Source organism: Hyaena hyaena, unplaced genomic scaffold, assembly GCF_003009895.1.
Source record: "Hyaena hyaena isolate Hyena2069 unplaced genomic scaffold, ASM300989v1 scaffold_36, whole genome shotgun sequence".
Lineage (NCBI taxonomy): Eukaryota > Metazoa > Chordata > Mammalia > Carnivora > Hyaenidae > Hyaena > Hyaena hyaena.
This window is the reverse complement of record NW_024080668.1, coordinates 3,213,076-3,317,836: the sequence shown is the minus strand read 5'-3', so window position 1 is coordinate 3,317,836 and position 104,761 is coordinate 3,213,076. Positions and strand designations below refer to the sequence as shown.

General features: G+C 42.0%; 1 protein-coding gene and 2 pseudogenes across 3 annotated transcripts; 1 reads left to right on the top strand and 2 right to left on the bottom strand.

Moving 5' to 3' along the window:
• Positions 1-294: 294 nt before the first annotated feature.
• On the top strand, positions 295-103,638 carry ALG9 (ALG9 alpha-1,2-mannosyltransferase). 3 transcript variants are annotated; one of them, XM_039229213.1, is made up of 15 exons: positions 295-310; positions 1,524-1,662; positions 2,473-2,607; positions 10,077-10,147; positions 14,836-14,924; positions 16,852-16,987; positions 20,803-20,890; positions 21,071-21,176; positions 29,340-29,462; positions 32,629-32,783; positions 35,279-35,408; positions 36,062-36,209; positions 37,333-37,462; positions 65,575-65,705; positions 99,840-103,638. In XM_039229213.1, the coding sequence occupies exons 5-15, from the start codon at positions 14,873-14,875 to the stop codon at positions 99,961-99,963; spliced, it is 1,323 nt and encodes a 440-aa protein (XP_039085144.1). In that variant the 5' UTR covers positions 295-310; positions 1,524-1,662; positions 2,473-2,607; positions 10,077-10,147; positions 14,836-14,872; the 3' UTR covers positions 99,964-103,638. The 3 variants fall into 3 exon arrangements, with proteins under 3 accessions (XP_039085144.1, XP_039085143.1, XP_039085145.1); XM_039229212.1 differs by lacking the exon at positions 295-310 and adding an exon at positions 318-477; XM_039229214.1 differs by lacking the exon at positions 295-310 and adding an exon at positions 429-481.
• LOC120229892 lies at positions 77,559-78,652 on the bottom strand (annotated as a pseudogene).
• Positions 83,870-99,779, bottom strand: LOC120229846 (annotated as a pseudogene).
• Positions 103,639-104,761: the final 1,123 nt, after the last annotated feature.

Sequence of the window (104,761 nt, the reverse complement as noted above, 5' to 3'; positions counted from 1 at the left end):
GTCCTGTTATCTTTAACTGAATAAATACCTCTGCGTGCCCTGTAGAGTTGTTTGGTGACTTTGTGTTTGTGCTGAGAAATGAAGGAAGGGGTGGTGGTCGAGAGGAATATTCGGAGTTACAGATGGCTATGTTTGGGATAGCTGTGGTTGTGAAAGTCAAGTCGCACTTTCCGTTTCTTTTCTACTTTGGGATTTGCCCCAATTGGCCCAGCAACGCTATAAGTTAGCCTCGTCTGCGCATGTCAGGGACTTTTGTCCCTCGGCGGACACCGTTGCCAGCCACAGCTATGTCTCCGCGCTCGCCGCCTTGGTAGGGAGCCGAATTCTACCTTTTTTCGCCCGCGCCATGGCGAGCCGGGGGGCTCGTCAGCGCCTGAAGGGGAGCGGGGGCAGCGGCGGGGACACGGTCTCGGCGGCGGACAAGCTGCGGGAGCTGCTGTGCAGCCGGGAGGCGAGCGGCGCGGAGCCCAGGACCGAGTAGGTGTGCGGGCGCGGCGGGGGCGTGGCGGCCGGGCGGCGCGGGGCTGGCTCCGGGGGGTCTCCCGCGGGGGGCGGGGGTCCGGCCCGCCTGCCTCACCCCCCCCAGCCCCCCCCCCGGCCCCGCTGCTCTCCTGGACCGGCCCCGTGCGGGCCTCGCGGCGCCTCGGGTCCCCCGCCCCGGGTCCCGTGTTGCTCAGGGCTGCCGGCCCAGGCCCGCAGAGGGCTGGCGGCGCGGCGTTTGCGTTGGCAGAGCCTCTGTGGGAGACGTTGGCGAGAGCAGAGAGCAGACCTTTCTAGGCTGTCTCTCACGGTCTCCTTCATTGTCCGCAAAGCCCTGACCCCTTGCTCTAGAGTGTGGGGCCCGCAGCGGTCCCTGCCGGGGCTCTGCGGCTTAGGGCCGCATTGACGGAGCGGTCAGCACCCGGGACGCGAGGAGGTTGTGCGCTCCGCACAAGTGAGGCCTCTGGGCGTTTGAACAAGAGGGAGATGAATAAAGCGGTGGAAAGAAGTGACCTCGTTAAGAAAGAAAAGGAGAATGAGAGCTTTGTGGCCTTGAAGGAGTGTCTTCGATGCCATGTAGGGGATGAATGAGCTTACTCCTTTTTTTTTTTTTAATGTTTTATTTATTTCTAGGAGAGAGAGAGAGCGCGAGAGAGACAGCGTGAGCAGGGGAGGGTCAGAGAGAGAGGGAGACACAGACTCTGAAACAGGCTCTTGGCTGAGCTGGCAGTCAGCACAGAGCCCGACGCGGGGCCCGAACCCACGAACCGCGAGATCGTGACCTAAGCGAAAGTCGGACGCTCAACCGACTAAGCCACCTAGGCGCCCCTGAATGAGCTTACTCCTTAAAAGCAGGAAGTGGAAGGAGTAATTAATAAAGGTCTGCATTCCTTTCTTATTGATTTCTACTGAGAACAACTAACTTTTTAAGTGACTTACTTAAGTGTGTTTTGAGGGCCTTGCCATTCTTGTCGTTTCTGACCAGTTTTAGACCTTCTAGCTGGTGGGTCTTCCTGACACCTCCTTTCTTTGCTTCTGAGCAGGTTATCTGGAAACAAAGCAGGACAAGTCTGGGCACCTGAGGGATCTACTGCTTTCAAGTGTCTGCTCTCAGCAAGGTTATGTGCTGCTCTCCTGAGCAACATCTCTGACTGCGATGAAACCTTCAACTACTGGGAACCAGTAAGTGATTTCTTTAGTTGTCTTGTTCTTGGTTTCCCTGCTTGGAGCCTTGATGCCAATTAAGATACAAGTAGTATGCATACACGTGTGACTGGTGGTAAAACAACTTTGTTTTCACTTTTGTATTCTAAGCTGATCATTTACCAGTTGTTGAAGGCCACGGAAAATTGGGCTTTTTCACAAAAATAATTTGTAATTTTCTGATTTAAAATAAATTTTAAAGAATAATGCTTAAAGACATTTTTAAAAATATTAACACCTACTATGAAACTTAAAGGGAAAACAGTAGCTCTCTGTTCCATTTCTCACAGTCAAATCGAGTCCCTAGAGGGAACTTTCAGCTTTTTTGGTTAATCTGATGTTTGCTAAAATAAAACTACTAAGTGGTATGCTTGTACTGCTATTTCTTGATTTATACATTTGTAAGTCAGCTGACTTCCTGTTAGAGAAAATCTAGAGTGAAATTTCCCGATCCTTTATTGCATTAAGAAGAATGTTTAGTGTAGGTAGTTTAAGGAAAAGATAAGATTTAGAGTTTCTCTGTTTTGGTTAATGAGTATTTAAAAAAAAAAAAAAGGGTAAAATTCAAGCTTTCAACGTTGACCAAACAGTCTTAGGGAATTTATAATATCCTAATATTTTTCAGTATTGGGTCATTTTGATATCTATCGTTGCAAATCCTGTTGAATGTCAGCATTTTTTGTGTATCTTTCTTGTTAATTTTGCTTAGAAACTTCACCTGCATCCTGTTAGCAAGCATTTTTGGCCAATTTAACCCTGAACCTGAACCTATCTGTTTTGTACTTTCAGACACACTACCTCATCTATGGGAAGGGGTTTCAGACTTGGGAATATTCCCCAGTTTATGCGATTCGCTCCTATGCCTACCTGTTGCTTCATGCCTGGCCAGCTGCATTTCATGCAAGAATTCTACAAACTAATAAGGTAAGGGCAGGCCCACCGGGAAGCAGTTATAGCTGAACAAGAGGTGAGTCTTGGAACAGTTTTCAGAAAAGGAAAAAAATGGTTGGTTAGGACTTTTTTTTTTTTTTTTTTAGAATAGTCATTTATTCATTCATTGTAAATAAACATTAATGGAGCAACTTTTAAACATTTTTTTATTTTGATTCCGCAATAGTTAACCTACAGCCATACACCTTAGTTCCAGGTGTAGGATACAGTGATTCAACAATAATCTATGTTACTAGGTGCTCCTCAAGATAAGTGTATTCTTATTCCCTTTTATCTATTTCATCTGTCCCTCTTCCCCTGCCCCTCTGGTAACCATCAGTTTGTTTTCTGTAGTTAACAGCAGTTTTGCTTGTTTTTTTGGGTTGTCTCTCTTTTTTCTTATTTCTTAAATTCCATATATGAGTGAAATCCTATGGTATTTGTACACTGTTGTAAATGGCAAGATTTCATTGTTTTTTCTATGACCGAATAATCTTCCATCGTATGTATATACCACGTCTGCTTTATCTGTTCATCTGTCAGTGGACACTTGGGCTGCTCCATAACTTGGCTATTGTAAATAATGCTGCTATAAATATAGGGTTGCATATATCCTTTCGAATTAGTGTTTCATTTTCTTTTTTTAAAATTTTTTTATGTCTTTATTTTATTTTGAGAGACTGGGCAAGCGGGGGAGGGGCAGAGGGAGAGGGAGAAAGAGAATCTGAAGCAGGCTTCAGGCTCTGAGCTGTCAGCACAGAGCCCAATGTGGGGCTTGAATCCACAGACCCTGAGATGATGACCTGAGCTGAAGTCGGGCGCTTAACAGACTGAGCCACCCAGGCGCCCCAGCGTTTCATTTTCCTTAGGTAAATATTCAGTAATGCAGTTACTGGATCATATGATTATTCTATTTTTAACTTTTTGAGACCCCCTCCATACTGTTTCCCACAGAGGCTGTACCAGTTTACATTTCCATCAGCCTGCACAAGTTCCTTTTACTCCACATCCTCACCAACACTTTTTTCTTGTGTTTGTGATTTTGGCCATTCCAATAGGTGTGAGGTGAGATCTCATTGTGGTTTTCATTTGCATATCCCTGATGATGAGTGATGTTGAGCGTCTTGTGTCAGTTATCTGTATGTCTTCCTTGGAGAAATGTCTATTCATGTCTCTGCCCTTTTAAAAAATTTTTTGTTAGTTTTGAGAGAGTGCGTGTGAGTAGGAAAGGGACAGAGAGGGAGATGGGGGACAGAGGATCTGAAGCCGGCTCTGTGCTGACAGCAGAGAGACTGATATGGGGCTCCAAACTCCATGAACTGCAATATCATGACCTGAGGTGAAGCTGAACACTTAACCAACTGAGCCACCAAGCTGCCCCTTGGCCCATCTTTTAATTGGATATTTGTGGGTTTTTTGTGTGTTGAGTTGTATAAGCTCTTTTCATATTTTGGATATTAACTAATGGACCAACTTTTATCTGGCAGGTACTTTGTTAAGAGTTGTGGGTGTGACCCACAGTGACCAAATCCCTGCCCTCATGGAATTTATAGTTTAGTGGTAGAAGATGAACATCAAACAAGTATTTTAAATGCAGTGGGTCAGGGTACGTGGGTTATTCAGTTGGTTAAGCGTCTAGCTTTTGAGTTTGGTTCAGGTCATAATCTTACAGTTGTGGGACTGATCCTGGAGTTGGGCTCTGTGCTGGGTACGGAACCTGCTTAAGATCCTTCTCTCCCTCTCCCTTTGTCCCTTCCCTGGTCTCCTTCCCTCTCAGAAAGAGAAAGAAATGCAGTGGGTCTTAAGGCGGAGAAGTGTATGATGGGATAGCATATTAGGGAGGCTAATTTAAACAAAGTGCTGAAGGAGAATTAGTAGGAGTTAATGGAGACCTAACCTGATTACTTTTTAGGAATTTGCTATCATGTGTCTTGGCATGGATTTCTTTGGGTTTGTCTTGTTTGGAGATTACTAACCTTCTTAAATATTTAGGCATATATATATATATATATATATTTTTTTTTTGACAAATTTGGGCAGATTTTGGCTGTTATTTTTGAGAGTACTTTTTTAGCCCTGCCCTATCTTTTCTCTTAAAATTCCGGTGATATCAGTATTAGATGTTTTTATTATAGACTCCTAGGTCTCTGAGACCCTATTCATTTTTTTCCAGTCCATTTTCTATGTGTTGATTGAGCAATTTCTAATCTTCCAGTTCACCTATTTTTTCCTCTGTGCTCTCCATTCTGCTGTTGAGCCTATCTGTTGAGCTTTTATTTTGGTTATTGTATTTTTTTCAGTTGAAAATTTTCCATTTGGTTTTTCTTTATATATTCTGTTGCTTTGAGAATTTTTTTTCATTTACTTCCAGTGTGTTCTTAATTGCTCACTGAATCATTTTTGTAGTGGCTCCTTTAAAAGTTTGTCATATAATTCTGACCTTTGTCTCCTTGGTATATATTGATTGACAATTTTCATTCAGTTTGCCATCTTCCAAGTAATTTTCAGTCGAAACCTGGCCATTTGGGGTATTAGATTCTGAGACTCTGGATCTTCTTCCTGGGCCCGATGTGTTTCCTCTACATCTCTGGGTCTTACTTTATGCCGTCTGTGTGGTCTGGTTGCTTCTGATACCACTCTATCAGGAGAAAGGAGACAGTTCTCCACCTTCGTTACTGCCAGGTGGGGGTGGAAGTTGAGGTCCCCCACTTCACTCCAGTGGGCAGGATAGGGATACTTCACTACTGCTAGGTGGGATGAGGAGGTGGAAGCCTACCTAGGCTTACCCAAGTAGTCTTCACTGACCCTGTGTCCAGAGAGGGAGCTCATTACACCAGCAAGGATGAAGGCTTCCTACTGGACATTTGATGGCCTGGGTGGGAGTTGGGCTACTTCCCCCCCCCCCCCCCCCGGGGTGCTTGCTGGAGTAGAGTGATTATTGACTAAAGGTTTTCTGTGTTGTTTGGCTTCTCCTGTCTTGGCCTCTTGGCTAGATCAGCCAAGCTTTGATTGGTGTGTGTTTGTCAGTGCTCATTGGCATTTCTACTGCCACCTTCTTTAGCTCTAAGTCTGAAATGTAGAAGGCAAAAAGAAAATTGGGGAACTCCCCACTGTTTTTTTCCTCAGGTCCTAAAGTCCCTAGGCAGTCTGGCACCTTCTCTCTACCTTGAGTCGTCTTAGGTTTACTTTACCTGTAATGTGCAGTTTTTAACTCTACATAGTAGGAGGAATAGGGAAAAGTATAGCTAATCCATCTTGTATGAGGCAGAAGTCCCTGATTAGAGAGCTAGACGTTCAGTAGGAATCGGCTAGATAAAGGGAAAATGGGGATGAGGGAGGAAAGCCATGAGGCTGGGAAGAGGGCCAGCATGGCCTTACATAAATAGGTTTGATGCTTGGAAGAGAGGGAGTGGTGGAGTTAGTTGCAAGATACTGAAAGGTAGGAGGAGGCCAGATTTATACAATACCTGGTAGGCTCTCATAAGGAATTTAGACTTTATCCCCGCCTCCACCGGCCCCCCAGGACATTCTGAAGCTATCCAGAGGTTTTAGAGGAGAGACATGATTGCATTTGCATTTTAGACTCATCAGAAAGATAGTACCTATAGAAGGTGATAGAACTGTCCTTTGCTTCCCTATCTTTTCATTTCTGCTTTCTTTTTTTTTTTTTTTTTTAAATTTAGAAGAAAGGTATACAGGATGAGGTCTTCATAGAGAAATAACAATATGCAATGCTTAAGGATTTTATTTCCGCTTGAATATCCACTGTTCCTTCCAGTTTGACGTGTTCAACCGAATCCTTCATTTTCTATCACTTTTGCTTTTATGTTAATGACAGGAGCAGGAAGCACAACAGGAATGAAGATTTCCCTTGTTCTTTCTTCTAATCTCCTCCCTGTTAGGTTCTGCCAATGGAAGCCAACAGGGGGCCACTTGGCAAGGGGGAATTAGCTTAAAGAGTCCCAGCCCCAGCATCCTGATGCACAGTAGAGAGGGTGGATTGTTACTGAAAGACCATCTGGTAATAATTGGCACCCCTTAGTGTTGGTTACCTTTCCAACTTCTTGCTACTCTAAATAAGAATACCTTTATTTTGTCTCTTTGAACTATGTGCTCAGGAGTAGGATCCTGTACATAGATCCATAGGCTACTTAATTTCATGCATGGGGTACTGCCAGATTGCTCCCTAGAATGGCTATCCAACTTCACACTTCTGCAACAGTGTTCCACATCTCAGCCACCTTACACCTCCTGAGCACTTGATATTTCTGACTTGCTAATTTTTGCCCTTCTCATGCATGTGAGATGTTTCTCATTTTAATTGGATTTCTCCGATTACATGTGAGGTGCAACATTTCATTTAATAGTCATTCGTATTTTTTTTTTTTTTCTGTGAATTACCTATTCATATCCTTTGCCTGTTTTTCAGTTGGGTTTTCTGGTTTTCTTTACGGATTTGTAGAAGTTCTCAAAGTAACCACTTGAAGGTTTTAGGTACTGGAAATCTTTTGGCTGTTGCCTCTCTATTGTGTCTGTGGATCTTTGTTGAACAGAAATCTTTAATTTTGATACAGTCAGCCCAATTAGTTTTTCACTTATGATTGGTGGGTTTTGGGTCTTTCCAAAAGAAATCCCTCCTTACCACAGTTCACAAAGATGTCCTTACATATTTTCTTAGCTTTATAATTTTACCTGTCACATACGAGGCTTTAATGCACTTAAATATTTTTTAAAAAAGATTTTTAAGTAATCTCTACACTCAATGTAGGGCTTGAATTTGCAACCCTAAGATCAAGAGTTGCACACTCCACTATACTGAGCCAGACAGGTATCCTAATTTGAACATTATTTTTTATAAATTATAGAAAGAGCTTTATTTTTTTGTGGCAGAGTGAACTGGATTTTTAAGTCCTATCTGCTGAGTAATCCATCCTTTCTCTGATTTATGATACCATATCTATCAGGTACTTTATTCCTACATTCATGGGTCTTTTCTTGGCCTCCTTATTCTATGTCCTTGGTCAGATTGTCAGTACCATATTTTTATTATGGTTTTGTTGTGTGTGTTAAATATCTGGTTGATAAACTTCTCATGTCGATTTTATTACATTTATTTTATTTTAAATGTTTTATTTATTTCTAGGAGAGAGAGAGAGACCACGTGAGCAGGGGAGGGTCAGAGAGAGAGAGGGAGTCACAGACTGAAACAGTCTCCAGGCTCTGAGCTGGCAGTCAGCACAGAGCCCGACGCGGGGCTTGAACCCACGAACCACGAGATCATGACCCGAGCGAAAGTTGGACACTTAACCGACTAAGCCACCCAGGCGCCCCTCATGTCGATTTTAAAATCTATATTTTAAAAATGATTACAGGGACGCCTGAGTGGGTCAGTCGGTTAAGCGTCCTACTTCAGCTCAGGTCATGATCTCCTGGTTCGTGGGTTCGAGCACTGAGTCGGGCTCTGTGCTGACAGCTCAGAGCCTGGAGCCTGCTTCAGATTCTGTGTCTGCTCCATCCCCCGCTCGTACACTGTCTTACTCTGTCTCTCAAAAATAAATGTTAACAACAAAAAAAAAATCCTTCCAGAATCTGTTTGTCCTTCCCCCAAATTCTGCTGGGTTTTGATGAGAGTTGCACTGAATTATATATTAATAGGAGAATCAATGTTTATAGGTTTGTTATTTTCATTCTTAAAATGATCTGATCCATTTAGTCAGGTTTTCCATGTCTTCTAATAAAATTTTTAGGTGTACCCAATTCAGTCTTATTCTTGGGTAGGTTAAGGCTTAACATTCTTGATACTTTTTGTTGCTATTTGGAAAGAAATCTTGTTTTGCTAATTTTTTAGGTGGTCATTGCTCATACAGAGGAATACAGTTGATGTTTGTTTTTTTGATCTTCATCTAAATCTTGCTGAATCTCCTTATTAGTGTCCTTGGTTTATCAGGTGAATCTCTTGGATTCTCTTACATCTGTGCATAAAGTTCAGTGTCTTTTATTCTATAATACCTCATTTTTTTTGTATATCATTTTGCCCCAACCAGGACTTCTATTTATATGTTGGATGTTATTTGTTGTGGGGACATTGTTATCCTACTTCTAAATACAACTCTTATATTAACTCAGGTTAATTTTTAACTTTCTAAATGTGTTTTGTACTCTCCCCAATTAGATGAGGAGTGCTTATGCATGTAGACACTTGGTACTAAAATTATCTGAATTCCTAGGAGCATCTGGAATAGTGTTCAGTGTATACTAGATATTCAGTATGTTTTTATTGAATTAATGAATGAGTCTGGCATTTATTGGCTGAAGTCAGGCACTCAACCAGTTGAGCCGCCCAGGTGCCCCAAGTCTGGCATTTATTGGATCACTTTATTGAACTCTGGAATTTTTTGGTTCTAGTGATAAAAATGGGAAGTATTTCTAAGTCATATGTAATTCTATTAATTATAACATCTATTTCAGTAGTGCTTATATTCTGAGGTAGTCCAGGCTCTTAAACATACCAGTGTGCTACAGTATGAAAGCTATTCAATAGAACCCCTATTATTAATGTTTATTTTTTAAATCGGTGTTAATTATAAACTTAATGAAATCACATTACAGATACTTGGAAGTAGGAAGGAAAATCTGCACCTAACTCCCACCAGCTTGATTCAGCCGTCTTTACCATTTTCTCACATTTCTTTTCAGCCTTTTTATATGCTTCTGATTTCCAAAGCTGTGATTCTGACATGTAAATGATAACGTATTGTGCATTTTTACCTGGTATTGTGTAATTATCAATATATAATAGTTTAGGAAATGTTTGTTGAATGTAGGAGTTTTATATCTTATTCTTTCACTGTTTCTGTAACCGTAAATTTTATCTGTGTAGTAGTCCATGAAATGTGTAGCAGAATTGACTCCCCGCACCCCCCACCCCCGTAATCGGATGTTATATAGTTCTTTTAAACCATTTTCTTCCTTAAATTAATAGTGTTGCAATGACCATTTGCATGAGTAGAACTAACCCCCCTGCCCTTACTTCAGTTACGTCTGTGGGCTGGAGTCCTAGAAATAGGTATACTGGGTCTTGGGATATGACCATGTTTATGGTTCTTGATCCATACTGCCTTTTAAGAGGATTATACCAGTTCACAATGTTACTAATGACAAATGAAAGTGGTTTGATCTTGAAGGCTTTGTATGACTTTTGTTGGTTTTGTTAAAATTTTTTAACGTTTTATTTTCGAGAGGGAGATCGAGACCGTATGAGTGGGGGAGGGTCAAAGAGAGAAAGAGACCCAGAATCTGAGGACAGGCTCCAGGCTCTGAGCTAGCTGTCAGCACAGAGCCCGATGCAAGGCTCCAGCCCATGAACCATAAGATCGTGACCTGAGCCGAAGTCAGGACGCTTAACCAACTGAGCCACCCAGGTGCCCCATGACTTTTGTTTTCTTGTTTTTGGTTTCTTTCAGATTCTTGTCTTCTACTTTTTACGATGTCTCCTGGCTTTTGTGAGCTGTATCTGTGAACTTTACTTTTATAAGTGAGTATAAAAGCTTTGCTTCTGAAAGTGTTATGAGGAAGCTCAATACAGCATAAGATTATTTCTGATAGCATACGCAGTATTTATAATAGAAAATACTTTTCTCCTAGCTCCTAATATTATATTTGGAGTAGGACTTCAAAATTTTTTTCACTTTTTTTGATGTACAATTGAAATAGAACATTGTGTAAATTTAAGGTGTACAATTGTTAAATGTATATGTATGAAATATGACAGTAAGGTTAACACCTCCATCACTTCACATAAAAACACCTTTGTGTGTGGTGAGAACATTCAAGATGTACTCTTCTAGCAACTTTCAAGTGTAATAATGTATTGTTAACTATATTTACCATGCTGTATATTAGATCTTCTGGAACTTACAGTTGGAAGTTTAGGAGATATTGGTCAAAAGATATAATCTCCCCCTGTCCCCCTGACTCCCTGCTTCCCCAGCCCCTGGTAGCTACCATTCTGTTTCTACCAGTTTGGCTTTTTTTAGATTCCGCATGTGAGATCTTTACACTATATGTCTTTTAGTATCTGACATTTCACTTAGAATCCTAGCCTCAAGGTCCACCCATCTGTTGAAAATGGCAGGATTTCCTTTTTAAATTCCATTGTATATCTTAAGAGTTTTATTTATTTTTTAGAATACTTCTCAGTGAGACAGTGAGAGTGGGGGCTGGGGAGGGGCAGAGAAGGAGAGAGGGAGGGAGACAGAGAATCCAAAGCAGGCTCCACACTGTCAGCACAAAGCCCAATGTGGGGCTCGAACCTATGAACTGTGAGATCACGACCTGAGCTGAAGTCAGGCACTCAACTGACTGAGCCACCCAGGTGCCCCTATTCCATTGTTATCTATACAACATTTTCCTTATTCATTCATTCATAGATGGACATTTAGGTTGATTCCAGATCTTGGCTATTAGGAATAGTACCGTAGTAATCATGGGGTACAGATAGCTCTCTGAGATAGTGACTTCATGTCCTTTGGATTTATACCCTGCTGTGGGTGGGATTGTTGGATCACATGGTAATCCTATATTTAATTTTTTTCCTATTGATTTTTTTGAGGAAATAAGTGAGCTTATTTTTTCAAATACTGGAGGGGAATACTTCTCATTTCACTTTCTTTCCAGAGGTTCATAAATTCCATATCTTCATATGACGTTAAATGATGTTTAAACACCTAACTCGTGTTTTATTTGGTAGAAGCTAGTAGAGCCTTATTTTTGGCCCCAAGATAGAGGATTATGATTTACCTCTTCCCCTTGAACGTAGATGATAGGAAATTATTCCCATTGTGGGACTCACTAATCTTAATTTTTTTTTTTTTATGTTCATTTGAGAGAGAGAGAGAGAGAGAGAGAGAATATGCAAGCAGGGAAGGGACAGGGAGAAACAGAATGTGAAGCAGGCTCCAGACCTGAGCGGTCAACCCTGAGCCTGATACAGAGCTCAAACCCATAAACGGTGAGATCATGACCTGAGCCGAAGTTGGACACATAACTGAGTGAGCCACCCAGGCACCCCAGGACTCCCTGCCCTTATTCGCACCTCGTACATGGTCTTTTCCCAAGTACCTATTGGTTGGTTGAAGTATTAAGCATTTAAGTGTTACAGTAATAAAAATAACCACTTTATTTTTTTTTTACATGAAACCTAAGACACTTTAATAATGCTTTAAAATGTATTTAGACTTCATAATCATTTAAAAATCTCTCCACTGCAAAACAGATAAAAATACCATATTAAAAAATTCTTTGGTCTTGAGTCTGGGTGACACAGAGGAGAAGAAAGAAAGCCAGTGCTGTCTTTGAGGATTGTAACCATATGTTGGTCTTCTTCTGGGTTCAGGACTGAATTCAAATCCTCTGTACGGTCCCTCAAGCCCCAAGTTGAGAATTTATTTCAAAACTGTTCTGGGTTGGTAGTACCCCTACCAGTTGGACGCTTAACTGACTGACCCACCCAGATGCCCCCGAATAGGCCTTTTTTTTTTTTTTAATGTGGTAATTCTATTTTTTATTTTTTTTATTTTTATTTTTTTTTACAAATAGTTTATTGTCAAATTAGTTTCCACAGAACACTCAGTGCTCATCCCCACAAGTGTCCTCCTCCATGCCCGTCCCCCTCTTCCCCCCACATCCATCAGTCCTCAGTTTTTGTCAGCATTCAAGAGTCTCTCATGGTTTGTGAATAGGCCTTTTTCTAAGGAAGAAACATGCTTAGCGAATGGGTATATGAAAAGATGGTGTCACTAATCATAAGGGAAATGCAAATCAGAACCACAATGAGCTATATGACTCCATCGTTGTTAGAATGGCTGTTATCAAGAAAAAAACAGCTGGTGTTGGCAAGAATGTAGGATTGGAACCTTAGCATCCTGTAGGTGGGAATTCAAAATATATCGACTATGCAAACAGTATGGAGGGTCCTCAAAAAACTAAAAATTGAAGTGCAGTATGATCCAGCAATCCAGCTTTTGGATATTTAAAAGAATTGAAACAGGATCTTGAAGAGGTATCTGCACTTCCATGTTTATTGTAGTACTATTCACAGTAGCCAAGATCGGAAACCACTTAAGTGTCCATTGACTGATCCATGGGGGAAATGCGGTATATATGTAGAAGGGAATACTCAGAAAAGAAGAAAGTTCTGTAATATGTGACAACATGGATGCACCTTGAGGACCTGCTGAGCTAACCAGTTACAGATGGACAAACATTGCATGATTCGACGTGTATGAGGATTCTAAAACTCCTGGAAGCCGAGAATAGAATTGTGGTTGCCAGGGGCTGGGGGGAGGGGGAAATGAGTTGCTGATCAATGGGTATAAAATTTCTGTTGTACAAGATGAGTAAGTTCTAGAGAGCTCTACAACATTGTGCCTATTAGCTAACAATACTGTATTTTACACTTAAAAACCTGTTAAGAGGGTACATCTATCGCATGTTCTTACCACGATAAAATAGAAAAGCTAAAAGGAAAAAGGAATGAGACTACAAAAATAGCCCAGCAGATTTGAAAAAGAGCCAAGCAGAACTTGTAGAAATGAAAGTAAACAACTGACACTTAAATTTCAGTGGCTAGTTGAAATTGCTAATTAGACGCTGCTAATGAGTAAACTTGAAGATTGATCCGAATAAATCAGTAAGAAGTACAGAGTGACAAAAAGGAAATAAAAGGAAAATGATAGGAAAATATAAAGAGGTTAAGAAACCTCTATGGTAGCATTGATGGATCCAATGTCTATCTAACCAGATTCTAGGAGATGATCGAATGGGGAGAAGGCAGTATTTGGCGAAATCATAGCTAGAATTTTCCAGAATTAGTGAAAACCAAGATCCTATTTCATAGATTCAGGGAGTCTAACCTGTCCTGAGCTGGATAAATAAAAGGGAATTCGTGAAACTACATAGAACACTAAGGGCAAAGAAGGTCTTAAAAGTTGACAGAACTGGGGCGCCTGGGTGGCTTAGTCGGTTAAGCGTCCGACTTTCGCTCGGGTCATGATCTCGCGGTTCGTGGGTTCAAGCCCCGCGTCGGGCTCTGTGCTGACTGCCAGCTCAGAGCCTGGAGCCTGTTTCAGTCTGTGACTCCCTCTCTCTCTGACCCTCCCCTGCTCATGCTGTCTCTCTCTCTCTCCTAGAAATAAAAAAAAAACAACATTAAAAAAAAAAAATTGACAGAACTGATAGAAAATACCTACGAAGGAATGTTAGTTAGACTGACAGAAGCCCTCTCCAAAGCCAGAAGGTTAAAAAAAAACCAAAAAACAAAAAACACTTCAAAGTGCCCAGAGAAAATGGCTTAATCCTAAGATGGTGTACTCCGCTAAACCATCTTTTAAGACGAAGCGCTAAATAGGACTTCGATGTAGCACCCCGCACCCGAATAAATAAACCAAACAAAAATGGGAATTTGCCACTAGCAGATCCTCACTCGAGAAACTTTAAAAAGATACTTAGGTGGAGAAGCCAAGAAAGAAGCTCTGAGCTTCACTAAGGGACCTGAGCAGGAGGGTGGTTAACACGGGGGGTCGGTGTTGGAACAAATGTTTACCAGATGAAGCTGTGATGACTTCTAATAATGTTTACAGGGTTAAAGACCTCCACGAAAGAGGTAAATGAAGTGTATACTTAAGTCTGAGAAATGGGAACTGACGCTTTGTGTGTCTCCTAGTCTCCTCTTATAACTACCATTTGTTGAGCAACTCTGTTCCAGGCACTCCAAGCATTTTTCCACGCATTGTCCTCAACAGAAATCTTACAAAGTAGACCTTCTCATTACCCTGGCTTTACAGATGAGCAATCTGATAGCGTTGTCACTAGGCCAGGGTACTGCTGTTAGTAAGTGGCGGAGCCCAAATTTGAACCTGTGCCCCTCTGAATTTGAGGCCTCTTGGTTTTTCCCCACATCATGCTGTTTTCCTGTTGATGTATACACAATCTCAGCAGAGCAAGCGTGCATTTCCTTTTAGGTAGAGTGCTTCTCTTCTGCTTAAAGAATAAGAATGTTTAGGTTTGTCAGGCACACAAAATTGCTGACAAACCTGTCCAGAAAGTTCTGTGTTTGACTTTAAATCTTCAGTGTTCTCTGCGGAGCAAGCATGTTTTTGTCCTTTGCTTTGAAACGTCTGTCCCTAAGGTTTGCCATGCTGATAGTCTTTGCCTTTCTCCTAGGGCTGTGTGCAAGAAGTTTGGGCTGCATGTGAGTCGGATGATGCTGGCCTTCTTGGTTCTTAGCACTGGCATGTTTTGCTCATCATCAGGTAAGTAAATGGACAGGTAAAGGCGTAACAGGTGCACTGATCTTTCTGCGTTGAAAGGATCAACTTGTCTAGGTGTAGGTTACGTTGTATAGCTTGTCCATAGCTTGTAGAGCACTGTTAATGACTTGATCTTCACCATCCTTTACGGCAGCCTTGTGTTAGGGTATGATAAATATTTTCCTCTTGTGCAGATGAGGACTCAGAAACTTAGAAAAGTGAAAAGAAGTTATTTTCACCATGTTGCTCTGTTACATTGTTGTAGTTTTTTTTTTTTTTTTTTTTAAGTCATCTCACAAGGCTGAAAAACCAGCACCCATTGCCTTTCCCTGTTAGTAGGGGAAGAAAAATAATTTTCTTCTTTTGCTCTTGTTTGTGTGTAAAAGCCCTATTCTTTATGGTTTTGCTTTCTGCCTGTTATTTGCAGTATGTTCTGTAAAGGTATACATTCTCTTTGTTGGGCTTTCCCCTCCCTTTTTAAAGCGTAAACCTAAAGGGAAGTTAGAATATTAGACTGGTGGCTTACAAACTCTGCTCCATTGAACACTGTGTCCTCTGAGCTGAGTCACGGTAGCCTCTTGCCAAAAGGTAGCCTGATGCTCCGGAAAAATGAAGCCACTAGATAGAATTATGTCACTTTTAGTTACTGCTTGTGTATACCAGAGTCCAGTATGCACACTAAATATACACAAAACATCGTATCTAGCACACAAGTATGTATTTCACTTTATTGACTGTATCAAAACCTATGTTCTGCAGGGACCTCAGGACTCTGCACCTAAATAATTAAAAAAATTTTGTTAATTATTTTTGAGAGAGACAGAGCACAAGTGTACAAGTGGGGGAGGGACACAGAGAGAGGGAGACACAGAATTGGAAGGAGGCTCCAGGCTCTGAGCTGTCAGCACAGAGCCCGACGCGGGGCTCGAACCCATGAACAGTGAATAATTTTGTGTCACTGTCCTAAAAGAGACTGCTGACCTCTCTGAGCTGGCAGAGGCCTCCAATTCCTCTGCTCCCTTTGTTCTCTACGTTGGCAGCATACTTGATAGCTTTGGGTGGCATCAGTATTATTTAGCATTGATCTGTGAAGTTGTACCTTCCATTTTTTAAGTTACTTCGGTACTCTTAAGACTGATTCTTAGGTGGGAGAGGTGTTCATTAGTGGCTTTAGCTTTGTTATCTCAGTTGAGGATATTAAGGCACAGAGAAGTTCAAGGCATGCTTTTATACATAGCCTTTAAACCCTTTACTGACTTTTGAGCAGGGCTTGTGCAGCCTGGAGGATCAGATTGCATTTTTGTGTCAAATTGTTAGAACCACTGATCAAATGTTACTGTAATGAGACCCTGAAGGCACTCAGTCCTCTGCTGTTTGCCACAACAAAGTAATGCTAGATAGGAGTAATCAGGGGACATCTAAAGACCAGATCATCCATGTTAGTGGATGCAGGATGCAATATTTGGCCCATGAGAAGGCTTCCTCGAGTTCCTCTGCGGTAAAGTTAGTGCCAGAGCAGTCTCAGAAGACTACCAGAAGATAAAATTCTTCAGAAATAGTCAGCAGTGGCTCTTAAGTTCCTTGAAACATATTCCCTACCTGGAAACATAACTGGAATTGTGTTAAGTTGTGCATTTGGAGTACAGGCCAGAAGAATGGCATGGTTTGTATTGTATAACCAGGCAGCATGTTGGTACCTAAAAAAAAAAAAAAAAAAAAAAAAAAATAGGCATGAGAAAGTGAGAAGATCCTTGAACTTCATGGTTATTTTAAGGAATATCCTGTTACTATGCATTTCTAATAGAGCGTTCCTCAAAATATGTTCCTGGCTATTGATCTGCAATGTGGGTAGATTTTTGATTATACCTACTCAATCGCAAACTTTTGTCTCCCCACTCCGCTTGTGTTCCCCCTTTCTTTACTCTTGCAGCACTCCTTCCTAGCAGCTTCTGTATGTACACCACGCTGGTAGCCATGACTGGCTGGTACATGGACAAGACTTCCATTGCTGTGCTTGGAGTAGCAGCTGGGGCTATCTTGGGCTGGCCATTCAGTGCTGCTCTTGGGTAAGAAACCAACACGATTCATCTTCTTGTATCTCTGGGCACACGGTAAATCCCAGCGTTGGCTGATCTCCCCTTTCCCTGGTTATGACCTAAGTCACGGGAATGAATTAGACCTACAAAGATTCTGGGAGTTGGAAGAATCTCTTGGTGTTTATCTAACACGAATAGTGCCTATTGGGCATCTGCTGTGTGTTAAGTGCTGCTAAACCCCTTACAAATTTGACTTCTAAACCTTATAACAGCTTTGCAGGAGAAATCAGTTATTAGTGCTTCAGTAGTGAGAACGTAGACTCCAGGAGGGTGAGGAATTTGCCTTGAAGATGACGATTGCTTTTGGAGCCAGGCCTCCCTGACTCCACCACTGATGGTTCTTCCCTGCTGCAAGCCTTGGTGCCGTGCATGTCCCACTCCCAGGCCTGATGCCGGACTTTCCCTGCAGGCTCGTGGCCTTGGCCTCAGCAGCTTTCTCCCCGAGGCCTGTAGTCTTTCTTGCTCACGTTCCTTGTTTTTACCACTTCAGCTCTAGTCTGTGCTGCCTTTGCTTCTCACTCGCATTGCGAGTAATTTGGAAAAATACTGTAGTTTGATGTTAAGGTTATTCTAGTACAGCTGACCCTTGAACAGCCCCGGGGGTTAGGGACACTGACCCCCTGCACAGCCAGAAATCTACATGTAACTTTTGACTCTCCAGAAACTTCATAATGGCTTATTGTTGACCAGAAGCCTTACTGATAATTAACACATACTTCGTATGTTATATGTATTCTATACCATATTCTTTAAAGTAAGCTAGAGAGAAGAAAGTGTTACTAAGAAAAAAAGATTTGTTCACAGTACTGTCTATACTATATTTCTAAAAAACAATTGATGTATATGTGGACTCACATAGTTTAAACCCATGCTGTTCAAAAGTCAACTGTACTACTATATTTCTATTATAAAAAGTGCCAGTTTGTATTAGGTGAAAAGAATTCCTGATTCTCTTTGCCCATAGCCTAATCATCAAAGGTAGTTTTATATACTTTTCTAGAAACTGTCCTCGTGTGTAAATGCATACATACCTATGTGTGTACATCCTGGAAATTCTTAATTAGAATTGTACCTGTACATACTTTCTGTTGTACATACATAGGTCTTTGTACAGGTTGCATTCCATTATCTGACCCTGATTTAGCCATTGCCTTATCAGTAGAGATCTAGATTTTGGTGTTTTTGCTTCAGTGAACATTTTTGTTCACATGTCTATATGTTTATGGAAATTCATTGATAGGGTAAATTTTTAGAAGGGGATTTACTGAGAGGATAGGTATTCTAAGTTTTCTTAATTGTCTTATGTTTTTTATTGCTGGTTTTTAATATTCATTTTTGAGAGAAACAGAGTGTAAGTGGTCAAGGGGCAGAGAGAGAGGACACAGAAATTCAAAGCAGGCTCCAGGCTCTGAGCTGTCAGCACAGAGTCCAATGAGGGGCTCAAACTCTCAAACCTTGAGATCATGACCTGAGCTGAAGTCGGCCGCCCAGGCATCCTTTTAATTTGTCTTCTAAAGTCTGGTTTCCCCACCTCCAATCTTCCATTCTGTTTATCCTCCTCAAAATACTGTATTCAGAATTTTGTATGAGGCCCTTTTCTGTTTTTTCTCTTACCTCAACCATCTTGATCATTCCCACGTCTTTAAATCTGATCCAGTCATCTTCTATATTACTAGCTGCCTGTTAGATACCTCCTTTTATATAGCTAAACATGTACAAAACTGAGCTCACTATCTTCCCTTCATAGCTGTTCTTTTATCTATGTTTCCATCCCAATAAATGATACCACCATCTCCTCAGTGCTCAGTCAGGAACCTGAAAATTATCTGTGACTCTTTTCTCTTTCCCATGTCCTGCTTATTGTGTGTCCTGAATACCTTGAATCTGACTACTTTTCTTCACCTCTGCTCCTGAATTACCACACAGCCTCCTAAATGATCTTCCCATCTCTAGGCTTGATCTCTGTAAATCTGTTCTCCACAGTCAAACTAGAGTTACCTTCCTAAAATGCAAATATGACTGTATCACTCTCTGTTTTGAACTCTGTGGTAGCTTCCCCATTACTCTGTGCCACAGAGGTTGACAGCCTGTGGCCTGTGGGCCCAGTCCGGCTGGTCGTGTTTTGTACAGCCCAAGAACTTAGGAAGTTATTATGTTATGAAGGGTTGTTAACCGCACACACACATACTACAGACACACAATATGCAACAGAGACCATATGTGGCCTCAAAGCCTAAAATCTATTCTGTCAGGTCCTTTAAATAAAAAGCTTGCCAACCCCTGGTTGATGGTATCCAGATTCTATCTGACACGAGTCACAAAACCCCAGTCGGGCTCCTTTTTACTTCTCCAGTAAGTAAAAGTACTTTTTTGTTTGTTTGTTTGGTTTTTTTTGGTCTGTTCCTCCATTCCTTTTACTCTGCACCATCGACCTTGAACTGTATGAGCTCCTCAAATCCCTCTAGGCGGCACATTTTGATTGGTCTGCCATTAGCTGAGATCAGTGATTTCAGGATCACAGTCAGCAGTCTACCATCATTTATTGACTACTTTGTGCTGCACACTGCTGATGCTGTGATAAAGAAGACAGTTATGCTTCCTGCTCTTTTGGAGCCTACATTTTAGTAGGAAAGACAGACCTTGAACAAGTAAGTAAAAGTATGATGACTTCCCAAAGGAGAAGCACAGATGCCGTGGGAATGTCACTGGTTGAGCAGAACAAAATGAAAACACAAAATGTTAATGCAAAACTTAGACGATAGACTAAGTGGAAGTTCTGTCACAGAAGAGATGCCTGTGGTAGCACACGACATTGCTAAGTAAGTGATAGACATGATAATGCTGTGTAAATTCAGAGACCGGAGACTGGGTTCCACAGGGGAGTTTTGGGTAAATTCTGTAGAATCAAGATTGGTGTGGGGAGGGAACTCCTTGCGGTTGGAGCATGGGGGAAGATTCTGGCTCGTGTTCCAGATCTGGAGGTCCTGGGCATGAAGGTGATGGTTCATGCAAGAGCGGAAGTACTCCCTGAGAAGATGACAGAGAAAGGAGAGTAGAAGTTTGCTTTTGGGAAATCGGACCATGCTAGGGCACAAAAAGGAAAAGGAACACTTGGGAAGAGTCCAGAAAGAGCAAGAGCCAGGACGCTTAAAGAGGAAGGAACAGATGCTCTGTGTCAAGTGCCGCAGGAAGACCAAGGGAGATGGAGCTAGTGCAGAGATCGGGGTTTGGCTGAGGGCAGGTTCCTGCTGACCTTACGTTGTCTCCCGGCCTCAAGCCAGGCCTTCAGGAAGAAGTGGTGAAGGCAGTGTACATACGTCACTTGCTTGTGGAATTTAAGTAAAAGGGAGAAGAGCAAATGGTATTGGAAGGGGATATATCAGAACTGACGTATCGAAGTTTGTTAATATTATTAAAATCTTTATAAATCATGGAAAAGATAGGTATTTATTCATTTGGCGGGGTGGATGTAGGACCACAGGGCACATTTACTTACAATTAATGTATTTAAGTGTCTGTTACACGTAAGTAGGTATAATATGGAACTTCTGCCAGAAGCTCGGTATTAATGTTTCTTATGCATCATGGGGTGCGAAGTACTATCATGGGCTCTCTGAACAGAACACTATTTTTGAGAAGACCTCCTCTTATATGCAGGCTTTCTTTCCTTACTAACTGCTAGAGACATTTTTTCCTTCCGCTCTGTTCAGCATGAAGAGTGTGAATCAGACTTGAGTCTATATTGTAAGTATTTAATTTCCTACTTTTGTTTCTCTGTTAAATAGTTTACCCATTGCCTTTGATTTGCTGGTCATGAAACACAGGTGGAAGAGTTTCTTTCTTTGGTCTCTGGTGGCTCTGATGCTCTTTCTGGTGAGTTTGATTTTTTCCCTTGTTTTGTTTGAACATTGTAATGAAAGCATGTTCTGATGTAGGAAAGAGAACATTAGAAATTCATTCTGTTTTTGGTTCTGAAGTTTATCCTATTAGCATTGGGAGAATGTTTCCGGAACAAAACCTTGTAATTGCTATCCATCCTCTGCTCTGTTTTAGGTGCCTGTGGTGGCCATTGACAGTTACTACTATGGGAAGCTGGTGGTGGCACCCCTGAACATTGTTCTGTACAATGTCTTCACTCCTCACGGACCTGATCTTTATGGTAAGGGACTCTGGGGAAGGGTAGGACGTAGCTTCATTTGCCTGAGCTTTGAAATTTCAACTCCGTTTCTTCATTTCCTCAAATATCCTTTGGCAAATACAGCATTTCTTTGCTGGTATTCTTTTTCATGAAGAAGTGACATTTGGATGTAGCACAGCAGTGATTAAGTTACCACTAAATATTTCTTCTTGATTAATGTGATTTCTGCTCTCTGTTTTCAGTATGTTGTGGTTCTTGATGCTGCATTTTTAAATGAAAAGTTACTTTTTACACTTTTCATTAGAAAATCAGTATGATAACAAAGTTAGGAAAATAAAAACGTTCATAATCCCATCATCTCCAGATAGCTGTTGTTAATACCTTGGAGTCCATTCCTCTAGATGTCTTCTGGACGTGTACATACTTGATATTACTTTTTCTTTAAGTTTGCATTCAGTATCAGGATTAGGAGAGAAAGTTTGGAAAATGTGTAGAAAAGGCAGAGCAAATGATGGAGTCAGCGTGAGAAGGTGAGCAGTTTGGCCAGCTTTACAGGGGTGATGCCTTTAGTCTGAGAACACATTCTCCATTTTACCTCTGTCTCCCAACCCATCTCCCACCACCCCCATGCCTTCTCTCAGCCAACACTGAGCCTGTTTTGTTTGGTCCCCGAGGGCATTTGAGTTGGTGACAGCTACAGAGGGTTGTACTAGAGATCTTCCTGGTCAGATTAGCCAAATCAGTAAATGTTTACGAGACTGTTTTTCACTAAAGTAAGTGTAGTTTTTTCTGCCTTAATTTTCTGAAGGTCTTGAAGCATTTTTTTATATGTGATTGTCCTTGGGCTCTGCTGTGAAGCAAGGTAATATTACCTTTATGTCTTACCCATGATGTGCCATGCCCATCACTTTTCTGTGCCACTTTGCTAACGGGACCAACAGATTGGACGAGGAGATTTAAAGTAAGCATACGAATGAGATTTAATTGGGCCTATTGGGATTTGTAGAATATCGTTATTTAGATGGCAGTAGGTAATAGGTCAGAATAAACCATGTTTTTTTTCAGTGACTTGAATTCACAGACTGCCTTGTTAGAGAATGAATAATTGTTAAGTGAAGGAACTTTAATTTTTTTGAAAGTTTATTTAAGTAATCTCTGCCCCCAGTGTGGGGTGCAGAACTCATAACCCCGAGGTCAAGAGTCACACTCCTCTGACTGAGCCAGCCAGGCTCTCCCTAAGTGAAGGAATTTTAATAGGCTCCTTTAGGACTTCAAGATCCCCAAGGATGTGAGAAAAGGCCCTAGTTTTAAGCTTTTGCCTCTAGATGTCTCCCTTTAGCTGGAGAGAGTTTGTATGTTTTTAATTACCCTTGTTGTAGGTTACTTGTAACATTTTACTTGATTCTATAAGACAATAGAAGGAAGACTCTTTTAGACCCAGATTGCACATTAGAAACTGATTTACATGGAATCTATGGAAGGAAAATACCCATTATGTATAGGTGCATAAATTATGTTAACTTGAGTTTAATTTTGGGAGACTGGCTTCACTTTTTAAAAATTTATTATTTTTTAATTTAAGAGAGCACCCACATGAGTGGGGGAGAGCGTGTGTGTGTGTGTGTGTGTGTGTGGGGAGAGAGAGAGAGAGAGAGAGAGAGAGAGAGAGAGAGAGAGTCTTAAGCAGACTCTATGCTCAGCATGGAACTCAACTTGGGGCTCAATCCCACAACGCTGGGATCATAACCTGAGCCAAAATCAAGAGTCAGACACTCCCATCAACTGAGCCATCCAGGTGCCCCTGGTTTCACTTTCTAAACAGGGTATTATATACTGATATTTTTAAAAAAGTTTTTTTAATGTTTATTTTTGAGAGAGAGCGCCTGCATGTGTGAGCAAACGGGGGTGGGGTGGGGCAGAGAGCGAGGGACACATAGAATCTGAAGTGCAGGCTTCAAGCTCTGAGCCATCAACACAGAGCCTGACACGGAGCTTCAACCCACAAACTGCGAGATCATGACCTGAGCTGAAGTTGGATGCTGAACCGACTGAGCTACTCAGGTGCCGCACATATTAATATTTTGATTGCATAATTATAAAACTTAGAGAATATATGAAAGTTAAATATTTTTTGTAGTTCTCTAGGCAGATGAAACTTCTAAATCAGTAATAAACAGGTTGGTGGAGAGAGTAGGGAAGAGTAAATTCCGATTTATGTTTCTGGTTTTACAGTGGGTAGGTCAGGGATCCCTGTTGTGAAATCCAGCAGAGCAAGGGCCAGTCTTTCCCTGGATGTTGGCTTCTGCAGTTCGTTTTGGCCACTGTTTGGGTAGAGTCCCTGGGACTCCTGCCTGCTCTGATGAGCCTGAGAGAGCTTCAGTCCAGGTTTGGCTATTTTGAATGTACAGGGCTGATCACTTTGCTAGTGAAGAAAAAAGCTCCGATGGGACAGAAGGCATTGTTGTTCTGGGCGTCAACAGGGCTGATGCTGCATATAGTCAGACTTTAGGGGATTCTTTGCTGGTAGAATTTTTGTGCTTTTTACCTTATCTTTGAATTTGACAATTTTAGAAGGGGATTGATTTCTACTCTTGAAAAGAGAGTAACTAACTCCTTCTGCAGAGAAAATCCCTCTTCCATCTTAGAAGTAAGAGTTCTTTGTGTATTCTAGGTCCTCAATAACGATTTGTCACCATGCATAGACGGAGAACAAGTTCTGGAGTATCCATCAGGTTATATTGTGCCTTGATCACTATCGTGTCCTGCCACTGTTTTGGTTAGGCCTGCCTGTTGTGGTGTATTAGATGGGGATTTTCTTAATACCAAATAAAAATATAGAGGTAAGAGTACTTTTTATTTATTTAAAAAAAATTTTTTTTACATTTATTTATTTTTGAGAGGGCCCAAGTCAGGAATGGGCAGAGAGAATGGGACGCAGAATCCGAAAAAGGCTCCAGGCTGTCAGCACAGAGCCTGACATGGGGCTTGAACTCACGAACCCGTGAGATCATGACCTGAGCCGAAGTCGGACGCTTAACCGACTGAGCCACCCAGGCGCCCCGTAAAAGTACTTTTTAAGCCAGAAAGTACTTTATGATTGTCAGCTAATTTATATTGTAATTGGTGAGTCCATTCAGTAAATATCAAAGATTGACTTCAAAGAAATTTTTTTTAATGTTTATTTTTGAGAGACAGAGTACAAGTGGGGGAAGAGCAGAGAGAAAGGGAGACACAGAATCTGAAGCAGACTCCAGGCTGCTTCCCAGAGCCTGATGCCAGGCTCGAACCCACGAACCATGAGATCATGTCCTGAGCCGATGTCGGATGCTTAACCGACTGAGCCACCCAGCTGCCCCAACCAAGTCTGACTTTTTAATAGATGTTCTAATGCTGTTCAATTGCCAGAGAGTAAGATAGCCTATCTCCTGTCACGGAAGCTCCATCTCTTTCACTTTACATACAGGTTTCACGCTATCTGGCACTAATGGCATCATGTTGACTCTTTTGTAAGACTTTCCTGTTCCAAGTGCTTCATTAGCTATGGTAGGCATATTGTTTCTTCTCTGAAAGTTACAAATGCATCTTGATGATAGTTTCTACATTCATGTCTTAGTGCTGTTTCTTGTATGTAAGAGCAAATAAGCCTATAATACGTCTTGAACAGTTAGTTAAATGTACTTGAGTTAAAGAAACATTGACTGTTACCTTTGAGCATTTATGTCCTAGAACTAGCTGTCCAATAAGGCTGCAGTCACACAAGCAGATAATTGTAGTCCATTGTGTTATGTACTACAGTAGAAAGATGGGGAGTCACAGGCGCAAGTCCATGGTGGTGGCGGGAAGACTTTTTGAGTCAAGTCTGGAAGGAAGAGTAGAAGTTTGGTGAGTAGACACTAGAGTGGTGTATTTCAGACAAATACAATATCCAGGGTGGGGACTATCGAGACAAAAAAAATTGAATATTAGGTTCTTTTTTTAAAAAGTTAAAGTAGTTTTACAGGATTAGCTGATTTTAGATAGAAACTATACGAACATAAGCAAGATAAATTCAGTTTCTCTGTTGTGATTATAATATAAATATTTACTCTGTTGTTTCTGGTTTTCGCAGGGACCTTTCTATACTTTGTTGGCCAGAGAGCACTTATTAATGACACATTCCAGACCTGAGCTGACTCTTTGAAGCCAGGAGCAAGAAAAAGTGTTTTTTCACAACTATGAATTATAGTTGTTTGTTTATCAAATGCCTATTCTATACCAGAGATTCTACAGAACTGTCATCTTCTTGCAAAAACTCTGTGAGATAGGCATTACTTATGCTTATTCCCAGCCGTGGAAACCAAGGTGGAGATGGTGAGGGACCTGCATATAATTACTAAGTGACAGAAGTGGGATTAGAGCCCAGGGCTGTCTGACTCCAAAGCCTGTGTTCTTTCTACTGAAAACAGCCTTAGCAAATCCTTGGAGTTTGGCATTGGAGACTCTACAGGAAAATAAACAAAAACAGAGCGTGAGTTGGAGATAGAAGGAGATAAGATGTGATCTAAAGAAGGGACAGGAAGTTGGGCTTTGAAGGTGCCTGCACTGTGGCTTGATCAGGGGCCTCGGAGAGCGGCAGCACGGTGCTGTGCACGTTGGCAGGCTCTTTTCCACGCAGGAGCCTTGTGCCATGCTTGTGAAAGAAAGAAGGAATATTTGAACAAGGACAAGAATACTTGGCATTTAGGAAACTTAGTGTAGACATAAAATTGCAAAGTCATAGGCACACCATTTCTTTGGTGTCAGAGGTGAAATCAAGAGGTGAAATTTAGTGTTGCAAAAAACAGTGAGTGGTCATGGCACTGATTTTGCTTCTTACCCTTGTAACATTTCAAGTTGGCAGATGTTGGGGTTGATAAGTTTTATGTGGGGAGTGAAGAGTGGTGCTCTCTGGGGAGGAGTTCAGGCCTGGGGAAGGCGTGGGAGGGCGGGTGTGAGAAATCCTCTTCCTTCAAAGATACAGTGGGTTGGCTCAACGACGCCACTTTGCAACTTAGGACGTGATCCCTGCCTGTTGGTATGTTGATCAACGTCTGTCAGATCACTGGACAGGAAATTTCAGAAGGCAAAGGTGAATGGCCTTTATTAAATAAAAGGCCCAAAGTTTTCTATTTGCGCAGGAGTAGGGGATGAAGCCCCAGTGGAGTCTCTCGAGAGCTGACTGGTGGCAAGATCTGTTCTAGGGCTTTCATTCTTTTGCGTATCATTTTTGTTGCACCTTGGTGTCTTTTTGTTCTGGGTGTTGTAAATTTGACATTTATAAGGATGATTTACTATAATTTTGTTCTTAAGCTTTTGTAAAATTATAGGCCTATAAAATGGCTTCCTTTCATTCAGTCTGTGGAACAGTAAACATTATCCCTTCTTCTTTTAGCATATTTTAAGGTTCCCTTTAGCTCATTTAAATGAAAGGAATTGGTGCGTCATGCTCTGCAGAGACCCTGCTTACAGCTCTCGCACACTTGGCACTAGTTGAATGCGTAGCTTGTTCTGACACATTTTTTCCTGCATCGTTCAGCTTTGATAGTTTCTCAGAAGTAGCATCAAATTACCTCCCTCGTAAGACAGGAAAGTTTTTACTCTTGTCTCTTTTTAAGACAAGTGTCTAATCATGGAGAGGAGGGCACTGGCCAAGAGAGTTCACTGTTTTTGTCTTTCTGCCCTGTTGTTAAGACTGTTGTGACTTGAACCTTCCCCCAAATTTGCCCCGTTCTTCCAGGAAGCAACAGTCTTATGAAATGTTCACAGTTGAACTTGATCTGTGAGTTCCTAAGACATAAACATAGTTGAGTTTACCAAATTAATACTTTTGGTTCAGAATTTCAGAGTACAGTACACCTGGGTAGAAAGGTAGTCTGCCTGAGCAGGAGGGTATAGTCCGTTGTGGTAGAGACTGGTGTTCGCTGGGAATAAAGTGCTTCCTTGGAAAAACAGTACGTATTTGTAAGGAGCAAAGAGAGACTCCTCCCCCTCCCCCCCCCCCAGATGCTTATTAGGCTCTATAAAAGATGATCTAAAAGATGGTCTCCTTTCTCTCTAGTCACTCTGGTTTTTCTTCTCAGGCTCAGATCTCTAGAATTGGGTTGGGGAAAAGGCGGGTCAGAGTTGACGGCACTGCTGCCACATGGGTGGCCAGGAGAAGATGATGCAAACAACTACCTTTCTGGGAACCAGACTCCTAAGGGACCCGGTTTCGAAAATGTGTTGTTGTTACATATTAAAATCCAGAGAAGGCAGATATTTCTCTTTGAAAATCACCTCTTTTCTGTAACCCAGATGGGTTTTGGTAAAGAATACAGGGTATGAATGTCTCTGATGAACTTGGCCCGGGACAGGAGCTCTTTTCGTGGACATCACGCTCAACATATTTAGACGGGAAGGAGCGAGCTTTCATAAAAGGTGGCATACAGCTGAAGCAGAGTCTTTCCTTAGGGTGCCTCCACTCTCCTCTCCCCTAAATGTTTCTAGTGTTACGGGTTTGGTTTCTAATCTCATTTTGCTGTGCAAGCTGCAAAAATGTCAGGTTTTCCTGACTATTCCTCTGCCTTCTGATTACCCTTTTAAGCAGTGCTGATTGCAGGAAATTGCTATGGTGTAAGGCGGGTGTCACAACACGCAGTGATTAAAACCCGCGTGTGTCATTCACGGCCTGATTGAAGTAATCACACAGAGGGGAAGAGCAGATGAAGAGCCTGCTAAATGTGCAGAGGGGGGCCGGTCCTATCATTTGGGCTCAAGGATTTTGAGTTAAAGAATCAAAACTGGTGTGGGCAAGGCTTGTGTTTTCAGTCATTTTGTTTCATTTTGAGTCCTCAAAACCTCTAAGCAGGATCTGGGGCTCTGAACATTTTCCTGAGGAAAAAAAATTGCTTTTTAACCAAACACAGGGTCCCGTGACCATAGAATAGTGGTTAAATGTATATGTATCAAGGGGCAAGATACGAGAATGTAAATGGGGTGAGCAGGTGAGAATAAAAGGGGAAAGGCCTGAGTAGCTTGGTCCTACAAGAAGGTTCCCACTTCGCCCTGCCACACCCACACTCCAGACACCAGTCAGCAGTCCAGGTTGTCACTTGTGACCAACCAGCTGTAGATGGGAAGTTCCAACACCCCCTCTTTGGGTTTGATTAACTTGCTAGAGTGGCTCACAGAACTTAGAGGAACATTTATTTGAGTTTACTAGCTTATTATGCAGGATATTCTAAAGGATACAGATGAATAGCTAGGTGGAAGACCTGCATGGGGCAGGGTATGCGGATGGAACTTGGAACTCCCATCCTTTCCAGATGTACACACTCCTCGTGCTTCTCCGTGGTCACCAGCCTGAAGTTCTCTGAACCTTTGTCCTTCTGGGCTTTATGGAGGCTTCGTTACACAGGCATGATTGGTGAAATCATTGGCCATTGGTGACTGAACTCTATCACCAGCCCGTCTCCCCTCCCTAGAGGTCATCAGGGTGAGACTGAAAATTCTAATAGTGCCATTTTTTTTTTAAATTTTTATTTATTTCTAGGAGAGAGAGAGAGACAGCGCGAGCAGGGGAGGGTCAGAGAGAGAGGGAGTCACAGACTGAAACAGGCTCCAGGCTCTGAGCTGGCAGTCAGCACAGAGCCCGACGCGGGGCCCGAACCCACGAACCGTGAGATCATGACCTAAGCGAAAGTCGGACGCTTACCCGACTAAGCCACCCAGGCGCCCCGTGAGACTGAAAATTCTAACCACCCAATCAGGGCAGTTAGGTCAACAGTTAGTTCTGGCCATCCATCCGCATCCTTAGGCTACCTAAGGGCTTTCCCCAAATCTCCTAATTAACAGAAGACCCCCTTATCACTGTCATCACTTAGGAAATTTCAAAGGCTTTAGGAGCTCTATGCCAGGAACAGGGATGAAGACCAAATATAAATTGCTTATTATAAATTACAGTATTGCCACTAAGCTATTTAAGTGATTTGGTTGTTCTGGAAAAATGACAAATCTCATTCTCTTCCCGTCTTCTGCTCTTTGTGTGGCTGAGCCCCAGTAACTGAGTTCTCATTGTAGATTCACTCACTCGAGGCATGGACGTTACTTGAACAAAGAACATTCTGAACCAGCACTGGAAAAGGTATTAAAGGCATCTACTAATTACTTCTTATCTGTTTCCCTCAGGTACGGAACCCTGGTATTTCTACTTAATTAATGGATTCCTTAATTTTAATGTAGCCTTTGCTTTGGCTCTCCTGGTCTTACCGCTGACCTCTCTCATGGAACACCTGCTGCAGAGATTTCACGGTGAGTGGTGCAAGGGGTGAAAGGTTTTGGGAGGAAGGAGCCAGTGACAATGTATACCAAGAAGTGAAAATGAATCTACTTATTTTGTTCTCCATTTTCTTTCCATGGAAATGATTGGCTTATGGAAGTCAATCCATTCTGTATTTGTAAAATGTAGAATTTCATTCTGTATTTGTAGATTATTTAAACTTCTGTGATGATTCGGTTAATTGCAAGTTAAGCTGGCAAAGGGAGGAAGTTTCTATCCCTTTGAGGAAGTCGGTAGAGCATACAGAACCACCTAGGGAGGCAAAATCAGTCGTAAAATCTCAGGAGACAAAAGTATTTGAGTGTCTTGTGTTTGTTAAAAAGTGTGTGCTGATATGGATAACTGTTTTAGATGGTAAGTCGTAGAGGTAACTATTCCTTGGGAAATTACTTCAACCAAAAATTTGAAAACTAAACCACAGAGGGATTTCCCTCAGATTTGATACTGAAGTGAGAGAAGCTTTGGACTTCCTGAGAAACATTACGCTTCTCTTTGTTCCATGTTGCTTCTGTGTTTGCCTTATTATGGAGGGTTTGGTTTGTCATTTATTTTGCTTGTTCTGATTCCATACTGCACAGACCGTGTTTTCTCAAGTTGTCACAGATTTGGGTATCTGGTGCCCATGTTTCTTTTATGGAAGACAGATTTGAGCAGAAATTCATATGAGCTTTGGAAAGAGATTTAATTTCAGACTTTTTAGTCTGATTTGGATGGCATACGATCTCTCCGTCCCGCCCCCCAGTCTGCTCTTCTGCTATTAATGGTTTCTCGAGTTCACTGTGTTACACTATTCGAATATGAAAGCAGCCTCCAGTCACTCTTGTTTTGTTTTAACACACCCGTAATGCCGTTATCCTAACAAAGTCAGTACTTCCTTAATATTGCATACCAGTTGGTATTCAGGTTTCCTACACTGTCTGAAAAACGGCTTTTTATAGTTATTTAAAAGAGGATCTAAAAAGGGTCATATACTGAATTTGGTGTTAGGTTTCTTCAGCTTTTTATGAGGTTCCCCCCTCTTCTTATTTCTCCTGAAGATTCTAAAGAAATCAGGTCACCCATCTTGCATAGCGTCCCACATTTGGATTCAGCTGTTTGTCACCTGGGGGTATTAACCTAGTCCTCCATTCCTGGCGTGTCCTAAGGATCATTTTATCTTTTTTTTTCTTTTTAAGTAACTTTTTTTTTTTTTTACCTTAAAGATAATTTATGCTTGTAGAGAATTTGGAAATGCTTATGATGTAAGTATAAAAACAGCATATTAAGCTGTTCTCTACAGTATGAATCCAATTTTGTTTTAAAAATGTTTAATTTCCACACATGTCCACTTAGTAAAAAAAAAAAATTAGTGCTGTTTTTTCTTTATGCTTTTTGTGTATTTTGTAATAGAAAAGTGTACTTTTAAAGGAAAAAAACCAGAAAAATGTAAAGAAGCAGGAAAGAAGTTATCTATTTTCCCATCATGTGCTACAACTGTAGTTATGATTTTGTACATTTTATGAAGGAATTCAAACATGTTAGGCCATATTTATTTTATTAAAAAATTTATAAATCTTAATTCATTTTCTTTTTAAAAAAAATTTTAACATTTATTTATTTTTGAGAGAGAGACAGAGCATGAGCAGGAGAGGGGCAGAGAGAGAGGGAGACACAGAATCTGAAGCAGGCTCTAGGCTCTGAGCTGTCAGCACAGAGCCCGATATGGGGTTCAAACTCACGAACTGTGAGATCTTGACCTGAGCTGAAGTTGGCCACTTAACCGACTGAGCCACCCAGGAGCCCCTAAAATTTTTTTTAATGTTTGTGAATTTTTGAGAGTGAGTGAGATGGAGCACAAGTGGGGGAAGGGAGGGAGGGAGGGAGACAGAATCCAAAACAGGCTCCAGGCTCTGAGCTGTAAGCACAGAGCCCAATGTGAGGCTCAAACTGGTGACCCATAAGATTATGACCTGGGCCGAAGTCAGATGCTTAACTGACTGAGCCACCCACTGGCCTATTTTTAAAATAGGCCATATTTTAAAAATGTAGTTGTTAGCCTTTAAGATACAGAAGAGGATTTCATTTTTTTTGTAATCAGGAAAATTCCAGCCTAAAATACTTACTGGAAAGGTGTAAATCATAGATTATCGCCTAAAATCTTAAGGTAAAATCTTAGAGTAGGAAGTTTAAAGGATAAGCTTGGTATTTCAGTTAAAGAATTTTCATCCCTAAAGAGTTACTACAAAAATACTGATAACTTAGAAACACCAAGGTGGATCTTGAGGACAATGCTGAGCTTTCCTCTTCACTTGCTCATTGTAGACATACCACCAGGGGGCGCTGTCGATTTACCCATTGCCAGTGATTTGTAGGCACTGCTGATTGTCACTCATAGAAGCACAGTAGGGGATGCCGTCCTGGTGGGTTGCAGGTTGATCAGCGTTCATGTATCTAACCACAGGAACTTTCCAGCAGGTGCTTGGGTCGTAGTGCTCATTAAATTCCTTTAATTCTTTCACACGCTTTGAGTATATTTTGATTCAAATTTTAAGATTCAGAGTGGATGGGTTTTGCAAGAGACGAGAGCAAAATTCATCAAAAAACTTGCTTTAAGAGTGTTTTGATATTTGCTTTGGAACAGACTCTCTTGCCATTTGTAGCTTGACAAAAACCAGTGATGGGTTTAAGACTCCAACTCCTTTGATCTATAGCTATTTGGGCAGACCGGGTATATAAGAAATCTATTAAACAGAGCATAGGAATTAAAACCCAAGAAATGAGTTTATGTTAAGCTTTTGGTTAATCTCAGAGACCTTTAATCTTAGTGGCAGGACTGCCTGGGGAGAGAAGACTTTTCTTCTTTATCCAGTATAGAAATTATTAAGATTTATTACCCAGTCACTTGACTTTCCTTTGTGTTTCAGCCAAGTCCAGTATTGTCCCTCCCGTTAGAGGTTGGCTCTCTTGGGGGAGCTCAGGAGTATAGACCTCTTTCTACTTGACCCCTTTATTGCATCAGAGAAAGTGTGAATATGAGAACTGAAACATTTCTTGGGGTGCTGTAGGGTTATTCCTTTCTGAGATTGAGAGAACACTGAAACTAAATATGTTGTGTTATTCTAATATGGTGATAAGTGGATATTTTTCTGTGTCTTACAGTTCAGAATTTAGGTCACCCGTATTGGCTTACCTTGGCTCCAATGTATATTTGGTTTATAATTTTCTTCATCCAGCCTCACAAAGAGGAGAGATTTCTTTTCCCTGTGTATCCACTTATATGCCTCTGTGGCGCTGTGGCCCTTTCTGCACTTCAGGTGAGTTTCAGGGAATGTACATCTGCTTCGTTCCGTTTTTAAATTGGTCATAGAGCTTAAAGGCAAATTACAGAATGCTTCTTCCGAGATGCTTTATCCATACATTAAACCTGATACAGATCATATTAAAATAACTACAATTATTTATGTATTGGTTTCTTAGCTGTTGATCATCCTGTCTTAAGCTGATTACGTATTTACATTGTTAATTTGTGTGTTAATTTCTTACTGTTGCCAACCAGAATCCAAATGCTATGAAAGGAATTTTGTTAGGTCATTGTATAGGCCTGCCACAAGATGGTGGCAGCACGGCAGAGCATGGCATGTCTGCTCCTCAGCTCTGAGATCAGATGAAAACGAGCTCAAGTGTTGGGATAACCTCAGGCAGTTAGCAATAATGGACACTTTGTAAACCTGGCTTAAAAACTGTCCAGGTCAGTTCCTGTCAGAATTTATCTTGCATATATCTGTATTTGTGGCCTCAGAAGCCTCCAGGCTTTTTTTTTTTTTTTCCCCTTAAGTTTATTTATTTTGAGAGACAGCACACATGCACATGCTGATGACTGAGGGAAGGGCAGAGAGGGAGAGAGACAGAGGAACTGCTCGTGTGGAGCCGCACACAGGTGAGCCCACGAACTGAACCACGAGATCATGACCCAAACCCAAATCAAGACTCAGACACTTAACTGACTGAACTACCCAGGCACCCCTTCAGGCTTCTTTTTGACCTCTGCTACCATTTACAGTTGGCAGAGAAAGTAATTAAGGTGGCTTTTTTTCTTTTTCTTAACAGATCTATAGAGCTATAATTCACAAACCATATAGTTCATCTATTTAAAAACCATAGAATTAAATGGTTTTTAGTATAGTCACAGGTCTCTGTAACTATCACCATGGTCAATTTTATAACATTTTTATCACCTCAGAAGCTCTGTACCCCTTAGCTGCCATCACCCCCATCCCCTTTTCTCCTATCTCCCCAGCTATGAGCAACCACTGTCTACTTTCTGTGTCTGTGGATGTGCCCACGGAGTGCTGAGTGGAGTCCTAAAATGCATGGTCTTCTGTAACTGGCTGCTTTCAGTTAGCATCATGTTTTTTTTTGTTTGTTGTTTGTTTTAATTTTTAAAGGGTATTTATTTTTGAGAGAGCATGAGTTGGGGGGAAGAGAGGGAGAGAGAATGAATCTAAAGCAGGCTCTGAGCTCTTAGCACAGAACTCAGCGCGGGGCTCCAACTTGGGAATGGTGAGATCGTGACCTGAGCCGAAGTTGGACGCTCAGTCGACTGAGCCATCCAGGAGTCCCTAAAATCACTTTCTAAATTAGCCCTACTATCATAACAAAACCACCTCCCAGCATTTTTGCCTATCACATATCAGACTTGATTATGATTGTAATCTATGTGTACATATAACTTAATATCCCTTTTAATACAACTACATCATATCGTTTTCAGTGTTGCTGTATCTATACCCATCATTTGAATAGGAGTATTTTCTGAATTTGGTGTCATGTATAGCATTGTTACATGTGTAAAATACTGAACTAATTATACATAATGATTAGATATATAATTTATGGTAGGGTTAAGTTGCTTACCTATTTCAGTATTATAAATAATGCTAGGATGAATATCTTTCTTGAGGTATTTGGATTGTTTCCTTAGGACAGATTCTCCCAAATATGAAAGGAGTTCAAACACATTGATGGCACTAACAGATATTTGCAATAGATTATAAAATTGCTTCCCAAAAGTAGTTCTAGTCTAGGAGGGAAAGAAAGAGAAAGAAATCTAATGGGGAGGTACTCAAAGACTGTAGAAATTTTGCATGTATTTATATACTGTAATAGTAATCATGTAGTTTGTAAAGTAGTTCAGATAATTAACAGCATTTTCCTGTTGTTCTGTGGGAGGAATTCTTGTGTTTGGTCATGAGACATGTTGATACTAAAAACTTTGATGAAAACACATCAATGAAGAAAGTGAAGATTAATACTTGTTACATCAAAATAGAGATACTGCATATATCAAAGCGAACTGCCAAAAAGCACTTTTGTTTTTATTTATTTAAAAAAGATGTTTTCTAAGTAGGCTCCACACCCAGTGTGGACCTGACCCCATGACCCTGGGATCCAGAGTTTCATGCTCCACTGACTGAGCCAGTCAGCCGCGCCAGCACTTCCATTTAAATATTTTAAGAAATAATAAATTATTAGGACTTTCTAAGTACTAGAGAGATCTCCATATACTTTTCCTGTGAAGCTGGTGAGAATTCCTCTGGTTGGGGTGACCTGTACATAGTCTTACCAGAGCTTGCTTTCGTGTTAGGATTTGGAGTGGGCACCTCATGGTCGGCAAAGGCTCAGACCCTTGATAGAACCTCTTTTGCTGCTTCTTCCCCTCTTGGTGTTACGATGTTTTATGATCGTGTTCTGTATACTCTGCAAGTTCCTTTTTATTTTTTTTTTTCAATACAGTGTTCTTTCCTTCTAGAAATGTTACCACTTCGTGTTTCAGCGATACCGTCTGGAGCATTACACTGTGACGTCGAACTGGCTGGCGTCAGGAACGCTCTTCGTGTTCGGGCTCCTGTCCTTTTCCCGCTCTGTGGCATTGTTCAAAGGTAGGGGCACACAGTGCCCTTGCTCACAGGGCCCTTCACCGTGGGTTTTGCTGGATGTGTGATTATTACGGTTCAGCTTTAAGTGGGAGGAGGACTTTGCTATTTAGGAGAGCCTGTGGACTTCATACTGTGATTGGAATGTGACTTCTCTAAGATGAAAGAGAAGATTGACCCTTCCTTTCAGGGGGATTAACTATAAAAGCTCTTCTTTTATTCTTGTGTGTGTGTGTGTTTTGTTTTTGTTTTTTTTTTTTTTTTTTAGAGGATGCTTTTTCATTTTGAAGAATGAAGGAAGCCTTAAACATTGGAAGCAAATTTGGGGCTCAATTCCCATGATTATCTTCTGCCTATAATTATTATTTGGATCCACAAGATTAAAATGTACTCAAAGAACAGAAATTAAAAAGGCAGAAGGGTGCAGAGAAGGGCAAGAAAGCAAATTATATTTGGTAAAATAGGGCATCTGCTGTGATCATCCTCCTAACTGTGGACAGCTGTGTGTCAAGGGGGCCACGTGCCTGCCGCCGTTGCTGGGGACCTGCACACTTGTAAACTACACATGGATTGCAGTGGGACGTTAGCGTGCATCATGATTAAATGTCAGCCTCTCATCTTACATGTCTTCAGCTTTCACAAACCTTTGTCCCTTTCAGGGTATCACGGGCCGCTTGATTTGTATCCAGAATTTTACCGAATTGCCACGGACCCGGCCATCCACACTGTCCCAGAAGGCAGGCCTGTGAATGTCTGTGTAGGAAAGGAGTGGTATCGATTCCCCAGTAGCTTCCTTCTGCCTGACAAGTAAGTTGTCCTCAGGTCCCCAGAGTTTAAAATCAAGGAATAAAAATGGCAATTCTATGGCAGTGTCTCCCTAAGTTTGCTTTGATTTTGGGATTTTCACAAAAAGGTTTTGAACAACTGGCCATTTCTGAGCTGTGAGTCTGTGCTGTGTCCAGGAGACTGAGCGCTGTGTCCGGCTACGCACCCTGCACTTTCTGTGACCGCGGACGTTTGGGAACTTGTAAAAGCACTTTGGGCCCCAGGCTCTTGCTCATGGCTCTTCCTCAGGATGCATATTTAATTTTTTACAATCTGGTATTAATCTGCTTCCAAAAGTGGTCCAGAGACTCTAGCTGGAAGGGTATTGTTAAAGGAGAAATGTTTGTCATTCAACAAAAGTGTAAAGTTCTTTACCAAAACGTGGACACTAGGGAAAGCTGTCGTTCAGCTCTCTGTAGCTTTATGCTGTCATTGGACGATCGCATAGACTCTGAAAGTCTTGTGCTGGCTGCACAGGACAGAGAAAGTCCTAGAGGAAAGGGACGTCAGGGTCAGATGAGTCCTGTTGCTCCGCTAGGGGACTGGCACGGGCAGCTTGGCTGGGGGAGGTATTTTGTGTGTAGTGAAGATCCAGTATCTGTCATTAGTTACATTAAAGTGTTTTCTTTTTAAGTATTCACTTTAGCCTTTGCCTTTAACATTTGAAATAGTTTCATAACTAAAGATACTTTTGAGAATTAGCCAGGAGCAAAATACTTCTCCCATAGTGTGTTCTCACATCTTACTCTTTTCCTGTCTGATGAATTTGGAGTGACTTAATTTCAGCAAGTCCCTCTTACATAATTGGTAAGTAATTGGTGGTAAATGGCATGGTTCTCTGTTCAGTGGTATGTCCGTTTGGTTGCAAGTTTGACTAAGAGTTGGTGAAACTGATAGATCTCTTGCTGCAAGTTTCTCACTGATGTTGGACTGAGTTACGACTTCTGCTCCCTGGTGGAGGTTTTAGCAGAAATATTGTTTCTCCAAGTGAAATGTTTTTCACATGAATTGGTGGGGGCGGGGGGAGGCTTGTTTATTTCAAGTACATTTAGCAACATGGGCCCCCTGGGTTTTTCTTAATCTCTCTTATTTGTGTTTCTGACAGTTGGCAGCTTCAGTTCATTCCATCAGAGTTCAGGGGCCAGTTACCAAAACCTTTTGCAGAGGGACCACTGGCCACCCGGATTGTTCCTACTGACATGAACGACCAGAACCTGGAGGAACCATCCAGATACGTGAGGGCAACATTCTCCTTTTACTACTCGGAAAAAAGTTCTACCCCTAAAACCTGTTGGCACACATCTTAGAGCATCGATAAATGGGAATTTCCTAGAAAGTGATTTCTTTAGGGAAAGGGACATAACGAGTTTTTTGAGGAAGAATAGCAGTACTTTTATTTTAAAATTTCCCTTTGTTTTCTATGTGAAACTCGTAATTCAATGTATTTTCTAAGCCGGTCTGGAAAGTTTGTTGCATTGCATTCGAATCATCAAGTTGAAACACGTTCTGAAACTCTTCTCATCCCCTGGCCTATTAACACATTTGGTGGGGAACTTTCAAGTTCTCAGGAACAGTGGGCCCAACTGTTAGTATATTCTGGTTTTAGCAAGTGGGCAGTCGTGAGTGCAGGCTGTGCTCGTGCTGAGTGCATGGGCACCCCGTCAGGATTGTGTACCTCTCCTCATGCATCTTCATGTACTCTGAGATCCCACGTAGTTTTCTTTCAGTTCCTTTGAAAGAGGAAACTTGCGTCCTTTGATACTTGTAAAATCCTTCGTGGTAGAAAAGGTGAGAGCAATAAAGATAATGTTCCTGATTCCCAGAGACAGTAGAAGGGTATTTTATTTTATTTTATTTTTTATTTTTGAGAAAGAGAGAATGAGCAGGGGAGGGTCAGAGAGAGAGGGAGGCACAGGATCAAGCAGGCTTTAAGCTCCGAGCTGTTAATACAGAGCCCGACGCCGGACTCTAACCCACAGACCGTGAGATCATGACCTGAGCCGAAGTTGGACGCTTAACCAACTGAGCCACCCAGGCACCCCAGAAGAGTATTTTCTAGAATTACTAGAAAGCACATTGTTTTTGGGAACGTGTCTTTCAAAGAAACATTGAACGATGTAGATGTCAGATACATTTTGTTTAGCTTTTCCCATGTACTCGGTATGTGAAACGAGGCAGGGGGCTTGTGGTGGTATGGCATGCCCTGCAGCCTCCTGTGGCTGTGCGTCTCCCAGACAGAGACCCCCCAGGGCCGAGGAGTGAGATTCTTCCTGAGGGTGTTGTAGCTGTAAGCTGGGAGGTGGCCATTGTAACCTACACACTTGGCCTGGTCCCCTCAGAAGGTGAGATCTGTATTCCACCAAGTGGTTTATTATAGAGCTTTCTTTGTAATCTTCTGAGCTTCTGATTTCCGTAGCATTGAAAATACTCCGGGACGGCGTAAACTACTTTTGGTCAATTTTGTTTCAGCTGTGGGCACTCTCCCGACAGCAGGCTGGGATGCGCAGGGGATCACCCTGAGGAAACTGGGTAGTCAGAAGGGTGGGTGTACACTGCACAGTAGAGGAAGATACAGATTCAGAGTAATGTTGTCCAGCAATGTTTTAGGCAGAAGTGACATGGAGCTAGTAGTAAAAAGGAGCATGGACTTGGGAGTCAGGTAGGCCTGAGTTCAAATCCCAGGTCTGTTATCTTGGTGACATTGGGCAAACTGTTCCACTAATATTAGTTTCTATCTAGAAACTGGGAATAATGACACCCACTTCGGAACATTATAAAGAGATGAGATATCTGTCATAGTTAGCACAGTATCTGGTACATGGGTTTTCACACAAATGTTCTTAATCGATAATGGTCTATCACATGGATTAGAGGTAAGGGAACCCTAAAGAGGTTTTATAATCTGCATGAATCTCTCCGTCCTTACTTCTCTTGTTCTCCAACTTGAGTTTTGTCTGCTCACCCTCATCATTGCCTTTTCCATCCCAATAACTTTGCTTATTTTGGTCTGCACCACCCTGCACCACCTTGGTCTCCTTCCTCCTGCCATCAAAACTCTCTTCCTCTTGGTAGGCTTTTCCAGCTGTTTAAAACCATAGTGAGCTGTGCTCCTTTAAATGCCTTAAATACTTACCTGTACCATTCATTTAGCCATTTAATTTTGTCTTACGTTATTTATGTGTTTCTGATAATGTATGTCCTGTCGTTCCCCATCAGCCTGTGCGTGCTGTGAAGAGAGTCCTGGTTTTTTCTTTATTCAGCAGAGCCTCTGGGACAGTGCTGGGCCTGCTTTCTGAGTGGAAAACAAACATTCCTCATCCCTGGGACAGCGATGTTGAGAGAAAGCTGCTAAAAAATTTGCAGTGGCCTTTTGCACATTTCTTAGGCTTTTGGTTACTGGGTGTCTGTGGTTAGATCCTATTTCCATACCCTGTGCCACCAGACATTGTTACATTTAGTTAAGTGGCTCTATGTTAGCTTTACCCAGAAAGCGAAGATTTTTCAGAATACATTGAGGAGTCATCAAAATACTGTCTGATAAAAACAGGGACAAACATGTCAGATGTATCTACAGAGTGTGTACAGTCATCCACCTTCCTATGTTGGAGAGTTTTCTGCAAAGTTCTTTCTGACGTTGCTTGCCTGGTGGGGCAAGTGCCCTCCAAATCCAGGCTGCTCACCTTTCACCCTTTGGAAAGTAGAAGAGACATTTGACGGCTTACTGTGAATTCTGTGTCACTGAGGGTCAGGGATTTGTGTCTTCTAGTCAGCTGTTTAAAAAGCTAGCGGTTTTCCCCTGTTGACAAAAGTAATATACATTCATTGTATAAAATAATGAAAGCTATTGATAAAAAGTCCTCTATAATCTTCTTACCCAAATACTGAACCACTGTTAGCATTTTGGTAGGGTTTTTTTTTTTGTTTTGTTTTTTTACTTTTTTCTTGTGTGTGTGTGTGTGTGTGTGTGTGTGTGTGTGTATACACACACACACACACACACACACACACACACACACACACATATATATAATGTCACTTATTTTTTAAGCGTTAATGTTGTAGTTTTTTAAGAAATGGTGCCAGGGGGTTCCTGGGTGGCTCAGTCGGTTAAGCGTCTGACTCTTGATTTTGGCTCAGGTCATGATCTCACCGTTTGGTTTGTGGGATTGAGCCCCACATTAGGCTTCGTGCTGACAATATGGACAATATGTAGCCTGCTTAGGATTCTCTCCCTCTCCCCCTCCCTCCCTCTCTCCCTCTCTCCCTCTCCCTCGCCCCTCCCTTTCTCACATGCATGCATACATACTCTCTTTCTCAAAAATAAATAAAAATACATTAATAAAAAAATGGTACTGGGATCATGTCTACAGTGGCCAGATAACTTGGCCCAGTGTATAGGAGCACGTGCTGTACTATGTTAACTTTTGCCACTTCAGGTATGAGTCCTAGTTTTAAGTTTAGGTTCTTTCAAGAAGGCAAAATAATGTTCTATGTCTTTTCTGAGCATGCTCAATAGCAGCGCCGTTGCTATCTGCCTATTGGCGCCGAGTGACAGGTTTTAGCCAGCCTTCCACTTTGGTGCTAAGTGATTTGGTGTCTCCTATTTCTAGTTTGCATGGAAACTAGGAAACATGCATGACTTTCTTTACTCTGCTAGCCTCCTTAACCTCCGAGTTTATCCAGAATAAGCGTAAAGGCTCTGTGATTTCTAACACAGTGTTAGAAGTATATTGCAGAAATATTTTTTTGCTCCATATTCTTTCATAGTAGGCATTGAATAGCTTTTGAATATGTCATTATCGAACAGGTGGCATTCTTAGACTGGAACATGCCAGGTTTTCTGCCAGAATCAAGCTCTGAATTGAAAAGATACATTTAGTGTCTCCTCTTCATTACTTTACAAATGCAGTGTTTTGTTGGCTCTTTCAAAGAGAATGCTTTCCTTCTGACTCCAATCTGATAACCTGATGTGGGAGCTACAGGAAGGAGTAACCAACACCTGTTCAGGAGGGAACTGAGACTTTTCTCTGATTTTTAACTTCATGCATAAGCAGACTCATAAGAAGCTTGTCCATATGTTATCTTTAAAAATATGCAAGTGTTCATTGATGACTTTTCCCCAGACAGTGATACAGTCAGTTCTGCTGTAATGTGATACACAATTGCTAAAAATCATTGTGTAGTAAAAAGAGGAAAAAAAAAAAAAACCCCACAAGTCTTATGGGAAAACTGGGATTATGGATACAGTACTCAAAAACTTCGTGACTCCTAAAAAAAAAAAAAAAAAAAATGAGCCTATAAAAAATGGTAGCACCATTTCACATATGCTAAGCAGCTAACAGTCCCTAAGTACTACAAGCATGTGGGAGTTGACCCTGAAAAAGACCTGAAGTTTGCTTGTGGTGCTGGAAGGGCTGCCGCTTGTGCGGCAGGGAGAGGGTACTCTGCAGTAGGACAGAAAGTCCTAACCCCAGATGCGGGGATGTGTGTGGCTCGGAGCACACGTGCACCCCAGAAGCTGGGGGACAGCGGTATGTGCTCCTGTGCGCTTGGCGTCCTGCCCCGATCAATTCAGTCGAATGCAGTTTTCCGGATTCACTTCGTGTTTCTCGTGGAGCAAATGCCACATGAGCAAAAGCAAAAACTGAATTATGCTCCAACTGTTTCCTAATTTATCCATTGCATTGGAACAGATTTGCATCTTCAAAGCAAGTGTTACAACAGAATTGACGAGGTATTGAGTCAAAGCTTTCCTTATTTTGTTCCTCAACTCCCTGCTTTTCCCTTTAACCGGGAGAAAGAATTCTGAATTTAGAAGGGAACTCAAGGTACCATAGAGCCGCTGATGTGCTCAGAGAGGTTGTCACCTGACCGAGGTTGGCCGAGTGTAAGAGGCTACGTGCGGGACGCCCCGGTGTGCTCTGCACAAGTCCTCTTACGTCCAAAACCATGTACGGTCTCTGTCATGTGGCATGTCGTTGGAGTGTATGTTTGCACATAACAGATCATTCTCTGATGTAACAGGATTGAATAGGCTATAAATAGCTGAGCATTAATTTTTTAAGAAGTTACTTTAAGCTTCTAGAGCTGGTGTTTAAAGTAGCAATTACTTTGTCTGTAGAAGTCACCAGGGTCCCCACTCCCTTTTCTGTCCTTTTTCTCAATCTTCCTTCCTACTCTCTTTTTTTCTTAAAAGTTTATTCATTTATTTAGAGAGAGAGAACTTTGTAAGTGGGGTAGGGGCAAAGAGAGAGAGGGAGAAAGAGAATCCCAAGCAGGCTCTGCGCTTGAACTAACATGGAGCTCAAACCCACAAACCACCATGAAATCATGACTTGAGTCGAAACTAAGAGTCAGACACTTAGCCAGCTGAGCCACCCAGGTGCCCCCCCACCTCCTGCTCTCAGAGTTGGAAGTCTTTACTACAGGAGAAAATAAATTGTCCTGTAGATACCCTTGCGGATTGTTATCGCCTGAGTACCAAAGCGAGCAGGTTCAGATTGCTCTAACAGGTGTAGTAGAATGAGATATTGAAATCACTAAGAATTTAAGCGAAAGTTGTTCAAAATGCTTCTTGAAAATTAATTCTCCAGTCTATTACGTTGACATTTAGAAAAGTAAACTTTCCATGATCTTTAGGGATTAAATGACCAAAACTTTTACCTGGGAGTTTACACGTTTTACAGTGCAGTGTAAAGTTTCAGTTGACAAACATGTATTCACCAAGGATGGGAGGTGACAAAACTATAGAAGAGGCTGCGCCTCTGAGTGACAACTACTTAAGTGCAGTTCTTAGAAGAAGTGAAAAGCCAGAAAAATACCTGGCATCTTTCCCTATCAAATCTATCTCCCTAGGCCTTCATGCTCCTATTTAAAAAAAAAAAAAAAGAAAATGTCCTGGGAGAATAGTGATGCCTGGCGAGATGGTGTAGTGGCAGGAGCACTGGACTGGGAGTCAGAGAGCCTGTAGTTCTCAGGAAGTGAGTGGAGTATGTATTTTTTTTCTTAAATGACTTTGTGAGTTTCCAAGGCCCTTGAAATAGCTGAGCATCTCTTTCAAATTTGCTGTAACTACACCTGAAATCCAGGTGCTACTTCAGGTATGCCATTACCTGTTGCATGATGAAATATTTAATGGTGGTAGATGTATCTTGACACATGATTCCTTGGCCATGGGACCCGTTGAACAGAGATGGAAGTCTACATACTGCTTCTGTCCCAAAGGAGAGGACTGTGTGTCAGGGGCACCCTGTGCTGTGTGATGCCACCTAAGTGGGATGCTGATGTTGGAGAGTTGGAAAGATCCCTCCACAGCCCCCACCCCTGATAGAATCTTCCACAGCTGATGAGGAAGAGCTGCAAGTATTAGTGCCCAACGCCCCATAGCTCACTCCTACCCCGACAGAACCACATCTTTTATTATTGATGTTTTGACATCTATCTCCGGTTTTTTCTTTGAGAACGTATATATTTATGTCTGAGTTGGATTATTTTCCTTAACAGAGATTTACTGATAAGATGTAAATTATGTCCTAATGATTGTCAATAAGTTTGAATTTTTTCCCACATCCACACACCTTTTTTCTTGTGCTTTGGAGGTGCTGATTTGTTCTTCTCTAAAGCTTTCAGTGGGTCCTTAGAAACTGAAAGAAGTCAGATTTCTTTCAAAATGAGTCTTAAATACTCATATTTTACAAAAATTTAAACTAAGGCATATTTTTAGCTCAACAGCTGGCTGATATGTAGCCTGTGACTAATGAAATGAAACAGATTTTTGTTTCACGATCATGTGTTAATGTCACCCTACAATTTTGTTATTTTTGATGCAAGAAAGAATGATTAAATCTGAGGAAACAAAAAAAATGAGCTTTTTGGTTATACTTGAAGGGAGATTTAAATCCAGTCTCTTGGTGTTTGAATTGTGGACAATGTTAGGGAGCGTGGGCTCAGATTTTGTGGTGTGAGATATTGCCAAAATTGAGAGAAGAGACTACCTTTTCTGATTCTCTACTCCTGGGCCTAAGGGACACCACCCACTTGGTGTCACCAGGGGTTTCAACCAAGAAAACTCAAACTAAAAATAATCACAGTGAAACAGTCTATATATAGTATGATCCAGATTTTGTAAGGAAAAATCTATATCTGTAGAAAAGGAAGTCTGGGACATAAACAGGTAGGTGAGGTTTTTTTTTTGGGGGGGTGGTTGGATTATAGGGGATTCTTTTGAAAAAAGCATTTAAAAATATTTTTAGAGTGAGTCATGTTGTGCTTTTATTATTATTATTTTTTAAAGACCCTAATAAGGGATATAAATGCCAAATCTTTGGAACTACCAAGATCTCTGGTGTGCTTTACAAATAACACTCCGCATGCTGTCCATTGACCTCGGGTTTCCTGACTGAGCACAAGAACAACCTTCAAGTCAAAATTGGAAAACAGATTTTCTATTCAGCAATTTTTGCCTCTTAGCCTTCTCACCTCTTAGTTAAGTCATTTCAGCCATGGTATCTAAGACCACTTTTGCTTTTCCTGCTGCTAACTAGATCTGGATTGCTTCTAAGAAATAAAAGTGGTTTACCTATTATGAGGGTTATGAGGAAGAAAGTTTTTTTTTAAACCTCGAACTAGTGGTGCCTGGGTGGCTCTGTCGGTTAAGTGTCCGACTTCGGTTCCAATTTCATTCTTTTTGATCGCTAGTAATACTCCATTGTGTATATATACCACACCTTCTTTATCCATTTATATATCGATGGACATTTGGGCTCTTCCCATACTTTGGCTATTGTCGATAGTGCTGCTATCAACTTTGGGCTGCATGTGCCCCTTCAAAACAGCACACCTGTATCCCTTGGATGAATACCTAATAGTGCAATTGCTGGGTCATAGGGTAGTTCTATTTTTAATTTTTTGAGGAACCGCCATACTGTTTTCCAGAGGGGCTGCACCAGTTTGCATTCCCACCAGCAGTACAAAAACGAGCCTCTTTGCATCCTCACCAACATCTGTTGTTGCCTAAGTTGTTAATGTTAGCCATTCTGACAGGTGTGGTATCTCAATGTGGAGTTAAATAAAATGTTAAATAAAATTTAAAAGTTTGCCTGTTGTGGAGGCTCACGCAGCAGGGCCTGTCCATCCAGTAAGTGTGCCAGATACCGCCTGTTGGCGGGGGCCTTCCCCACAGGCCTGAGTTCCCTGGCCTAAGAAGACGACAATCTGTGAGTCCTACCAGCACAAGAATATCAGTCTCTAATCTTCTGGCATCTTTTTCATAATCATTTTTAGATGCTTCTCCTCCTGTTCCTCTATTGGTTCATTCATCTGCCCACTTAAATGTTTTATTGTCCCTGACTGTGTGTTGAAAATACAAAGTGACAAAAAGCATAGTCTCCTGTCATGTAAGAGAAGTCCCCACCAAAGGAAAAATGGTGGTGGTGGTGGTGGGGAAGGAACTGGGAAAAACAACGTAGGAAGTAGAAAAGAATGTTAAACTTCTATAATCAGGGTTCCCTGACAGGTTAAAAGAAAAGTTTGGGGACCTTCTGCTTTGAAAGAAGAACCATCAGAAAATAAGAGCTCCTAGAAGTTGAGACTATGATCATGGAGATTTAGTTGGAGGAATCGTCCATACCATAACAGGACAAAACAAAACAAAATCCAAAGAGATAATAGGAAAGGGGAGAAAGATGAGCCAGCATCTAGCTAATAGGAGGTCCAGAGAGAACAAATGAAATGGAGGAGAGGAAATTGTCAAGGAATGTGAGCATATTCCCCAGAGCTGAAGGATACACGTGGCTTCATGGCGAAGAAGGCCCTGAAGTACACCTGAGATGATGGATGAGAAGTGGCCCTTACCAAAATGTATCAAGTTCCAAAAGAAGTTCCTGTGTATTATTACTTGATAATGGAGTAAAATCAAAAGCTACCAGGAGAAAAAGCCGGAGGCCTCGTGAGTTAGCTGCCTTGGGGAAGTTGGCCCAGGGAGCAAGGAAGGTTCCGATGTTTTTCATGAGCTGCTGGTGCTCTGTTAAGTGTGGAACTGTGCACATGTATTATTTTGATAAACCTAAAAGTGAATTTAGAGTCTAGCGGGAGAGACTGTTCGCAGACGTTTTTCAACAGTGTCGTGAGTGCCGTAACATGCAGTTAGGGGCACAGAAAAAGTAGGAAGGACTCCTTGCTTCTCTGTCTGGGGACAGCGGCAGATCAGCGGTGGCATGGGAGCTGGCTCTCAGAAGGAGGCTGGGAGCTCGCTGCCAGAGGAAGGGGGAATGAACGTTCCAGCCAAGGGGAAGGGAACAGCATCTGCAAAGGTTGAAGTATGAAGTAACATGGAGTGTTGAGGGGAAGATGAATGGTTGGGGTTTCTAGATTTTAGTTGATTGGGCAGAGCATTTTCTATTTATTTCCCTGCTTCGCTTATTCTCCTATGTTTACGTGACTGTTCTCTGCTAAGTTCTGTGTTGACTTAGGATGAGGGTTTGTGTCTCTGTCCTTCCTCTTCGAAACCCCCACTGTACGGAACACAGGGTGTGTACACATCAGATGATTTAAAAATTTTTCAAATACTTAAATAGCCCTTCATTGAGTTGTCTTCAGTTCAAGAGAGGCCTCCCCAAACCCTGATAATTTAGACATTTAGACTAATTGGGACTCAGGCACTGTGATACTTCAAGATCTAGTATATTCCTCTGAAGGCTCTAGGTTACCAGCTCTGGAAGGACAGGGCTCGTGTCCTTTCTGTCGGATCACCCGTGGGGCCCAGCACCGCACAGGTGTTAGCTGGTGAACCTTGTCTGTCTTCATTAACAGAGCCCAGACTGAAAGAAATACTTAACTCTGCTGCTCCTGGTTTTAATGAGATCCTTAAAGTCCCCAAAGCCCGGATGTCTGTAGCTTTCTCTGCCTGCCGTTAGGAACAGAACGAATAGGCTTACCTACCAAGGTGCCAACCCACAACCAAGCCTCATGTTTCTTGCCCTCATATCATAGCAGTTGCTGTTAAGACTGGTTGGCAGTTTGTTTTGTGTAGAAAACAAGATTAACAAGATTGATGCCTTCTGATTAGCGTCATCTCCATTCTCCTTCAGGTCTCCTCTCTGCGTTCCGTCCTTTCCATTGCTCCTCTCACGATGAAGGGTTTTCACGAAGTTTTTGTATATTTTTGCCTTTTAGTTTATATTATTTGAGTTTGTTTGGAGAAAGATATGCCCTTCGTTACGGATACAGGTTAACCAGTTCTAATCACCTGTACCATCCGGCCAAAGCATGAGGCTCTTCAGTGCTTTTTTTGTTTCTTTTCATTAAAAAAACTTCTTATTGTGAAAGAGAGTCCCAGGAAGTTAGAAAGAGCCTACAGAGAAGGGTGCATGCACCCCTCACCCAGCCTCTCCCACTGTAAGCGGGGTGTAATTCCCAAGCCATGGAATTGGTATGATTCTGTGCCATTTTATCACCTGTATATAGATTCATGTTCCACCACTGGGATCAAGGTACAGAACTATTCCACGGGCACAGAGTCGTCTTTGTACCATTCCGTTAGAGTCGCGTGCCACCTTCTCCATCCCTGACCCCTGAACTGTTACTTTGTCTTCCATCTCTATAATTTTGGTATTTTGAGAATTTTATGTAAGTGGAATTCTGTAGCGTGTAACCTTTGAAGCCTGCCTTTTTTTTTTCTTTGCATACAATACCCTTGAGATTACACACAAGTTGTGTGTATCTGTTCCTCATTTCTGAGTTGTGTTTCATGGTATAGATGTAGCGCCGTTGGTTTATACACTCCCCTATTGTAAGTCATTTCGGTTGTTGCCAGTGTTTGGCTCTAACAAATCTTTTGTGAATCTTTGTGTACAGGTTTTTGTGAAGATACACATTTTCATTTCTCTGGGATAATTGCCCAGGAATGTGATTGGTGGGATCATATGGTAGATAGAGGTTTCAGTTGCTAAGAAATTGCCAAATGATTTTCTCGACTGGCTGTACCTGTTCAGGTGAAGTGTTAGAAATCTGACCTCTCTTTACATCCATTTACTCTCCTGTGTTTACAGCGGTCTTAAATATTTCTTCTGTGTATGTTGAGAACTGCATCGAAACAAGTTAAAATTTTTGCTTCAACCTGTAAACAAAAATTTAGAAAACTTGAACAGAAAAATCTATTGTTTTTATCCGTATCCTAATTCTTCTGTTCTTTCTTCCTTCCTAATTTTCCACAGTTCCTTCTTCTGTTAATTCTATTTTAAGAATTTGTGTCATTCCCTGATGTTTTTCCTCTGGCTATAGCATTGCGGGTTGACAGTTCTGTTCTTTCAGTACTTGAACAATCTCCTGCCCCTTTCTCTGGCCTCCATGGTTTCTGATAAGAAATCTGCTGTCCTCTGACTTGTTTTTCCCTTAGAGGCAAGGTGTCATTTTTCTCTGGTTGTTTTTGAGATTTTTTTCTTTGTCTTTAGTTTTCAGAAGCTGAATTATGGAGGTGTCCTGCAGTGAATTTCTTTGAGGGGTTGCCTTGTTCCTGCTCGATGGAGTTGGAACTCCAGGTTCCCTTCTTGGTCTCCATTGACAGCTGAGGAGGGTGGGCAAGGGCGGATGTTACTGCTGTGTGGCAGCAGGCATTCAAGGTTGCTCCTAGACCTCTGCTGACAGCACCTTGACTGAGTGCAGAGGTAACTTGTCACTGCTCCCCACATGGCCTCCACTGACACTGTGGGCGGTGGTACCATTGGACAGTAGTGGAAGTGCTGACTCCACGAGGCCTTCTCTGACATCACTGCAGCACGTGTGAGGAGGGGTGCCTCATTACTGCTAGGGAGAGTGGAAGTCCAGGCTCCCCGTGTGGTCGCCACTGATACCACAGGGTTGATAGTGGAGAAAGAAGACTCGTTACTGCGCAGCAGGTTTGTAAGTCCTGACTCCCTATTCTTCGGTCTTCTCTGATACCATCCAGCCCAGGAGGAGGAGCCCTTGATTGCAGTCTAGTGAAGGTGGAAGTCTAGGTTCCCACTGAACGTTTGTTGTCAGAGGAATAGACGGACGACACTCTTTTGAGGGGTGTCTGACTAGTGCTTTAGGGTTACTCAGAGAAACAGACCAATAGAGAATGTGTGCATGCGGCGGGAGTGGGAGTGTATTAGAGTGATTTAATTTAAGAGATTGATTCACAGTTGTGGGGAGTGGGAAGTCTGAAATCTGCAAGGTAGGTTGGCAAGCTGAAGACACAGGGAAGAGTTAATGTTGTAGCTCGGAGTCCAGAGGCAGCCTGGAGGCAGAATTCTCTCTTTGAAGGAACCTCACTCTTCTTCTTCTAAGGTCTTCAACTGATTGGACAAGGCTCCCCTCCTCCCCCATCATGAAGGGTAATTGCTTTACTCAAAGGTCTACTGACTAATATTAACCTAAGATAAAAAAATTCCCTTCACAGCAGCAGTGAAATATCTGTGTACTGTGGCCCAGCTAAGCTGAAATGTCACTGCTAGAGGGACACCTGAGTGGCTCAGTCGGTTGAGCATCTGACTTTAGCTCAGGTCTTGATCTCACAGTTGATGAATTTGAGCCCTACATCGGGCTTTGTGCTGACAGCTCAGAGCCTGGAGCCTGCTTCAGATTCTGTATCTCTGTCTCTCTCTCTCTCTCTCTGCTCCTACCCCACTTGGGCTCAGGCTCTGTCTCTTAAAAATAAACATTAAAAAAAAAAAAAAGGGCGCCTGGGTGGCTCAGTCGGTTAAGTGTCCGACTTTGGCTCAAGTCATGATTTCGTGGTTCATGGGTTCGAGCCCCGCATCGGGCTCTATGCTGACAGCTCAGAGCCTGGAGCCTGTTTCAGATTCTGTGCCTCCCTCTCTCTCTGATCCTCCCCTGCTCATGCTGTCTCTCTCTCAGAAATAAATAAAAAACATTAAAAAAATAAAAGAAAAACATCACTGTTACAGTGGAGTGGTTATTGTTCGAAAAGTGTTGTTCCCGGGGTCCTGAGGTTGCTAGCTGGTCTGCCGCCCTCTCTCTGCCCTTAGGAGTTGTCTCGTGTTTGCTTCATAGTGTCCAGGGTTTTTAACTGGACTGAGCAGAAGGAGTACGTACGGAAAAGTGCCTGCTCTTGCTTTTTATTTGCCATCTTCTTTTAACATAGCAAATTAAATGCTTCATTGATAGTTGAGGTAATTGGTTTTTATTTCTAAGCTTCTTTGTTTTCTCCTGATATTATTTGTATTTCTCCTGATACTCTCCTGATAATTCTCTTGATATTAAACATTATGTAATGCTTATGTATGGTTTAGAATATTAAATCTTTTGTACCAGAATTTCTGATTTCATGATTTTTATTAGGATTTTTTCCCCTCCTCTTTCAGGTTTTAGTTTAAAATCTTTTAGTTGGAAGTTTTTTCTTTTAAGTAATGTTTTATTTACATTAGAGTGTGTGTGAGTAGGGGAGGGACAGGGAGAGGGGAACAGAGGCTCTGAAGCAGGCTCTACGCTGACAGGAGCGAGCCTGATGTGGGGCCCAGACTCAAAAACCACGAGATCATGACCTGAGCTGAAGTTGGACGTTCACCCATCTGAGCCATTCAGGCGCCCTAGTTGCAGATTTTTCTAAGTACATCACTTTGGTCTTGGTGAGCTGAATTCCAACCCTTTCCAAGAACTCCTTAGTCTATAGGCCATAATCCAGAAAAACAGTTTTACAATTAAAAAACAGTCTTAAGGTTTGACTGCATTGTTTATATTCCACTCTGTGCTTCCCTTTATCTTTTGCTTCTGATGTGCCAAATTTTAAGTTGACAAGAAATGGAAAATCTCTCTTTACTTCAAAGACCTGTGATCTCAGAGTCACTTGACACACAGCCTTGCTTTCTTCTGTCATTAGTTTCTGATGTGAATTGGCAGGGCTCACTGCTTGGCAGACTCCTGTCTTAGCTGTTTGATGCATTGCAGGAAGATGGAATCCTTTTTTTAAAACCGTGCTAGGTCTGTTTTCACGTGGATGCTTCTGAACTCCCCAGTAAGCGTCCTTTACAGAACGACTGGAGTTCAAAGCATGGGAGCCACAGCCTGCCTCATCTTATGTAGTCTCTCCCACCTAGTCTGCGTGCCTGGCTTACTTACACCTGTGCGTTTTCTCAGAGGTAGATTGCTGTTCCTGTAATGCTACTCTTTTCTACTACTTTCCTTCCGATTAGTCTGCCATACCATTTTTCAGGCTATAGGTCTTGTTTTTTTATGGGAGTTCCTTGCAGGTCGAGCAAGGGAGAGCTACTTATTACCTCTTTTTGTCATTGTGACACTGTTTTCTCATGGCCATTTACTCTGCCCAATTGTCCAGTAATTATGCATTATTTACCTGTAAACATTGACTTAATCTTTTAAAAAATCCATTTACTGTTAACACATACACCACATTATATGTTATATGTGTATACTAACATATACAATTGTATACTAACATATACAATGTGCAATTGTATATGTTAGTAGAAGAAACCATACATAACCTCTTCTGAATATATTTTGCTATTAACACTTCAATATGAATATTTTGGAAATTAACAGAATTTCAAATAAACTAGCAAAATTACCCGTTGAAACCCAACATAGGAATCACTAAAAAATTGGTCACTAGCCCCAGTCTGTTTCCCCTACCTAGCTTTTCCCAGCATTCCAAGTAGGAAACTAGTCCTATAATTTAATAGGTTGATGCATATATTAGCCTGGGTAGAGCTTCATCTATTGAATTAACACCCTTTTGAAGGGTGATGAAAATAATCATAAAAGGTGTTAGTTTATAAAGTCATTCCCTCTTCTTGGATCACAAAATATACTCCAGGAACCAATAATAATGCCAGTTGGCTGATTAAACAGAATTATAATAGATTTTGTGAGCATGTTTTGCCTACTCTGAATGATTAAAATTAATTTCCTGCTACTTTTTATTTATATTTTGGCATAATTGCTTTAATTCCTTTGGCTGAATAGTTTATTTGGTATTTAAAGTTTATTTGGTATTGTCTATCTTAAGTAGTAAGCTCCTAAAAGGTAGGTATCTGTCTATATGTCTTCTTCTGGTCCTGTTTATTTTTTTAAATTTAAAAACATGTTTTTAATGTTTATTTTTGAGAGAGAGAGAGAGAGAGAGAGAGAGAGAGAGAGCACACAAGCAGGGGAGGGACAGAGAGAGAGAGAGTGAGAGACAGAATCCGAAGCAGCTCCAGGCTCCAAGCCATCAGCACCAAGCAGGGTTCGTACCCATTAACCAGGAGATCATGACCGGACCCAAAGTTGAATGCTTAACCAACTGAGGCACCCAGGCACCCCGGTCCTTTAAAATTTTAATGACAATATAAAAACTTTAAAGAAAAAATGGAAATATAAAGAAGCAGTAGATGGCTTTTTGTGTGCATGGCTCAACTTAACTCTAAAGTAGAAATTCTCTGAAAGTTGTGGGATGTATTTTTCTTTTATTTCCTAATTTGCTATTTAATAGGATTTTTTTTAAAAGAGTGGCTTCCAAATTTATTTCTTTATCTCCAGCAGAGAATGAGAAATACCTTCTATGGGTGCCTGGGTGGCTCATTCGTTTGAGTGTCTGACTTCGGCTCAGGTCATGACCTCACGGTTCTGGGGTTCGAGCCCCACGTTGGTCTCTGTGCTGACAGCCTGGAGCCTGCTTCAGGTTCTGTGTTTCCCTCCCTCTTCACCCCTCCCCTGCTCGCTCGCGTCCTCTCTTTCTTTCAAATAAAAAATATTAAAATAACCTCTACAGCACAACTCAGCATGCACACACAGAATGGGGGTTAAAGTTTCAAAAAATACTTATTTTTACTAAGTGTAATTCATTCTCATACTTTCTATTCTAGTCCATTCTTTTTAAAAATGGTTTATTTTGGAGCATGCATGAGTAGGGGAGAGGGACAGAGGAGAGAGAGAGAGAGAAAGAATCTTAAGCAGGCTCCACGCTTAGTGCCGGAAGTGGAGGGGAAGAGAGACAGAGAACCTTAAGCAGGCTCCATGCTCAGTGCCAAGCCTCACACAGGGCTCAATCCCATGACCCTGGGATTGTGACGCGAGCCGAAGTCAAGAGTCAGGTGCTCAACTGACTGAGCCATCTAGGCTCAGAATGATTTCATTCTTTGTTACAGATGTGTTCTTAAAATATTTTATATAAGCTCTTATTTTAAAAGTCAAATTTACAAAGAAAACCTAAATTTATTGTTATAAAAAGTAAAAAGCAGCAGAAAAAAAGATTTCTTAGTTTTCTAAATGATGGGTTTTATATAAAGGAACAGGTAGGTTTTTATCGAGATAAGTTGTTGAGAATTAAATGTTATGTGGATTGGGCTTCACCAGGTGGCATTACCAGTCCTGGGTGTTCACCCCACGTGCTGATTTAACAAAGTAGGCACACGATTTCTGTTCACTTGATGCTTCTGGTCAATCGGTAGTGGCTTACTGGAGCGCCAGGTTGAAAAGCACGATGAGATTGCATCGAGGCTCGGTGAGAGTGCCACCAGTGGTGAGTGAGGTCTGACCGGAGCAGTGGGAAGGAAGACGCTGTCTGGGTTTTCTGTGTGTGCTGTCACTCGACTTGAGAATGGATCTGTGTGGTGATTCTAGGCTCTCTAGGTAACACGTGCGACCTATTTCCAAATTCTCTGCTTCATATTGATAAAGTATGTAGAATTAAAGAAGCCCTGTAAAAATTGAACACTTTTCAAGCGTGCAAGCCCACAAAATGTCCCTAACCCTGTCCATATTTAACAATGTCAGAATAACCGTGATAATATCTTGGCTTTTAATAGTTCCTTGACATCAGCAAATTCAGAGAACTGAATTATCTTATTTTGCTTTTGGCATTCTTGACAAATACATATCCTCGTCTATGCTCAGTATGAGAAGACAGACTTTTTTTTTTTTTTTTTAAATGTTTATTTGTTTTTGAGAGAGGGGGAGAGAGGTGGACACAGAATCTGAAGCAGGCTTCAGGCTCTGAGCTGTCAGCACAGAGCCCGATGCAGGGCTTGTACTTGTGAATCATGAGATCATGACCCGAGCTGAAGTCAGATGCTTAACTGACTGAGCCCCCCAGGCCCCCCTGAGAAGGCAGACTTTCTAATTGCCCAAACCATGGCAATATAGAAGCAGATCCTAGGGTATTTGTTACCTCCAGTGTAGAGTTGTTTTTCAGTGTGAAAATGTATCTAGTAATGAGCAGCAGTAGTTTTGAGAAAAGTAGAATCAGCATTGTGCAGTGTTTATACTTGTGATGAAACTATTTTCTGGGCAATGACCTTTTCTTAGAGTTGAGAGGGATTTTAGTGGTTTGCAGTCAAAACCCTGTGGAGATCCTGTAAAACCTCTGAGACTGAGTTAAGTGACTTGTCTTAGCCACAAAGCTAGAGGCAGAGTATTGGGGCTCCCATGTTTTGATGCAAAAGGTAATACTAGACAAGAGTGCTTGGCTGGGGGGCAGGAGGTTCAGAGTATCATTCTGCTCTGCTGCTGGGGACTTTGAGAGTTAACTCTTCTAACCACGTGTTTTATGGCTGCTTGCTGCTGTAGTCTACATCCAAGTACAGTAGAAGATATATATGTGTATGTATATACTATAGTATTTGTTTTTTTTAATATTTTTTATTATAAAAATTTTGGCTACAATGGATTTAAAAGACAGATTCTCAGAGAAATTCTGTACATGCGGGCTTGCAGAACTGAACTTAATTGTCTGGAACATTTTGTCTGTGAATTGAGAAAAAGCAAGCGATATCCATGTAGAGTTTTGGTTTGCTTTTCAATGAGATTCTTGTCGTTCTCTGTGCTCCTTGTGTTCTCTAATCCATTCCCGGTAGCAGGAGTGCACTCACAGTCCTGAAGGGAGTGGTACCTTCTCATCACAGTAGTTGGATCCAGGAATAATTAAGTTGATTGCTCTGGACAACTCCCATACTTTAATCTTTCATTCTATAAAATATCCAAATAAGTCAGATCTTTGTTACGGTGAATGGTCTTGCCTTGCTCAAAATTAATAGTTTGCTGGAGCTTGAACTCATTTTGCTATTTAGAGATATTTTAGTAGATTTATTACGGTGTGATTTGATCTTCATTGTAGGACATTTTAGAGGAAGTAGATTGTCCTCCTGGGGCTAGAAGCTAAGAGAAAAATTCTTGGCAGTTACAGCGATCTAGTCTTCGTCTTTATTAACACTTGGTACTCGAGGTTGTCCGGCATCCTGGGTGCCGCTGGTGAGCACGCTTTCCTTCAGCGAACGCCACGGGAGTGCCTGCTGTGTGCCCGGTACGGTACAGGCGCTAGGGGTACTGCGCTGGTCCAGACCGACTCCGCTTCCGTCTTCACAGAGCTCAGAGTGCTCAGCTGTAAGGGATCTTGGGCCTCACGCGTGTTGCTCAGGGAGATATGAGGAAATGGACCGAATCAAAATTTATTACATTTTGGAAATAAAGAAGACCTTCTGCATGCTGCTTTAAAAGTATTAAATTCATAACCTGGCTCAGCCATTGTTGCTGTTCCATGGCCTCCGTTTATGACACATTTTACTCAGCCGTGGTCACGGCCAACAGTTTTCTCCACTTTAGTACCGTCCCACTGTGACTTGGAGGTCACAGGATAATTGGTTTTAATTGATCCCATTATCCCCGTGAAGTCTTAGAGGATTCTTGACTGCATTTGTTTACCAGGGAATTTTCAGTGACATTTGAGGAATGAGAGCTCTTAAACATGGAACATGGAGATGGTTTGTCTGTGATGTTCTTGAACTTCACACTGGCCCTTGCCAGAGAGCTCTATTTTTACAGCCATGTGCGTCATTGTCATTTCCAGCCGATAGATGCCTGAAAGCAAGTTCACATCCTTCCTGTCCTAGGACTTGTGGGGCTTGGCCCAGGCAGCTGGATGCACTGCGGGGAAGGTCACTGAGGAGACGAGGCTGGACTAGGACTTTTTCCGTGTCCCCACACAGACACCCTCTGCTGTGATACATGTACTCTCTGGTACAACCGTTGAACCTGCTCATGGTGTTACCTTCTCTCTGTCTCGAAGCTGCCTCACAGCCTTTCTGTGGCTTCTAACGTTCACCCTCCCTCAGTTTCAAAGCTGTACTTTGACTCCTGTACAACCTCTCTAGTGCTCCTTCCGTCCCTTCTTGCACGTGCTCCCGCCGCTCAGTACCTTAGGTGTCCTCCCGCACCTCACCTGTGCTCTTCGCTCCTCTCCGCTCCGTTCTTCTCTCCTCCTTCCTCCCCTGCCTCCTCCCCCTCCCTCCTCTTACTTGAATCTTCTGTCGTGCAGGCTTGTGCACCTGCCGTGCACGGCCTGCGTGGCCTGGTTTGGGGTGCTGAGTGAGTGAGGCAGACGCAACTGCCCCTTCTATAGCGTTGGCTCCTAACTCACAGGTTACGGTCGTGCAGTGTTTGCAGGGGGCGCACTGGTTTCTGAGGGCACAGAATGCGAGGACCCGTCCCACGGAAATGATTAGGGGCTGGAATCTGCAGGATGAGGAGGGATTTATGGGGGGGAGGGGGGTTGTAGGCAGTGGGAACGGAGAACAGCTGTTAACTCCTGGTGTTCCAGTCACTGGGCCTTCTTTCAGTTCCAAAGTGTAAAAGGTTAGGTGTCAAATGCAAGCTGCCGTCTTCTCTTCATCTCCCCCAAACTGATTCTTCGCTCTGCAGCCCCCTCTTTGCTCCCGTTCACTGGGTTAGAAGTCTTGGTACCTCTGATTTCCTCTGAAAAAGGCCTGAGACTTTGCTTTCTTCTTCCCATCTGCCACCCCAGCTCAGGATGCCATCGCTCCCTCACAGCCGGCACTGCCTCCCAGAGCGGGGTGCCCGCTCCCAGCCTTCCCTCCGCACGGCCAGTGTGGCTCCCCTGCTCTCTGAGGCCCACTTCTTAATCCTTTGACTCTGTGGCTGAAAAGCCTAGAGTAGATTCCTGATGCACAAAATTCAGATGCTCTTAATTTGGGTCCTCCATTATCAGCCCTCAGACTCTCTCTTCGCTATTCTCCACACACATGTCTCTTGAGACCGAGAGATATTTCTCCTGGTTCCCCTGTAAACCACGTTCTTCTGCCTTTTTCCCTCTGTTCTTTCCAACTTTTACCATCTCTAGGAAATGTTTTCAACCACTGCAGCCCCCAGTGATTTCTTCCTCTCTGAACTCTGATGTTGTTAGAATACTTACTTTCTGTATTTTACATGTGCTAATGTCATTTCCTGACCTCAGTTACAAGTTTAGTAACAGAGACATGCCCACAAGAATTTTGTATACCCAAGTTGAGGATTCACCAAATAGGTACTTCATCAAAGGGCTTTGATGATGCACAGAAGACTCATTTTGGTGACATTTAGTGGATACTGCTAATTCATTGCTAATTGAGGACTCTGGATAGTTAATATTGTAACCCTTCTGTCCTACATGTTGGACATAACTTGAATTGACAGTAAACACCAATCTTCGTGGAAAACAACAAATCTGGGGCACTGGAGTGCCCTAGTTGGTTACCCGTCTGACTTTGGCTCAGGTCATGATCTTGCGGTCCGTGGGTTTGAGCCCTGCTTTGGCCTCTGTTGATAGCTCAGAGCCTAGAACCTGCTTCAGATTCACTTTTTTCCTGTTCTCTCTGCTCACTGCTCCTCCCCTATTTTTACCCTGTCTCTCTCCCAAAAATAAACAAACATTAAACAATTAAAAAAAGAATTGATTTTAATGGACCCTTAATGCTCCAGGGTTCTTTTCTGTCAGGTTCTCACATTTTACAGAGTTAATCAAGGATTCCTTCTAATGTTAAAGCAATATGTGTCATCCTTTATAGTTTATAAGTTTTATTTATTTATTGCAAAAGATATTTTACTGCTTTTATTTATTTTTGAGAGAGAGAGAGTGACAGAACAAGCGGGAAAGGGGGCAGAGAGAGAGGGAGACACAGAATCCAAAGCAGTGTCCGGGCTCTGAGCTGTCAGCACAGAGTCCGACGCAGGACTGGAACCCATGAACCATGAGATCATGACCTGAGCCAAAGTCGGCCGCTTAACCCACTAAGCCACTCAGGTACCCCTATACTTTACAAGTTTTATTTAAATGAACCCTTTCATTCAATCCTCATTGTAACTCTTTGAGGAAAATGGTAGTCTCCTTATTTTACAGAAGAAGAAATTGAGATATAAAAAACTTAAATGAGTATGAGTCCCCCATCTAATTTATGGGGGAGCCTAGATCTGAATCTAGCCCTCTGATGGAGGGTTCTTCTGATTGTTTAAATAAATTTTTTCCCAGTTTTACTGAGATGGAATTGACACATAATGTTATGTAAGTTTGAAGTGTACAATGTGATGATTTCGTGTATGTGTATATTGTGCGGATAACCACAACACGGTTTGTTAGCACACCCATCACCTCACAGTTAACCGGTTTTGGTTGTTGTTGTTTTATGTTGAGAACATTTAAGATCTTCCCTTTTAGAGTTCAAGTGTACAATGCTGTATCGTTAACTGTAGTCATCCTGCTGCACTTGAGGTCCTTTGAAAGTAGTCATCCTATAGCTGAAATTTATACCCTTTGACTAACATCTTCCCATGACCCCAGCCCCTGGGAGCCACGATTATACCGTTTCTAGGAGTTCGACTTTTTAAGATTCCACCTATGAAGGAGATCATACACTATTTGTCTATCTCTATCAAACTTACTTTACTTAGCAAGATGCCCTCAAGATTAATCCATGTTATCACAAATAGCAGGGTTTCCTTCTGTGTGTGTGTGTGTGTGTGACATACAAACCACATTTCCTCCATTGATGAACATTTAGGTTGTTTCTGTGTCTTAGCAGTTGTGAAGAATGCTGCAGTGATGATGGGAGTGCAGGTATCTCTCCCAGGCAGTGACTCCCCTTCCTTCAGATACATACCCAAAAGTGGGATTGCTGGATCATCTTGTAATTACTTTAAGTTTTTAAGGAACCTCCTTACTGTTTTCCATAATGACTGTACCAATTTACATTCCCACCAACAGTCCACAGGGTTTCTTTTGTCTCCACATCCTGGCTAGTCGTTTTTATCTCTTATCTTTTTAATAATAGCCATTCTAGTAGATGTGAGAGGAGGTGGTAGCTCATTATGGTTATAACTTGCATTTTCCTAATGATTGGCGACACTGAACACCTTTTCATGTACCTGTTGGACATTGATAGATTTTCTTTGGAAAAGTGTCTATTCAGGTCTTTTGCTAATTAAAGAACCAGATTATTTGGAGTTTTTTGGTGTTGGGTTGTAAGAGTTTCTTACATGTTTTTGGTGTTAACTCCTTATCAGATACATACTTTGCAAATATTTTCCATTCCATTGGTTGCCTTTTATTTTGTTCATTTTGGGTGCTCCTTTTCTAAATAACTTATTGCTTCTCTGATAAAGAACTTGCCCTTGATCATACCTAATCATTTTCCACTGGAAGCCTTTGTCCTTATATGTATTAGTTGTTCATTAACTGCTTTCTGGAAAAAGAAAATCAGCAGCTGCTTCTCATGAAGGATGAAAAGGCTACATAGTTTTAAATGGACTGCTATCTCACTTAGTATGATTTTGCAGTGGTATCTTCCCAAAAACATTATTTTAAATAGAATTTGCATATGGATTGTGTGATGAGTGGAGCTTAAAGCTAAGTGGTGTAGTTGGGTGTTAGTTACTACCCAGGTTTCTGGGAGACCACATGTACCCAGAACCAAATCTAGGTAATCAGACCTCTGTAGTATGTCTGGCCAGAAAAGGCCAGACTGAGGTCAAGGATTGAAATGTGCTACTGAGAGGCCCCCTAACTGAAGGAGGTCTTGGCATGAGACCGTGGGAGCTCTGCCCCTTGCTGCTCCTATTTGATTACAGAGGCATGGCGCTTGCAAAGCTTTTAAAAACTTGTTTCATGTTTTTAAAATCCTTGGGAGCTACAGAGTGGGTGTTGCGACCAAAAAGTCCGCTTCCTGAAGTGTTTATGCAAAGAATCATTTTTAGAGTTGTGTGGAATGGAATTGGGTCTGACGTCAATTCCCAGTGTGCTTTCTCTCCCCCTGGAGGAATAGCGCATATGTAGAGACAGATGTGAGACTCCAGTCTCCTTTACATATAAATAATGCTAGGAGAGAATGGGAAAAGTGCTGTGAGCTAGAGGTGGCGGAAAGGACAGAGTTTACCGCAGGCTGGAGAAGAACAAGCTGTTCTTTTTTTTTTTTTTTTTCTTTTTTTTTTTAATTTTTAATGTTTTATTTATTTCTAGGAGAGAGAGAGAGAGACAGCGTGAGCAGGGGAGGGTCAGAGAGAGAGGGAGTCACAGACTGAAACAGGCTACAGGCTCTGAGCTGGCAGTCAGCACAGAGCCCGATGCGGGGCTCGAACCCACGAACCGCAAGATCATGACCTAAGCGAAAGTCGGACGCTTAACCGACTAAGCCACCCAGGCGCCCCAGAACAAGCTGTTCTTATAAGCACTGTTTTGAACCTTCAATTGTGGATGACCCTTAAGCCTCAGTGTGCACAAAACACAAGTGTGCAGTAATCAGTAATATAATAATAGAGCCGGGTACCTGTGCAAGCACCACCAAGCTCAGATAGTAGAACACTGCCCCTGCCCACAACTCCCCTCCCTCCAATTCCTTTGGATCACTACCCACTCCCCCCTTCAGGGAAACTCTCTGATTTGTATGGTAATCATTTCCTGGTTTTTCTCTTTAGATTTACCACTTTTGTATTTGTATGCACTCATAAATGATTAAGTTTTGACTGTTTTTGAACTTCATATACGTAGAATCATACTGCATTTTTTGTGTGTCTTGACCTTTTCCCTCAATGTTTTGTTTGTTAATAATCGCACATGTTGCATATAGCTGTAGTTCTCTTTTACTATATAGCATCTCATTGTAGGATTATACCACAGTTTATCACTTTTCTGTTGATGAATGTTTGCCTCTTTCCAGTCTGGACCAACTGCAAATAAAGCCATGTTGAGCGTTCTTGAATTGTCTTTTCATGCATGCATTTCTGTTGAAAATCTGTTAGCTTGAACCATGGTGAAAGTACTAATTTTGTGGATTAAATAGTGAAATATTAATGATTTCATATGGTTCAGTCTAATACTTGGGCATACAAATGTTGGCTCATAGCAAATGTATGTGTTCAGTTTTTGTAGATTCTACCAAATAGTTGCCCAAAAATCTTGTACCAACTTGATCTCCTGCCTGCAAAGAATGAAGTTTCTCCATATTCTGGCCAACACTTAACTATTGTAATTTTTCATTGTGGTTTTGGTTTGCATTTCCTTGGTTCCTAGTATGAAGGTGAGCCCTTGGTCATTTGTTTTTGGCAATTTAGACTTTTTCCTATGAAGTACCTATTAAAGTGATTTGCCCATCTTTCTGTTGAATGATCTTTGTCTTGTTGACTAGCAGGTATTCTTTATAAGTTCTAGATATGAATCCTTGATGGCTTCATACGTTGCATGTTTCTTTTGCCATTCTGTGGCTCATCTCTTCACTCTGATGAGGGTGTGTCTGATGAATAGATATTTTAATGTAGTCAGATTTATCCATTTTTTTGGTAGTTAATCCTTTTTGTGTCTTGTCTAAAGAGACTTTTACTGAAAGTTCTTGAAGATATTCTCTGATAGTATCTTCCAAGAGCTTTATGGTTTTGCCTTTCTCATTTAGTTCTGTAATCCATCTGAGATTGATTTTTGTGAGCGGAGTGAGGTTGTGATTCAGTTTCATTTCCCACCCCCCCCAGTGTTTGTCCAGTTGTGTGAGCACCAGTCAGTGAAAGGCCTGTCCTCGCCCCTCTGGGCTGAGGCATCATTCTGTCATAAATCAGGGTCCATGTTGCCTGCATCCATTCTAGGCTCTATTCTCTTCATCAGTCTGTTGCTCTGTTCCTGCACTAAACACCTCTTGTCTTCATTCCTGTAAGTGTATTGCCGATATGCCCCCACCTTGCTTTTCTTTCCTGACTGCGCCTTGGCTGTCTTGTACATTTCCCTATACATTTTGGAATCAGCTTGTCAAGTTTCACAAAGTAAGTCTGTTGGGATTTTTGAGACTGCGTTTATTAGATCGGTCAATTTATTCAGACTTTACATCTTTATAACAGTGAGTCTTTAAGAATAAGGCGTATCTCTCCATTTAATACTGTATTGTCAAAAATTCTTTTGAGATTAAAATGAATCATTTCAACAGGTTTTATAGTGATAAAATTTACTACTTTAACCATTTTTAGGATATAATTCAGTGGCATTAAGCATGTTGTATGACCATCTCCTCTCTCTCTCTCTCTCTCTCTCTCGATCTTGTTATTCATCTCAGACTGAAAAGTGGTACTCAGTAGACAGTTTTTTAAATCTTTTTTAAAAATTTTTAATTTTTTAATGTTAATCTTTGAGTCACTCACACACACACACACACACACACACACACACACACACACAGCGTGGGCAGGGGAAGGGCGGAGAGAGAGGGAGACACAGAAGCCAAAGACCATGAGATCACGACCTGAGCCAAAGTTAGATGCTTAACTTACTAAGCCTCCCAGGTGCCTCAGATTTCTTTTTTAGTTCATTCTTCCACTCATGGACTTTGGGTTGTTTCCACCTTTTGTCTGTTGTGAATAATGCTGCTGTGAACATTGGAATACAAATACCTGTTTCAGGTCATAGCTTTCAATTCTTCAGGGTATAAATCCAGAAATGGGGTTGCTGGATCTTACAGTTATCAATGATTTTAAAATGCACTATTCAGTGGTGTTTAGTACATTCATACTGATGTGAGGCCATAACCATTATCTAATTTCAGAATACTTTCATACCTGAAAAACCCCTGTATGCATTAAGCAGTCACTTCCCCAGTCCTTAGCAAGCACTAATCTGCTCTTTTTCTCTGTGGATTTGTCTGTTCTGGACATCTCATGTAAGTGGAATCACACAGCATGTGCTTCTTGCAGCTGACTTCTTTCACTTAGCATCATGTTTTCAAGGTTCGTCCATGTTGTACAGTGTATCCTTTTTAAGATTGAATAATATTTCATTGAATGTATATACATTTTAATTATATGACTATATCATGTTATAAGTTTCTACGTTGACAGACATTTGTCAATAAAATTTCACAATTTTTTATAGAGGACTTTGCCATATTTTTGTTAGATTTATTCTAAGGTCTGTATTTTCAAATTCTTGTAAATTACACTTTTTATTATAGGATTTGAAAGTCTATAATTGAAACACAATTATTTTATACATTGTTTACTGCTGTTCTATAGGAATATATGACATTGATTTTTACATTCTATAATTCTAAAGTGTGATAAACTCAATTCCAAAAATTTATCGGGCAACTGGATTTTGTTTTTAATTTTTTTTTAACATTTATTTATTTTTGAGAGATAGAGCACAAGCAGGAGAGGGGAAGAGAAAAAGGGAGACACAGAATCCAAAGCAGGCTCACAGCTCTGAGCTGTCAGCACAGAGGCTGACGTGGGGCTTGAACCACAAACCATGAGATCATGACCTGAGCTGAAGTCGGATGCTTAACCGACTGAGCCACCCAGGCGCTCCAAGGATTTTTATATATACCAGTCATATAGTGATGAATGAATTTTGTTCTCTTTCCATTTCTTGTGTCATTTCTTTCTCTTACCCTGATGACTGGAACCCTTGAATCTCATGATAAAAAGCTTTGGCTGATTCCTGATCCCGAGGGAAAAGATTCCATCCCTTTACCATGAAATATGAGATTTGCTAAACATCTGTTCATGTTTCAAATGGCCTTTATCTTAGCTGATAACTGACATTCTAGGAAGACTCGTTACTGGTTTTAATTTGTAAGAAGCATTTAGATGAGCTACCGAGACCACTTTGTCTCTGATTCAGTCATTTTGGGTCTTGATGTGACTTTTGAAATCACATTGACTTTGGTCCAGATGTGGCTCTGCCATGTATTTGTGATTTTGGTTAGGACTGTAATTTTTTTTTAGTTTGAAAGGAAATATTTGGCAGAAGTATTCTACAGATTTTGTAGCATGTTCCATTGAATTAATTTTATGAGAAGCACAGTACTTAAATAGTTTTATTATTTTTTTTCAAGTTTATTTTGAGAGGGAGACCATGAGCAGGGGAGGGGCAGAGAGAGAGAGAGAGAGAGAGGATCCCAAGCGGACTGCTCTGTCAGTGCAGAGCCCAACGTAGAGTTCAAATTCATGAACTGTGAGATCATGACCTGAGTGGAAACCAAGAGACTTTTAACCAGCTGAGCCATCCAGGTGCCCTCAATATGTTTTTGTTGATTTTGTGTTTAAATGACTGTCGACTGCTGTAAGTGGGGTGTTGAAGTCCCCTACATTGTGGTATTATTCATTCAAAGCCATTGTTTTCTGTTTAGAGGATCTGTCCATTGCTGTAAGTGGGGAATATGTTTTTAATGTTTGTTTATTTTTGAGAGAGAAAGCATGAGTGGAGAGAGGCAGAGAGAAAGGGGGAGACACAGAATCCAAAGCAGGCTCCAGGCTCTGAGCTGTCAGCACAGAGCTCGATGTGGGGCTTGAACTCATGAACCGTGAGATCATGACCGGAGTTTCTAAAGCTGGACGCTTAACTGACTGAGCCACCCAGGCATCCCCCCTTGATGTGGTTTTAAATGAAATATATTAATATTATTTTATGAGTATCCATCCAGTTGTAATCAACTGGATGACTGCAGTTTTGCTAATAGTTATTATATATTTTTTGTAATCTTCTCTACTCTTGCACTTCTGATACCTGTTTTACTGATCCTTTCTGTCCAGACAGTTCCCATGTCTGTCAGTTCTGTTGAAATGTGGAAGGAGGTGATGATATATGATATTTCTGTACCATTTAAGAGGTGTAGGGTATCTCACATGTCTCTGTCAGCAGAGACAGGGTTTCACATAGTAGCATGCATGGTTAGGTGATGCCCTTTCCATCTCTGAGATAAGAAGTGATAGATTGGAAGGGAATGATAGCAGCAGAAGGAGGTTTTTTGAGTAGGTTGTGGACTCAAGCTAGCTTCGGAAGTGTCTGTGAGGCCAGAGGAACTTAATACCCAAACTAGAGTCAGAACTCCCAAAGCTTACATGTATATTTGGCTGGGTGGGTGCATATCTCTCTCCTGCCTCCAGAAGCCTAAATAATACCCCAGTACCCAACACTCCTATCTGAATGCAGAGAGCACAAGTAACATTGTCCCAGGGTTTGGATGTTGTACTTCTCTAACCCTGTGGGAAGTTTTAGGATTGTGATTGATGTCCCGTATCCTGAAAGGACCTTTGCAATTACTGATGAAGCCTTGGACTTTCTCCATTGCAGATTGACATCAGTAAATGCCATTATTTAGTGGATTTGGACACCATGAGAGAAACACCTCGGGAGCCAAAATACTCATCGAACAGAGAAGAATGGATCAGCTTGGCCTACAGACCATTCCTTGATGCTTCTAGGTATGTGGCTTTAATCCTAAGAGTTGTGCTAGGACTAACGAGGGTACAGATTGGAATCTTGACTGAATAACTCCCAGTCCTGGGCTGACTGTAATAGCCACCATTGCATTTTATTTTCATTTAGGCCCGAACTCCTCTGTTGTCCAGTTTCCTGAGAAATCTAAGAGTGCTCTTTCTTTCTAGGAACCATATGCAAAGTTTATTCAGGTGTCACCCAAATAAAAGAATCTAAATAAAACAGATCCACTGAAGACCATGCAAATAAGTGTTTGAAATGGATTACTTTTGGCAATCAACCTTAACTGTCTCAGAGTATTATAACAGGAAGACTGCCTCTATCCTGAGAGGGGCTAGAAGTTCATATCCATTGTTTCTGGAATCCAGGCTCAGTCAAGGAAGGGACAGGCCTTACTTGATCTCAGACCAAATAAACCAGGGCTTGTCTGGCTCTTCAGAAGGGCCTGAGAAGTGATAACAAGAGGGGAAGCAGAGTGTTCAGCTGAAGGAGTCACGGCATTCAGTTGGAGGAGTCAGGTTGTTGGTGGGCCGAGGTCCAGGGAGGCTTGGTGGACAGAGCCCAGGCAGAAGGCAAAAGGTAGAAGACCAGGTCCTGAGAGGCAGGACTGGGACTCAGAAACAGGGAGGAAGATGTTTTTAGGAGGACGGCATGGTCAGAAGCTGCTGATAAATGAAGATGAATAATAACAACTGTCGGTTGGGTTCAGCAGCTGATAAAAGCCGTTTTGATGGCGTGGTCAGAGCACCGTGACTTGAGAGTTAGGGGTCAGAGCGAAAGCAGTAGGACAGGACCCGGAGGTGGCGAACACAGGGGTTTTCTGGAGAGTTCTGCTCTAACGGGAAGCAGAGAAAGAGGGCTATGGCTGGTGGTCACTGCAGGGAGAGTAATGATGAGGGATTGTGTCCTTTGGGTTTTCCCATACTGTGGTGGCATATGTGTAACATACGTGTAAACACATACACAAAAACCCTACGATTTGCCATTTTGAGTGTATAATTCAGTGGCATTAATTACAGTGCAAAACTGACATACACATTTTGCAAGTTGAAGGTGTACATGTTTGATGCATTCCTGTGTTGCCCTGTGATCACAGCAGGAGCATCAGCTAACACTGTTACCGTGTCACGTGGTCGTCAGTTCTCTTTTCTGTTGAGAATGCCATTATCTTTTTCAAAACCTTTGCATCACCCTAAACTGTTCCTCTTTTATTTTTGTTAAGATGAGGGAAATCACAGTCATGTTTGTATACTGATAAAAATGTTCTCTTAGCTGAAAACTGGTCATGTAGGAGGAAGGAAGGAATTGGTGGAGCAGGTGCCCTTGATGTGGGTGAGAGGAGCTGCACCAGGAAGCAGAGATGTTTCCAATGGACGGGCAGCAGGTAGATGGTCTCTGTCAGTGACGGGGATGTTCTGCGTCCGCACTGGCCAACATGGGGCCCACGAGCCGCATGTAGCTATTAAGCATTTGAAATGGGACTGCTGTGGATGAGGAACTGAACTTTTAATTTTGTTTAATCTTAAATAGCCACACATAGCTGCTAGATAGAGCAGGGTAGTAACGGGCAGCAGGTGGGTGTGATGACGGCTATCTGGCAGCTCTCCTCTGATGGCCTCTGGTTTCTCCTGCAGCAGGAAGTAGGATTATTAGATGAGAAGGGAGTAGTATGTGGGGATGAGGTGTTGAGGATTTGAGGAGAGGGAAATAATTGAGAGTAGGAAACAAAAGGAACTTGAGAAATACAGTGTGATTGGAAGACAGGGTCAAGAACCCACCTGAGTTTAAAGTGTGGCCACTGTGGTTGCTTTTTGCTTCTCCAGCGATAATTTACAAACCATAAAATCCACCTACTTTAAGTTTACAATTCAATGATTATTAGTAAATTTAGCAAGTTGTGGCATATGCATGGGAGTATATAATATGTGGAACTCTGCGTCTGGCTTCTTTCCCTGGGCATGTTTTGGAGATTCGGTCACCTTATAGCCAGTGTCAGTCAGCATCCCTTTTTGTGACTGAATACTACTCCGTTAAATGGATATAACCCTTTTGTTCACCTCTTCCCCAGGTGTTGGATATTTGGGTTACTTCCGCTTTTCTGCTACCATGAATAATGCTGTTGTGGAAAATTATGCACACATTTTTGTGTGCAGGGTTGGGTTTTAGCCAAGAACGTTCAGCAAAGCATGCAGAAGCAAGGAAGTTGAGTTTACGTAGAGGAGTGGTCATGGCCTTAGGTTAGGTAAGGAGGGGTGACGCATGGAGGGCCAGAAGAGGTGCTGGGATCGCGGGTTGATGCTCACACGTGTCAGAACTGGCCCAGTGATGGAGAGCTGGCAGGAGGAGCAGCAGTGAAGGCGTGACACCCTCCCCATCACACACGTTCTTAGCTGTTATTTGGTGCAGTACTTGGAGTAGGTCGCTGTGGTGCCTTCTATCCTGAGTTGAGAACGCCGTGACAGTGTGAGATCTGGCCCTGGGAAGATCTCCAGCTCGGAGGGGACGGCACATCGCCAGTAGCCTTCCTGTTTGCAGAGGACGCTGAGTGGTTTGCAAATACCGACTAGGAGAACACTGATTGCAGAATAAAGTCTGTTTGTAGCAAATGGGGCGAGGGAGTATTTTTAAGGTGACTTTTTTTCCCTGTTTGGTTTTGAGGGGTTGACCCGAGAAGGTGTGTCCATCTTCCCATTTCCCCTTTCGATAGCACACGAGCCCAGCAGCTGGTACATAGACTGAGCGCCTTCGGGGCAAGGCAGAGACCCCGTGCTCGTACACTTCTCACTAGAGACTTTGAAATCTTCTGAGGGAGGAGCAGAAGGTGTTGGTCACTTTCCCACCTGCCCTGTGGTGAGCAGTGACACTGCTCGGTCCCACAGCTGCTGTGGCCCCTCTGTGTTCACCACTCTGCTCATCCTTTTCCAGAGACGCTCCTTGCTCTTCCCCACGGGGCGTTCTGCTTTCCTTACGGGCTCTGTTTTAAGGGCAGAATTAAAGCATAATTGGTTCAATTTGATAAACATTTATTGAACATCTTGTGCATCCTAGACTTGACACTGTGTGCAGATGAGACTGCTGCCTTGGGGAGTTTGTGGTACCTCTGGGGAGAAACGCTTCGCTGGAGAAGTGCCACTGAGTGCAGAAGGGACAGGCAGTTCCCGAAAGGCTCAGGGGCGGGGGTGGGGGGAGGCTGAGGAAGCTCCTGACAGGAGGTGACGTGAGGATTGCATTGGTGACAGTGTAGGTGGCAGACTGGAAGGAGGGAAAGTTGGAGCCACAGAGGCAATTTAGGAGGCTATTCTGGTTGGCGAGATGAGAGGCAGTGAGGGAGCAAACTCGACTGCCGAGGACGGATAGACTCCGGAGATGCATGGTGTCTGGAAGATCAGGCCAGAATTTTCCCGGAATCCCACAGCTTTCCCCAGTGGCCTGTATCAAGCTTTTAACATTTTCCTTTGCTGTGTTAGAGGCGCAGTACTCGTCACTGCCGGGGATTGCTTGCTCTGGCTGGGCTGGTCCCTGAGCGGAAGCTTTTGCAAGTTTGAGCACAACTTGCTGCAGAGACAGACCCTAAGCTTACAGTACGTCTTGTTTCTCCTGGCGGTGGGTGGTGGGTGGGTCCCTGCTGCTGCCCCATTTCCCCTCCGCCGCCGCCCAGCGCACCCCTCACACCGCTAGAGCAGCCCACTAGGGAGGGGGCTTCTTGGGGAATGCCTTCTGGGGTTTTTCACTTCCCATAAATTGTACTCATTTCCCATAAATTGGCATTCTTCTCATGACAATATGCTGAAAAAGAAGAAAATCTGTTGGTTTAAGAACTGAAAAGGTACAGTTCACTTGAAGGTGTGCAGAGTATGGGGAGAAGAACTAGGGGGGGGTCACAGGACACGTGTGTTTGATCCTGGCTGCTGCTCCTTAATGGGGATGTCATAGGATCTACTGAGAGTGCAAATCTGAAAGTGCTTTTTAAATTCTAAAGGATTATGTAAATGTCAGGCCTTTCAATTAATTAGCAGGCAGCCTAGGGTTCCAAAATTATGCTGATTCTTTTCTCTTACACAGCACTTCCCAGTGTACATTGATCTAACCACAAAAGCAGTGGGATCCCACAGCCCGGTTTTGCCACAGCAATTTATAACTGTCCGCACCATGACATCTCATGTTGCTGACTTGGGGCAATTAAGCGGGACTGTCAGAGGCTGTGGGCCCCAGAGATCTCACACTGAGGCAATGTCTGAAATGCTCGTAGGAACTTGATCCTGGGATGCCTTCCAGCCTGTTCACTGGGGATGTTACATTTCCTCTCTTGCTGCTCGAGACCGTGGTTTGTACATGGGAGCAATTTCTGTAACAAGGACAAATATAGTACCATCTGCACCAAATTGTCACTCATGTCTTAGACCCTAGACTGGATGGGGGCTGCAGGCCTAGCTGTTCTCCAGCTCTTTCTGAGGAAAGGAGAAGGTTTTAATAAGCCTGTGACCTACTGCCAGATGATGTTTTAGCAATGTAAGATTAGCTTCACAAACGTATAAATCCATAAAATTGAACTCTGCTTCCTTTATATCTATAGTTCACTTAGAGATCATTTTTTCTTATTTCCATGATCCATCTGTCTGTTCATCTGACAGATTTTTTGAACACTGCCAGGCACTGTCATGGATCTTAGGTATATAGTGATGAACGGTACACACACCTTACAGTATAACAGGGAGGCTGGCATTGAACAAATAGCCATCCAGATCAATATATAATTACAACCTGTGTTAGCTGCTTTAAAGGAAAGTGCAGGGCACTCTGGGAGAAGGAGTCAGCAGGAGGAGGCACCGGGAGACTCAGAGACAGCTGGTTAGGCAGGTTTGGAAATCAGAAGATAGTATGTCCTTGTCACAGAGCTAGATTTTTTAAGGGATGTAAAAGAAGTAATAAGACACAGATTTTGCCCTTTAAATAACTTAAAACTTGTGTAGTTACACGTGCAAAAACAACTTGAAAATAGTATTAAGACCATAGAAGGTACCAGGTTGTATGCTAGACCTTTCTAAGAAAGTAGAGGCCTGTGGAGGTCGGAGAATACTGAGAAGCTTCCCAGAGGACGTGGTTCCTGAGCTGAGGCCTAAAGGAAAAGGAAGCTTTGTACCGGTGGTAAAAAGGGCTGCATCGCTTCCATAATTCAAAGAGAAGAAATCAAGAGTGCAAGTGGAAACGAAGAGAAGGCTTTTGGATGAAGCACCTGAGGGTTTAGTCAAGAAAAATTTAATTCACCTCTTTCACTGGCTTAAATTGGCTTTTAGGTAAAGTGATCTATAGTAGATCATCCAAATCAGGATGCCGTTGAAAATTAAAGAGGCCCCCTGTCCTGGGCAAGTCAGGATGTGTGGTTTATTTAATGTGACCAGATTCCAGGGCTTGCCCCAGAACGCAGGGTGGAGGCATGGAGCATAAGTGGTTCCTTTGCCCTACCATCACATTGACTGTGGATTTGCCCGTAGTTAAGTTACTTGACTTCATCTGCTGACGCTCCTGGGTATTGTAGCCTAGGTTAGGCCTCAGCCGTCTGCAAGGGAAGCCCCTGGATAGTTTGAAGACCAGACTGGCACATCCTCCTCAGTGGAGACTCAGCTCCAGAGGGAAGTGGCTTAAAGATGATTAGAATGATATTGTGACTGGTATAAATTTAGAAATTCTGAATGTGAATACATGGCCTTGTTTTCCGTGGAAACTGTCGGAAGATTAGCAAGGCCTTTAACTGTTGGGCAGATGGAGACGACTCTGTAAATAGGACTAGATGTACTCAGTCCATTTGGGTGAATGGCAGTCTGGATGTCCATTGTTTTCCCACAGGCTGCTGCCTATGCTTTGTGAGAGGCCTAGGACCCCAGAACCTGTTAGTTTGAGATGCGACCCAGGCATAAGATCTTAACTATTTTCTAGTCTCCCCTTGCATACAGCTGGTACCAAAGCTGTGCCTTCCTCTCCCTGAGTTTGCCATGTCTGTATCTGGCTAGTTTTATAAAGCTTTCTCCGACTCCTAGGATATGGGGTCTAAACTAATCACCAATATCACTTTTTAAACTAGACACGTTTATTACTCTATGGCCGTCTCCTATTACAGACGTTCTAAAATGAGAGGAGATTTTTTTTTTCTTTCTTTGAAGCATGATATAATTGCTGCTTGTATAAAATAGCTTGACAAGTGGGTGGATGTAATGCCTACTCTGAGATTCCCCAGAGAGGAGGGAAGGGAGAATGTTGTCATAAACTACTGGCTCAATGGTGGGCTCCTCCTGAGTGTGGTGAGAACGTTTGGCTGTAGGAGTCTGGTGGGAAAGGCGTCTGCAGGGTGTTGGAGCTGACCTCCTGCGCACAGGGCCTGCCTGTGTGTGGCTTTAGAAACAAGCTGGGAGGCCCTGTCGCTGCCTCACACGGCCGCTTTCCGCCCACACTTTCCTCCTTGGTTCTTGGCCCCTTTTGTCTGGCTGCTTTGCTTAAAACCGTTGGGTTTTGGATTATGAGATTTTCTTCGTCTCGTTTTGGACCTATTAGCCTCATCTAACTGAATTTTAGGTTTGCCCAATGAGGGGCTGGAGGTAATTTGGAGAGACTTAAAAAGGACAGGATTCTCAAAGCCCTGTGAATGTATAGTTCTAGGTGAAGAGGAGATGCAAGTAGGGGAGTTAAAAGTTCACCCCCTCGGGCGCGGTAGGAGAGAGACCTCTGGTGCTGACAGCCTCTGCCATGCGTGTTCGTTCAGTGCCCAGCACAGGATCCTCAGTGACCGCTGAGCTTTACCTGCTGTGGAGATTGTTTACTGAGACGAGGAATCTTTTAGCCTCCAAGTAGAAGTGAATCCAGCAACCCTGAGGCCTGAAGGGTCCATGACACGTGTATCCATTTTGGTCCCATGTAATGGTCTGGCTGACGGCAGCCATGGCGTCCTCTGCCCCTAGCCCCAGCATAAGCAGACTCTATTTCTGGGAGAATCACTGCAAAGGGCAACTTAGTTGGAAGCTCTTGATCTAGTTGTGGTGGTGCAACAAATCATCCCCAGCTTAGCGGTATGAATGGATAGCACTTACTGATTATTGTTTTCTCTCATGGTTCTGGAGGTTGACTGGGCTCAGCCAGATGGTTCTTCAGCTGCTCAGAGTCGTTTATGCACAGCCCATCAGACGGTGGTTGGGGCTGGAGGCATTGGGAAGGCCTTCTCACATGTCTAGCAGTTGATGCTGGCTAGATCTCAGCTTGTGCTGCTGGCCAGGTCATGTGCATGTGGCTTCACCATGGGGCCTACGCTTCTTCACAGCATGGTGATGGGCTACCAAAGCTAATATCTCAAGAGCAGTGAAGTTTTTGATGACCTATCCTTGGAACTCATGCAGTGTATCACTCTTGTCTCATTCTGTTCATAGACAGTAAGCCACTCGAATAACTCAAGTTTGAGGAGAGAGGAGTTAGACTTTCCCTGTTGGGAGAAATATCAAAGGATGTATGGACATGTTTTAAAACCATCACAGCTCTTTTGATGCCATTCTTCATCCAAATTGGATAGTTTTTGAAGTTTTATTTTTTAAAGGAGATGTCATGTAGAAGAGACCTGTGGTACACAAAATAGTCGAGCGGCTGTTCATCTGTGGACTTTTGCTACCCAGGTGGTATGGGAGACTACACCCTATGGCAGAATTTGGTGGCAGGTCAATGGTTTTACATGCTTCAGATGACGTTCAAGTCCTTGGGGTAGAAATAGTTCTCCCTCATAATTAATAATTGAAGTGCAAGTGCTCTGGTCTTCTCCCCACCCCTCAAGCATGGCAGTACCTCCAGCTCCTTCATCTATGCCAAAGAATATATATAATATATTAATAATATAATATAATATAATATATAATAATATGCCAAGAGAAATCCTAAGGAAGAAGAGATCAGAGTTTCTGAACTTTTGTAATTCTTTATAACTCATTATCTTCAATACTTCTTGTTTCTTAATCAGTTCTTGGCCTTTCCTTTTTGTTTGGTTTTGTGTTACCTTCTCCCAGATACTTTGCTGAGGTGTTTCATCTGGCAGAGCTACCCCAGGCTCGCTTTGGTTTCAGAACACGGCAGTATTTTGCTCATTGTAGTCTTCAACTGCTTAATCGTTGAGATCTGTTGACATTTTAAGACGACAGATGTATGTGTTTGTGTGTGTGTGTGTGTGTGTGTGTGTGTGTTTCTGAAGCTCAGAGAGTATGCTTCCCATTGTTGTGAAATTAGTTGTCTAGGAAGAGACTGTGTACAGACCATCTGTACTCCAGGTCCATACTCTAGGGATTCTCAGGCTTGAAAGGTGTATGCAGTCTTTTAGGTCTGCCACTGCTTTTAGGTGGCTCAGACCAAGCAGCTGGCCGCATCAGAGGTCTTTATTCTGAGTTCTTTGAGAGTTAGAAACCACAACTCTTACTGAATCTCTGTAACTCCTAGCACATAGCAAGGGCTCAGAAAATGTTTATCCGTTATTTGATATATTTCATGTTCTTATTTGATTTGACACACAATGTTACTTTAGTTTCAGGTGTACAAGTTCATACTTGTGTAATTTCATATGTTGTGCTACATTGACCACAGGTGTAACTGCCGTCTTTCACCATATGTCACTATTACAGTGTCATTGATGATATTGTGCCCTTTATTCCTGTGACTTATTTCATAACTGGAATCCTGTATCTCCCACTCATCTTCACTCATTTTGCCCATCCCCTCACCCACCTTCTCTCTGGCATCCATCAGTTTATTCTCCATATTTTCATAGGTCAGATTCTGCTTTTTGTTTATTCATTTGTTATATTTTTTAGATTGCACATATAAATGAAATCATAGGGTATTTGTCTTTCTCATTCTGACTTACCCATGTTGTCTCCGACGGCACAGTTTCCTCTGTTTTTTGTGGCTGTGTAATATATTCCATTGTGTACATCCACATCTTTTTTAAAAATTAAGTTTTAATTTTAATTCCAGTACAGTTAACACACGATGTTATATTATTTTCAAGTGCACAATATGATTGTGATTCCGTAATTCTATACATGACTAAGTGCTCATCATTAAGTGAGCTCTTAATCCTCTTCACCTATTTGACCCCTCCCCTTCCCCAACCTCCCCTCTGGTAACCATCAGTGTGTTCTGGATAGTGTTAAGAGTCTATTTCTTGGTTTGTGTCTCTCTCTTTTCTCCTTTGTTCATTCGTTTCTGAATTTCTACATACGAGAGAAGCCATGGGGTATTTGTATTTCTCTGATGGACTTATTTCATTTAGCATTATTCCTTCTGGCTCTGTTCATGTTGTCAGAAATGGCAAGATTTCATTTAAGTTTACTTTTTTTTTTTTTTTTAATTAGAGCATGTGAGCAGGGTAGAGGGGAAGAAGGAGAGAGAATGACTCTTAAGCAGACTCCTCGCTCAGCTCAGAGCCTGACATGGGGCTTGGTCTCATGACCCTGGGTTCATGACCTGAGCCAAAATCAAGAATAAGATCCTCAAACGACTGAGCCATCCAGGCACCCCGGCAAGAATTCATTTTTATGGCTACCTAATACTCCCTTGTGTATATGTGTATATGTATACGTATATATACATATACGTATACATATACATACATATACATATATGTATACATACATATACACATATACACAAGGGAGTATTAGTATACGTATATATGTATATATACGCAACACATGTTCTTTCTCCAGTCACCTGTCATTGGACACCTGGGCTGCTTGCATATCGTGGCTATTGTAAATCATGCTGCAGTAAACTTACGGGTACATATATCTTTTTGATTTAGTGTTTTTGTTTTCTTTGGGTAAATACCCAGTAGTGGAGTTACTGGATGATACGGTATTTCTATTTTTAATTTTTTGAGGAACCTTTCCATAGTGACTGCACCTTTTGACATTCCTACCAGCAGTGCACAAGGATCCCTTTTTGTCCACATCCTTGCCAACACTTGGTGTTAGTGTTTTTTAAAAAAGAATTTTTTTTTTAGCCATTCTTACTGGTGTGAGGTGATATAGCATTGTGATTTTGATAAGACATTTCTCCGATGACAGATGTTGAGCCTTTCATGTATCTGTTGGCCATCTGGGTGTCATCTTTGGAAGATATCTACTCAGGTCCTCTGCCCCTTTTTATTTATTTATTTATTTTTTATATTTTATTTTTTATTTTATTTTTTATTTTTTTTACCCTCTGCCCCTTTTAAAAATTGGTTTCTTTGCTGCCGAGTTGTATGAGTTGTTTATATATTTGGGATATTAACTCCTTATCAGTTATATCATTTACAAACTCTTTTCCCATTCCATAGGTTGCCCTTTTGTTGATGATTTCCTGTGCTGTGCAAAAGCTTTTTATTTTACTGTAGTCCTAATAGTTTATTTCTGCTTTTGTTTACCTTGCCTCAGGAGACCTATTTAGAAAAATGTTACTACAGCTGATTTCAGAGAAATTACTGCCTGTGCTCTCTTGTAGGATTTTCAGTTTCAGGTCTCAGATTTAGATCTTTTACCCCTTGTGAGTTTATTTTTGTGCGTGATGTGAGAGAGTGGCCCTGCTTCCTCTTTTGCATGTATGCATCCAGTTTTCCCGGCACCATTTGTTGAAGAGACTGTCTTTTCCCGATTGTGTATTCCTGGCTCCTTTGTCAAAGATTGTGTAAGTGTGGGTTTATTTCTGGGCTTTCTATTCTGTTCCATTGATCTGTATGTCCGTTTTTGTGCCAGCACCAGACTGTTTTGATTACTGGAGCTTTGTAGTAGAACTTGAAGTCCGGAGAATTGTGATACCTCCATTTTTTTTTTTTTTTTTTTTTAATTTCTTGAGATTGCTTTGACTATTTGAGGTCTTTTGTGATTTCCTACAAAATTAAGGATTAGTTACTCTAAATCTGTGAAAAACGGTACTGGCATTTTGTTAGGGATTGCACTGGATCTGTACATTGCTTTGGGTGGTATGGACACTTTAACAATGAATTTTCCAATCCATGAGCACAGTAGATCATTCCATTTGTTTGTATCCTCTTCAGTTTCTTTGCTCACTGTTGTATAGTTTAAAGTACAAGTCTTTCTCTCCTTGACTAAGTTTATTCCTGGGTATTTTATTTTTGATGCAGTTGTAAATGCTGCTGTTGTCTTAATTTCTCTTTCTGCTACTTTGTTGTTAGTGTATAGAAATGCTGTAGATTTCTGGGTATTAATTTTGTATCCTGCCACTTTACTGAACTTCGGAGAGTTCAGTAGTTTCTTGGGAGAGTTGTTAGGATTTTCTATGTACAGCATCATGTCATTTGCAAATAGTGAAAGTTTGACCTCTTCCTTACCAATTTGGATGCCTTTTATTCCTTTTTCTTGTTTGATTACTGTGGCAGTACTGTGTTGAATTAAAGTAATGAGAGTAGACATCCTTGTCTTTTTTCTGATCTTAGAGTAAAAGCTCTCAGTTTTTCACCATTGAGTATGATGTTAGCTGTGGGGTCTGTCTTCCTTCCCTTCCTTCCCTTCCTTCCCTTCCTTCCCTCCCTTCCCTCCCTTCCCTCCCTTCCCTCCCTTCCCTCCCTTCCCTCCCTTCCCTCCCTTCCCTCCCTTCCCTCCCTCCTTCCTTCCTTCCTTCCTTCCCTCCCTCCCTCCCTCTCTCCCTCTGTCTCTCTTTCTTTGAAATTTTAAGGCCAGTTTATTAAGCTGAATGATGAAAGCTATCAGAAGAATATTCTCCTGAAAATTATTTTTTTTCCTAGAAAAATCAACACCTCTGCACAGCCACAGAGGGTGTGGCAGTCAGGGCTCTCTGCAGTGAGGGGTAGTCCGCTAGTCCGTCAGGTAGGTCTCTGGGTGAACAAGATTGTAGTCCAGGTCATCCTCCTCATCCTCAGGATGAGTCCAGGTCATCCTCCAAGTCTTCCATTTCCTGATACAGAGTTTCATCCACCTCTACCTTGGTTCTAGCATCTTCTGAAAACTGGATGTGTCAAGATTATGATCTGTTTCAGTGTTTCAAATAGCTGTTTCCCACATAATGTATTCTTTCCTGCTCATTCTCCTTCTTGCATTCATTTCTTTTAATTTCTAAGAGTTCTGTGTCAAACTTGGCCTTCCAACTTAATTTTTCTCATTCGTAATAGGGTGCCATGAAATAATTGCTTTTCAGCTTTCTCTGCTTCTTTTTCGGTTTTGTTTCTTCTCTTCCAGGTGTTTTTTTTTGTTTGTTTTGTTTTTATGTTTGTTTATTTTGAGAGAGGGAGCATGCGTGAGGTGGGCGGGGGCTGAGGGGGAAGGGAGAGGATATATCCCAAGCAGGCACTGCATGGCCAGTACTGAGCCCAGTGTGGGGCTTGAGCCCATGAACCCTGAGATCATGACCTGAGCCGAAATCAGGAGTCGTACATTTAACCAAATGAGCCATGCTGGCGTCCCTCTTGCAGTTTTTATTTGATCTATTTCATTTAACTTTTCTCACACAGCTGTCACTAAAGATCATCACCGTACCAAGGTTTCCTTCTACCTGGAATACTAATTGTTTTAAAATGTCTGAGCCATCATTATCTTGCAGATTTTCCCCATGAGATGATTTCGTAGAGGGGCTTCATCTGGGTATTTTTCACTGTATATAAACTTGAGGGGTAGTCTGGGCAGTTTCTTCATTTTCTCCAGCCTCAGATGTAAGAGTAATTGTGAAACTGGGTGGATTTTCTGATAATACTGGTTAATGACACTCTCAAGTCCCTCTTCAGTCACTCCCTTCTTGTCCTCACAGCACAGCTGTACTGCTGGTGAGCGAGAACATGAACAGGACTGGGGCTTGAGGGAGTAGCTGAGAGACCCTTGCCTGTGAAAGGAGTCAGGGTGGGCGGACTCCAGAGCCTCCAGCTCGTGCTGCGTGCTGTTCCTCCATACTCTGTCATTGTGGCCTCGCTGCCGCCCCTGGACCTCCCAGCCACCAGGTGGCATGCTGCAGCGGGGCCCCAGTGCCCTGGGAGAGCTGGCAACAGCCGGGTAGGTGCAGGTGCAGAGTCTGGCTGGGAGGCCCTGGGCCCAAAGTCAGGCCGGGCCCGGTAAGCAACAGTTGGGCGTTTTCATCATGATTGGATGTTGAATTTTATCAAGTGTTTTTTCAGCAACTATAGAGATGATCATGTGATTTTTTTTTTTTCCCATTTTGGTGATATGGTATATCACATTGACTGATGTGTGAATATTGAACCATCTTTGCATTCCTGGAATAATCCTCTACCTGATGTGGCTTCCAGTGTTACTTACTATTTGTCACATAGAAACAGCCCAAATGAAGGTCCAAAGAGCAGAGACAGATGTAGTTTTGAATACTGTGTTCATGTCTTCTCCACAGGATAGGTGGGTGTAGCGTATAATACCTCATATCTAAGTAGCCATCAGACAGAAAAGAGATGAGTGTAGAGCATTTTCCCAGAACCTTGGTGAGACCAAGGAAATGGCTAGTTGCCTAATACCAGTTCTTTCTCCATTGCCCCATTCTGAATTTTGGCTAAAGGTGACTGTCAAGAGGTTATGGTGTTATGTCAGATGACTGGCCAGGGTGTATACACCAGTCTTGTAGTGCTGTGAGTACAGTTAGTGCCTCAGTGAACTTCCAGATCGTTATATGGATCTTGGAGGTTGCCACCAAATAGTCAGAACTGGGAATATATATATTCATTGACAAGGGTCTATTAGACGTGCCTGCTGGAAATAAAGTGTCATTCAGCAAACCTTAAGTTAACTGAGACCTGGAGAGGTTACCTGACGTTTTGCTTTAATGTTTTCTTTGCTAAGATGGATGCCCTCCACTTGTCACTTGTGCTGGAACATCCTATGGGCCACCAGAGGTTCTGCCTCCCTCACCCCCCACTCCTGCTTTGCGTGGACCCATCTGATGTCTTTTGGACTGAATTGTTTGGGGAGTGAAGGGAAAAAAGAGCTTTGTATTATTTTTGATAATTCCTTTCCCTTTTAGAAGATTAATACTGCCCGAAGTGAGGGAGGTGAGACTGGGTGCTTGGATTTAAGAGTCAGGGCATGGGGCATCTGGATGGCTTAGTCGGTTGAGCGTCCGACTTCAGCTCAAGTCATGATCTCATGGTTCATGGGTTCAAGCCCCGCATCGGCCTCTATGCTGACAACTCAAAGCTTGGAGCCTGCTTTAGATTCTGTCTCCCTCTCTCACTGCCCCTCCTCCACTCATGCTGTGTTTCTCTCTGTCTCAGTAATAATAAACATTAAAAAAATTTAAGAGTCAGGGCATAGTCATTCCTTCATCCACAAAAGAGTATTTACTGAGCGCTTTCTGTGGTACCATCCTAAAAACTGGAGATTCAGCAGTTAGATGAAGGTCTATCTTCAAGAGACTGATGTTCTAGTGGAGTATGACACCCAGCACATACCTCCTGTGTCCATCTTTCTTATTTGGAAAAGAGATAAATGTATACTGAGCACTACTGACTGAACATAAGTGTCCCTCACCCTATTTCCTATTCAAGTGTATCAAAGAACTGTCACATTTTTTTAATACTTGTTTTTGAGAGAGAAACAGGTAAAGCATGAGTGGAGGAGGGGCAGAGAGAGACAGACCCACAGAATCTGAAACTGGCTCCAGGCTCTGAATGGTCAGCAGAGAGCCCGATGCAGGGCTTGAACTCATGAACTATATGATCATGACCTGAGCCAAAGTCAGGATGCTTAACCAACTGAGACACCCAGGTGCCCCAGAACTGCCACATTTTTTATGTGTACCAGCTTTTTGAGCAGTTCTTAAACGGCTTGATATGGGACTATAGGTTGAGAATGGCAAAGAAGAAGCCTTGAAGGGACTCTGAGGTCTCTTCAGAACTGGAGATGGCTGTAAATGGCCAACTCTGCTGCAGAAAATTGGTCACTGAAATATGAACAGAGCGCAGGAGAGCGAGAGATGGAGACCAAGAGAGGATGCCAGCTTTAAAAAGAAGGAACTTGAAATGTATTTAGACTACAGGTTCACGGGGATATTAATGTTGGGATAGATGGATAGACAGATAAAAGAGAAAACCCTCCTGTTTTCTAGGATGTTTTGTTTTTTACATGAAAAATTGGCCCAGCATTTCATTTGTGCCCGTTGAACTGGGAGGCAGTCTTCCATTGACGTCAGCAAGGGCAGATTGAAATCTCCACAGCAGAACGTGCCCTGGCCTTGATAAATAGGGCTGGTAATTGAATTAGAAAACATTCTGAGCTGTCAGCTAATTATGCTTTTCAGGCAATTGCTTTGTCCACGTCTTTCATCCTTGAATTGCTTGAGTGATTTTCTCACTGGGAGAGGGGAAGTCGGCTTCCATGACTGAAGCACGTATTTTGCATCTGTCTCTCTAAATTATGCTTCCTGTGCTTCCTTAGGGCAATACTTTGGCATTTCACATCATTACAGACATTGTTGCAGGAGTTTTGATAGACATTAGTTTTGTTCTCATTTGTATTTTAGTCTAATCTTTGTTTCCAGGTCCATGAGTATGCACACACATGTTATTCGAGCGCTCAACTGCTCTTTTCTTTCACAAAGGCAAATAACCAATTTGACTTCCCTTTTTCTGGCAACACTAAAACAGTTCAAAATGACCCAGTCATGCTTAGCATATTAAAACTGTTGATGGTAAAGAAATTAATTTAGAATAGCAGATATACTGTTAGAAGTGAAGAATGCAAGCCAACTTGTCTTTGGGTTTAAAAAAACAATCATCATACACATAGGTGTGTATATTGACTGTTTCTTCATCTTCTAGAAGATAGTAATGGCTGTAGATATGAAAGGTAGCAATGCTCTTAAAGACTACAAACAGAATCTGCAGGAGAAAAGATTTATCTTCTAATAAGGTTTTCTTCCTCCTAATACCAAACTGATGATAGATTCTTAGCTTCTGCTTCTATAGAGTCGTCACCTTTTATATAGTTTTGTGTTCAGGCTTAACTAGAAAGGCCTTTGTGCTTCCTGAACACGAGGATAGAATTGGCAACATGGTTATTGCAAACGACACAGACAGCTGGACTTTGAATTCCCTATTGAGAGTAGGAACCTTTTGTTCACCATTGTTTTTCTAACCCATTATTTGACATGGTGCTCAGTCACTGGTGGCTGAACTGAATTGAAGTCAGGTCTTATTTGTATAAAATCCCTGCCTCACTCTCTTCCTTCTCCCTCGTCCCCTCCCTGCCTTCCATTCATTCATCCATCCATCCAACACATTTTCTTCAGCACTTTCTACATGCCCGACACTGTGCTTTTGGCAAAATAAAACAGACTTGGTCCCAGAAATCTTTGGTGGATGGTATGGGAGATAGACCATAAACAAGTTAGCCAACAAATACATGTATGATTACAAACTGTGAGGAGTGTAACAGAAACACAAGGTACACTGAAAGAGATTAACTGATAGAAGTGGAAACCTAAGGTTTCCTAGGATGGTTTCAAGACCTTTCTAGCAGGGAGCCAAGTTGGTGGAGCAGCATGGAAGTTCTCTGCTTTTCTTGTCCCTGAAATGCAGCTAGATCAGCATCAAACCATTTTGCACACCTAGAAAATTGATCTGAGGATTAACGACAATCTGCACAACTTGAGCCATAGAACTCAGCAGGTACGCGACACGAAGAGGTGAGAGATGAGAGACAGAAGGTGAGAGGGTGGAGAGAGAATCGGTGAAGGGTAGGGAGTGGTATTTGTGGACAGAAGACAGCGAAAGGGGAAGGGGGAGAGTACAGGAAAATCACTTCCCTGAAAGCAGCTGGAAAGAGAGAGAAAGGATGGAAGCACCATAATTACGTGAATAAGAAAGGGAGAAAGGAGGAAGCAGAGAGTTTCAATATCATTAGGACTCTATAAATAGGGCAGAGCAGCATTGGAAATTCCGCAGCCCAATACCTGGCGGTGCTCTGGTGAGAAGGGCAAATCCCAGGAGCAGGCAGTGAGGTCTGAGGGGTCTGTGAGCCACATGGGGAAAAGTTGTTCCCCTGCAAGGAGGGCATTTGGGACGGCCTCCCCGCAGGCAGATGTCCCAGCAGACCCTGGAGAACAGGATTGGAACAAAATGCCAGGGTGTGGTGAAACCTGATGCAGGTTGTGTATTGTAATATACCATAATCCCTGAAATGCTGCTGCTACATGATTGCACAAACATATTCTGGGACAAGCCAGCATTCAGCCACAACCTCTGACCCTCTATAGCAGTGTGATTGCAGGGACATTCCCGGGGGCAACCTGGCATCTGGCCATTGCTTGGTGAGGCTCTTCCCCAGAGGATTGGAGAGGGTCCAAGCCGCAGGGCCCTCAGATATGAGGCGTTTGGAAACACAGCCCCATCTGAGATAAAATTCATGAGGGAGGGGCCTCCTGGCTGGCTGACAGTTTGGATGGGGACACTGTGGAAGATAGGAGTGGATAGAAGCTGGAGACAAATGAAGCTTGATTGCTTGTCAGGTAGAGTACAGAGTTCTGATGCTAGAGACTGGGAATCTGGGTGATGCCATTTTCACCTCTCCCACGCATGTGCACACACAGGCATGTGCACACACAGGCACATGCCACACTGATCCACCCCAGTAAGCTAAGTAGCACCACCTAGTAGAGAATGGAGCCACTATACCAAGCCCCGCTCAGCTGCACCAACCAAGCCCTAGAGGACCACTTACAAGTCCCTCTGCCTGCTTAGTGTATGGACTATAAAGTGCTTCATAGTTTGACTTCTGGGGGAAACTGGATGTAATTTCATTCTCTTCACTAGTCCATCTGTTTTTTAAGAGTGTGTGTGTGTGTGTGTGTGTGTGTTTTCTCAGATCCAGAGAGAAGAACATTTATCTTTCCATTTTATAGTTTTTTAATTTCTGCTATTTTTNCCTTCCCTCCTTCCTTCCTTCCTTCCTTCCTTCCTTCCTTCCTTCCTTCCTTCCTTCCTTCCCTCCCTCCCTCCCTCTCTCCCTCTGTCTCTCTTTCTTTGAAATTTTAAGGCCAGTTTATTAAGCTGAATGATGAAAGCTATCAGAAGAATATTCTCCTGAAAATTATTTTTTTTCCTAGAAAAATCAACACCTCTGCACAGCCACAGAGGGTGTGGCAGTCAGGGCTCTCTGCAGTGAGGGGTAGTCCGCTAGTCCGTCAGGTAGGTCTCTGGGTGAACAAGATTGTAGTCCAGGTCATCCTCCTCATCCTCAGGATGAGTCCAGGTCATCCTCCAAGTCTTCCATTTCCTGATACAGAGTTTCATCCACCTCTACCTTGGTTCTAGCATCTTCTGAAAACTGGATGTGTCAAGATTATGATCTGTTTCAGTGTTTCAAATAGCTGTTTCCCACATAATGTATTCTTTCCTGCTCATTCTCCTTCTTGCATTCATTTCTTTTAATTTCTAAGAGTTCTGTGTCAAACTTGGCCTTCCAACTTAATTTTTCTCATTCGTAATAGGGTGCCATGAAATAATTGCTTTTCAGCTTTCTCTGCTTCTTTTTCGGTTTTGTTTCTTCTCTTCCAGGTGTTTTTTTTTGTTTGTTTTGTTTTTATGTTTGTTTATTTTGAGAGAGGGAGCATGCGTGAGGTGGGCGGGGGCTGAGGGGGAAGGGAGAGGATATATCCCAAGCAGGCACTGCATGGCCAGTACTGAGCCCAGTGTGGGGCTTGAGCCCATGAACCCTGAGATCATGACCTGAGCCGAAATCAGGAGTCGTACATTTAACCAAATGAGCCATGCTGGCGTCCCTCTTGCAGTTTTTATTTGATCTATTTCATTTAACTTTTCTCACACAGCTGTCACTAAAGATCATCACCGTACCAAGGTTTCCTTCTACCTGGAATACTAATTGTTTTAAAATGTCTGAGCCATCATTATCTTGCAGATTTTCCCCATGAGATGATTTCGTAGAGGGGCTTCATCTGGGTATTTTTCACTGTATATAAACTTGAGGGGTAGTCTGGGCAGTTTCTTCATTTTCTCCAGCCTCAGATGTAAGAGTAATTGTGAAACTGGGTGGATTTTCTGATAATACTGGTTAATGACACTCTCAAGTCCCTCTTCAGTCACTCCCTTCTTGTCCTCACAGCACAGCTGTACTGCTGGTGAGCGAGAACATGAACAGGACTGGGGCTTGAGGGAGTAGCTGAGAGACCCTTGCCTGTGAAAGGAGTCAGGGTGGGCGGACTCCAGAGCCTCCAGCTCGTGCTGCGTGCTGTTCCTCCATACTCTGTCATTGTGGCCTCGCTGCCGCCCCTGGACCTCCCAGCCACCAGGTGGCATGCTGCAGCGGGGCCCCAGTGCCCTGGGAGAGCTGGCAACAGCCGGGTAGGTGCAGGTGCAGAGTCTGGCTGGGAGGCCCTGGGCCCAAAGTCAGGCCGGGCCCGGTAAGCAACAGTTGGGCGTTTTCATCATGATTGGATGTTGAATTTTATCAAGTGTTTTTTCAGCAACTATAGAGATGATCATGTGATTTTTTTTTTTTCCCATTTTGGTGATATGGTATATCACATTGACTGATGTGTGAATATTGAACCATCTTTGCATTCCTGGAATAATCCTCTACCTGATGTGGCTTCCAGTGTTACTTACTATTTGTCACATAGAAACAGCCCAAATGAAGGTCCAAAGAGCAGAGACAGATGTAGTTTTGAATACTGTGTTCATGTCTTCTCCACAGGATAGGTGGGTGTAGCGTATAATACCTCATATCTAAGTAGCCATCAGACAGAAAAGAGATGAGTGTAGAGCATTTTCCCAGAACCTTGGTGAGACCAAGGAAATGGCTAGTTGCCTAATACCAGTTCTTTCTCCATTGCCCCATTCTGAATTTTGGCTAAAGGTGACTGTCAAGAGGTTATGGTGTTATGTCAGATGACTGGCCAGGGTGTATACACCAGTCTTGTAGTGCTGTGAGTACAGTTAGTGCCTCAGTGAACTTCCAGATCGTTATATGGATCTTGGAGGTTGCCACCAAATAGTCAGAACTGGGAATATATATATTCATTGACAAGGGTCTATTAGACGTGCCTGCTGGAAATAAAGTGTCATTCAGCAAACCTTAAGTTAACTGAGACCTGGAGAGGTTACCTGACGTTTTGCTTTAATGTTTTCTTTGCTAAGATGGATGCCCTCCACTTGTCACTTGTGCTGGAACATCCTATGGGCCACCAGAGGTTCTGCCTCCCTCACCCCCCACTCCTGCTTTGCGTGGACCCATCTGATGTCTTTTGGACTGAATTGTTTGGGGAGTGAAGGGAAAAAAGAGCTTTGTATTATTTTTGATAATTCCTTTCCCTTTTAGAAGATTAATACTGCCCGAAGTGAGGGAGGTGAGACTGGGTGCTTGGATTTAAGAGTCAGGGCATGGGGCATCTGGATGGCTTAGTCGGTTGAGCGTCCGACTTCAGCTCAAGTCATGATCTCATGGTTCATGGGTTCAAGCCCCGCATCGGCCTCTATGCTGACAACTCAAAGCTTGGAGCCTGCTTTAGATTCTGTCTCCCTCTCTCACTGCCCCTCCTCCACTCATGCTGTGTTTCTCTCTGTCTCAGTAATAATAAACATTAAAAAAATTTAAGAGTCAGGGCATAGTCATTCCTTCATCCACAAAAGAGTATTTACTGAGCGCTTTCTGTGGTACCATCCTAAAAACTGGAGATTCAGCAGTTAGATGAAGGTCTATCTTCAAGAGACTGATGTTCTAGTGGAGTATGACACCCAGCACATACCTCCTGTGTCCATCTTTCTTATTTGGAAAAGAGATAAATGTATACTGAGCACTACTGACTGAACATAAGTGTCCCTCACCCTATTTCCTATTCAAGTGTATCAAAGAACTGTCACATTTTTTTAATACTTGTTTTTGAGAGAGAAACAGGTAAAGCATGAGTGGAGGAGGGGCAGAGAGAGACAGACCCACAGAATCTGAAACTGGCTCCAGGCTCTGAATGGTCAGCAGAGAGCCCGATGCAGGGCTTGAACTCATGAACTATATGATCATGACCTGAGCCAAAGTCAGGATGCTTAACCAACTGAGACACCCAGGTGCCCCAGAACTGCCACATTTTTTATGTGTACCAGCTTTTTGAGCAGTTCTTAAACGGCTTGATATGGGACTATAGGTTGAGAATGGCAAAGAAGAAGCCTTGAAGGGACTCTGAGGTCTCTTCAGAACTGGAGATGGCTGTAAATGGCCAACTCTGCTGCAGAAAATTGGTCACTGAAATATGAACAGAGCGCAGGAGAGCGAGAGATGGAGACCAAGAGAGGATGCCAGCTTTAAAAAGAAGGAACTTGAAATGTATTTAGACTACAGGTTCACGGGGATATTAATGTTGGGATAGATGGATAGACAGATAAAAGAGAAAACCCTCCTGTTTTCTAGGATGTTTTGTTTTTTACATGAAAAATTGGCCCAGCATTTCATTTGTGCCCGTTGAACTGGGAGGCAGTCTTCCATTGACGTCAGCAAGGGCAGATTGAAATCTCCACAGCAGAACGTGCCCTGGCCTTGATAAATAGGGCTGGTAATTGAATTAGAAAACATTCTGAGCTGTCAGCTAATTATGCTTTTCAGGCAATTGCTTTGTCCACGTCTTTCATCCTTGAATTGCTTGAGTGATTTTCTCACTGGGAGAGGGGAAGTCGGCTTCCATGACTGAAGCACGTATTTTGCATCTGTCTCTCTAAATTATGCTTCCTGTGCTTCCTTAGGGCAATACTTTGGCATTTCACATCATTACAGACATTGTTGCAGGAGTTTTGATAGACATTAGTTTTGTTCTCATTTGTATTTTAGTCTAATCTTTGTTTCCAGGTCCATGAGTATGCACACACATGTTATTCGAGCGCTCAACTGCTCTTTTCTTTCACAAAGGCAAATAACCAATTTGACTTCCCTTTTTCTGGCAACACTAAAACAGTTCAAAATGACCCAGTCATGCTTAGCATATTAAAACTGTTGATGGTAAAGAAATTAATTTAGAATAGCAGATATACTGTTAGAAGTGAAGAATGCAAGCCAACTTGTCTTTGGGTTTAAAAAAACAATCATCATACACATAGGTGTGTATATTGACTGTTTCTTCATCTTCTAGAAGATAGTAATGGCTGTAGATATGAAAGGTAGCAATGCTCTTAAAGACTACAAACAGAATCTGCAGGAGAAAAGATTTATCTTCTAATAAGGTTTTCTTCCTCCTAATACCAAACTGATGATAGATTCTTAGCTTCTGCTTCTATAGAGTCGTCACCTTTTATATAGTTTTGTGTTCAGGCTTAACTAGAAAGGCCTTTGTGCTTCCTGAACACGAGGATAGAATTGGCAACATGGTTATTGCAAACGACACAGACAGCTGGACTTTGAATTCCCTATTGAGAGTAGGAACCTTTTGTTCACCATTGTTTTTCTAACCCATTATTTGACATGGTGCTCAGTCACTGGTGGCTGAACTGAATTGAAGTCAGGTCTTATTTGTATAAAATCCCTGCCTCACTCTCTTCCTTCTCCCTCGTCCCCTCCCTGCCTTCCATTCATTCATCCATCCATCCAACACATTTTCTTCAGCACTTTCTACATGCCCGACACTGTGCTTTTGGCAAAATAAAACAGACTTGGTCCCAGAAATCTTTGGTGGATGGTATGGGAGATAGACCATAAACAAGTTAGCCAACAAATACATGTATGATTACAAACTGTGAGGAGTGTAACAGAAACACAAGGTACACTGAAAGAGATTAACTGATAGAAGTGGAAACCTAAGGTTTCCTAGGATGGTTTCAAGACCTTTCTAGCAGGGAGCCAAGTTGGTGGAGCAGCATGGAAGTTCTCTGCTTTTCTTGTCCCTGAAATGCAGCTAGATCAGCATCAAACCATTTTGCACACCTAGAAAATTGATCTGAGGATTAACGACAATCTGCACAACTTGAGCCATAGAACTCAGCAGGTACGCGACACGAAGAGGTGAGAGATGAGAGACAGAAGGTGAGAGGGTGGAGAGAGAATCGGTGAAGGGTAGGGAGTGGTATTTGTGGACAGAAGACAGCGAAAGGGGAAGGGGGAGAGTACAGGAAAATCACTTCCCTGAAAGCAGCTGGAAAGAGAGAGAAAGGATGGAAGCACCATAATTACGTGAATAAGAAAGGGAGAAAGGAGGAAGCAGAGAGTTTCAATATCATTAGGACTCTATAAATAGGGCAGAGCAGCATTGGAAATTCCGCAGCCCAATACCTGGCGGTGCTCTGGTGAGAAGGGCAAATCCCAGGAGCAGGCAGTGAGGTCTGAGGGGTCTGTGAGCCACATGGGGAAAAGTTGTTCCCCTGCAAGGAGGGCATTTGGGACGGCCTCCCCGCAGGCAGATGTCCCAGCAGACCCTGGAGAACAGGATTGGAACAAAATGCCAGGGTGTGGTGAAACCTGATGCAGGTTGTGTATTGTAATATACCATAATCCCTGAAATGCTGCTGCTACATGATTGCACAAACATATTCTGGGACAAGCCAGCATTCAGCCACAACCTCTGACCCTCTATAGCAGTGTGATTGCAGGGACATTCCCGGGGGCAACCTGGCATCTGGCCATTGCTTGGTGAGGCTCTTCCCCAGAGGATTGGAGAGGGTCCAAGCCGCAGGGCCCTCAGATATGAGGCGTTTGGAAACACAGCCCCATCTGAGATAAAATTCATGAGGGAGGGGCCTCCTGGCTGGCTGACAGTTTGGATGGGGACACTGTGGAAGATAGGAGTGGATAGAAGCTGGAGACAAATGAAGCTTGATTGCTTGTCAGGTAGAGTACAGAGTTCTGATGCTAGAGACTGGGAATCTGGGTGATGCCATTTTCACCTCTCCCACGCATGTGCACACACAGGCATGTGCACACACAGGCACATGCCACACTGATCCACCCCAGTAAGCTAAGTAGCACCACCTAGTAGAGAATGGAGCCACTATACCAAGCCCCGCTCAGCTGCACCAACCAAGCCCTAGAGGACCACTTACAAGTCCCTCTGCCTGCTTAGTGTATGGACTATAAAGTGCTTCATAGTTTGACTTCTGGGGGAAACTGGATGTAATTTCATTCTCTTCACTAGTCCATCTGTTTTTTAAGAGTGTGTGTGTGTGTGTGTGTGTGTGTTTTCTCAGATCCAGAGAGAAGAACATTTATCTTTCCATTTTATAGTTTTTTAATTTCTGCTATTTTTTTATTTTTTTGGAAATTTATTTTTTTATTCTTTTACCTTTTCCAATTCATTTTGTTCTACTGTATACATATTCTTAATTTTTAAATGTTGTTAAATTTTTTTTCTTTTCTTTCCCTTTTTTCTCTATTCGGTCAACCTTCTTCCAACACCAGACCAAAATATACCTAGGATCTAGTTTCCTTTATTTGATTTTTTGGTGGTGTTTTTAATCTTTTTAATTATAATTTTTTATTTTATTCTTTTTCTTTCCCCAAAATGACAAAATGAAGGCATTCACCCCAAAAGAAAGAACAGGAAGAAGTGGCAGCCAGGGACTTAACACATATACAAGCAAGATGTCTGAACTAGAATTTAGAATCATGATAATAAGCATACTAGCTGGGGTTGAAAAAACTATAGAATCCTTTTCTACAGAGATAAGAGATCAGGTCTAGTCAGGACGAAATTAAAAATGCTATCACTGAGATGCAATCTTGAATTGATATGACAGCAGCAAGAATGGATGAAGCAGAGCAGTGAATCAGTGATATAGAAGACAAAATTATGAAGACTAATGAAGCAGAAAAAGGGTAACTAAGGTAAATGAGCACGATATAAGAATTAGAGAACTTAGTGACTCACTAAAAGGGAATAACATCCAAATCCTAGGAATCCCAGAAGATGGAGACAAAAAGTGGTAGTATGTTTATGCAAGCAAATCATAGCAGAAAATTTTCCTAACCTGAAGAAAGACACAGATACCAAAATCCAAGAAGCACGGAGAACTGCCATTAGATGCAACAAAAACCAATAATCAACAAGGTGAATCATAGTCAAATTCACAAAATACACAAACAATTATGAAAGCAAGGGGGAAAAAGGTCCTTAACTTATAAGGGAAGACAGATCAGGTTCGCAGCAGACCTATCCGCAGAACCTTGACAGGCCAGAAAGGAGTGGCAGGATATAGTCAGCATGCCAAAATGTAAAAATATGCAGCCAAGAATTCTTTATCCAGCAAGGCTGTCATTCAGAATAGAAGGAGAGAGAGTTTCCCAGACAAAAGCTACAGGAATTTGTGACCACTAAACCAGCCCTGCAAGAAATTTTAAGGGGACTCTCTGAGAGAACAGATGAGACAAAACAAAACAAAACAAAAAAGAACAAAAGCAACAAGGACTAGAAAGGACCAGAGAACACCACCAGAAACTCCAGTTCTACAGGTAACACAATGGCAGTAAATTCAGATCTTTCTGTACTCGTTCTAAATGTCAACCATCAAAAGGCTCCAATCAAAAGATACAGGGTAACAGAATGGATAAGAAAACAAGATCCAACCGTATCCTGTTTAGAAGAGACCCATTTTAGACTTAAGGTTGAAAGTAGGGGGATGGAGAACCATCTATCATGCTAATGGTTGCCAAAAGAAAGCCAGAGCAGCCATAGTGATAACAGACTAGACTTTAAAATAAAGACTAAAAAATATAAAGAAGAACATTATATCATAATTAAGATGACTGTCCACCAAGAAGATCTAACAGTTATAAACATTTATGCCCCCAATGTGGAAGACCCAAATACATAAATCAATCACAAACAGACTCAATGATCATACAATAATAGTAGGGGACTTCAACACCCCACTTAGAGCAATGGACAGATCATCTAAAAAGAAAATCAACAAGAAACCATGGCTTTGAATGACACACTGGACCAGATGGACTTAACAGTTATATTCAGAACATTTCATCCTAAAGCAGCAGTATACATATTTTTCTGGAGTGCACATGGAACATTCTCCAGAACAGATCACATACTGGGTAACAAATCAGCCCTTGACAAGTTCAAAAAGATTGGGATCATACCTTGCTTGTTTTCAGACCACGGTGTTAGGAAACTCAAAATAAACTAGAAGAAAACATTTGGAAATGCAACAGATACTTGGAGATTAAAGAACATCCTACTGAAGAATGAATGGGTTAACCAGGAAATTAAAGAGGGAATTGAAAAGTACACAGAAGGCAATGAAAATAACATGACAGCCTGAAACCTCTGGGATGTGGCAAAGGAGATCATAAGAGGGAAGTATATAGCTGTACAGGTCTTCCTTAAGAAGGAAGAAAGGTCTCAGATATACAACCTAAGTTTACACCTTAAAGAGCTGGAAAAAGAACATCACATAAAACCCCAAACCAGCAGAAGACAGGAAATAATAAAGATGAGAGTGGAAATCAATGCTTCGGAGGGAAAAAAAAAAAAAAAAAAAAAAAAAAAAAAAAAAAAAAAAAAAAAAAAAAAAAAAAAAAAAAAAAAAAAAAAAAAAAAAAAAACCACATCTGTGAAACCAGAAGCTAGTTCTTTGAAAGAATTAACAAAATTGATAAACCCCAAGCCAGTTTGATCAAAAAGAAAAAGGACCCAAATAAATAAGAAAATGAAAGAAGAGAGATCACAACCAACACTGCAGAAATACAAACAATAATGAGAGAATATTATGAGCAATTAAATGCCAATAAATTGGGCAATCTGGAAGAAATGGACAAATGTTTAGAAACACATAAACTATCAAAACTGAAATAGGAAGAAATTGAGAATTTGAACAGACCCATAACCAGTAAAGAAATTGAATTAGTAATAAAAATTCTCCCATAAACCAGAGTCCAGGGCCAGATGGTTTTACAGGGGAATTCTACCAAACATTTAAAGAAGAGTTAACACCTATTCTTTTGAAGCTGTTCCAAAAAAATAGAAATGGAAAGACTTCCAGACTCAGTCTATGAGACCAACATTCCCTTGATTCCAAAACCAAAGACCCCACTCAAAAGGATAACTGTAGACCAGTTTTCCTGATGAACACGGATGCAGAAATTCTCAACAAGATACCCGCCAACTAGATCCAATAATACAGTAAAAGAATTATTCACCATGATCAAGTGGGATTTATACCTGGAATGCATGGCTGGTTCAATATCCACAAATCGATCAACATGATACTTCATGCTAATAATAGAAAGGACAAGAACCACATGATCCTCTCAAAAGATACAGAGAAAACATTTGAGAAAATACAGCATCCTTTGTTGATAAAAACCCTCAAGAAAGGGATAGAAGGAACATACCTCAAGTTCATAAAAGCCATATTTGAAAGACCTGTTGCTAGTATCATCCTCAGTGGAGAAAAATGGAGAGCTTCCTCCTAAACTTAGGAACACAACATAGTACTGGAAATCCTAGCCTCAGCAATCAGACAATGCAGAGAAATAAAAGGCATCTAAATCAGCAAGGAGGAAGTCAAACTTTCACTCTTCACAGACATGATATTCTATATGGAAAACCCAAAAGATTCCACCAAAAAACTGCTAGAACTGATCCATGAATTCAGCAAAGTCGTAGGATATAAAATCGATGCACAGAAATCGGTTGCATGGCTACACACCAGACATGAAGCAGCAGAAAAAGAAATCAAGGAATTGATTCCATTTACAATTGTACCAAAACCCATAAAATATCTAGGAATAAACCTAAGCAAAGAGATGAAAAACCTATACACTGAAAACTATAGAAAGCTTATGAAAGAAATTGAAGAAGGCAAAAAAAAAAAAAAGGGGGGGGCATTCCATGCTCATGGATTGAAAGAAAAATATTGTTAAAATGTTGATCCTACCCAAAGTAATCCATATATTCAGTACAATCCCTATCAAAATAACACCAGCATTCTTCACAGAGCTAGAACAAACAATCGTAAAATTTGTGTGGAACCAGAAAAGACCCCAAATAGGCAAAGCACTCCTGAAAAAGAAAACCAAAGCTTAAGGCATCACAATTCTGGACTTTGTAGTCAAGATGTACTACAAAGCTGTAATAATGAAGATAGTATGGTATTGGCACAAAATCAGACACTTAGATCAATGGACCAGAATAGAGAGCCCTGGAATGGACCTGTAAACATATGGCCAAGTAATCTTTGACAAAGCAGGAAAGAATATCCAATGGAAAAAAGACAGCCTCTTTAACAGATCGTGTTGGGAGAACTGGACAGTGACATGAAGAAGAATGGATCTGGACCACTTTCTTACACCATACACAAAAATAAAATGGATGGAAGACCTAAACGTAAGACAGGAAGCTATCAAAATCATAGAGGAGAAAGCAGGCACAAACCTCTTTGACCTTGGCCACAGCAACTTCTTACTCAACATGTCTCCAGAGGCAAGAGAAATAAAAGCAAAAATGAACTATTGGGACTTCATCAAGATGATAAACATATGCACAGAGAAGGAACCAATCAGCAAAACCAAAAGGCAATCAAAGGAATGGGAGAAGATATTTGTAAATGATGTATCAGATAAAGGGCTAGTATCCAAAATCTATAAAGAACTTCTCAAACTCAACACCCAAAAAACAAGTAATCCAGTGAAGAAATGGGCAAAAGGCACGAATAGACACTTTTCCAAAGAAGACATCCAGATGGCAAACAGACACATGAAAAAAAGTTCAACATCACTCATCATAGAAATACATATCAAAAGCACAGTGAGATACCACCTCACACCTGTCAGAATGGCTAAAATTAACTCAGGCAATGACAGATGCTGGTGAGGATGCAGAGAATGAAGAGCCTTTTGCTTTGCTGGTAGGAATGCAAACTGGTGTGGCCACTTTACAAAAACAGTATGGAGATTCCTCAAAAAATTAAAAATAGAACTACCCTATGACCTGGAAATTGCACTACTAGGTGTTTGCCCAAAAGATACAGATGAGCTGTTTCAAAGGGGCCCATGTACCCCAGTGTTTATAGTAGAGCTATCGACAATAGCTAAAGTATGGAAAGAACCCAAATGTCCATCAACAGATTGAATGGATAAAGATGTGTATATGTATACAATGGAGTATTACTCATCAAATGGAATGAAATTTTCCTGTTTGCAACAACATGGATGGAACTAGAGCATGTTATGCTAAGTGAAATTAGAGAGATACACATATCATATGACCTTACTCCTGTGGAATTTAAGATATAAAACAGATGAACAGAAAGGAAGGGAGGCAAAAATAATATAAAAACACTTGTTGGGATGAACACTGGATGTTGTACATAGGATATGAATGACTGGATTCTACCCCTGAAATCATTATTGCACGATATGCTAACCTGGATGTAAATTTTAAAAAACAATAAATGTGTATTTAAAAAAAGCCCTCTTGAAGGTTGCCTTTAAGATGAAGAATGAAAACTGAGTTGGACTTAGTCATGAGAACAGGGTGGAAGAGTGCTCCAGGGAAAGGAGGGAAGGCATGTGAAGGCCACAGGGTAGGGAGGGTCGGAGAGGTAGCTGCCATGGTGGGTGTGTAGTGGGCGAGGAGGGAAATGTGCAAGGTGAGGTGAGGCAGGTCAGGGCTAGATCTTCTAGAGCTTTGTAGACCATGAGAAAGAGTTTGGATTTTATTCCAGCCATTTTCTGGCTGGTGCTGAGTGGGCAGAGCATTTAACCTGAGAGGGTTGTAGATTTGGTTATGAATGGGGAAGTTGCCTTTCTGTTTAGTATATCTTGGAAATGTTGGATGAGTAAAATGAGGTAAGATAAGTAAATGTGTCTTCCACACCCATGCAACCCTCCGTGTTTGTCCTTGCTTCTCACTGTGTATATTATCATTTTGAACTTTGGTTATCACCTTTTGTTATGCTGTGCCGTGGTTATGTATCATTTAGATGGTTTCTTCCAACTAGATCATTAGCTCTTTGAGAACTGAAACTTTGGTGTGCTCAGGGCCAGCACACAAAGCCCTACACAGAGTAAGCACATAGGGGGTTTTTTGTTGTTGTTTAAGGATTTGACATTTATTTAAAAAATTGTCTACTGGTTTTTTAAAAACTATTACATGTAATATGTTTCCCCTGCTTTTGTATATGTTGGAAATTTTCTTTTGTAACAAACGGAAAACAACGTAGAGTGTTAAAAAAGCAGTGTGGCTTAAAGTATAAAGTAAAATCCTTTTCATAGGGATTGCATAGTCTTTGTTTTAGTATTGTTAAAATTGCCTATCCAAGTGGCTCTGCAGATTTCACGGTGGCATTATCTGTTTCCTAAATCCTCACCAGTGTTTGATTGTTGGATTCTGCTAGATTTTGATTTCTGTAAACCTGATTATTGAGAAATTGTGCCTAGATTGACATTTCCCTCATTACAGGTAAAGTTGAATATTACTTTCTATGTTTAGTTAGCTATTTGTGTTTCTTTTTAAAAAATTATTGTTAACATTTATTTTTTTAATTTTTATTTTTTTTAATGTTTTCTTTATTTCTAGGAGAGAGAGAGAGACAGCGTGAGCAGGGGAGGGTCAGAGAGAGAGGGAGTCACAGACTGAAACAGGCTACAGGCTCTGAGCTGGCAGTCAGCACAGAGCCCGACGCGGGGCTCGAGCCCACGAACCGCGAGATCATGACCTAAGCGAAAGTCGGACGCTTAACCGACTAAGCCACCCAGGCGCCCCTGTTAACATTTATTTTTGAGAGACAGAGTGCAAGTGGGGGAGGGGCAGAGAGAGAGAGAGACACAGAATCTGAAGCAGGTTCCAGGCTCTGAGCTGTCAGCACAGAGCCTGATGCGGGGCTCAAACCCACAAATGATGAGATCTTGACCTTAGGTGAAGTCAGATGCTCAGCTGACTGAGCCACCCCTAGCCATTTACATTTCTTTTCTCTGTTCATATTCTTTGTCATTTTTCCTTACTGAGTCATTTGTCCTTGACTGCAGGAGTGCTTCATATACTCTAGCTACTAATCCTCTCTGATGTCTTACAAATATTTTGTCCCAATCTCCTTTATCTTTATACCTTTCTTCAGTGCCTTTTGTATTCAACAGTAATATATAGTGGCCCTTCTTCCATTTCAGGGCAGTCAGTGTTTTTGGTGATGTCCCACATATGTCCCAAGATCTCTTTTAGAATTTCTGGGCATGATTTATCAGCATACCAAGAAAAATACTCCCATCACCATGGACTGTCTTGACCCAGTAGACACTTAATTTTTTACATTCTTTAGCTTATTTTTTAAATAACATAAGAATAAAAGGATAGGTGAACAACCTCTTCATTTAAAATCTTAATTTAAATGTAGCGACCCTGACTCTTTGTTCCAAATTCTCCTGTTTGGAATAGATGTATCTAAATATAAACATACCCAAAATGGATGTCTCTCAAAGTAGGAGCCATGCATGAACGTGGAATATATCCATCTTGAAACTACTGGTCCCAGACTTTAAATCTATCTCCAGTAGGTTCTAGCTAATTGCTCCTGGTTCTTCTCTCTCTTGCATCATCAAAATGCAATACTAGACTTTTTTTTAAACCCTTTAATGGCTCATAATTTTCTCGAAGAGATTATAGCTATTTTCTTTGCTTCGCAACTCAGACATTTTCATTTTTGGATTTATTAGACGTCAGATGATCCATTGAATTTGTATGTTTCTTTCTCATATATACCTTTTCTGTCACCTTTGTATACTAACCTGTCTTCAGCATTTGTCCATTTATGAACTGTATCAAATCAAACTTGGCCCACAGGAACAAAAGGTGAAAAAATCTGGTGATGTGCTTTTTAGCATAACAAAATGGTCTGGCAGGTTCTCGTTGGAAAATACTGAATGATGAAGTCCTTCCTGTGGAATGACTAACAACCGAATGAGAATCCCTTGTTTTCTTTTTGTTCTGAGAGATCTATTGCTTGCTCATCAGTTCTTGAGTTTGAGAAGATTCATCCTTCGATACTGTGTAGTATGTTGTCATCTGAAGACTCACCCTCAAGTTTTACTTAGGGTCAGTGTCCCTGTCCTCCATAGCGTCTCAGGTGCTGCTGTTCTTTGTCTCTTTACATCCATCTTCTGATTTGTCTAATGATTGTGACACATCTCCCTCTGTCCGTTGTCTTCTCAGTGCGCTTATGGACAGAAAAATTTTTAAATTCTGAATTCTCATCTGTGCTCAATGAAAGCTAAAAGCAGACTACCAAGATAGTGTCTCAAGTCTTAAACCTCATTGAAAGATGATGTAATAATTTGGGCAATGAGATTAGAAAATTGCAGGATGATGCAATGGTGATTATTTTTGCATCACCCTTTTTGGTGATTTTAATCATTTTCCTTTGTCTTATTAGTGTTTTTTTTAAATTATTATTTGCAAATAACCTGAGATGGAGGAGAAAAAATCCCCCACCAAAATCCTATAATATAGCTTAAATTTATAAAAGGTTGCAGTGGACCCGTATGTAATTACAAGACAGAATGAGTTTTATTCTATTTTTAAAAATAAGCATAATTTCTCTTTGTTCTTAGGAAAAATCTAAAACAAAACCATGAAATAACGGCCTTCCCATATAGTAAGGAATTGTTCAGAAAAGAGTGAAAAAGTCAAACTGGGCCCAGCAGCCCCCGTGTTCTCCTGGAGCTGCCTGAAGGACTGAGCTGGCCGGAAATACATACCTACTGTGCTCACAAAACTCTTACTGCCGAGTCCAATGGAACGGAAGTGACACCTAATTAGTCTTAGCCTGTCTTTACTACCCTCAGGCCGCAGGAGTTTGCTCTGGCTTACAGCCTTCTGTTCTGACCTCCCCTCTCTCTGTGCAGCATGGGCAGAAGGAATAAACTGGCTGCTTTCTGACGGAGCTGGGTGCGCCCCCCCTTCTCCCCCACCGTCTTTCTGTTAACCGGTCTGCTTTATCTCGGGTGTCTCTCTTCTAAGCCTCTTTTCTCTCAAAGCCCTCGAACTGTTAGCTGCTGAATGCAGCACGTCTGTGTTGAGCACCGAGCACTGCCAGCGTCCCATTCGGGACGAATCTACGAGGTGTGTATGCCAAGCACGATATCATTGTGTGCAGGCACTGCGGGAGTCTGCCAAACCCGAGGGCAGGCTGCCCGTACAAATGCCACGTTGACATGACATTTACAAGTTTAGAGTCTGGAAGAGGACTGGCAGCGGAGCACTCCTCAGCTGCCTCGTTTTGGGTGGCGGTAACCGCGCCAGCTTTGGGTTTTTAGACTCTGAAAGCATCGTCAAGAAGTAAGACTTCATATAGAATTCGAAACCGTCACTGCCATATTTTCTAGGAAGTGATGAATTTGGTCAGCCTGTTTCTGGAATGTGGATAAACCCTCGTGCAGGGTGAAAGTGCAGAACCTGGAATCAAATCTGGGTTTGAGCGAGGGTGCCGTCACTTACCGCATGATCCTGAGCAAATCCGTCTGCATGAACCTCAGCTGCCCACCTATAAAGTAGAGATACTAACACTTTGCTCATGGGGAACTAGGGTGAATTAAATATTTCCAAACGTGTAAGCACTTTTTCAGTGCTTCTCCGATTGTGAGTGCTCAGTAATGTGAGCACATTTTCACATTGTTCAGAAGCTCATGAGAAATTCAAGTTTTGAGCTGTTTCTATGTTTTAGTAACAAGCGGGTATATTCCAGCCTTCCAGGGACATGAGCCTGTGGGGACACTCTCTCTGTGACTCAGGCGTTGCCGGCACACTGCACTGGAAGCCTAGGAGGGAGTCTTCTTTCTCTAGGGAAACTTAGAGCTGGAATCAGGATCATTTGAGCATTTGGCAGAATGCAGAAACCATTTGGGTGGTAAGAATTTATTCCAGTAATAGACCTTTGACCTGGAGCTTTTCTGTGGCATAGTCTCTGCAAAGGGAAGGCCTTAGGCTATTCTGAAGGGTGTTCTGCAGCTTATTAGGGACATGGTCTTTTCGGTGTTGACAACAAAGTACTTGGTCTTGATGATGTCTCTTCATGATCTAGTAGATAAAGGACAGGGGTTTTTGTTTTGTTGTTTTTTCTACATATACAGAATACGATCCTTACCACTGTTCATCATTTCAACACTGTAAGTTCTCTCCAATGATAAAATTCTCTTTTCTTTCTCATTTTTCAGATCTTCAAAGTTGCTGCGGGCATTCTACATCCCCTTCCTGTCAGATCAGTACACAGAGTATGCAAACTACACCATCCTCAAACCCCGGAAAGCAAAGCAAATCAGGAAGAAGAGTGGAGGTTAGCAACATGCCTGTGGCCCCAAAGGACGACCATCCTGTTAACTAGCGACTTCACTGACAGGACGCCCTCCAGATCATCGTTTGTAATGTTTGTAATAAAGGCTGTCTGACACAGGAGTCTGGAATCCGGGTGCTTTGGGCTGGTCCGAGTCATTCCCATTCACGTCTTGTCCGTGTCTCTCTCCTGCATGTGAACTTTTGGCAGCTAGGCAGAGAAAGGCCCTAAAGTCTGGTAGGTTTGTTGCTCTACATCTTACTTACTTTTCCTCTGTTCGATATTTACTAGACCGCAGAAGAGCAGAGCCACCTCACAGGAAGAATTGAGAACCCCTGAATTGGATGGCTGCGTTAGGCTGTGTCTCCATACTCTGGCCTGGCGTCTGAGAACTTGCAAGCCCGTCTTGGGCCACATGGGCTTCTCCACCAAAGCTGTCTGGCAGCTGCTAGCAGACGTTATTCAAATCCTAGTGCTCAAAACGAGCACAGCCTAATTGCCAACCTACATGTCCTTTTCACCTCGTGCAGGACTCAGCTTCCCTAAAGCACTTCACAGGACGAGGACCCTGTCCTGGAGATATCTCAGGAAAACGGCAACCGTTTGAGGAACTGTGACCTAATTTCGTTATGTAGGATGCCTCTTCCTCTCAGTTTATTTCCTGTACAACAAACTGTGACTGTGTTCAGTTCTAGCATGCTGTTCCTTGATTTCAAGACTTTTCTGTATCAAAGTATCAAGAGATTAGACCATAACTGTACAGGACATATTTGGAGAAAATTAATTTGGTCACTTGGTAGGTAGGTGTGGATGATCTCACATTTTTAAGTAATGTACTTTGAGGCCATTTCTGAGGAAATTAAGAATTTTTTTTTAAACCCTAGTGGAAAAGGCCAGTGTATATTTATAGCACCTATTTTTGAGTCTATCTATTGCAAAGCACATTCTGCATGGGGGCACTTCTACTCAAATAGGCAATGATAAAGGACCTAATTAAAGTGTAGTGAGTATATACTGTTACTTTACATACAGTATTTCACAGCTGAGAAAGCACTTTCACATGATCTCATTTGGTCCTCACAGTCACAGTGTGAGGCAGACTAGACAAGTGGTTTTGTCCCCATTTTACAGATGATGAAACAGGCTTTGGGGGTGGGGCGGGGGGAAGGTCAAGTGGCTTGCCCAAGGCCACAGTCCATCACAGAGCTGGGATTAGAACCCGGGGTCCTCAACTTCTTACCTAGTGCCCTTCCATACTTTCTCTCTTGACTCTGAAGACATTACTTGAAAGAATGACGATGTTGGCTAGAGACCTGACTGATCGTGTACCTTTCTATTTTAAGGAAGAATTTTATCTGTATTTCTTTGAGTTCCTCAGAGCCTCCATTCTGCCTGTGGGTTAGACCATCACAGTAGCACGCTGTGACGCGGCCCGGCCTGTGTCAGGGAACTTGTGCTCTTGTTTGGAAGCCCTGCTCCCTTGCGGCCACACAGGATGTCTTATCAGTTCCATTTCTACACAGTCAATCTGGGGTCCTGGTATGGGTGCCTTATTTCCCTAAGGTAATCGTGTCTAGTAATCTGCACAGACGAGCAAGTGGTTTTTCAGAATTTTCATCCTTCATTTTCCAAAGAGAAGGGCTTTTCAACAGGAACTGACCCCAAGAGAGGAGAAAGGAAGTCCCAGGGGAAGAAATGGCTAGTCAACATAGAAAAGTCTCTTCCTTGTCGGAGTCCCTCTCCTGGGCTTTCCAGACTGAGGGTGAAGCGCTGGAGAGGAAACAGGTCTAGACACTGCAGAACAGTAACCGGAGAGCGGAGATAAAGTGGGGTCCCGCTTCCTGCTTTAAAGATTTCTGGTATTTAATTCTCCATACTTGTTCACTGCTTTCCAAGGCAAATGTTGGCACGTGTGGTCTGACTACGGGGTAGGGGTTTTCAGTGAGCCCTCTGGCCACACCTGCGGTAACTGCACTGTCTTCCCTGATGGCTAAAGCCCTCTGCTTTTTACAGGAAAATGAGTCCCATGATGGAGGTCCCTGGTGAGTAGCTTTTTTCCTAATCAGAGTGATACAGTGCTAGTCTCATGTATCACCTTGCATGTTAAAAACCCCGAAACTTTCTAAGAACTTCCTGTAATAGAGCACATAAAAGATCACAATTGATCAAAGGATTCCTTGGGGATATCAGGTCCTATCCCTTTTGAAACCTGGTTTTGGTTTCCTCTGTTCTAAGTACATCTTTAGTGAGAGCACAATAAATTATGGGACACTGTGCCAAATGCTGTGGGTAAGGGATGTATAAATGAATGTTTTTCATTGTGAAAATGAGTATTTTTCACGTGATGTTATATAAACACATTTTTGAGAAATTTCCATCTCAGCAGTACAGGGAGGCCAGCTGTGCCTGGGAAAAGGTTTCAAAACACCCGGTCAGACAAGCAGTTCTCCTCTGGAGCATCCGAGTTGAGCATGAGCTAACTGCTCTGCTCACTCTATGGATGAAGTACCTGAGGGATGAAGTATCCCTTTGCACAGATAGTTGAGTATTGAGGAATGAAAGACTGCAGATTATTTGTAATAAACTTTGATGATGGAGCTGAATGAGAGAGTAGGTGTGCTTGTATTTGACAGTTTCAGGGCTTTCTGATTTCTGAAGTTTATTTTTGGTAATCTGTACATGGGGCTCAAACTCACAGCCCTGAGACCAAGAGTCATATGCCCTTCCCGCTGAGCCAGCCAGACGCTCCCCTGATCTACCTTAAGCAGCCTTATCTGAATCCTAGATCTTATGACACTGAGTCCCATTACTGACCCAGACAGTGTGCTAGGCATCTATTATCAAAGTGTACCTGGCACTTGGTGGCTGTCATCTGATAAGACTGAAGACCAGACATTTTAATCTCTTGGGATAATCAGAAAATGGGAGCCCATACTCTTTATTACTGAATTCAACTTTAGAAACAGATTGGTTTAAATCAGGGTGGTTCTTGATCTCAACCATTTACTTGGGTCTTTTTTTTTTTTTTTTAATTTATTTTATTTTTTTTTTACAAATAGTTTATTGTACTTGGGTCATTTTTTTCTAGTTTGGAGTTCTGGGAAAGAACCTTAAAAACTCACGTGGTTTTGTAGCATTACGTCTGGAGCAACTGCTTGGGCAACACACCAGTGGCAATCCTTTGTTGTGCTTTGCATTTCATGGGATTTGAAATAAGAATTCACTGTGATTATGCTGTCTTCTAGCCAGTGTCAGGCAGCTCTGCTTTAATTTGGTTATTTTTTCCGAAGAGGAAAAAGAGACTCAATTTTAGTCTTTGCCTCCACAGCCTATTAAAGCTCATGTGTTAATTCATTCTTATGTTACTACATTAAATGCCTTGAGTAAATGGATAGATGGACATGTGCTCAGCTTTATTCTTTTGCAACAGAAAGAAGAGATTTCAGAGGCTCTCTGGTGTTTTGGTAAATCTAAATGAATGTTGCCTTTAATTCTTCCAGTATATATATAACCATGTAATTCATGCTGCAGATGAAATCAGGAAGCAGTGCAGTGTTGAAGCAAGAGTATTGTCCAGTTCATTTGTCTTCCTGATCCTTGCACTTTATTCCACCTGTCACTATTTATGTCTCATACGTGTGTTTTCTGTGAAAGAAAAAGTTAAATAAATCTTGGCAATTTGATTTTCCTCTTCTTAGGGTGATATTTTCTCTTTTGCTTCTAGCTTTTAAATCTTTGGTGGAGATTGAAACTCAACTCCTTGCATCTCCCCTACTCTTTAAAAATTTTTTTTTTAACATTTATTTTTGAGAGACCAAGACAGAGCGTGAGCAGGGGAGGGGCGGAGAGAGAGGGTGACCCAAAACCCAAAGCAGGTTCCAGGCTCTGAGCTGTGAGCACAGAGCCCATTGTGGGTCTCAAGCTCACAAACTGTGAGATCGTGACCTGAGCCAGTCAGACACTTAACTGACTGAGCCACCCAAGTGCCTCGGCATCTCCCCTACCCTTACCCTGCCTTCCTATAGGCCAAAGAGCCCAGAATGTTTCTTCCAAAAACTCTAGGAAGAGGCCTTTGTGAAAGCCACTGAGGGTTAGTTTATTGTACTCGCGGAAAAAGCAAGCATAGTGGGAATTACTTCAGTGTGTTAGTGTTGTGCCTAAGAAGTGATCGATCTCCGGATCCATCTTCTATTTTTTGGATTAAAAATCTCTGGACTGTGACAGTCTTAGCATTCATAGAAGTGTGGATCTGGTAATTATTTAATTTTTATCTATTTTGAGAGAGAGAGAGAGACAGTGTCACAGAACTAAGAGCAGGCTCCAGGCTCCACACTGTCAGCACAGACTCGAACTCATGAACTGTGAGATCATGACCTGAGCCAAAGTCTGATGCTTAACCGACTGAGCCAGCCAGGTGCCCCTCCCTTTTTATGTTTTCATATTATTTATTTACTTTTTTTTCATGTTTATTTTGAGAGTGCGTATGTATGAGTGGTGAGGGGCAGAGAGAATCCCAAGCAGGCTCTGTGCTGTCAGTGGGGCTTGATCTCATGAACTGTGAGATCATGACCTGAGCCCAAACCAAGGGTTGGACACTTAACCAACTAAGCCACCCAGGTACTTTGGATCTAGTAGCATTTAACGTTTAGGTAATTTCCACCTTTGTTGGAGGTTGTTAGGAGGAGTAAAACTTTTTGTGAATGAATTCCTAACATCATTTCTGTACTGTGTACCTAGAGCCAATAACTTCTAGTAGTTTTCTGGTTTTATAAAATAGGTTATCCGTTTTCTTTCTATAGGACCCAA

What these genes read in the sequence shown, in the direction of transcription:
- ALG9 (XM_039229212.1), top strand. Translation starts at nt 347, where the DNA reads ATGGCGAGCCGGGGGGCTCGTCAGCGCCTGAAGGGGAGCGGGGGCAGC. An exon ending in TGTGAACTTTACTTTTATAA is followed by an intron (nt 10,148 to 14,835) that starts GTGAGTATAAAA and finishes CCTTTCTCCTAG; the next exon opens with GGCTGTGTGCAAGAAGTTTG. An exon ending in CTCTGTGGCATTGTTCAAAG is followed by an intron (nt 35,409 to 36,061) that starts GTAGGGGCACAC and finishes TGTCCCTTTCAG; the next exon opens with GGTATCACGGGCCGCTTGAT.